Source organism: Apium graveolens, chromosome 7 (assembly GCF_009905375.1).
Source record: "Apium graveolens cultivar Ventura chromosome 7, ASM990537v1, whole genome shotgun sequence".
NCBI lineage: Eukaryota > Viridiplantae > Streptophyta > Magnoliopsida > Apiales > Apiaceae > Apium > Apium graveolens.
In genome coordinates, this window is record NC_133653.1 from 139,890,079 (window position 1) to 140,034,257 (window position 144,179).

General features: G+C 36.7%; 1 protein-coding gene and 1 pseudogene across 5 annotated transcripts; one reads left to right on the top strand and one right to left on the bottom strand.

Moving 5' to 3' along the window:
* Positions 1 to 41,770: 41,770 nt before the first annotated feature.
* LOC141670836 (histidine kinase 5-like) lies at positions 41,771 to 107,416 on the bottom strand (annotated as a pseudogene).
* Positions 107,417 to 110,913: 3,497 nt separating this feature from the next.
* LOC141670714 (phosphatidylinositol N-acetylglucosaminyltransferase subunit P-like) lies at positions 110,914 to 113,931 on the top strand. Of its 5 annotated transcripts, none has more exons than XM_074476695.1 (7): positions 110,914 to 110,931; positions 111,062 to 111,190; positions 111,277 to 111,470; positions 112,310 to 112,382; positions 112,571 to 112,689; positions 112,784 to 112,926; positions 113,135 to 113,673. In XM_074476695.1, coding segments are annotated over exons 2-7 (609 nt in total). In that variant the 5' UTR covers positions 110,914 to 110,931; positions 111,062 to 111,188; the 3' UTR covers positions 113,213 to 113,673. The 5 variants fall into 5 exon arrangements, 4 of the variants coding, with proteins under 4 accessions (XP_074332796.1, XP_074332798.1, XP_074332795.1 ...); XR_012554690.1 differs by lacking the exon at positions 110,914 to 110,931 and adding an exon at positions 113,705 to 113,931 and having other exon boundaries at positions 111,019 to 111,190; positions 113,135 to 113,378; XM_074476697.1 differs by lacking the exons at positions 110,914 to 110,931; positions 111,062 to 111,190 and adding an exon at positions 110,988 to 111,003.
* Positions 113,932 to 144,179: the final 30,248 nt, after the last annotated feature.

The window sequence follows — 144,179 nt, forward strand, 5'->3', positions numbered from 1 at the left end:
AGGCGCATGAGATAGAGGACCCTGAGATGTTCGAGCGTGAGCATGATGAGGTACTGCTAGATGTCGAGGATCAGGAGGAGCCTGAGATGGAGGAGGATGAGGAGGACCCCTCAGAGGAGTTAGAGACAGAGGTCATTACTATTTCAGATGAGGAGGACCCGTATGAGGTCCCAGTAGCTGAGGAGCGTGTCGGGCCTATGGTAGTGTACACTGGTACCCCTTTACCCACACTCCCAGTGGTCAGAGCTCCTACCCCTCCACTACCATCCTGGAGCACTTGTGATTACAGCTCAAAGACCCATACTCCCGAGCCTAGGCAGACCGAGGAGGCACCCCTAGCGGCTCCGAATTCACCACCTCTCGACCCTGCCCATAGGCAGACTTTGTTAGCCCACGGCTATGTTCAGGATGTACTGAGGACCCGAGTGGCCGTTGTTGAGGCCCGGCTGGATGAGGTCAGAAGGGAGTTGGATGCGGAGAGGGCGGGTAGGCGTACCCGAGCTTATGAGACTAGGGCTGCTATACCCCGATCCTTGAGGAGGGAGCTGACGGGGATAGAGCTCACGTCCCGAGCGAGACTCAGATCGCTCCAGGGGGATAGGCATGGTAGGATCTCCAGGCGGCAGGCCGACTATATCTTCCGTCGTGCGATGGAAAGGGTATGGGAGCTGACCCGCTCCGGTGTGTGATTCAGGACTGACGATGGGTTAGTCTAGTTGTCTAGTTAGCCGAGGCCTTAGTAAGAGCCAATTTTCCGGGATAGTTGACTTGTATATAGCATCCTTTTTTTTGACTAGACAGATAGACTCTTGTGTATCACTTTTGGGACAGATGGCTGTAGCACTGTTGTACTTTTGACCAGATTAAACTATGTATTTCTTGCATTATGTATATATTTATTTCCTTTCAGTTCAGTTCCTTAGTGACGAGATCACTGTTTTTATCATTATTATTACTGCACTTCTTATTAGAACTATCATAAAATAATAAAATTGTGAGATACATTCTCCCCATTATAGAATTGTGCAAGGCACAATGTTGTGTATGATTGTGACCTAACGTTGAATTTCCCAATAATAATTTTTTTTTATCAGTATCATGCCGCCAAGAAAGATTGGAACTAGGGTGAACCCTGGATCTGAGGACCAGGGAAGCCATAACCAGGATGATAGGAACCAAGAACACAGTGAAGAGGAAGACGAGGATTATGTGGAATAGGATGACTCCCTGTATGAAGAGGAAGAGGAAACATATGATGTTGAGGGATTTGAGATAGAGGCTGAAGAAGGAGAAACTGAGGTTGAGCAACCAGTACCAAACCCAGGCATGGATCCCATGGGCCAGTTCATGCAACTACTAAGGCAGAACTTGGAACGTCAACTGTAATAACCCCAATTTTTGAGAAATTTTGAAACCCTTATGAATAGTGTTTTTACTGAACGAGAAAACTTTTCATGTCACGCTATGTAGGGGTTCTGTTATTGATATTATGGGATATTATTAGTACTCTATGTGGTATATAAGTGTATGTAAAGATCGTCAGAATCCAATTCTGAACACTTTGATTTTTTCCGGAAATCCACTAGATACGGAGAGAATTGAGTATAAGGTAACAAGATAAAAAGGATTTAAATTAAAGGATTATAAGAGAGGATCATAAAAGGAATACAATATATTGAGAAAGGTTAAGGGAACCTAAGTAATAAGATCCCGGGTATGATCCCTCAAACGATAAACGAGAACGAAAGATAAGCGAACCGTAAAACAAATAAGTGACCAAGAGTCAAGCTTGTACAAGAAGCCAGGGATTGTGACATCATCAAACCACAAGGTGTGGACAAGTGGGAGCATTATGACATGTGCAAGGTGACATAGGCATGACAAGAAAGGAAGGAGATGTGGTGACTTTTTAACCACACAAAATCAAGGGCAACTAGGTAATTTTCTAAATCAAACACAAAAACCAAGCCAACCAAGCCAAGAAAAATCATTTTCATCAAAAATCAAAAAGAAACCAAGGCATGGTTCATCATGCTCTCGGCTTTTACTATTGCAAATGGGCAAAAATTTCAAAAATTCAAGATCCAAGCTTCCTAAATTGGTGAGTAAATTCCCTAATCATCTTCATGCTTAGTTAGGGCTATATCATGAGTTTAAGCCATTAATTCCTTCTCAATCTTCTTCATTTAATCAAAGAAGAAGACTATGAATAGTGTTTTCAAGTTTTTAACTTGAAGTTTTTCTTGTTTTTCTTGAAGATCCAAGCTTTCCTAAGACTTCTCAAAGCTTCTTAAGGCTTCCTAGCTCCTCCCACCACTTCAAGGAAGGTATACCATCTCCAAACCCTATATCCCTATGTATTATAAGATGATTTTAATTAGTAGGATGATATTGTAGCTTGTTGTTGTGATTTAGAGTTTGGGATTTGGAACGGTAGTGAAATGGAATGGTAAATGTTGTGGTTTTGATTAAAAGAACTTAAGTATGATTAAAGTTAAGCTTAGGCATAAGTATGAATGATTAAATTGAATTGGTTGGGGTTGTTATGATGTGATAAGGATGGATGTTGGTTGTATGTTGGATTTGAGGTTGGTTTGTGGTTGGTTTTGAATGGCTTAAAATTGGGAAATCGCGTAAACATAGCCGTCGTAACGTCCGATTTTCTTTGGACTGTTTTTGTGCATAGCATTAGGACCCGAGAACCCCCTGCTAGATTATGACCACTGCCATGTTAGATAACTCATGTTACGAGCTTCGTTTTGATATGTAGTTCGTTCGATTCCGATGCACGGTTTAGGAGAAACGACCATTTCAAGTAACGGCGTTTCGCGAACGAAACTTTTCCCCTCGCCTTACTTTGAAACATAGGTTAAAGACCAAAAAGGGTTAATTAATGTATGAAACATTTATGGTAAGTGTTTTAGGCAGTTGGTAAGACACTCGCGAAGGAATCGCTTTAAAACTCGTAAAGGTTAAATTATTAAAAATGGTGGAGCCAAGGATACCCGAGTGACTTAAGCAAATCAGTGAGCGCAAAACAAGCGTTAGAGTCTAAGTTAGTTAAAGTATAGATTTACAAGTGATTTTGGTTTAATTCCAACTTACTTGTTGTTTATAGGTTACCAGACTCGTCCCGAGCCTTTTATCACCCCAAGTCGCTCAGGCAAGTATTCTATCCGTTATACTGTTGTTGTGATGTATACATTTGTATATGCATGATCTTGCGATAAATGCATATTGGTTAATTAGCAAATGTTGCGATATATTGAAGCATGCTGATATGGTATATATATATGCATGCCTGTCTCATATTCTTGAGTTATATATCTGTTGGTTCAGTTGATAATACCTATGCTAGAGGATAGCGGTAACTTGCATATACCCTTAGTATAGGGACCCAAAGGTGAAAATATTTTCTAAAACCGGGAGTCGAGGATCCCGAGTAGATTTTGTATATATGGATATGGATATATATATATATATATATATATATATATATATTTATATATATATATATGGTTATAGTTTTCCAAACTATTAATCGAATAAGGTTTATTCGATAACTTTAACTTTATTTTATTATTGAATATTATTTCGAATATTATTCGAAGGAGTATGACTCCTTTTATTTATTTATTTGAATATTATTTGAATATTCATTCGAGGACTTATGACTCCTTTTATTTTATTAATGAATATTATTTTGAATATTCATTCGGGGACTTATGACTCCTTTTATTTATTTATCTGAATATTATTTGAATATTCATTCGAGGGCTTATGACCCTTTTATTTATTTATCTGAATATTATTTGAATATTCATTCGAGGGCTTATGACTCTTTTATATTATTTATTGAATATTATTTGAATATTCATTCGAAGGCTTATGACTCAGTTTATATTATTTAATGAATATTATTTGAATATTCATTTGAGGATCTATGACTCCGATTATTTGCTGAGGTATATTCTTTATTTTATTAAAGAATAAGGTGTCAATAATCAAACTTATTTTCGATTATTCAAATAAAGATAATACTTTCATATAAGTATATCTTTGGTTATTTAATACTTGTTTCAAGTATAAGTTTTAATACTTCTACTTCAATTATTTTTATAAAGATTATTCTTTATGGGAATATTATTTAAATAATAATATTCAGTCATTTTCTAAATATTCTGGGGACTGATTTACTTCATTAAATCAGCTTTACTCCAAACACTCTATAATGTGTTTTCGAGTCTTCAAAATGATTTTTAAAAGATAGAGCGGATCCCAAAACTCATTTTTATATTTAAGATCTTCCTTTTTAGGGGATTTAAATACTCGCTCAAAACCTGAGGGATCCGGCTCTGTGGTGTGTTTTATATTCGCAACAAGGTTGCTGTTTTGTTAAATGAATTGATTACTTACCCAACACTCGGGAAGTAAAATTCTTGGAACAAGTTAATCCATTAACAGGCATCGCCTGGGAAATATCGGTGAGTTTTCCTTTCCAACTAGATACGACTTCTTGGTGAAGCCGTATCAACAAGTTTCTACTTGGGGAAAGGGGGAACGAGCTTTACGTTTCAGAGTCATGGATTTCATCTGAACTAGGAGTGGCATAAGTGGCCGAGTAGCGCCGGCCCAGCCTTATTATATTGGCCCAAATGGCCTGGAAGTTCCGCTAAGGCGGTCCATTCCTTAGGAGTTCAGTGTTCGGTTGACAAGTAAATCCGACAGGTTCTCCTCTACATGTAGAAAATGGTGGGGTTGCACTACTACGACTGATCATCGTAAGTGGTCTTCCTGGCGCGGCAAACTCCTGTAATGAGTTCATCATCCAATTGGATATTTCTGCAACACTACCCAGAGCATTTCGATAGAAAGGCTACGGTTGGGCGATTGTTGAGTGTTGGCAGGGTCAAGTTTTCAAAATGATGTTTGCATCAAATGAAGTATCTCGTAACTTCATTTTATTTTGATGATATTTTAAAGATTTAATCTATTCAAATCTTGTCTTGTAGTCTCATCTATGTGATGAACTGTTGAAAGCTCATTATACTTTAAACAGTGGTAGTTCAAGTAGCTTTATAAATGATATAAGTATAGTGAAGTATTTGGTAACTTCATCCCTTGTTTCTACTTATATCTAGTAAGTAATTATCTTACTCGTGATAAAAGATTCTAGTAAGTATCCATTTAGATACTTATATTATTGTTATCACTACATATTATCTTGCGAGCTGTAAGGCTCACTCTTGCTTTATTTCTTCATCACACAACAACAGTTAGGAAAGATGGCCAGACTCCAGCAGACCCAGCGCAAGCGCGTGGGAAGCATCCCGCGTCTTCCCGATGATGTTGTGGCTGCTATAGCTGCAGAGGTAGATCTATCGGTAGATCAGGCATTCTATTTTTGAGAATCAAATTATGTATAATTATAACTTGTGGCAGATAATGGCAATTAACTGTAAATTTATCAAGTAATCATTTTGGGTTGTAATAACTTTTAAATTGTGGATTCAAAGACTTGTACTTATTTAAATTTCATCTCTGAGACTATAACGGGTTGTGGTGTGTGTTAGTGTGGGGTCACAGCATAAGGTTATTATTATTAATTAAGTGAAGTGATATTGTGGAAAGAAAGACCGTGACGACCCGGATCCCCGACCCCGGATCTGGGGGTGTTACAGAAATGGTATCAGAGCTAAGCGTTATAAACCTCAGAGATGATGGGACGTTAAGATAATAAGTTTACTAAGATAATAAGAACTCTTGCCAAGTTCATAGTCGGACTACCTAACATAGTACTGACAGTTAAAACCCTTATGGGAACCCTTATAAATATCGTGATAGGAGCGTAGTTCATTATCGTATATGGTAGCGGGACTCCGAACCCTGAGGTTGAGGAGCAACAGCGCGATGATGTTTTATTACTAATTGGAGATCGGATTGTGGATCCGATAGAGTGTCCTAATGCAGGACCGGATGATGTTGATATTGAGGATGTTGTTCTAGAAGGGATAGTTGTTGAGGAGGATCCCATGGAGGATCCTGACAAAATTGGATAAAGGACCACTGATGAATTGATGACCATGGTTAGGTCGACTACCAGAGGTGGGATTGGCCGGTCACTACCGGAGGTTCGTTCAAGTTTGTAAAGATAGTAGCCCCTTTAACGCGGCTTACTCGTAAGACTGGGAAGTTCGAATGGACAGAGAAATGCGAGAACAGCTTTCAAGAACTGAAGCAGAGGTTGGTGATGGCCCCTATGCTGGCATTGCCGGATGGAAAAGGAGATTTTGTGAAGTGTAGTGACGCTTCGCACAAGGGCTTAGGGTGCGTGCTTATGCAGCACGGTAAGGTAATCGCGTACATGTCAAGACAATTAAGGTAATATGAAATTCGATATCCCCGCCCATGAGCTTAGGCTCGTGGCAATAGTTTTACCCTAAAGATTGGAGGCACTACTTGTATGGAGAGAAGTGCGAGAATTACCTAAGCCATAAGTGCTCTAGTACATTTTCACGTAGAAAGAGCTCAACATATGCCAGAGGAGGCAGTTAGAGCTAATCAAGAATAATGATTGGGAGATTCTTTATCATTCGGGGAAATCCAATGTGGTGGCTGATGCCCTTAGTAAAAAGGAGAGACTCAAGATGATAATGTCTTTGGGAGAGTTTATAAGAGATTTTGGAAATAGTAGTGAAGATAACCGGAGCCGGTACCGAAAAGCTATTTGAGATTGCAATAGAGACCGAATTATTGGAAAAGAGCATACGGTGCCAGAGAAAGATGATAAGGGAATAATGAGGTATTCCTATAGAATTTGGGTTCCGAAAGTTCAAGAGCGTAAGGATGAGAACTTAGATGAGAGCCATAGTTTGAGGAATAAGATTTAGAGCAAACCCTGAACGTGATAGTCAGGGAGGTCGCCATCAAGATAGAAGGAACCCATGACATAATGGAGTGGAAAATGAGGATTTTAAATTAAAAGATGACCCCAATTATGGGGAGTAGGATGAAACATTTCATACTAAGGAAACCGAAAGTCGAGTAAGGAAAGGAGACCCGAGACGGTACTCCTATACGGCAATTCATGGACCTGTCTAGACAGAACTTAGACTATTATCCCCAACCACCACCTTGAGGAAACAATGCGATAGGAAATTCTTTCAGGACCTTTAAGTCTCTAAGCTCTCAGAGTTCCAAGGAACAGGTTGACCTAGTCGAGGCAAGAGCCTGGCTAAAGGAAATATAGGAATCATTTGAGATTCTAAATGATTGACGAACCACAAAAGACTGTTTTTGTCACTTACCCTCCTAAGAGAGAGACCACCTGCTGGTGAAAGACCAAGAAAGGCACGGAGCCAGAGGTTAGAATAAACTGATTTAAGTTCAGTCAATTGTTTTTGGGAAAGTAATTCCCAAAGATAAGGAGATAGTGTAAAAGCTTTGGAGCTAGAATAAAAGTGGATGAGTATGATGAATTATGAATCTAAGTTGTAAAAGTTATCAAGATTCGTTCTGAGGACACGAATCCAGAATGACGGGATGTTTGGAATCAATACTTATGTTGTGTTAGTTCATGAAATAATGATAAGAGAAAGGAAAATAAAAAGAAACTGAAGTGGAAAGGAATATAAAGGCAATAGAGTTTGAGGTATGATAAGGGAGTTGGGTATGAGGAAACCCTAAAGACTCGTAGCAATAGACATAGAAAAGTATGCATTCGTGAGGATGAGGGTGATTCACCATGAGTTAAAGTTGATGGTTGAAGGCATAAGAGATATATATAGTTTACCCCCTGTAAGTTGGGAGGATTTGAGGAAACCTTGAGATAGTTTGAAGGATAAATAATGAGACGCGGATAGAATGAGGAGACAAGGAAGTAAGAAATTAGGAAAATTGGATGAAGGAAGTGACCTTCAAGAATGTGAAGTGTAAGACCGGTGGCTTGATACCCAGAAAGGGAGACGCCAGGTATGAAAGATATCCCAACATTGAGGTGACTGTTGAGATAAACAACAAAAGTAAATGAGCAATTATTAAGAAGAAGTTCACGTTGAACATGACCAATGTCTTCCAGAACATCCTTGTTATCGTTACCAAATTAGGCAAGACAAGCGGATAACCGTTGTTATCTTTTGGAGGCCATATTGATTGACCCCATTTTGAATACAAATGTTATTGTGAAATTAGACATGTACTATCGAGGTGGGAATGATTGAATAAGACACCCTTATCAGGGATATATGACTTGATTTATCCATAGAAGGATGCAAGTACCTTTTAAAGGTGGAATTAAGGATAGAACATCGGTAACTTAAAATGAATCCTAGGGGAATGCATAAAGGTTGGCATTTCACCCTTAATAGGGACAGTATGAGTTTTGACAGTATGATTGGGAAAGGGTTAAGGTAACAACAACCTTTAAGAATCAGTGGAGAAATTTTTCAGAAATATATAGACAATGGTTCTAGTATTAGTAAATGGTATTTTGATATGCCCTGTATCTAGGGAATACAGGAGGAACGATTGAAGGATAATCTTAGAGGTTTTACAAGGAAAAAGGTAATATTCAAAATTCTCAAGAATAAAAATGTGGATAAAGGAAATATGACGTAATTATAATGATGCCAAGTGGGGCACGTGTTAAACCACGAGAACGTATGAATCGAACCAGTAAAGGTCAAAATTGTTCAGGGCAATTAGGGCCCAGAATAAAAGATGTTCTAAGTATGATTGAGAGTCAGTCTTGACAGTGATTAGCCTCTAAAGACTGAGGCAATAACTTATGGAAAAATGATGATTTTTTTTACTCATCTGATTTTAAGGAAAACATCTTCACTCAAGCAGTGATCGGAAATAGGGTAGAAAATTAGTGAAAGTGGTTAAGACGACATTGATTGTAAGGAAATATTACTATCAGGAAAGGCCAAAGAGGTGGCCGACACTTTAAATGTAAGAGGACAATTACAGGCGCTCGTGCCAGAGGAATACAGTAATAATGGTTGAAGCCGTAAAGGTTGTTTTATGGTTGGAGAGATTGACATTCCTTCTGATGACTGTGCAAATACCCAACCCTAATAGTAGTTGGTAAAGGTTTAATTCGTGTAATCGCCATGAGCAGGCTATCTATCTTAGAAGGTCCTATCTTGAGATAAGCCAGGACCATGTTTCAAAAAGGACTAGACGAACCTTTGAGTAAGTCTTCTATTTAAGGCATATGATTTAGAATGGTATTAACCTGCTATCGTTGCTTTGATTGAAACTCTTCTACAATTTTATCTGCTTCATGTCATGTATGTATGTCAGGATCAGGAGTGTTCTTCATGAATCAGGAATGGTGATTATGTTACCTCCTTAGAATGATTTGATACGACATGTATGGACTCCGTATGGTTAGATATTAAGATTTTATGGAAAAGTGAATGACGACAGTAGGTCAGTGGTGGACCATAGTAAGGCAGCAATGATTCTGCGAGTAGTGAGCTGATTACAACCATGAGAGTTGTATTGGAATGGGTGTTGAGATTGAGTACCACTAATCGGGTCGTGGTAGTGTATAAGTTATCATTGATAGACTAATTAAGTAGAGTATCTACCTATTGTATATTTATTCTACTTATCAATAGAGAGTCGTATTACTATACGAGGAAGGTTGCAGTGCAAGCATAGAATTTTAGTAACGGTGATGTCTGGAATGAAAACCCAGATTCGATTTTCGATGTCGAGGGAGTTTCAAAGGTGATTGTGTATAAGCTCGAGGAAGAGCATGGGTCCATAGAATGATGGACGGAATAGCAAAAAATATTTAAGCATGCAAAATGCGATGCGATAATACTTGATGTTGATATAAATACATATGTTTTGTTCTCCTATGACAAACCTCTATAGTTCAGAGGTAGGTTCCAAGCCAGATATTTTGTGGCAGTATATTTTTTTTTCATATATACAATTCTCTTCAATTCGTTCTTTTCTCTTCTTTTCATTTCATGTAAGCTGAGAAGAACAACCCTTCCAGAAGGGGAGGTATTGCCGAATGACTATCTATCTTTGTGATAGAAGCCTAGTAGGATACCGCATGTTGTTTAATTGCTTGTCAAGTACTAAAGGTTGGCCACCTTCTGTACTAACTATGCAATATAACAAGTGTTCATGATCATAGTGATCTCTCAACAAATTCCTTTACTTCTATTTGATTGATCAAATTTTGGAAAATAGAAACAACTGAAAAAAGAGTAATAAAGTGGTGGTAGTATGCGGAATGGAAACACATTCGTGATACTAAGGTTGACGTGGTTATTAAAAAGTTATAGAACGCTAGCGAGCAAAAGTATAACTAGTATAATATTAGGAACGGAAGGTAGTAGCGACTACGAACTGGGAAAAAGGATGGGTAGTGAGAAGCAAAAGCTATAATGATTAGAAGCTATGATGAGAGTCTGTGTAATAGACTTGAAAGAATTTGGAATGATCACTTAATTCGGATTAAGTTATCTTACGACAATAGATCATATGTCATTATCGAGATGTCGCCTTATGAGATCCTTGAGGGAAGACAATGTCGATCTCCCTTATGTTAGGATGAAGTTGTAGAGCGCAAGATGCTCGGACCCGCAGTAGTCCAAAGGACCAAGGATATGATAGATCTAATCAGAGGACGGCTGGTAGTAGCCCAAGATGGACATGATAAGTATGTTGATTTGACACGAAAGGATAAAGAGTACGAAATAGGGGACCTAGTAATGTTATAGGTATCCCTTGGAAAGGATTGATGAGATTCGGAAAGAAAGGAAAGCTAAGTCTACAATTTGTTGGACCCTTGGATATATTAAGACGTTTGGGAAGTTAGCATATGAGCTAGCCCTAACCCCGAACATGTAGCAGGTCGTAACGTGTTCCACGTATTAATGTTAAGGAAGTGTAATTCAGATGCCAGACAAATAGGGACATATGAGCGCATAGACATGCAACCAGACGTAACCTATATGGAGCAACCAGGAAGGGTTATAGAGTGAAAAGGAACGAGTACTTAGGAGAAGGGTTATCAAACTAGTAAGAGTTTGATGGTAGAACCACAATGTGGGAAAATTGACTTGAGAGTTAGAAAGTGCAATACTAAGAAAGTATCCCTATTTATTTCTATCTGATTCCGGGACGGAATCCTTTTAAGGAGGGGAGACTGTAATAACCCAAATTTTTGAGAAATTTTGAAACCCTTATGAATAGTGTTTTTACTGAACGAGAAAACTTTTCATGCCACGCTATGTAGGGGTTCTGTTATTGATATTATGGGATATTATTAGTACTCTATGTGGTATATAAGTGTATGTAAAGATCGTCAGAATCCAATTCTGAACACTTTGATTTTTTCCGGAAATCCACTAGATACGGAAAGAATTGAGTATAAGGTAACAAGATAAAAAGGATTTAAATTAAAGGATTATAAGAGAGGATCATAAAAGGAATACAATATATTGAGAAAGGTTAAGGGAACCTAAGTAATAAGATCCCGGGTATGATCCCTCAAACGATAAACGAGAACGAAAGATAAGCGAACCGTAAAACAAATAAGTGACCAAGAGTCAAGCTTGTACAAGAAGCCAGGGATTGTGACATCATCAAACCACAAGGTGTGGACAAGTGGGAGCATTATGACATGTGCAAGGTGACATAGGCATGACAAGAAAGGAAGGAGATGTGGTGACTTTTTAACCACACAAAATCAAGGGCAACTAGGTAATTTACTAAATCAAACACAAAAACCAAGCCAAGCAAAATCATTTTCATCAAAAATCAAAAAGAAACCAAGGCATGGTTCATCATGCTCTCGGCTTTTACTATTGCAAATGGGCAAAAATTTCAAAAATTCAAGATCCAAGCTTCCTAAATTGGTGAGTAAATTCCCTAATCATCTTCATGCTTAGTTAGGGCTATATCATGAGTTTAAGCCATTAATTCCTTCTCAATCTTCTTCATTTAATCAAAGAAGAAGACTATGAATAGTGTTTTCAAGTTTTTAACTTGAAGTTTTTCTTGTTTTTCTTGAAGATCCAAGCTTTCCTAAGACTTCTCAAAGCTTCTTAAGGCTTCCTAGCTCCTCCCACCACTTCAAGGAAGGTATACCATCTCCAAACCCTATATCCCTATGTATTATAAGATGATTTTAATTAGTAGGATGATATTGTAGCTTGTTGTTGTGATTTAGAGTTTGGGATTTGGAACGGTAGTGAAATGGAATGGTAAATGTTGTGGTTTTGATTAAAAGAACTTAAGTATGATTAAAGTTAAGCTTAGGCATAAGTATGAATGATTAAATTGAATTGGTTGGGGTTGTTATGATGTGATAAGGATGGATGTTGGTTGTATGTTGGATTTGAGGTTGGTTTGTGGTTGGTTTTGAATGGCTTAAAATTGGGAAATCGCGTAAACATAGCCGTCGTAACGTCCGATTTTCTTTGGACTGTTTTTGTGCATAGCATTAGGACCCGAGAACCCCCTGCTAGATTATGACCACTGCCATGTTAGATAACTCATGTTACGAGCTTCGTTTTGATATGTAGTTCGTTCGATTCCGATGCACGGTTTAGGAGAAACGACCGTTTCAAGTAACGGCGTTTCGCGAACGAAACTTTTCCCCTCGCCTTACTTTGAAACATAGGTTAAAGACCAAAAAGGGTTAATTAATGTATGAAACATTTATGGTAAGTGTTTTAGGCAGTTGGTAAGACACTCGCGAAGGAATCGCTTTAAAACTCGTAAAGGTTAAATTATTAAAAATGGTGGAGCCAAGGATACCCGAGTGACTTAAGCAAATCAGTGAGCGCAAAACAAGCGTTAGAGTCTAAGTTAGTTAAAGTATAGATTTACAAGTGATTTTGGTTTAATTCCAACTTACTTGTTGTTTATAGGTTACCAGACTCGTCCCGAGCCTTTTATCACCCCAAGTCGCTCAGGCAAGTATTCTATCCGTTATACTGTTGTTGTGATGTATACATTTGTATATGCATGATCTTGCGATAAATGCATATTGGTTAATTAGCAAATGTTGCGATATATTGAAGCATGCTGATATGGTATATATATATGCATGCCTGTCTCATATTCTTGAGTTATATATCTGTTGGTTCAGTTGATAATACCTATGCTAGAGGATAGCGGTAACTTGCATATACCCTTAGTATAGGGACCCAAAGGTGAAAATATTTTCTAAAACCGGGAGTCGAGGATCCCGAGTAGATTTTGTATATATGGATATGGATATATATATATATGGTTATAGTTTTCCAAACTATTAATCGAATAAGGTTTATTCGATAACTTTAACTTTATTTTATTATTGAATATTATTTCGAATATTATTCGAAGGAGTATGACTCCTTTTATTTATTTATTTGAATATTATTTGAATATTCATTCGAGGACTTATGACTCCTTTTATTTTATTAATGAATATTATTTTGAATATTCATTCGGGGACTTATGACTCCTTTTATTTATTTATCTGAATATTATTTGAATATTCATTCGAGGGCTTATGACCCTTTTATTTATTTATCTGAATATTATTTGAATATTCATTCGAGGGCTTATGACTCTTTTATATTATTTATTGAATATTATTTGAATATTCATTCGAAGGCTTATGACTCAGTTTATATTATTTAATGAATATTATTTGAATATTCATTTGAGGATCTATGACTCCGATTATTTGCTGAGGTATATTCTTTATTTTATTAAAGAATAAGGTGTCAATAATCAAACTTATTTTCGATTATTCAAATAAAGATAATACTTTCATATAAGTATATCTTTGGTTATTTAATACTTGTTTCAAGTATAAGTTTTAATACTTCTACTTCAATTATTTTTATAAAGATTATTCTTTATGGGAATATTATTTAAATAATAATATTCAGTCATTTTCTAAATATTCTGAGGACTGATTTACTTCATTAAATCAGCTTTACTCCAAACACTCTATAATGTGTTTTCGAGTCTTCAAAATGATTTTTAAAAGATAGAGTGGATCCCAAAACTCATTTTTATATTTAAGATCTTCCTTTTTAGGGGATTTAAATACTCGCTCAAAACCTGAGGGATCCGGCTCTGTGGTGTGTTTTATATTCGCAACAAGGTTGCTGTTTTGTTAAATGAATTGATTACTTACCCAACACTCGAGAAGTAAAATTCTTGGAACAAGTTAATCCATTAACAGGCATCGCCTGGGAAATATCGGTGAGTTTTCCTTTCCAACTAGATACGACTTCTTGGTGAAGCCGTATCAACAAGTTTCTACTTGGGGAAAGGGGGAACGAGCTTTACGTTTCAGAGTCATGGATTTCATCTGAACTAGGAGTGGCATAAGTGGCCGAGTAGCGCCAGCCCAGCCTTATTATATTGGCCCAAATGGCCTGGAAGTTCCGCTAAGGCGGTCCATTCCTTAGGAGTTCAGTGTTCGGTTGACAAGTAAATCCGACAGGTTCTCCTCTACATGTAGAAAATGGTGGGGTTGCACTACTACGACTGATCATCGTAAGTGGTCTTCCTGGCACGGCAAACTCCCGTAATGAGTTCATCATCCAATTGGATATTTCTGCAACACTACCCAGAGCATTTCGATAGAAAGGCTACGGTTGGGCGATTGTTGAGTGTTGGCAGGGTCAAGTTTTCAAAATGATGTTTGCATCAAATGAAGTATCTCGTAACTTCATTTTATTTTGATGATATTTTAAAGATTTAATCTATTCAAATCTTGTCTTGTAGTCTCATCTATGTGATGAACTGTTGAAAGCTCATTATACTTTAAACAGTGGTAGTTCAAGTAGCTTTATAAATGATATAAGTATAGTGAAGTATTTGGTAACTTCATCCCTTGTTTCTACTTATATCTAGTAAGTAATTATCTTACTCGTGATAAAAGATTCTAGTAAGTATCCATTTAGATACTTATATTATTGTTATCACTACATATTATCTTGCGAGCTGTAAGGCTCACTCTTGCTTTATTTCTTCATCACACAACAACAGTTAGGAAAGATGGCCAGACTCCAGCAGACCCAGCGCAAGCGCGTGGGAAGCATCCCGCGTCTTCCCGATGATGTTGTGGCTGCTATAGCTGCAGAGGTAGATCTATCGGTAGATCAGGCATTCTATTTTTGAGAATCAAATTATGTATAATTATAACTTGTGGCAGATAATGGCAATTAACTGTAAATTTATCAAGTAATCATTTTGGGTTGTAATAACTTTTAAATTGTGGATTCAAAGACTTGTACTTATTTAAATTTCATCTCTGAGACTATAACGGGTTGTGGTGTGTGTTAGTGTGGGGTCACAGCATAAGGTTATTATTATTAATTAAGTGAAGTGATATTGTGGAAAGAAAGACCGTGACGACCCGGATCCCCGACCCCGGATCTGGGGGTGTTACATCAACCCAACCCACCCCCTCAAGGAAATAACAATGTTGTGGTAAACTCTTTCAGGGCTTTTAAGTCCCTTAAGCTCCCTGAGTTCCACGGATCAGCCGACCCAGTTGAGGCAAGGGCATGGTTAAAGGAAATGGAGAAATCCTTTGAGATTTTGAGTACCGATGAGGCACATAAGACTGTATTTGCTACCTACCTTCTGAAAGGAGAGGCCAACTACTGGTGGGAGGCCAAGAAAAACATGGAGACATATGCTATCATAACCTGGGAGAGGTTCAGTCAGTTGTTTCTGGGGAAGTATTTTCCGAAGTTTATGGAAAACCAGATGGAGCTCAAGTTCTTGGAGCTAAAGCAGAATAACTTATCTGTAGCAGAGTACGAAGCGAAATTTACTGAGTTATCAAGGTTTGTGCCGGAGTTTGTGAGCACCGAGGAAAAGAAAGCTAGGAGGTTTCAGCAGGGACTGAAACCGTGGATTCAGAATAGGGTGGCAATCCTTGAGCTTACGGATTATGCCACTCTGGTGCAAAAGACAACAATTGTAGAAGCCGGAAGTGAACAGATGCAGAAGGAAAGAGAAAAGAAGGGAATAAAGAGGAAAAGTATGAGCATGGGTGGGGGTTCAGCAGGAAGGAGCTTCCCAACTAGATTTAATCGAGGAGTAGTGTCCCTACCGGGAAAGAACACTGGGTTTAAGCGGCCAATGAGCGTGAATGTGAGCCAGAGCGGCCAGAAGTCAAGAATGTCCTATTCCAACCAGTCTCGACCCCCATTGCCAGCCTGTAACACTTGTGGAAGAATGCATTCTGGGGAATGTAAGGGAAAGCCAGTAACCTGCTTTAAGTGTGGGCAAGTGGGCCACTATTCTCACAAATGCCCTTCGTCAGCCCCTGCCGTCATTCCAACCACCACTTGTCATCAGTGTGGACGCCCGGGTCATTGGAAGAGGGAATGCCCAATGAACAAACCAGCAGCTTCAGGAGCCAGCAGGGCTGCCTCCAATAAGCCACCTACTGCGAGGACTTTCAACATGACAGTCCAGGATGCTATGAAAGATTCAGATGTGATAGCAGGTACCCTTTCTCTAAATTCAGTCAGTGCAAACATTTTATTTGATTCAGGAGCAACTAAATCTTTTATATCAAGGTACTTTGCGTGTAAATTAAGACTTAAAGCTGAACCCTTGATAGAGCCCTTATAGGTAGAAATAGCCAACCATGAAGTTATTCTTGTTAATCTGATTCACCCCGCCTGTGAGTTAGGCATAGGGAGACAATCTTTCAGTGTTGATCTGTTCCTTTTAAGTTAGGGGAATTTGATATAATTTTGGGAATGGACTGGCTATCTAGCAATGATGCCCAGATAGACTGTAAGGGGAAGAAAGTTAAGTTGAATATTCCAGGAAAGAAAGAAGTCATATTTAGGGGAAAGAGGCAGACATAGAAATTTTTGACCATGGCCCAGGCCAGAAGGATGCTACGAAAAAGAAACGAGGCTTACCTAGCCTATGTGGTAGACACGCAAAAGGAGGTGCCCAACTTACAAGATATTCCAGTAGTCAACGAATTTGAAGATGTATTCCCACAAGACCTTCCGGGATTACCACCCGATAGAGTGATTGAATTTGCGATTGAGTTGGCCCCAGGGACGGCGCCAGTTTCAAAAGCACCTTACCAGTCAGCCCCGTTAGAAATGAAGGAATTAGCTATCCAATTGCAGGAACTTTTGGATAAGGGTATGATAAGACCCAGTGTGTCTCCATGGGGAGCACCAGTTTTATTTGTTAAGAAGAAAGATGGGAGCATGAGGCTGTGCATCGACTATCGAGAGTTGAACAAGCTAACCATAAAGAACAGGTACCCGTTACCTAGAATAGACGATCTGTTCGACCAGCTAAAGGATGTTGTTTATTTTTCCAAGATTGACCTAAGAACTGAATATCACCAACTAAAGATTAAACCCGAAGATATCCCCAAGACAGCGTTCCGTACCAGGTATGGGCATTATGAGTTCTTGGTAATGTCCTTTGGATTAACCAATGCCCCAGCGGCTTTCATGGATTTAATGAATAGAGTATTTAAGAAGTACTTGGACAAGTGTGTGATAGTTTTATCGATGATATCTTAATCTACTCAAGGACTGAGGCAGAACATGTAGAGCATTTGAGGATAGCTCTAGGAATACTCAGAGAGGAACAGTTATATGCCAAATTCTCGAAGTGTGAATTCTGGCGGAATGAAGTACAGTTTTTAGGACATGTGATCAATAAAGAAGGAGTATTGGTCGACCCCTCCAAGATAGAGGCGGTCTCAAATTGGGAAAGGCCAACCACACCCACAGAGGTAAGGAGTTTCATAGGATTGGCCGGCTACTATCGTAGATTTGTACAGGACTTTGCGAAGATCGCAGCCTCTTTGACACGACTTACTCGTAAGACAGAGAAGTTTGAATGGACGGAGAAATGCGAGAACAGTTTTCAGGAATTAAAGAAAAGGTTGGTAACGGCCCCGGTATTGGCATTGCCAGACGGAAAAGGAGATTTTGTGATATATAGTGACGCGTTGCACAAAGGATTAGGGTGTGTGCTTATGCAGCACGGTAAAGTGATTGCGTATGCATCGAGACAACTAAAGGAATACGAGATTAGATATCCTACCCATGATCTTGAGCTAGCGGCAATAGTTTTTGCCTTAAAAATTTGGAGGCACTACTTGTATGGAGAGAAGTGCGAGATTTTCACAGACCATAAGAGCCTCAAGTACATATTTACGCAGAAAGAGCTCAACATGCGCCAGAGGAGATGGTTAGAGCTAATCAAGGACTATGATTGTGAGATTCTCTATCATCCGGGGAAAGCCAATGTGGTGGCTGATGCCCTTAGTAGAAAGGAAAGACTCAGAATGATAACGACTTCGGAAGAATTGATAAGGGATTTTGAGAGAATGGAAATAGAAGTAAAGGTAACCGGAACCGGAACTGAAAAGCTTTTTGAGATCTCAATGCAGCCAGAGTTATTGGAAAAGATCAGATTATGCCAAGAGAAAATAATGAATGAAGGCAGAGAGTCAATGACTGGAGAGGAGATCCATACTGAGAAAGATGATAAAGGGATAATGAGGTACTCCTACCGGATTTGGGTTCCGAACGTTCAAGAGCTTAAAGATGAGATTTTGGATGAAAGCCATAGTTCAAGGTATTCCATTCACCCGGGAAGCACCAAGATGTATAGGGATTTGAAGGAGTATTAATGGTGGCCCAATATGAAGAGGGATGTAGCAGAATGGGTGAGCAAATGTTTGACTTGCCAAAGAGTAAAGGCAGAGCACCAGAGACCCAGTGGACTTTTACGACGGACCTGGAGATTCCCGAATGGAAATGGGAATAGATAGCGATGGATTTTGTTGTAGGCTTGCCAAGGACGAAAGCCAATCATGACGCCATATGGGTAACTATAGACCGACTGACAAAGTCAGCTCATTTCATTCCTATCAATGAGAGATACACAGTCGATAGAATGGTGGATATTTACCTTAAGGAAATAGTGACGCGACATGGAGTCCCAACGTCCATTGTCTCAAACCGAGACCCCAGATTCAACTCCAGATTTTGGAGGAGCTTTCAAGAATGTGCGGGGACCAAGTTAAATATGAGTACCGCGTACCATCCCCAGACGGATGGGCAGAGTGAAAGGACCATCCAGACACTAGAGGATATGTTGAGAGTCTGTGCAATAGACTTTAAAGGAAGTTGGGATGATCACTTGCCGTTGATCGAGTTTTCTTATAATAATAGCTTTCATGCTAGCATCGGAATGCCGCCTTATGAGGCCCTGTACGGAAGAAGGTGTCGATCTCCCTTATACTGGGATGAAGTAGGGGAGCGGAAGATGCTCGGACCCGAAGTGGTCCAAAGGACCAAAGACATAGTGGATCTTATCAGAGGGCGGCTTGTAGCAGCCCAAGACAGACAGAAGAAATATGCAGACCTAGCCCGAAAGGATAAGGAGTATGAAGTAGGGGACTTAGTACTACTAAAAGTATCCCCTTGGAAGGGGTTAATGAGATTCGGAAAGAAAGGAAAACTAAGCCCAAGATACATTAGACCTTTTGAGATACTAAGACGGATTGGGAAGTTGGCTTACGAGCTAGCCTTACCCCCGAACCTACAACAAGTTCATAATGTGTTCCATGTGTCAATGCTAAGGAAGTATCAACGGGATGCCAGACACATAGTGGAGTACGAGCATGTGGATATGCAACCAGATCTGACTTACATGGAGAAACCAGTAAAGATTATGGATAAGAAGGAGCAGGTGCTTCGGAACAAAGTGATCAAGCTAGTCAGAGTGCTATGGTAGAATCATAATGTGGAAGAATCAACTTGGGAACTAGAGAGCGCAATGCTAGAAAAGTACCCCCAATTGTTTTCTATTTGATTCCGGGACGGAATCCTTTTAAGGAGGGGAGACTGTAATAACCCCAAAATTTTGAACTCTTTGTAACCCTTATGAATAGTGTTTTTGCTGATATTGATGAATAAGAAAACTGTTCATGCCACACTATGTAGGGGTTCTGTTATGGATATTCTGAGATTTTATTGGTACTCTATAGGGTATATAAGTGTATGTAAAGATCGTCAGAATCCAATTCCGAACACTTTGATTTTTCCCGGAAATCCACTAGATACGGAAAGAATTGAGTATAAGGTAACAGGATAAAAAGGATTTAAATTAAAGGATTTAAATTAAAGGATTATAAGAGAGGATCATAAAAGGAATATAATATATTGAGAAAGGTTAAGGGAACCTAAGTAATAAGATCCCGGGTATGATCCCTCAAACGATAAACGAAAATGAAAGTTAAGCGAACCGTATAACAGATCAGCGGTCATTAGGCAAACAATTAGGAAGTTAATCAAGGAGGTTAGGGATGATGAGGTCATCCAACCAATAAGGAGAGGACAAGTAAGAGATGATGACACAATAAGGTGATGTAAGCATGACATAGGGAGGGAGGAGATGTGGTTGGTTTATAACCACACAAAGACAAGGTTAATAAGGTAATTAACCAAAACAAAAAACAAAACTACATCCACCAAGCCAAAACAAATCATTTTCATCAAAACAAAAATTGTATTTCTCTTCACCAAGAACATTTGCTCTCGGCTTTTTCCATTTTCAAAGAGAAGATTTTCCAAAATCCAAGTTCCAAGCTTCCTAAATTGGTAAGATAATTCTCTAGTATTCCTTATGCATAGTTATGGCTATCTTATGAGTTTAAGCCTCCAATTCATTATTAATCTTCTTCAAGAAATCAATGAAGAAGACAATGAATAGTGATTTCAAGGTTTTTAACTTGATTTTTCTTGTTTTTCCTTTAAGATCCAAGCATCTCTAAGACATCTCAAGGCTTCTTAAGGCTTCCTAGCTACTCACATCACTTCAAGGAAGGTATATCATCTCCAAACCCTAGCTTTACTTTGTATATTAGGATGATTTTGATAGTTATGGTAAAGAGTAGCTTGAAGCTTGTTTGTTTAGAGTTTGGGTTGGAATGGTGGTGAATTGAATGTTGAAATCTTATGGTTTGGTTAAAGGATTTAAGTATAGTTTAAATTCAAGTTTAAGAATAAGTATAATTGTTAATATTGAGTTGATTGGGGCTGTTGTAGTGTGATATGGATGGACTTTGATTGTATGAATGGATTGGGGTTGTTTGGTGATTGTATTGGAATGGTATAAAATTGGGAAATCGCGTAAATATAGCCGTCGTAATGTCCGATTTACTTTAGACTGCTTTTGTTCATAACATTAGGACCCGAGAACTCCCTGCTAGGTTTTGACCATTGCCATGTTTAGATAGTTCATGTTACGATCTTCATTTCGATATGTGGTTCGTTTGATTCCGATGTACGGTTTAGGAGAAACGGCCGTTTTAAGTAACGACGTTTCGCGAACGAAACATTACCCCTCGCCTTACTTTGAAACATAGGTTAAAGACCTAAAAAAGGTTAATTAGTGTATGAAACAATTATGTTAAGTGTGTTAGGCAGTTAGTAAGACACTCGCGAAAGAATCGCCTTAAAACTCGTAATGGTTAAATTATTAAAAATGGTGGAGCCGAGGGTACTCGAGTGACTTAAGAGAATCAGTAAGCGCAAAGCGAGCGTTAGAGTCTAATTTGGTTAAAGTATAGATTTACAAGTGACTTTGGTTTAATTCCAACTCACATGTTGTTTATAGGTTACCAGACTCGTCCCAAGCCATTAATCACCCTCAGTCGCTCAGGCAAGTTTTCTACCCGTATAATTGTTGTTGTGATGTACTTGTGTTTATGCATGATCTTGCGATAAATGCATATTTGTTATTAGCAAATTCTTGTGATATATTGTAGCATGTGATATGGTATATATGCATGTCTGTTTCGTATTCTTGATACATATATCTGTTGATTCAGTTGATAATACCTATGCTAGAGATAAGCGGTAATTTGCATATACCCTTAGTATAGGGGACCCAAAGGTGAACTTTTTTCAAAAACCGGGAGTCGATGCTCCCGAGTATATATATATATATATATATATATATATATATATATATATATTTATATTTATATTTATATTTATATTTATATATATGAATAGTTTTTAAAACTATGAATCAAATAAGGTTTATTCGATAACTTTATTTTATTAATGAATATTATTTTGAATATTCATTCGAGGGCTTATGACTCCATTTATTTTATTAATGAATATTATTTTGAATATTCATTCGAGGGCTTATGACTCCGATTTATTTACTAATTAATATTCTTTATTTTATTAAAGAATAATGTGTCGGTAATCAAACTTACTTTTGATTATTCAAATAAAGATATTACTTTCGTATAAGTATATCTTTGGTTATTTAATAGTCATTTCAAGTATAAGTTTTACAACATCTACTTCAATTATTTTTATAAAGATTATTCTTTATGGGAATATTATTTAAATAATAATATTCAGATATTTTCTAATATATTGGGACTGATTTACTTTATTAAATCAGCATTACTCCAAACACTATTTAAAGTGTTTTCGAGTCTTTAAAATGATTTTTAAAAGTTAGAGCAGATCCCAAAACTCATTTTTATATTTAGGATCCTCATTTCGAAGGGGATTTAAATACTCGCTCAAAACCTGAGGGATCCGGCTCTGTGGTGTATTTTATATTCGCAACAAGGTTGTTGTCTTGATAAAAGAATTTTGATTACTTACCCAACACTCGGGAAGTAAAATTCTTGGAACAAGTTAATCCATTAACAGGCATCGCCTAGGAAATATCGGTGAGTTTTCCTTTCCAACTAGATACAACTTCTTGGTGGAGCCGTATCAACAAGTTTCTACTTGGTGAAAGGGGGGACGAGCTTTACGTTTCAGAGTCATGGATTTCATCTGAACTAGGAGTGGCGTAAGTGGTCGAGTGGCGCCGGCCCAGCCTTATTATATTGGCCCAAAATGGCCTGGAAGTTCCGCTAAGACGGTCCATTCCTTAGGAGTCCAGTGTTCGGTTGACAAGTAAATCCGACAGGTTCTCCTCTACATGTAGAAAATGGTGGGGTTGTACTACTGCGACTGATCATCGTAAGTGGTCTTCCTGGCGCGACAAACTCCCGTAATGAGTTCATCATCCAGTTGGATAATTCTGCAACACTACCCGTAGCATTTCGATCGAAAGGCTACGAATGGGTGGTTGCCGAAGCATTGACAGGGTCAAACAGTTTTATTGGTGTTTCCATTGAATGAAGTATCTCGTAACTTCATTTCTTTTAAAAATATTTCAAAGATTGAATATATTCAAGTTTTAATTTATGGTCTCATCTATGGGATGACCTCTTGAATCTTATTATACTTTGAGCAGTAGTAGTTTAAGTAGATTTCTAAAAATGGTATAAGTATAGTAAAGTAATTGGTAACTTCATCTTCTTTTAAACTTATATCCAGTAAGTAATTACCTTACACATGATAAAGGATTCTAGTAAGTATCCATTCAGATACTTGTATTATTGTTAACACTATATATTATCTTGCGAGCTGTAATGCTCACTCTTGCTTCATTTCTTCTTCACACAACAACATTTAGGAAAGATGGTCAGGCTCAAGCAGACCCAGCGCAAGAGCGTGGGAAGCGCCCCGCGCCTTCCCGTTGAGATCGTAGCTGTTATAGCTGCAGAGGTAGATCTACCTGTAGATCAGACATTCTACTTTTGGGAACCAAATATTGTATAATTATAACTTGTGGCAGATAATGGCAATTAACTGTAAATTTATCAAGTAATCATTTTGGGATGTAATAACTTTTAAACTGTGGATTCAAAGACTTGTACTTATTTCAATTTCATCTCTGAGACTATAACGAGTTGTGGTGTGTGTTAGTGTGGGGTCACAGTATAAGGTTAATTATTATTAATTAAGTGAAGTGGTATTGTGGAAAGAAAGACCGTGACGGCCCGGATCCCTGACCCCGGATCTGGGGGTGTTACAGCAGCCTTGTCGTAAGGCTCCCTCCCTTCGAAACCATCCGGGCCTCCACAGGCCTCAGACATATCTCTATAATAAAACCCTAAAGGACGGGGATCCTTCCGATACTGGACAATGTAGTGGTATATATCCTCCCACGAACCATCATCATTAGACAACATACCACTGGGGCCTAGAACTAAATTTTACGCCAACACATGTATTGGTCTCTCTGCTCTCAGAAGCATATCTAATGAATCAATTGAAGAAGAAGAAGAAGAAGAAGAAGAACTTGAGTCTATACCACCAATATAACGGGGACACTCCGAATTGTTTTTCCTAAGGTTAGCAAATTGTTTACAACGTCTAACTTGTATGTACTATAACCCCGGAGTCAATGCCACACCCGGACCCAAAAAAGAAAAATAAAAAAACTAATAAACCACATTTTCACGAAATCAAAATGCCAAAATATGGATCTACAGCCTATACATACAATTACACATACAAATATCCCATCAAAAAACACAATAAGCCCACCCTGAAGCCAAAACCAATTGCCAAAAAATGAAATCTCATTTTCAAACGCAAATCCAACTCCTACAACCTATTTTCAAGTGCAATTACAATTAAATTTCAACTATCTATAAAACTCAAACAAGTCTAAGATCAAAACTTCAAAAAACACAAGCAAAAGTTGAAGATATGTCGCCCGCAAGGGTTGGCTCAGTTGGTTAAAGAGGGGATAACTATCCTCTTGGTCACAGGTTCGAATCCCACGGGAGGAGAATTTATGATTATGCCTCTTGAGTCAAAGCCTGTCGATTAAATGCGGTTTATCTTGGTTCACGTGATTTGCAGGCTATTACGTGAGCCCGTAGGGTTTACCTAGTACGCACTCGAAGGGTAGCGGCTGCGGGTTACCTACGATAAAAAAAAAGTTGAAGATATGTCAAGCAATAAAATCAGGAAAAGTAACGCATATTCAACAACATGCAAGTACTTAATAAAATGAGAAGATGAAAGAAATGCTTATAGAAAAGCAGAAGTAGGGGAAAGGCTTCACAAATCAATTGTCTTCACCGTCGGAAAACCTTCAAGTACTCGAAAATGGAAGAAAAGCTTAATTTGTTTCTCTGTATAAAAGAAAAGTAAAAAAGCAGATGAGGTATTTATAGGCGAAGGAAGAAGTTACAAAGATGTGGAGATGTGGGCGTTGTGGCCCGATAGCAAGGACACGTGTCCAAGTCTCATTGTCCTCCAAAAAAGGAAACTGCTGCAGTTAATATTCCCTGCTGTCAAATAAATAATTACACTAATATACATATTATATTTTACGAGGTTTAAGACAAAAAAGGGGGAAGCGAAACATTTCGTTCACTCATATATACATATACATACATACATACACAAACCCATATAATCCAACTAACACCTGACACCCCGATATTTCAGCCAAACTTTTCAGAGTCCAGTCAAATCGATGACGTCTCGTCCTTATTCTTTCAACTTTATCCCCAAAACCCTATCTCCAAAAAATAGCTTGCAACAAACATTCAAATTCAAATACAATATTTATAGGACTCCGGGATTAATCGGATACAAATTAAAAAGACCAATTAAGTCAACTTCGTGTTCTTATACCAATAAGACCCCGAAGCTACGCGCTAAAATTCAAAGAAAAAACCCTAAAAATTTCTTCTAAGTAATTCAAAGAACCCAACTGTTGGGAAAATGTTGTGAACTTGATGATTACATTAACAAAATAACTTAGTAGATTCAACTTAGTGAAAAATGTAGCACTCGACGGATGATCAAATATAGTCCCGACGGTTGAGTCAATATAGTCCCGACGGATGATGATTTGACATTCATCGAATGAGTAGCTTATGTAACAATAAGTCATGTAGCACATTTCTGCAAACACCTTTGTAGAGATTTTGTAGTAGCATATAAGTCATGTTGACTTTAATTAGATATGCAGAATAGGTTGATTAATTGTAAATATAAGATGTCTTGTAATTCTGCATAAATGAAATGAAGTCAAGTATAAAATAGCTACCTGACGGATGATCAACAAAGCTACCAGACGGATGATCAACAAGCCAACCCAATGGATGATAATTATGTACCCGACGGATGATCAATTCAAACATCTGTTGACAGTGACAACACAGTCACATGCGTTGAGTGTTTGCAAAAGGAATGTGGCAGCCTATTCAGCTGGGTTTTTGAGAACAAAGAAGCATTACCATTTCCATGCTATTATGAAGATATTCAAATATGCTGGAATAGAGTAGTGAAGCAGCATGGTATTAGACTTGATAGGTTTTGTTCTATTATCTTGTCTTATTACTATGTAATTTTGGTGATATATAAACTAAGAGTAGAAAGTAGAACAACAACAAGACTAAGCAAATACATTCTCAGAGAAATAATTATAAGCTGTATCCTGTAGCATTTCTCTGTAAGTTTAGTTGTTATATTTGTAAGCAGCTGTGAGCTATTCAAGCTTCACAAGGTTCTCTTGATATATATATATATATCTAGTGGATACATTCAAATCCACCAGAAAGTTTTTAAAGACTTGTGTTTTTATTACTTGTGTGTTAATTTATCTAACTCTTCATTCCGCACTTTGCAAATTAAACACTTATATATTATTAAGTTAGAACCATTTTTCATTAATCTCAAAAAGTAGCCAGAATTACATTCAACCCCCCCCCCCTTCTGTAATTCTTGTTGTAGTGTTAGGGACTAACAATTGGTATCAGAGCAAGCTCTTGAAGCACCAAGAGTTTAAAGATCACAACAAAGATGAACAAGAAGGATGTTGGAGTCAAGATTCCTTTTTTGGACAAAGATAATTACCATCACCGGAAGGTAAAGATGCATCTTCATTTACTTTCTCAAGATGAGGCCTATGTGGATTGCATAGAGAGAGGTCCTCATGTACCAATGAGAGCTGCAACTGGAAATGAGCCATCAGTTCCTAAGCCAAGGCATGAATGGTCATATCCTGATAGAGAACAAGTCAGGAAAGACAAGAAGGCCATGAATATTTTATTCAATGGAGTTGATGGTTACATGTTTGACAACATCATCAATTGCAAGACAACCAAGGAGGTTTGGGACACCATTCAAATAATTTCTGATGGCGCTGAACAAGTTAGAGAAAACAAGATGCAGTTACTAATTCAGCAATATGAGCATTTCCACTGTGAAGAAGGTGAAACCCTCACTGATATCTTTAGTAGATATCAAAAGCTACTAAATGCTCTGAAGCTGTATGGAAGAGTCTACCAAATCAAAGATTCTAACCTCAAATTCCTGAGATCCCTTCCAAAAGAATGGAAACCAATGACAGTCTCTTTGAGAAATTCACAAGAATACAAGGAGTTTACACTAGAGAGATTGTATGGTATTTTAAAGACTTATGAGCTTGAAATAAAGTAAGATGAAAGAATGGAGAAAGGGAGAAAGAAAGGAGGGTCCATTGCACTGGTTGCTGAATTAGAGAAAGAGAAGGAGATGAAGATAGAAGCTGTTGAGTCTACTTCAAAGGTCTGTGAAAACAAGGGCAAGCGGCTGGTAGCAGAAAATTAAGATTCTTTGAGCCAAGATGATATGGATGATATTGATGAACATCTTGCATTTCTTTCCAGAAGATTTGCCAAGCTCAAGTTCAAGAAGAACTTTGGAGTAGCTAAGCCAAATAGAAACATGGTGGATAAATCAAAATTCAAGTGTTTTAAATGTGGCTTGACAGGGCACTTTGCCAGTGAGTGTAGAAATTCAGATTCCAGCAAGAAGAAGTTTGAGTCTGTGGATTATAAACAGAAGTATTTTGAGTTGCTCAAACAAAAGGAAAGAGCTTTTATTACACAAGAAAATGACTGGGCAGCAGATGGTCTGGATGACGATGAAGAAGTCAGCTATGTCAATCTATCCCTAATGGCCAAGTCTGATGAAACAGAGACAAGTTCTTCAAGTAATCAGGTAATCACCACTAACCTTGCACATTTATCTAAAGCTGGGTGTAATGATGCAATAAATGACATGTCTACATAATTATATCATTTGAGTGTTACACTTAAGTCCCTCACTAAGGAAAATGCTAAAATAGAAGAAAATAATTTGTTTTTGAGTGAGAGGAATAATGTGCTAGAGTCTCAGTTTATTGAATTTGAAAAATTGACAATATAATGTAAGATTGCTAAGGATGAATTAACTGAGTCCTTGAAGAAAGAAGAGATTTTGAAGAAGCAGCTTGATCGTGAACAGGAGGTGATTAAGGCATGGAAATCATGTAGAGATGTCCATGCTCAAATCACCAAAGTTCAAGGTATTGAGTCTTTTTGTGATGCAACCTAGAAAAAGAGTAAAGAGAAGCTGGAATCCAATTTGGTTGAAGGATTTCTAACAGATGTAGACTCGATGGATGATGAGAGTCATCTGTCGGATAATCAAAAAGGTTATCCGTCGAGTGACAAATCCTCATCCGTCGGCTGTGAGAAAACCTGTGAGTAAAGCCAAACTTGCCAAGTTAAATGAAAAATATGGATCAGTTTCCAAAAACTTTATTTCAGGAGAATCAAGTCAAGTGAAGAAGGAGAAGAAAGTGAATGTTGGTCATATGTCCATCAAGCAATTGAGTGACAGACTCGAAAAGATTGAGATTAAAACAGAGGCTAAAAAGAAAAATAATAAAAATGAGAAAGTAGGTATTAACAAACATAACAACTACACACCTGATAAGTATGCTCCAAGAAAAATCTGTGTTAAGTGTGGAAGTGTTAATCATTTGTCTGTTAATTGCAAAATTGTCATGCCTACTTTCATGACTATACCACTTTCTTTTCCCAACATGAGTGTTATGCCTTCTATGCCTATGAATGTTATGTCTGCACAGAATATGAATGCACAATTTGCTAACATGTCATTTGCACCTAATCCTTATTATGCTGCATTTAGTATGCCTTAAATGCCACTTAGCATTCCCTACTGGAATAACATGTTTGCAAATAGAATGCCATTTCCTGTTAATCAAAATGTACATAATAATTATGTTTTAATGAATGGTTTTAAAGGTCCAACTCAGATGACTAAGGATGAATTTGATATCCCCAAGTCAAATGAGGTCAAACCTAAGAAACAAAAGAAGAAAGCTAACAAGGCAGGACCCACGGAAACTTGGGTACCAAAATCAACTTGATTTGAGTTTAATGTGTGCAGGGAAACAAAAAGAATATGTGGTACTTTGATAGTGGTTGTTCAAGACACATGACTGGAGATTCTACCCTGCTCACAGAGTTCAAGGAAAGAGATGGCCCAAGTATTACTTTTGGAGATGACATCAAGGGTTATACTGTGGGATATGGCTTGATTTCAATAGAAAATGTCATCATTGAGGAGGTTGCCTTAGTGGATGGTCTCAAGCACAATTTGTTGAGTATTAGCCAGCTTTGTGATAAAGGCAATTCAGTAACCTTCAATACAGAAGCCTGTGTTGTGACAAACAAGAGGAGCAACAAAGTGGTTCTCACTGGAGTGAGAAAAGGAAATGTGTACTTAGCTGACTTCAACTCATCAAATGCAGAATCTATTACTTGTCTTCTCAGTAAAGCAAGTCAAGATGAAAGTTGGCTATGGCACATGAAACTATCCCATCTGAACTTCAAGACCATGAATGAGCTTGTAAAGAAAGAACTGGTTAGAGGTATTCCTCAAGTGGAGTTTTCTAAGGATGGACTATGTGATGCTTGCCAAAAGGGAAAACAAATCAAAGCATCATTCAGAAAGAAGCTTGATTCAACAATTGAAGAACCTTTGCAATTGCTACACATGGATTTGTTTGGACCAGTCAATGTGTTGTCCATCTCAAGGAAAAGATTTTTCCTAGTAATTGTAGATGATTTCTCAAATTTCTATTGGATAAATTTCCTTAAGTCTAAAGATGAGGCTAGTGAAATCATCATCAATCACATAAGGCAAGTCAACAATCATCCTGATTTCAAAGTTAGAAGAATCAGGAGTGACAATGGAACTGAGTTTAAGAATTTTGTTATGAGAGTATTCTGTGAAGAGAATGGGATTATGCATGAGTTCTCAACAGCAAGAACTCCACAACAAAATGGAGTAGTAGAAAGAAAGAATAGATCACTTATTGAAGCTGCAAGGACAATGCTTGAAGAATCAAAGTTACCAACATATTTCTGGGCTGAAGCTGTAAATACTGCATGTTACACTCAAAATATTTCTCTGGTTAATCAAGCAAAATGCATGACTCCCTACCAATTGTTCAAGAATAAGAAGCCAACTCTAAATTTTCTTCATGTCTTTGGCTGCAAATGTTATATCTTGAGAAATCAAACTGATCAGAATGGGAAGTTTGATGCTAAAACAGATGAAGGAATTTTTGTTGGATATGTTGTTGGTAAAGCAAACAGAGTCTACAATCTGAGAACCAATATTGTTATGGAATCAATACATGTTGTGTTTGATGATAAAAAGATTAAAGGACTGCAAGATGGAGATTACCATGAGAGCCTCAAAGACAATGTGGAGATGGTTAGTGATGACAGTGATGATAAAAGTGATCAAGAAACTACTAATAAGGATAGTGCAGAAAAATCTACAATCAATAAAGCTAATAACTCAACATCCATCGAGTTACAGAATGCTTCATCCGTCAACAGACAATCTGCATCATCCATCGGGAGACAATCAACTTCATCCGTCGGAACTCAAAATACACCATCCGTCGGGTCATCAAAAGAAGCTGAAAGTCAGAATAGATCACTTACAGAAAGTTCCCCTTTCTCAAATCATAGATTCACAAACTCAGGGGGAGTTTCTAATAATCAAAACTCAATCGCACATCAAGACAACAATGAGGCCTCTTCATCTAGAGCTAATCTACCTCAATAAAGAAAATGGACAAAGGATCACCCCTTTGAGCTCATCATTGGTAATGTATCTTCTAGAGTTCAAACAAGGAGAGCCACTCAAGAAGAATATCTATATAGCAGTTTCCTATCTAAGGAAGAACCAAATAAGGTAGAAGAAGCTTTATTGGATCCTGATTGGAGTTTAGCTATGCAGGAGAAGCTAAACCAATTTGAAAGGAACAATGTTTGGAAGTCGGTACCCAAGCCTAAAGGAAAGAATCCAATAGACACCAAATGGGTATTCAGAAACAAGATGGATGAAAATGGCATAGTAGTCAGGAACAAAGCTAGATTGGTTGCTAAGGGCTACTGTCAACAAGACGGAATAGATTTTGATGAAACCTTTGCTCATATTGTAAGACTTGAAGCCATCAGAATCTTCTTAGCCTATGCAGGCCATGCCAATTTCAAGGTCTATCAAATGGATGTCTAGAGTGCCTTTCTAAATGGAGATTTGGAGGAGGAAGTCTATGTCAGTCAGCCTCCTGGTTTTGAAGATCCAAATCTACCTGATCATGTATACTATCTTTTGAAAACACTCTATGGATTGAAGCAAGCACCTAGAGCCTGGTATGACACTTTATCAAAGTTTCTTTTAGAGAATCACTTCACTAGAGGTACTGTAGACAAAACTTTATTCTTTAGAAATGTTAATGGCTCTAGCATACTTGTTCAAATTTATGTAGATGACATTATTTTTGGCTCTAAAGATGAAAAACTTTGCAAAAAGTTTGCCAAATTGATGTAAAGTAAGTATGAAATGAGCATGATGGGAGAACTAACTTACTTTCTTGGTTTGCAAGTTAGTGATGGAATATTCATTAGTCAAACTAAATACATTTATGATCTTTTAAAGAAGTTTTAACTAATGGATTACACATCTGCAAAAACTCCCATGGCCACTACAACTAAACTTGAATTAAACACTACTGAAAAGTCTGTGGATATTTCAAGTTATAGAGGCATGGTTGGCTCACTTCTATACTTAACAGCTAGTAGGCCAGATATAATGTTTGCTACATGTCTTTGTGCTAGATTTCAGGATGATCCTAGAGAATCTCATTTAATTGCTATCAAGAAAATTTTCAGATATCTCAAAGGTACACCAAAACTTGGCATTTGGTAACCTAGAGATTCTGGTTTTGATCTAACTGGTTATTCAGATGCAGATTATGCAGGTTGTAGAATTGATAGAAAAAGTACAACATGAACCTGTCAATTTCTAGGAAACAAGCTTGTGTCCTGGTTCAGTAAAAAGCAAAATTCAGTTTCTACTTTTACAGCAGAAGCTGAATATATTGCTGCTGGCAGTTGCTGTGCACAGATTCTGTGGATGAAAAACCAATTGCTTGACTATGGTCTACAAGTGGAAAGAATTTCTATTTCTGTGATAACACAAATGCAATTGCCATCACTGAAAATCCAGTACAGCATTCAAGAACAAAGCACATAGACATCAAGTACCACTTCATAAGGGAACATGTAATGAATTGTACTGTGGAACTACATTTTGTTCCAAGTGAAAAACAGGTTGCAGATATATTTACCAAGCCACTGGATGAATCCACCTTCTCAAGGTTGGTAAGTGAGTTAGGTATGCTTAATTACTCTTAAATCTTTTCAGATTTTTTGCAAGTTGTAATGCAGCCAGAAATTTAATTGATTTTTCAGTGTTGGATGAAATTTTGGCTAAGTCAAGATTTACATCCCGACGGATGATCATTATCCATCGAGTTTGATCATCCGTCGGAATACAATTTGTTAATAAAATCAATTATTTTTCTGGAATTTTTATAACTCGACGGATAACTGATTTATCCTCATCCGTCGAATTGTCTCATTCCTAGCCGTTGATTTTCTGAACATTATCCATCGAGTATACTTACAGTTTGTAAGCCTAACACGACGAATAAGTGATGGAATTTTTACAGTTTATTTTTAAACGACTATTTTGGGCAATTTTTATTGGTCACTTTTTTTTACTTTATTATTTTTGACAGTTATTTTTGAGATAGTATAAAGGCAAAATTCATTTTCATTTCTTCTCTTTTATCATTCTCAATTCATCTGCTCTAACTTCTTTTCTTTCTCAAAAGAAATTACCCTCTCTCTCTCTCCGCAATTTTTTACTCTCTAACAATGGCACCAGTCGTCAAAGTAATGTCTCAAACTGGCTTTATCTATGAGAAGAACAATTTCACGACTCTAATGAACAAGGGGATTCAGCAGTCTGGCGACTATCACAAAATAATGGATTTTGTGCAAGGCCGTAAGCTCAAATATGCCATGCTGGAGTCTCCCACTATCTAATGTGAGGTTATGGAGAAAATATGGACGACTGTAGTGTACAACTCAACTGACATGTCCATCACTTTCACTATTAAAGGTAAGGAATTATGTGTTAATAGTGACATTATTAAAGCTTGCTTTAAGATTCCTGATAATACTGTCACTACGAAACACACAGACACTGATATTGTTAACATGTTAAACTGCATGGTTTATGCACTCACCATCTCTAAATTAAGTGAAATTAGGAGATTGGGTCTTAGGAAATAATGGAGTTATCTGTGTGATGTAGTTACTAAAGTATTTTCTGGTAAAATTAGCAATTTTGATTCTGTTAATATCTCCATGCTCAATATGCTCTACATGCTAGTAACTGATAAATACTTCAATTTTAATGATCTAATCTTGTTTGAGTTGGGGTTTAGGTTAGGGGAGCTTAATAAGAGGTGTAAGAATGTTTATTATGCTAGATTTTTCATGATGCTTGCTAACCACCTCTCTGAGGATATTGTGCTTGAGAACCCAACCAACAAGTTAGATTGTTGGGTTCAAAAAAGAAGAATTATTGCAGATCTCAATAGAGCATATCACCACAAAGAGGTGCCACTCTTGTACTTTCCAGTAATGGAGGCACCTCAGGTAAGTGAGGTAATTTCAACTGTCTCTACTCTTTCAACCTCAACCATATCTTTGCCTTCTAGTGTAGCAGTGGCATCTGTGTCAATGACCAGAAAGATGCCTACCCAAGCTACCAAGACCAAAGTTTCAAAACCAAAGACAAAGAAATCCCCCTCTGGTGTCTCTCAAAAGATGCCAGTTGTAAAATCCACTAAACACAAAGAGGGGAGTGTGAAGGTGGGAAAGACAGTGAGGGACAGGGTGAAAATCAAAGAAGCCCTAAGGATAAGGATGGTGAGTATAGTATACCCAAACCAAGACACACCACAGTTTCCCAACAAACTGTGGTTGTTAATAAGGATAAAAGCCTAATTCTAGTTTCATCCTCCCAAAAGGATGTAACTATTGAAACAAGCTCTCAACCAGGAGCACAGAACAAAAGGGGTAGGGACATAAGTTCATCACAAACCTACATAAGAAAGAAGAAAACTAAAACCCTTGGGGATGCACAGGGTACACACACAGTGCAAACTGGGGCTAAAGACCCAGTCACTGCACCATCTCAAAGTCAAATTGATGCGGCTCCAACAAATATGGAGTCACAGCCAAAATCTGTACAAATTAAAACACCTCAAATACCAAATTCTCCCACACACTCTTTGGATGTTGACATGATTCAAACATCACAACCATATTCTCTATCTTTAACTCTGTTGGAGAAGCCAAAAATCCATGCAAGTGAGCATCATCTTCTAGATGATTTGTTGGCTCACTTGCCATTTCTTTCTGAGGCTGTTGAGACATATGTGCCATAATTTTCATCAATCTGCACAGAGTCCACAATAGTTTCCACTCCAAACTCATTCATTTCTACTCACTCGATGGATATTGTTCATCCGTCGAGTAGTGATTGTATCCCGACGGATGTGCCTAACAGCAGTCATCCATCGGATAGTCAAATTACTAAACCGATAGATATTTCTCATCCGTCGGGTGTCTCTGCACAACTCCAAAGTTCAACTATAGTCACAAGTGCAGATGCTTAGTAATTGTGCAATCACTATTAGGATTGAGGGAAGGTAGTGACATGAGTGAGAGTCTGGGTTGCTCCCAGAAAAAAGGAGAGAATAAGAGTGATCCAAAGCAGTCCATTTCTTCAGGACTGGAAAAAGTGAGTGTGAGGAGTTTCACCTTAGATGGTGAAGGTGAGGGTGTGAGGGTGGGAAGACAAGGTGAGACCTTGATGCAAGAAAAGAAAGATAATGAGAGAAATGCAGGTCTAGGAGATATAAGGGTGGGTGTCATTGCAAGTGAGTTAATGAATGTCTAGGATGCTAACAGGGAGGAACTATTTCAGTAAAGTCAAGATGTTGTAGATTCCACCTCCTTGGATGCTGAGGCATTTACTCACCCTGTTCCAGCATATCAACTTCTAGCTGGACAGGGAAATGACAATGCAGAAAGGATGCTAAACTTGGTGCACACCGCACAGTCCATGCAAAGAGCTAAGAATGCCATCACAGTTTTGCCTTCAACAGCTGGTGATGTTGATTATAAGACTGGTGGCTCAGAGGAATTCGTTGGAGGTGAGGGTGGAGATAGTGAAGAAGAGCCATTGGACATAGGGGGAGAAGTAAGCCCTAGTTCAAGATCAGGCATGCCATCTTGGGCATTTTCAAAACAGTGTGATGAACACTATTTCAAGACCATTATCATCCAACTTATCATCCAAACACAGTCTGCACTTCAATCAACCACAAATGCTAGCACCAAGATGCTTCTGCAAGCACATCTTGCATCTCTCCAACTACAGCAAATATCAGGCTACCAACAAAGTCAAAATGTCTCCCTCATCAAAAATGAAGTTGATCAACTTAAGAAAGACATGTCTGACAAGTTGGAAGCTAGACTTCCAGAGACAACAATGATAGATATCAAAAGACAGCTCAAGAAAAACTCTGATCTTGCAACCAAGGTGGATTCCTTGGACAAAAGAATGGTTGCTATGGAAGCTTCTCTTACAGTAATCCATCTACACCAAGCTCAACAAACAGACTTGCTTCAGAAACTGGTGGCTACACAGACCTCCTCCTCTGCTCAACTTGATGATAACAAAAAGGGGGAGAAAGAGAGCTCTAAGAGTGAGGGGGAGCAAAAAGTGCTCAACATTCAAGTGAGTAAAGCAATTGTGCCAACAATTGCTTTCACAAAGCCACCAGCTAAAGATAGCATTGATCTAATTAATGAAGCAGCAGCCACTTTGAGAGTAGCTGAGAAGAAGCAGTTTAGTCCAATAAACTGGGAGAAAATTGATTAGGATATTTAAAAGAAATTTGGTCTAGCAAAGAAGCCTGAAAAATCAGTCATTCATCACTCTCAAGTAAGGCAAATTTCTATGAATGATATGAGCATGAACTATCTGGAAAGAGGCCAGCCATCATGCATCAAGTCTCCAAAGGCAGATCTGATTATGAAGCCAAAGGTGAACTACCCAAAGTCTTCACTCAAGAACCCTTTGGAAACAGTGTATGAGACACCAAATCCTGATGAGAAGAAACTGTTGTCAAGATCGATTGCATTCTACAAGGATCCAGCTGATTCAGCATTGAAAAGTGAACTTTGATAAAAAAGGATTGGAAGATCAGTTTCCCAAAAATTATACTTCTACAATAACTTAAACATCCATGCCCTCTGTGGCACATGAAGAATTCAAGATAGATCCATCCAGGAATTTCCATGGTGAACCTATCATTCCAAAGGATGAGCCAATAGGCTGGGATAGTCTACCAATTCCTGAACTCAATCTACCTCATTTCATGAAGCCAAAGAAGACAAAGACCAGAGCAGTCAAGAAAGTGAAGCCCTCAACTCTCAGATCCAAGTCCCTAACCAAAGCTCAAACCAAGGTCAACAAGGGAGATATCATGTACATCTGTGACATCAAGGAATTCTCTGATCTAAACCTCTATTTAGATAAACTGGAAGAAGTTAAAGGAATTGATGCTTACAGGAATCTACCTGAAAGGTTAGTATTCAAGTACAAGGGAGGAAAAGAGATATCATGGCCACTTCACAGGATTCTTCAAGAGAGCCAATCTGTACTGATAAAAGTTTATTCATCCTTCAAAAAGAACTTTAGATTCAATGTGACAGCTAGAAGATTAGTTTTAAAGAAGATTGAAGAACTGAGGAGTATTAGAGCCAAAAATGCACTCCCAAAGACTTTAATTATTCCTTACACAGGGAGTAGAGTGCATCTAAGGCCCTACTAGCAGATGGAATTCATGGATGATAAGGGAGTTAGAAGATTCTTCAGATTAGAAGACCAGTTGAGCATCTCTAGCAATGAGACTCTTCTGGAAATGCAAGGAATCCTAGATCTCTCAGAATCTGATGAACTTGAATTCCACAGACATCTTCAAAATCAAATAGAATAAAACAACAGTTGCTTGGGAAGAAATCCCGACAATCAAGGAAACAGATCAATTTGCTCAGACTAGAGGAGCACCTTGAAAATAATTGTGAGCAAATCTTTGAACACTTTGTCTTGTAAATTTTTCAGTAAATCTTGCAGCACTTCTTAGTTTTATCTACTACTTTTTAAATCTGTATTTTTAGAGTGTTTTATTATCATCAAGTTTCTCTTAATTTATGGCTACAATTCTAGTAGACGTAAATTGGGGGAGATTGTTGGGAATATATTGTGAACTTGATGATTACATTAACAAAACACCTTAATAGATTCAACTTAGTGAAAAATGTGGCACTCGAAGGATGATCAAATATAGTCCCGACGGATGACTCAATATAGTCCCGACGGATGATGATTTGACATCCATCGAGCGAGTAGCTTATGTAACAATAAGTCATGTAGCACATTTCTGCAAACACCTTTGTACATATTCAGTAGTAGCATATAAGTCATGTTGACTTTAATTAGATATGCAGAATAGGTTGATTAATTGTAAATATAAGATGTCTTGTAATTCTGCATAAATGAAATGAAGTCAAGTGTCAAATAACTACCCGACGGATGATCAACAAAGCTACCTGACGGATGATCAACAAGGCAACCCGACGGATGATAATCATCTGCCCGACGGATGATCAATTCAAACATCTGTTGACAGTGACAACACAGTCACATGCGTCGAGTGTTTGCAAAAGGAATGTGGCAGCCTATTCAGCTGGGTGTTTGAGAACAAAGAAGCATTACCATTTCCATGCTATTATGAAGATATTCAAAGATGCTGGAATAGAGTAGTGAAGCAGCATGGTATTAGACTTGATAGGTTTTGTTTTATAATCTTGTCTTATTACTATGTAATCTTGGTGATATATAAACCAAGAGTAGCAAGTAGAACAACAACAAGACTAAGCAAATACATTCTCAGAGTAACAATTATAAGTTGTATCCTGTAGCATTTCTCTGTAAGTTTAGTTGTTCATATTTGTAAACAGCTGTGAGCTATTCAAGCTTCACAAGGTTCTCTTGATATATATATATAGTGGATACATTCAAATCCACCAGAAATTTTTTAAAGACTTGTGTTTTTATTACTTGTGTTTTGATTTATCTAACTCTTCATTCCGCACTTTGCAAATCAAACACTTATATATTATTAAGTTAGAACCATTTTTCATTAATCTCAAGAAGTAGCCAGAATTACATTCAACCCCCGTTCTGTAATTCTTGTTGTATTGTTAGGGACTAACAATTTTGAACACAAATTAAAAAGACTAACCAAGTCAACTCCGAGTTCCTATACCCAAAAGACCCCGGAGTTAAGGGACTACATATCAAATAAAAAACCCAAAAAAAATTCTTCTAAGTAATTCAAAGAACCCAACTTTGAATACAAATCAAAAAGACTAACCAAGTCAACTCATAGTTCCTATACCCATAAGACCCCGGAGTTAGGGGGCTACAAATCAAAGGAAAAAAATCAATTTTTTTCTTCTAAGTAATTGAAAGAACTCAACTTTGTATAAAAATCAAAAAGACTAACCACGTCAACTCCAAGTTCCTATATTCATAAGACCCCAGAGTTAGGGGGCTACAAATCAAAGAAAAAGAGCATATTTTTCTTCAAAATAATTCAAAGAACCCAACTTTTAATACAATGAAAAAGGCTAACCAAGTCAACGCTGAGTTTCTATACTCATAAGACCCCGGATTTAGGGGCTACAAATCATAGAAAAAACCCAAAAAAAATTCTTCTAATTAGCTCAAAGAACCCAACTTGGAATACATATCAAAAAGGCTAAGCAAGTCAACTCTGAGTTCCTATATTCGTAAGACCCCGGAGTTTGGGCCTATAATTCAAAGAAAAAATGCCAATTTTTCTTCCAAGTAATTCAATGAAACCAACCCTGGAATACAAATTAAAGAGGCTAACCATGTCAACTCCGCATTCGTATATTTATAAGACCCCGAAGTTAGGGGCTATAAATCAAAGAAAAAATCCAATTTTTTTCTTTTAATCCCCCATCCTATATATTTCTTTTAATCTGTACTCCCCCATCCGAGAAACCCGCATAAGGTAGAGGGAGGCAAATGATAGGACATAATAATATTGGCCCATGAAAATTCTCGTAAAGCCCAATAAAAAGGAGCTCAGGGCCTAGTTACAAGAATATGACCACATGTGGTAGTGGGCCCCAGGAGGTCTTGTCATATTATAATATTATTCCCAATCAAGGGTTTGTGAGTATGAGGAATATTCCTTAATTACGGGACATGCACTCCCACACAAAAGTGACACACGCTAAACGCACCCGGCACACTCCAACAACATATGATACCTGGACATGTGCCCACATCTGGACGTCCAAGTGCCCAGGATCAAGAACGTTTTAACGGTCCTGATTCGAGAACAAGACAGCTGGACATGTGCTCCCATCATAAATGTTCAGATTTCTAGGATCCAGAATATTTCAACGGCCCTGATTTAAGGTACGAACCCCAAATCTTAATTTAAGGCCTATAAAAGGCCTCCAAAAAGGTATTTCAGGGGTGACATTCTCAACTCACCTACACACGTATACAGACACCACTCATATATTTTACGTAATTCCCATATTTTCCATCTTCTCCAAAATTTTGTCGCATTCTCACGCCGAAGGTTCCGCGGGGACGCCCACCCTCTCCGATTCTATTTTGCAGGAACCCCTTTCACAACTAAACCTCACACACCCAAATTCTTGCACAAATGAAGAGGGAATCCGGATAGGATGATAAGACCCCAGGGGCAGATTGAAGTTATGAACATGCATGAGTTATAAACAAAAAAAAAATGACAAATATAAATATTATTTTATTAATTTATAGATATCGTATAACTTTTTATTATTAAATTTATTTCTAATAGAAAAAACAAAAAAGAATTAAAAAATAATACTTGATTCATGACGAATATTATCAATGATTTGCAGGCTATTACGTGAACCCGTAAGATTTATCCAGTGCGCACCCGAAGGGTAGCGGCTGCGGGTTACCTACGATAAAAAAAAATATCCATTTTTGGAGTTGAGATTTTTACAAGATAGTAAACATATTCCCTTTGTTTTTTATGTATACGCATGTTAATCATGCACATATTATTAAAATTGTAAAGGCAATATGCATGCCATGCATGTATAGAATACACATGTTATGCATGTATATATTTTATTAATATTTTGAAAATCATTTATGCATTCTCAGATATATACTCCGTGATTATTTTAAAAATTTGTTACTACCTATGGGTCCACGAACCATTTTGACTCAGAATTTCTTCAAATATGTACTTGAATTAATTCGAGATGTGAGTACAACACAAGTTAGCGAAGAATATGGCCCTTGTGTTACTTTTATTGGAACAATATTTTTATTTTTTCGTATTTGGTGAGAAGCGTTTTTATCTTGAAAAATCATACAATTACCTCATAAAAAGTTAGCCATACCTACAAATGATATAAATATTGTTGTTACTTTGACTTTTACCTTGAAAAATCATACAATTATCTCATGGGAAGTTAGCCGCACCTACAAATGATATAAATACTAATATTATTTTGGCTTTACTCACATTAGAGACATATTTTTATGCGGGTCTTAACAAAAAGGGATTGGATTATTTCGGAAAATATATTCAATAAACCCGATCCTTTTAGCCATTAACATCTTATCACTTAGTTTTCGACTAGACAGTTAAAATGTAGAAATTGTGAATGTTGGTCATCATTTTATGACCGGTAGGCTAGTCAAACATAAATTATATGCAACAGATTAATGCTCAATTATTCTTATATACCCAAAATATTCTTCTCTTTTTCTATATATAAAGGGAAAAGGAAATGGAAAAAACTAGGAAAAATATTCAAAATACTATGTTTTTTAACTTTTTATAAAAAAATAAACATTTGTAAAGTTATTATCAAAAATGTAAATTTTTAAGTTTCATTTTCAAAAATACGATTTGCAATCTCTTCAACATGTTATCCTACTTAATTTCCAATTTTAAAAATTTTGATTTTAAGATTGCATTAGTTGCGTTTTAAGTTTGCAATATCTGCAATCTTAAAATTAATTTTGAAAAAAAAAACAAAAGTTGCATAACATGTTGCAGAGGCTGTAAATCGCATTTTTGAAAATTAAATTTAAAAAAGTGTGTTTTTGGAAATAAATTCAAAAATGACAGTACTTTCGAAAAAAAAATTAAAAAAAAAAAGGTATTTACTATACGGTCTTAGTTTTTCTATACCTGTAGAAATTATAACACTAGTCACTCATGCGCCAACATAAAACTAAAACATGAACAGTGAGGTAGTCAAACTAGCTTAGATAAACACTAAACGTTAGCCAATTTTTTTAATTAATCAACAAACACTTATTTCCGGAGCTCAGGGCACAGCTCGGTTAGGGATTTTGTCAGTTAAAATTATGCAACAAGGAAAGCTTAGTAAAAAGTAGGACAAGCTGAGATGGTTCATTCATTGTAAGTTGGATAGGTGCTAATAGGTGGAAGATGCATTCATTCATTGTATTCGACAGACAATAAGCTACGCGTCCAATGAAAGAAGTGGCACTGGAAGAATACAGAGTAACTACTAACTAGAGATGCAGAAAATATCAGAAAGGAAAACTCCATGTAAACTTAAGCTCCAAGATCCCAATTACAAAGGACATAGTTGTACTAGATATGAGAAAATGCATTGGACATTCGGAGTTCGGACTAGTGTATGGCTGCAGGCAGGAAGGTTAGCTCCACCACCAGTTGCAAATCCTCAGCCAGCCAGTGGTACATGCATTGTCTGGTACATGATAAAACCATCCTGACGTTTCTTTATTACAAACAATCATCAAAGTAGATCCTTCATCTTTTACCTTATAACATCCCTGGAGATATTTCCATGTAATATTAGGCACTAAATTTGTGACAAACTGTTTCAAGCAACACGTAAGAAAACACAAATTTTTCTGTAGATAAGATACACATATTATATAAAGAGCGAGAATCCCATGTCTTTATACAGCAACTACCCCTTGCCTCCAACAAGAGCAGCACTGTCAACAACGAACAACCACCTGCATTTACAACCGATCTTCTGAGAAGGTCATAAACCAATGTATAAAACTAACAAAAGAGAATAGTTTATACCTATGATAACATAAAACAAATGAAGGTAGACAGATTGTAAATCCATTATCAAGAACACCTACCAATGAATTTAAATCAAGTAAATTCCTCACCCTACTGGGAACATTGTCAGTTACACATTCTAGTCTGGAACTTAAAGAAGCCAGAATCTTTATCATCATCGTCATTCATATTATTTGCTACATCATGCTCGATTATTTTTGAAAGTTGACCTAGATTATCTGAAGAATCAAGCGTGGCTGAAACTTGGTAAGGTAGTACAAAACTAAAGATAGATCCATTATGCTCTCTGCTTGACACAGTCAGTTGACCTCCCATTAGTTGAACCTGTTATATATACGCACATTAATTTCAGGAAGGATCAAGATATCTGACTCTAAAAGTAACTGGAAAATTAACTGGATTTACAAAATAATCCAACATGATCGCCATTACTACTATTTAACACCAAATTAGAAGTAATAAAAATTACTAGAAAAATGTGAAGTCCATGGCTGAAAACAAGCTCGACAACAGGAAAACTAGAAGTAGAATTTAATTATTTTTAAGACAATAACGAATATGAGCTTATAAAAATTAAATAAAAAACAAAGAGGAAAGTAGTGGTAACTAAACAAGTGACCTCGACCTTCAACTTATAATAGGGGAATGTCTTGTGGACATTAAGGTCAGGTTACTGTTAATATTCAGTTGAGGATAAAGAAACTCTGTCAATCATGTACAGGAGAAACAAAAATTGGATAACCAAGAAGACGTCTATAAAATCAAATATTGTAAAATCATTTTTTAAATATTTAACTTAAGAATACAAATTGAAATTACTTAAGTGGAAAATAGGTATGTATCAGGACATTCAGTCTGTTGTGTATATGTTAGGAGTTCAACCATTTTATGCATGGAATCACAGCAAGCTATATAGATAGCTCTATGCCTTTATCTGTAAGCATATAGCCATCAGTGATAAACTGGTGAGTGATGAGTGATTACAGACATTTTGTCCGATAATTGTGATATTTGCAGGCACAAAGATTTTAAACCTTGTACCTGAATACCCAGAGTCAAAAGTATAAATATAGATTAGGGGTAACATATTTGTATTATGTATTGGACTAGTTATGTAAAGGATTAAGTGTTTTGGTCTACCGAATTTTGACGCTCTGCAAGTTGCGAACACAATGCTTAAAGATTGTTGAGGACGCATGGAGCTGATGTTAAAATTATTGTTTTATGTTGTGTTTGGTTGGGACGAATGAATGTGGGAGGAAAGGAATGAAATTTGAACTATGATGTGGCTAATTGTTGAAAAATTTCATTCCTTCCTCCATTCAAATCCTAATCACTGCATCTAGATCTCACACCACCCAATTTGAGAAAGAATGATTCATTCTCCATCATACCCGTTTTCTACCCAGATCTCATCATGGTAAATTTTTACCCACTCAATTTGTTTTCCAAGTCTTCCCTCCTACCTCCTATTGTTTACTTATGATTTGATCATTTTATTCCATTCCAGTCACCCCAACCAAACACAACACTAGAAGAATTCTGCCAGCTTAAGTATTATATTGAGAATCGTTCATGCCTTTATTTAGCGCCACACTTGGTTAGTTGGTTTGATTGGCTCCTCAATATTTAATTTTAAGTTCAAATTATCTGGTTCTTTTTTTCTGTTGTGTTCATACTATGATTTATATCTTTGTTTTCTTTTTGCATACATGTAAAACTTCACACAAAATGCCAACATACTTGTTGCAGCTTACCCATGGTTAAAAACTAGTAGCTACAAGAAGAAACAATTGAAGATATGTAATTTGAAAAGAAAAACAAGCATATATACGTAAAGCCTGTGATAAAACAACTGAAGGCACCAAATAATGGCCTAGCCTCTAATAAAACCTGCCACTTTACATGCATAATCTCTGAAAAACATATTTAAGAGGAGTGAGATAAACTTCAAAAAAGAGCAGCCGAGACCTGCTACTATGTGTACAAGGAACCAAATAAATGGTAAAAACACACTGAAAAAAATATTACCATCTGTTTGCACATCGCAAGTCCTGCTTCTGCCCTGGCATACTTTCGAGCAATGTCTGCACCAGCTTGCATGTTTCCGTTGAATAAGGTTAAAAGAGCTTTCTCTGTTACATTTAAGTGATAATTAGATAGATAAGATAAAATAGAATTACCAAAGTGAGGTAAATGGTTAATGAAATCAATCAAATATTTATAAAGCCATTAGCCATCACATAATTAAACTTAATTAAGGAAATGCATAACGTGCAACATATCAACAAAATCACAGTAAGCCAAAGTCGCAGGAAGGTTATCTGATAAATTTTGGCCGCCGATCGGACACACTTTATGATAATTTTCATGTGTTCAAATATCAGCTCAATTTACCCGTTCTCTTTTCTCTCTTCCATCAAGAAGTACTTATTTTTCCTCACTTGTGCATATAAATGTCTACGCTCAAAATATCCAGAACATTCTTACTATTATCTTTCTAAGCAACTCTCGCTTCACTTTTCCAACTATGTCTTTCACATCATGGCTGCAGAAGACATTTAAGTGACATGTTTTGACATCATTCATCTGTGGTTATGTTTCTATTTCAAAAATTAGAGCTATTAAAAATAAACTCAAATGTCCTCAACATATTTTTATAACTTCCCAGTGGTCACTCCCAATAGTAGCTATCCGATTAATATACTTGTCATTCTATAATCTGATATATCAAAATGTTACACGTTGAGAACCTTATGCCTGCTTATGTGATTATCATGATCCTCAAGGTACTGATCAAATGTCATACCTATTTTTTGGCACCCCATACCAGTTGATGCTGAATATAAATTGTATGTTCGGTAAATTTATTACAACATACAAAAATTAAACAACGATTTCATCTTGAAAAATTATGTCACTAATTGTTCGTGAGACCGAGACACATACAGTTATAATTATGTACATGAAAAATTGATGACTTCCATCTAGTAAGTTAACAAGTTATAAGCTCCTGGATTACAAATGAATAAACCAAAAAGTAGTACCTGGTATTCCAATTCCCGTATCATAAACATCACACCGCATCCACACTGTTGTTTGATGGGGAGGGTATTCCTCTCTCTCAGCATTTTCTGAAGCTCCATCTTGCAAGGAGATCCTAATTTTATCCTTATGTGCATGACTCTTGTAGGGGCCTTCCTCAGGTTTCTGTCCATGTAAGTCTTTCTGATCAGTTCTGCTCTGAGAGGTTGATAGGCACTTCTGATCTTTACTCATCTGTATATGCAATATTGGGAAATTCACCTTGCTTATAAGCACATGGATCGTCTGCAACATAAAGCTTTATCCCAACCTTCCCCTCACGAGTGAAATTGATTGCATTACTATCAAACAGATATTAATTGGGAGCGTGCTTAGACCAGTTGTAAGTGATCAACTATTGACTTGAAAAAATTGCCATAGACTGAGGCACTTTAGAAACTGTGAAATTTCATTGTTTCAGTTGTGTGACGCCATTTTGTATGCAATGGCCTAACACAAAGATGTACTAATGGATCTTCCAAAAGGATTTTGTACCAACTAAAGCTTTATAAACTTTCATTTTTATTTCCATGATGCAGTTAAAAGACCATTAAATGCAAATAATTTTTAATGTCCGCCTCTATCTAGAGATTTATTTGCACAATGTTATAACTAAAAGGGAAATACTGGAAACAGAACTACAACGCAAAATTACTCAACGCACACCAAAGGGCATTGTTTACTACCTAGAAGAATGTAGTTAACAAAATCAATATGACAGAAAGGGAACTTCACATAACTTAACGGTTTATACCTGATTAATGTAGTGAGAATCTGACGAATCCATAGAAAATCTCCAATGACCTGAAGTTGGTGCAAAATTCTCAATATAACACTGTATATAAACGAATATTGAGGTATGTTGTGAGTAGACTTTACACGCTTCACTTTTCAAGAAAGAAGACAATCATCCATCTTTCAATAATACTAGAATGTTTCATTATCAAGGAAATCTGATTCAGTAGTCTTCTGTACATAGAAGAAAGTTAAATTAGATTTAGAACTATATGCAAACCACAGACAATCTTAGGTGCAGACAACTTTTGTATAATTATGAACAAGAAAACATCCGTGTAGCTGTAAAGTAAACATTTTTGTACAGCAGTATATATATAGGTCAACCCTTAAGGGTATAGTTTCTGCAAATAGATCACGTAAGAAAATATGACTGATGTTCAGACGAAATATACATTCACTTTAACAAAGAAGTTCATACACATACGGGCTACAGCATATTGAGCATACATATAAGTTAAGTGTTCATACACTTTAGTCTAAATGTAACTAAACTTAGATAAACTTGTACTAAATGCTTGAACTAGTATATAGATAGTAACATAGATATAAATTATTATGTCACACGTAATTAATTTCAATCTTGGGTTAAACTAATACTTCAACATATACCAAATCCGTTGCTGTATAGGTAGCACTTACTCACCAACGGACATATGGATCAGAACGCCTGGTCTTAGTATTGTTAAGAACACCCGTCCATCACATTAAACTGGAAAAATCAAGTTATAATTTTTAGTTTCTGTAAGATACTCCCTACTTCACCATTTAAAACATAGATATAGAATATTGCAATGTCGTCAGCGCATTAACATGATAAGTGTTAATTCTGACACAATATTTTGATGTACTACATAGAACATAACCGGTGATGACTGTTTTCCGTGATATTTCCTTTAACAGATTATCCGATGGGGTATGCACTTCATAGAACAGGTGTCAGATTAAATAGTTTACATGCTTTACTGTAGATAATTGTTTTAAGTAATTAAGCTATACAGTGAAGCCCTCACCTCCAATGTTATTATTTTCTCTAATGATGCTGCAGCTGTCTGGAGTACATGCTTTACAACCTCTCTTGGCCTAAATTTGGTAGCTTTCAACCTCACTACTCCTAAAAGAATATCACAGAAATGTAAATTTATAAATCTAGGTGAGACAAGTCCTGCAGACGTTGGTATACCTGATTGGAGACAAAAGATTATATGATAAAACAATTAAGATAAAGATTGAGCTCCAAACCTAATCCGGCTTTGGGAAGGTCAATGATTTCATTAACTATTTGTAGGACCAAAGTTCCAGAAGATAATATGAGACTCAAAAGTTGTCTTTGCTCCTTGTCAAGTTTTGTTGTTGAAAGGTTCTCAGCCATACTTACGAGACCTGCTAGTGGAGATCTTATCTCATGTGACACAGTTGCAAGCATTTGTTTTGCTTGCATAGTTTCATCTGCAGCAGAAGCATGGATAGGTATACATGAATAACTTGATTTCTGCCAAAAGCAACAAATCTAATCAAAATTCAATTATCTGGCCAGAGTTGACGAACCTGTAATGTGAATCGATTTGTTAAGTTCTGTCGCCTTGACCTTTTGCACTGCTATCTCCTCCCTAAGTTGTGCCATCTTCTCTCTTTTTCTAACCTATGATCGCAAAAATAGTATGTCAAAATACAAGAGAGGACAAGAGCGTATGTCATAATACACGTTAGTTGAATATGCTCACCAGAACCATGTGGAACCAAGTTTCTGCAACAGTCATCCAAATTAATATATATTTTTTACTTTCTTATACTAAGACAATTCTAAATTATAAAGCAAAGTTGTGTTGTATGAATCTTTTTCTTTAAGAACTATAATACCATGAAACACAGATGGCAAATTTTGAAATTTTGATTTTTGAAGTACATTTTGCATCTGTTCAATGATACAATCCAAATGCTTTCAAAAGCGTGTAAAAGCAGGTGTATATCTTAAAGGGTGTTATAAAAATTGTAATTCAAAACTTGCCCTGGTTTTAACCCTTGAAATCAGTTCAGATTATTTTAACAACAATTACATATTCATTAGAGTCAGATGATGAGTAAAACGTACACTTACATATTCATTAGAGTCAGACGTAAGATGGAAAAACATTAAAATTGACATATATAATAGCTCACCTGATCAGTGACATCCATTCCCCGGCCTTGCTGAATACAGGTTCGACATATATCAGAATTGTCTTTAATCCAAACAGTTCCGTCTCAAATGTAATTTCTCTTTTAGCAGCTATTCCTCGCTCCAGTACTTCCCGTTTAAAGTCTTGAGACTCTTTGACACCATCACCAGCGTAAATCTGGTCATCTGTTTTTCCTATGATACATAAAAACAGTGTTTGAGGAAGGTCCGTACCACATTACGTTCAGAACTAACAACCACTGATACTGAACGTTATACCCAAAATTTAGCATTCGTGGGTCAAATGCGGACTAATTACGATCAAATTCGGTATTACGTTGTAGAAAATAAGGACAGTCTCAAGACATACAGGACGCGCCCTACTTTGAGGGTGTGGTTTGTGAAGGATGACTTTATGATAAGAAAGCTTGAAAGTACATGATTAGGGCAGAACGCGTCTAGGTGTAGTACACCTGTCCACCATGGTGAAAGTATATGGCAATTGTGGTTTTTTGGCAATAGAAGATGGAGGACACTCACGCGCCCAGGGTCGTAGGACGCGTACTGTGTTTGGTCAATATATTTTCAATGGTGACCTCATGGCAAAAGTATGCATGGAAAGGAGCAATGGATGGCTATCTTTACTCACATCTTTATTGTAGGTACTCTTTGAAGAATTCCCTCCTTGACTTCTCCTTGAGACAGTCAAGGAGGGGGATGACCGTGAAAAGTTTGAAGGCCTCCAGGGATATGCCTGATGATTGAAGGCTTCCTCCTGTATTCAACGGGTGTCCTCGTTGGGGATGCGGGGTTAACTTTGGTGTGTGCTTTGGGAGCTCTGTTCTTGTATTCAACGGGTGTCCTCGTTGGAGGACTTTGAAGTCATCCTGCACTTTGCACCCAAGAGCTTGGGATCACCTGCCATGTTATCTGGTGGGTTATCCTCATTCGGGGGACAGGGATGCGTCCGGCACTTGGGGTGAACCGTGGCTATACCTGCGTCTGTAAATCAAGGGAGATAGCTGTAGCGAAGTGTTATCCTTGCGCAGGGAGATACATTATCCGTGAAGCCCTACAATTATGGACGAGCCTTGGGCCTTCGCGGTTGGGCCTCATAGTTGGACATTCCTAAAGATAGCGGAAGATGAATTCTGGATGGCTTCTACCGGGCCTAGGAATAAGAAGTCTAAGCCCATTAGATTTTGTTGTGGATATGTTGTGAACTTGATGATTTCATTAACAAAAACATCTTAGTAGATTTAGTGAAAAATGTAGCACTCGACGGATAAGGAATATAGTCCCGACGGATTACTCAATATAGTCCCGACGGATGATGATTTATTATCCATCAAGTGAGTAGCTTGTGTAATAATGAGTCTGTAGCACATTTCTACATACACCTTGTTTAGATTCTGTAGTAGCACTCAAGTCATGTTGACTTTAATTAGATATGCAGAATAGGTTGATTAATTGTACATAGATGATGTCTTGTAATTCTGCATAAATGAAATGAAGTCAAGTGTCAGATAACTACCCAACGGATAAACAACAATGACACTCGACGGATGATCAACAAGGCAACCCGATGGATGATCATGTACCCGACGGATAATCAATTCAAACATCTGTTGATAGTGACAACACAGTCACATGCGTCGAGTGTATGCAAAAGGAATGTGGAAGCCTATTCAACTGGGTTTTAGAGAACAAAGAAGCATTGCCATTTTCATGCTATTATGAAGATATTCAAAGATGCTGGAATAGAGTAATGAAGCAGCATAGTATTAGACTTGATAGGTGTTATTTTATTATCTTGTCTTATTACTTTGTTATCTTGGTGATATAAACCAAGAAGTAGCAAATAGAACAACAAGAACACCAAGCAAGATCATTATCTCAGAGAAATAATTGTAAGCTGCATCCTTAGCATTTCTCTGTAAACTTATTTGTTCATATTTGTAAGCAGCTGTGAGCTAATCTTGCTACACAGAGTTCTCTTGATATAATATATATCTCTGGTGGATACATTCAAATCCACCAGAAAGTTTTTAAAGACTTGTGTTTTTAATTACTTGTGTTTTGTAAGATAGAACATTTTATAATTTGTGAAAAAGGTTCAAGAATTCCATTCAACCCCCCTTCTGTAATTCTTGTTGCATTGTTAGGGACTAACAATTGGTATCAGAGCAAGCTCTTGAAGAACAAAGAGTTTAAAGATCACAACAAATAACAAGATGAACAAGAAGGATGTTGGAGTCAAGATTCCTTTTCTGGATAAAGATAATTACCATCATTGGAAGGTAAAAATACATCTCCATCTACTTTCTCAAGATGAGGCCTATGTGGATTGCATAGAGAGAGGTCCTCATGTGCCAATGAGAGCTGCAATTGGAAACGAGCCATCAGTCCCCAAGCCAAGGCATGAATGGTCTGATCCTGATATTGAACAAGTCAGGAAAGATAAGAAGGCCATGAATATCATGTTCAATGGAGTTGATGGTGACATGTTTGACAACATCATCAACTGCAAAACTGCCAAGGAAGTTTGGGATACTATACAGATTATCTGTGATGGCACTGAGCAAGTAAGGGAAAATAAGATGCAGCTACTCATTCAACAATATGAGCATTTTTATAGTGAAGAAAGTGTGTTAGATATATTTGATAATGTCATGGCTAATATGTTTTATATTTAGCTTTCAGATCTTACGTGAACAGGATAAATCAGTACTTAACTGTTGATCAGTACTTATACTGGAAGTCAGGACTTAAGAATATCAGTACTTATATTATCAGGAGATAATCATCAGAAGATAGATATCAGAACTTAAGTGCTGAAGGACAATCAAATAAGGACAGTAGCTGATTAAAGGAAAGAAGATCGAGATAAACATAAGAAGAGATATGCATGAAGAAGGAATTCCGTGAAGAATGGAATACTTGGAAGAAAAGATATCTGATTGTATATTTTAGGAAGCAGAATTATATTCCATATCAATTAGCAATTATCTTGTAACTGTGTAGTATATAAACACAGGCATAGGGTTTACACTATAAGTGTTATCATTATCGAAGTTATTATTCTTTATAACCCTAGCAGCTCTCGTGATATTTGTTCATCACTGAGAGGTAACAGTTCCATACTGTAACAGAGTTTATTGTTTCAATAAAGTTTGTTTTCTGTTACTTAAGTTCTTAAAGTTCGATTTGAGTGTACTATACACTGTATGCACCCCCTCTACAGTGTGTGTATGACCTAACAATTGGTATCAGAGCCTATCTGTTAACTTACATACAGTTAAAGATCCAAACACAATCATGTCGGACACAGAAACTCCAACTAAGCCTACCACAACTGAGGAACCACCAAAGACACTAATTCAGAGTCGGTATGAGACCATCAGAGTCCCCATACTGAGACCATCTGAATATCCCATATGGAAGGTAAGGATGACCATGTTCCTGGAAGCAACAGATCCAGAATACCTGGATAGAATCAAGGAAGGTCCTCACAAACCAACCAAACTCGCTGTTGCAGTTGCAGGTGAAGCAGCAATGACCGTACCAAAGGAAAAGAGTGATTATACTGCTGAAGACATAGCGTCAATTGCTAAGGATGCTAAGGTACGACACTTACTGCATAGTGCCATTGATAATGTAATGTCAAACAGGGTAATCAACTGCAAGACTGCTAAGGAGATATGGGATGCTCTGGAAACAAGATGTCAGGGAACTGACACAATTAAGAAGAACAGGAAGACAATACTCACTCAAGAGTATGAACACTTTGACTCAAAGACTAATGAGTCATTGAATGATTTATATGATAGATTTGTCAAACTTTTGAATGATTTGTCATTGGTTGATAAAGAGTATGATCTTGAAGATTCAAACCTTAAGTTCCTGTTAGCTCTTCCTGAATGCTGGGATTTGAAGGCAACGACAATAAGAGACAACTACAATCTTGATGAAACAACTCTTGACGAAATCTATGGAATGCTCAAGACTCATGAGCTGGAGATGGAACAAAGAAGCAAGAGGAAAGGAGGAAAGTCAAGAACAGTCGCTCTTAAGGCTGAAGAAGAATTCCCCAAGGCAGCTTCCTCAAAGAAAGACAAGGGTAAAGCTCTTTTCATAAAGTCTGATACTGAGTCATCAAGTTCTGAGAGTGATGATGACTCAGATTCTGAAAGTTTGCCTGAGACCGATGCTGATGAGGAGATGATGAAGCTGTGTGCTCTTATGGTGAAAGGAATCACCAAGATTGCATACAGGAAGTTCAGGAAGGGAAAGAAGTTTTCCAGAAAAAGTATAAGTTCTGATAAGAAGAATTTCAGAAGATCTGAAGGAAGAGGAGGAAAGTCTGACAGAGGAGATTACACCAATGTTAAATGCTATAATTGTGGAGAGAAAGGCCACATATCTCCTGACTGCAAGAAGGTAAAGGGTGACAGAGGCAAGGCTCTTGTCACAAAGCAGAAAAGCTGGACAGACACTTCAGACTCTGAAAGTGAGGAGAACTATGCATTGATGGCAAATGCTGATAAAGAAAGTGCTGAGAGCAGTTCTGAAGCTGCTGAAACAAAGGTACCTCAGACTACTTATGCTTTTCATACTGATGATATTAATGAGTTGAGAAGATATCTTAAAACCATGTCTGTTAGTTATAGAGATCAAACCTTAACATGTGAAAGATTAACTTCTGAAAATCTTGCTTTTAAGAAAAGAAATGATTTCTTAGAAAAAGAGTTAGTTATATTCCATCAAACTCAGAAGGATAGAGATGATGCTTTTTATGTTAGGGATGAAGTGCTAAAAATGAATGAATCTCTAAAAACTGAGTTAGAAAAGGAAAGAGAGATAATCAGGACTTGGACTAACTCTGGCAGAACAACTCAAAATTTGCTAAGTAGTGAAAATTGGAAAGAGGGCTTAGGTTATGGAGAGAATAAGAATGACAAAGGAACTGAAGAAATTAAGCCTGTTGTTAAGCAAAAGCCAAAGTTAAAACCTGTTAAGTTTGTAACTGTAAAGTCTGATAATGAGAAATCAGAAGTTAAAGAGGAATTAACTTCTGACAAACTAAAACAGGAAAAGACAGCTGAAGTAAACATAGGCTTAATGACAAAGAAGTAGCTTAAGCATAAGCTGAAAGATGTCAAGAATGCAAACAAGGTAAAATCACCTAGGAAAAATAAGAATGGAAAGGAAGGTGTGAATAAAAGCAATGATTATAAACCTGTTCCTGATGCTCCTAGGAAAACATGTCATAACTGTGGAAGTTCTAACCATCTGGCTTCTTTTTGCAGGAAAAATAAGAATATTAACTCCTTACCTTCAAAATCAGGAGTTAAGAGTCAGTCAGTTAGATACAAACCACAAAATCCTTGTTTTCATTGTGGTAGTTTATGGCATTCCATTTATACTTGTAAGGAATATCATAGTTTGTACTATGATTATTATCAAATAAAACCTTCTTTGAAGAAAGTTTCCATTGTTCCTTCTAGTGTAAATTCTGATTCAAAGTCTGATAATGTAAATTCTGATAAGAAAAATGTTAACATAAACTCTGATGCTAAATCCGCTGCAAATGTTAACAAACTTAATAAGGCCAAAGGATCCAAGCAAGTCTGGGTCCTTAAAACTAATAATTAGTGGTCTTTGTGATTGCAGGGCAACAGGAAAAATATTCTAGTTCTGGACAGTGGATGTTCAGGACATATGACTGGAAATAAGGCCCTACTATCAGACTTTGTGGAGAAAGCTGGCCCAAGTGTTTCTTATGGAGATGGCAACATTGGAAAAACATTGGGATATGGCAATATCAATCTTGGGAATGTCATCATTAAAGAAGTAGCTCTGGTCTCAGGACTTAAACACAACCTACTGAGTATAAGTCAAATCTGTGACAGAGGTTATCATGTTGATTTCTTTGAAGAACACTGTGAAGTTGTGAGTAAATCTAAAGGTAAAGTTGTTCTGAAAGGATACAGACGTGGTAACATTTATGAAGCTAAGCTTTCAACAAGTATTGATGGCTCTGCAATATGTCTGTTAAGTAGAGCATCAATTGAAGAAAGCTGGAATTGGCATAAGAAACTCTCTCATTTAAATTTCAACAATATAAATGAACTGGTCAAGAAAGATCTTGTGAGAGGATTGCCAAACATAGTATTTGCTCCTGATGGTCTTTGTGATTCATGTCAGAAAACCAAACAAAGAAAATCTTCATTCAAGAGCAAGACTGAATCATCAATTCTTGAGCCTTATCATCTTATACATGTTGATCTATTTGGTCCAGTAAATGTCATGTCTATTACAAAGAAGAAGTATGCGTTGGTTATAGTGGATGAGTTCACCAGATACACATGGGTGTATTTCTTGCACACAAAAAGTGAAACTGCATCTATCTTGATTGATCATGTCAAACAGCTGGATAAAATGGTCACAGATTCTGTGAAAATTTTAAGGAGTGATAATGGCACTGAGTTCAAGAATTTGATAATGGAAGAGTTCTGCAATAGCCATGGAATAAAGCAGGAATTTTCTGCTCGTGGAACTCCACAGCAAAATGGAGTTGTTGAAAGGAAGAATAGAACTCTCGTTGAAGCTGCACGTATAATGCTTGAAGAAGCAAAGCTTCCAACCTATTTCTGGGCTGAAGCTGTGCAGACTGCTTATTTTACTCAAAATGCAACACTCATTAACAAGCATGGAAAAACACCATATGAGATGGTGAAGAAAAAGAAGCCAAATCTGAAATATTTTCATGTATTTGGATGCAAGTGTTTTGTTCTCAAGACTCATCCTGAACAGCTATCAAAGTTTGATCTAAAAGCTGATGAAGGAATCTTTGTTGGATATCCACTTTCCACAAAAGCCTTCAGAGTCTATAATTTGAGAACAAAAGTGGTCATGGAATCTATCAATGTCTCTTTTGATGACAAGAAGATCACAGGTCTTAAAGATTTCGTTGACCATGATCAGCTGAGATTTGAAAATGAAGACTCATATTCTGATACTGAAAATCCTGACAGTCTAAGTCCTGATACTGCAAACTCTGATGGATTAAACTCTGATGTTATTGAAACTGTGGTGACTACGTTAAATGAAGATGCCCCTATGCAAGGGGAGCATACTCAAAATCCTACCACATCTCAAGAAACATTCGAACATGCATCTGGCTCTTCAAGTTCTGATTCGTCAAGTTCTGATAAGCCAAGTTCTGATAGTACTGAAAATCTAAATACTGAAGAATCCAACTCAGAAAGTATAGTTTCAGGGGGAGCATCAGAAAATGGAGATAGCATGGATCATGGGAGAGCATCCAGTTCTAGAGAAAACCTTCCATCTGCAAGGAAGTGGACAAAATCACATACACCTGATTTGATAATTGGAAATCCTGATACAGGTGTCAGAACTAGAACAGGTACTTCAAATGAGTGTCTTTACAATTCTTTTCTCTCTCAGACTGAGCTAAAGAAAGTGGAAGAAGCTCTTCAAGATGCTGATTGGGTGCAAGCAATGCATGAAGAGTTGAATGAATTTAAAAGAAACAAAGTCTGGACCCTAGTACCAAGACCAAAGAATAGATCTGTTGTTGGTACAAAGTGGGTATTCAGAAACAAAACTGACAGTGATGGCATAATTACAAGGAATAAGGCAAGGTTGGTTGCAAAAGGATATTCTCAACAGGAGGGAATTGATTATGATGAAACATTTGCACCAGTTGCTAGGTTAGAAGCCATAAGGATATTTTTGGCTTATGTTGCTCACAAAAAGTTTACTGTCTTTCAAATGGATGTGAAAAGTGCTTTTCTCAATGGAGAATTGGAGGAAAAGGTATATGTTGAACAACCTCCAGGTTTTGGAGATACCAAACATCCAGATTATGTCTACAGACTTGACAAAGCACTTTATGGACTTAAGCAAGCTCCTAGAGCATGGTATGAGACTTTAGCTCAGTTTCTTCTGGAAAGTGGATTCAACAGAGGGATAATAAACAAAACACTGTTCTACCTCAACCATGGAAAGGACTTACTTCTGGTCCAGATTTATGTTGATGATATCATTTTTGGATCTACAAATGACAAACTTTGCAAGAAGTTTGCCAAACTTATGCAGTCAAGATATCAGATGAGTATGATGGGGGAACTTAGCTACTTTCTGGGCCTTCAAGTCAAGCAGAATGAGGAAGGCACTTTTATTTGTCAAACCAAGTACACCAGAAACTTGCTAAAGAAATTTGGAATGCAAGATTGTTCAAGTGCATCCACTCCAATGGCCACTGCAACAAAACTGGAAGCTGCCAATTTCTTGGAGGCAGATTGGTTTCTTGGTACAGCAAGAAACAAAAGTCAATTTCCACATCAACTGCAGAAGCAGAGTATATTGCTGCAGGAAGCTGTTGTGCACAGATTCTTTGGATGAAGAATCAGTTACTGGATTATGGGTTAACATATTTCAAAATCCCTATTTACTGTGATAATCAAAGTGCTATTGCTATGACAGATAATCCAGTTCAACACTCAATGACAAAGCACATCAGCATCAGGTACCACTTCATCAGGGAACATGTGGATGAAGGTACAGTGGAATTGCATTTTGTTCCCACAGATCAACAGTTGGCAGATATCTTCACAAAACCATTATGTGAAGCTACTTTTACAAGATTGGTAAATGAACTTGGAATGGTTTCAGGTTCCTTCTCTAAATCTGCTTAGACTTGTTCTGTGTTATCAGACTGTATGCTCAGTATTTACAGAATTCATCTCATTGTGTATTCTGTGCTTAATTGATAAATGTCTTTAAGTACTGACTGTTGTCTGATATATATTTCTAAACTCTGATAAGTGATATGTCTGTTCTAGTACCTATTCAATCCTATGAGGATAACTGTGCTAGATACTGACCTAGTAGTCTTCAATAAACAAATGATTCCATGGAAGAAGTAATTATTTCAGTGGAAATCTTATGACACTAGCAAATTCTGATAACTGAGCTTAGTTACGTTCACTTTGTATATCTTATTACTAAGTCATAAATTAGAATAATGCTACTCATCTGTTAAGTTCTGATACTAGTAAAACTGCTGAATGTACTAAGTGCTGATAGACCTCTCTTATCAAAAGCAAAAGCAAAAAGATCAAAGATTAAAATCAGGTACTCCTTTGAGATCTAGAGTAAAAATGTGGAAGGGACGACCCAAGTGCATTGCTGGTATTAAGTAAATATTCATCAGAAAAGCAAAATATTTTCTTGGTGACTTTTCACACTCTATGATTACTGGAGAAATACTCTGAAAATAGCATAAATTCTGATAAACAGTCGTGACTCACTTACACTGAGAAGCCACTGTAAAATAGAATTTCAAAAGATGCATAAAATTAGCACAAAATAGTTGAGGTGGACTCAAGAATAAACTCATTCTTCAGTCGGTTTCAGGACAATGACAGATCTTTAGCAAAATTTTAGTTATGCCTTATTTCTAAGATGTACTGCAGTGAATCAGACTTTACTCTTTGTTTGTTTTTAGCTTAATGCACACACTAATCACTCCATCTGAATGATGAAAATTTCTGTGGTGGTCTATGTTATTTTAGATAAAACAGTCAATGTGTCATTATTGCACAAATTCTGAGGACAAGTTCTAAGTTACACGTTCTGATGATTAAGTACTCACGTCCATAACTCAGAACTTGTATGAATATTTACTAAGATAGGCATTCCTTTTTCGAGTTAAGAAATTATGTTCTGATGACTGTTAAGTTCTGGTATAGGTCTAAGTTCTGATTTCTCAGTCTAATCCTTTACTTGGCTTATCTTTGAATAAAATTTGATAACAGTCTCAGTTTGTACTCGAATATGTTGAAGTGGAAGATTAATAGTCACTGTGATTAGGATTAATGGTATTTGTACTTGAACAGACCACTGTTTCTTGTGTTTTGTGCGGTCTAGACCATGCTTCCTCTTTCCAATGACTATTATTCTTTTTCAAAGTCTGGGGAGACGAGGTAGAATTAATTCTACCTGTCAGCATTAAATATCTTTGCGTCTCTTGGCATTCTCTTGCCTATATAAGCAACCACTTCACATCAGTCTTTCCATCACATTCTTCTCACACACTTATCCTCCTTCTTCTATCAAAAACACAATGGTTCGATACAACATGTTTTTGAACAACCAAACCTTCACAATGGAGCTAAGTTGTGCCGATTGGCAGCAGGAGTGGCATGTAACAGCCATTCCTGAGGAGATCTGGGATTCTGTCCCACAGGAGGTGCTAACTCACCTCCTATTCTTCTATATGGACTACCATTGCCATCTGGAGCGATTGGAGGAGGAAAGGCGGGAAGCTATCCGTCAGCAAGAGCGAATCATACGACTCGCCATCTTGTTCGTCGAAGATAGGAAGAGGAAGATGACTTAATCTCGTCTTCTTCCTGTTCTTCTTCATCCTCAGCTTTGTCAGGCTTCTTAGCTAGGACTAAAGTTGTTGACGTTAGGATTAGAAGCTTAGGGAAAATCTTGTATAAGTATTGATGTAATTTCCATTTCATAAATGTATTGACTTGATATATTAATGAAAACTGTTTTTACTTCAAGATTGTGTCTCTGAGTTATTTTATCTTGTGTTGATAAATCCTGATTGATATTCTGATGACCATTTAAATTGTGCTTTTAGTTAAGTTCTGATTCTCTGTCAGCACTTATTCATCGACATTATCTCGGTCATTTTTAACATGATTTATTTTCAGAATATTAATGTTGCAGTGACAAATAATTCAATCAGTGATAACGGGTTAAAATTTGAATTGTTTCCCTTGATAAATGGAACAGTTTTTCCTTGAAACTCGGCAAATGGGTAAGTAATGATTACTGTTTTCTCGAGCCCAGTAACTATCCGTTATTACTGCATGTCTGACAGGTGTCCAACGGTAATATTTTTTTTGTATAAGTACAACAGAGAGAAGATTTCTTTAATCTTTTTAATTTCTTCATCTTTTATCTCTCTTCTTACTTTTACTCTCCTTCACTTTACTATTTCCGTTGTTTTCATACAGATATTATATCAAACACCTATCAGGCATACTTAATTCTCAAATTTTTTTTCACATGGCACCAAAGGATTTAATCATTGATGGAGCAAAGTTTGTTCCAAACAACTATGCTGCAATTCTTGATCATGCTGAAGCTCCATCTGAATTGCACTTTGTGCAAGATCTTCTTGCATATAGTGAGGTTGGGTACGCCTTAACTCAGCCTGTATTATTTTCAAGTCAACAAGTTATGAGGTTCTGGAGGACTGGCGTTTTTGATGATGGTGGTAACCGTGGAACTCCCAGTATTATCTTCCAAGTGGGTGATTCATCTTTTGTAGTCACTCCTGGTACAGTACGCAGGGCTTTACATCTTCCCGAGGATTGTACTTTCTCAGTTCCAGAGGACTCAGCCCTTCGGGAGTTAATGGCTGAATTGGGATATGAAAAGAGTCTGACGAAACTTGGACAGTTGAAACGGGCTAATATCAGAAGAGAATGGAGTTTCTTCTTTGATTGCATCACCAAAGCTTTTGGGAACAAATGTTCAAATTTTGATGCTATCCCAATTCTGAGTTAGCACATAGGGTATGCTATTATCCATCAAACTCATTTTGATTTTGCAACTGGAATAATTGGTTTTATTGGGGATAGGATGACAGAGGATAGAGATGTTGTTTATTTTGCTAGATTCTGTCAACTTATTTACACTTACTGTACTGATGAACCCCAGTTAGTCAGCACTCAAACCCCACCTTTTAAGGTTGCAAAAAGGTACTTTAACGACCTGATAAATGCTGACACAAAGAAATCAATGGTGAGACAATTACAGATCCCTCAGTCTGTGAAACAGATTCTGGTAAATGCTGATCCTGCTACTTACAAATCTGTTTACTCAAATGTTCAACCAACTCACCATAATCAAAATCCATCAACCTCAGTACCTACCTCTCATTCTACTCAACCTACCCTCAGAACTTATCTCAAATCCTATCTCTCCACTTCACAGACTGCTCAACCTTCTTCTTCAGCACCTACTGTAAAGCCTACATCCTCTAAGCCAAAGAGAACAAAGACTGTTCCTCAAACACCTCAAAAGAGGAGGAGATTTACTTTGAGAGATGAATCAGATTCTGAGGAACAGATTCCTTCTTCAGAACCTGTGGTGGTTGAAGCTGAGAAAGCAACTTCTCAGAAGGATTCTGACATTGGGGGTTCTAGGCTTCTCAAGAGGCTTAGACGTATGATAGTTCCTGAAACTCCCAAGAAATCCAAATCAACAAGAAAGTACAAGAAACAGAGGGCACAAAGGCCAGTTTCAGATGATGAGGAGGAAGCAGCTAAGGAAGGGGATCAGGAATCTCTGATCTCACAAGGTGTTGGGTCCCAATGTGTTTGTAGAAGGGGGGGTTGAATACAAACAGTACCGAATAATCGAATAAATGTGGAATAAAAAAATGTGAAACAAAATTCAAGTTAAATAAGAATATTATTAAACTTGAAAGGTGTTACAACAACTGTATCGATTACAAGGAATTAATCTCAAATTAATTATCACAAATTTAGAATAAATTCGATATGAACTTTTTCTATTTTTGTAATAATTAGAATGAAATGCTAAACGCGATTTGAGATTAAGTTCCAGGGATTTTGATCCACTAGATTGTTACACAAGAGCAAGATAAAGATTTCTAGTGGATTGGATTTAACTTTACAATCTAGAAATTTAATCTTGAAGTATACAGATGAAAAGATGAAATATTGCTTCTTGTTTTTCTTTTCTGCTTTGTTCTTGACTTCTGTGTTGTGGATGAATGAATTGTATTCTGCTTCTGCTTCTTTTAAAATAAACAGCCGAATGAAATGAACTGGCATGACAATCGGTGAGACAATCCAATTGTACTAGCAAGACAATCTGTTGAATTGGAGAGACTTTCGGTATGACTATTGTTTGTACTAGCAAGACAATCTGATTGAACTAACAAGACAATTCTCTTCCAGTGTAACTTTCGGTAGGACAATTGTTTGTACTAGCATGACTTTTGGTATGACTATTGATTGTCATACCGATTGTCATACTAGTACAATTAGTTTGACTTGCTGAATTTAAATGAATTTTAATCCAATTTAAATTCTGAAAATTCCTAAAATTAATTCAGAATTAATTAATCAATTAATTCAATTAATAAATAAATTATTCTTCACAGATATAATTTATTTTCTTAATTAAATTAGATGACTTAATTAATTAATAGAGAATTAATTCTAGTCTTCAACAACACCCATTCTTCTGCAAATCTTCTGAAAATCACTGAGATATATGAATCAATTCCACCACTTCAATGTTGACACTCGATGTACTGTCTGGTTAATGAGTGACTAACTTCTGTGACGTTTCTTCATGTCTTGACTTTGATACTCTGATTTTCTTCAGATTAAATCCTTGTAATTATCTGATACCCTGACGAGATCTCTGTCACTTGATTAAATCCACAATCTTGATTTATATCACTGAGGCATGATCAATTTCTTGAACTTCTTCCAGTGAATTAATTCCTCAAGTCTGTAGATGAACCTTGTTTCTGAATCCTTTGACAGATGTTACTTTGCGAGATCTCTTTGACGGTAGATCCACTATTTACTTATTACATTCTTATTTGAGTTGAGTTAAATCCTCGAATATACAAATAGGCTATGACATATGCCTTACAATCTCCCCCTATTTGTTTGTTAGACAATAACACACAAATACCTAGAGGATAACTCAACTAACAAATAAGAAAAAGATATAAACAAAAATGCAAAGTAAATAGCAGAAAAGTTTTGGACTAGATTTAACATTTTCCAGATTCCAAGTAAATGTTCCTCTAGACTGAACATATCTTCAAGTAGTTTCATCTTCTTCTGTACAACCACATTTCCTATTGAGAAGTGCATATCTGTCTTGCTTCTCCCCCTATGAGAATCAACTGATTAAAGAAGATCACCTCCGTTTACCACCTCTCCCGTACAATAGGATCCGCAGATAAAAACCAATGGTACTCCCCTTTTGAAAATAGCTTCTTCCCTTACTAGAAAATCACCTTGTGTTTACCACCTCTCCCGTACAATAGGATCCGTAGTTACAAACAACAATGGTGTGGTGTAGTGTACATGTAGGATCTTTTTCTTACTCCCTGCTATTTCTCCCCCTTAGTTGAGGAATCCTCCAAACTATTACTTAAGCATTTATCTCCCCCTTAAAGAAGGAATGTATGCCGTCGTCTGAAGGAATTCTCATATTTCACTTGGTTGGAAAAGAAGTAACAAGTAGTTTCTCTTTCTTCCTCACTGTGAGTGTGTGATTCTGTTTAGTGTACCTCACATGTGTTTCACTCTTCTCTCCACTCGTGTTTACACTCATTCTCACAAGTGTATCACTCCTCTCATAGCTCCAAAAATCAGTTGTACCTGCAAGGAAAATCACCTTAGCCATCCTTAAGGAGGTCATAGGTGGTGCAAAGGGAGTTCACAAATCCCCATCTTTGTTAAACTCGTCAGATGAATCTGAGTCATAATCTACAAGTTGCTAGTTTCCCTTTTAGGGTTCCAGATTTGAATTCTGGGAAGGTAAACAATGATCCAACGAATTTAGCATAAAGATCAAAGTTCCCTTCTAATGTCTGTGAAGACATTTCCTTGTGACTCATCAGGTAATATCTGAATCATTGTCAATAAGTTGCCGATCTGCACCTATGTCAGATCCACTATCCGCAGATGCATCCAGGGGATTTAAGCCTGGGGAGGTAGACACTGACCACTGACATATGGCTTTTGGATCAGTATCCTCTCCTAACACCTGTAAAGGCAATTGGTCCACTAACGAACCTTGAACAATCGAATCTGACCTTAAAATGGTCAAAACTCTTGTTTCCGTCAACTCATCCTTTGTGTGTGTAACCTCTCCTTGTACATCAAGAATTGTTTATGTTTGAAGTGGTGACACTACATCGGATGCCTTGGCCGACAGGCAAAATTCAATAGACACACCCTGTTGAGAGAATGAATCTAGTAACTATTTTTGAGCCTTTTCAGCCATTACATCTTTTTGAGAAGATGTATGGGGGCTAGCAGTTGTCTCGGTTTAAATACTACTCATCTATGTAGGAGACAGAGCTACTGGGTTGACTACAGAACCTTCCTTATGTGGTGCACTAAGGCACTATCTCCCTCACGCTCATTCATACTACATTTAGTGGTAAGAGAGTGTTGGTTGGTTCTGTTTCTGTGTTTGTCTTTACAGTATGGGATAGATGTTGTGGGTTTTCAACCTCATGACTGTCAATGAAAGAAAGTCATTGGAGACTGAACCTGTATCATAGAACATATGGTAATAGAGAGAAAATGATTTACAATAGTGATTTCAAAAGATTTTTCATGAAATAATAAATCACTAATGTATAAAGAAGTTTGAGTTCAATGATAGCATTATCAATATATCACTGCACATATAAAACAATATGTTTGTGCCTAGTGATAAGATAGTTATTAATATGACGACTCTACTTATTCATATAAAACTGTAACTGTAGTTAGAGTGCCATACCATATCCTTGACGATTGCTTGAGCAGTATACTAGTTCATACCAACCTGAAGTGAGATTGTGAAGAAGAGATTGCATAGTCCAATAGATCTGCAACTGCAAAGTCCATGAACTGTGGTGCACTGACTTCCTCTTTTGAATCACCAAACAGGAGTACACTTGTACACATCTTACTAGAGTTCAATTCCAAGTGTAATGTGCAGCAGGTGCTTGATATGTCGTAATATTCCCAAGTCTCGTCACTGGTGCTATATATTAGATACTGCTTCCTGATAATAACCTACCACATTATACAAAATTTCACTGATAACATATCCAGCTTGCAAACAGCCATATCCCTCAGATAAACCTTTGATGTTATCTCCAAAGGTAACCAGGGGGCCAGCTTTCTCAATCCACATTTGATAGCAGGGCTCTATCTCCGGTCATATATCTTGATGATCCACTGTCAAGAATCCACACTACCGGTTACACCTGTTTAATGCCCTGCACTACAAATGAATTAGACCTTCTTCGGAACCCAAACTTGGTTGGGCCCGGCTTACTTGTAGAACTGTCCTTTGTCAGGCAAAACAACATTTTTAATTTTAATTGCCTCAACTTTCTCAATGACTGAACATTTGACCTTGTAAACAGCCTTAACAAATTTCTGTTTAAGCCTAGGCACAAATGTCTCCTTTCTAGCCTTAGAAGGACTAGCAGTCTTAGACCTATCATGCTTCTTGTTATTCACATGCTGACGAGGAGTAGTCTTATCATTAGAAACATGCTTACCATTAAAATAAGCATACATCATATTAAAAGCACAAGACATACAATTAGAAACACCACATGCTTTATGAGAGTGATTAACAGCAGGCAATTTATGCATGGTAGACATGGCATTTTTGTTATCCAACTCATGTGTGTCTGAGTTAGTCTTAGTTGCTTTCACAACTTTGACTGGAACTTTCGACACACTTGACTTGGAAACAACCTTCTCATTAGCAAGATCTTCAGCACGTATTTCTTCTTGAATAACAGAAGAGGTAGCATCAAATGGTTCAGCAATTGATGGTTTATAGAGGGGTTCATCAACACCCTTAAGCACATGTGGTACTTCCCTCCCTTTAGCACAGACACGAGGAGGGGAGTTTATGCCTAATTCTCCAATAGCAACATTGTAATCATAACCTATTCCAGATGTTTGATTAACAGATTGCTTACTGTAGAACTCTTTAGCCTTCGAACAAGAATTGAAGTAGGCTCTAACCTTAGTCTCAAGACCAGTGATCTTATCTTTGAGAATAGTTTCGAGTTTTCTATAACAGTCAACTCTATTCTCTAGAAAAGATACTTGTTCTTTTAATTTGTCTTGATTAATGTGCACAAGTCTTAATTCATTGACCTCTTTCTCAAGGTCTGTGATCTGTAAACTTAACAGTTCATTATCACGACGTGCACAATCTAAGTTACCTCTTAGATGATAAACCATTTCAGCATCAGAAAGTTTTACCTCTATTCTTGACGATGAAGCTTTTCCATCAATAGCCATAAGAGCAAGATTTCCTTCATCTTCATCTTCACTGTCAGTATCATCCCAGCTTCTTCCCTTTGCCAGATAAGCCCTTTCAGAGTTCTTTCTTACTTGCTTTGGCTTCCTACATTCTGTGGCAAAGTGTCCCAACTCATTGCAGTTATAGCAGCTGATGGTGCTCCGATCAACCATCCCTGTTTTATATCCACCACTGCTGGTATTAGAGGATGAAGATCCACCTTTCTGGAATTTGTTGTAGTTGGACTTGTACTTAAGCTTGGGATTCCTCTTGAATCTAACATGGGAGAATCTCTTGACAATTTGGGCCATTGACTCGTCTTCCAATTGCTCCAGATCTTCCAAGGAATAAAAATCATCACTTGATTTATTTGTAGTAGGAGGATCATATTCTGCTACTAACATATTTTCCTCAGCCTTGGAACACTGTACCATTCTCTCCAATTGTTGCGATTGCTGTTGTTGTTGACCTTCAGCTACAAGTGCAGTAGATGTGCTGACCATTCTATCCTTCCCGTAGACTTCCTTCTGTTGAATCTGCTCCAACTCATAGGTTTTTAACACTCCATAGAGCCTGTCCAAAGAAATCTCACTCAGATCTCTAGCTTCTCTAATGGCAGTGATTCTATGTTCAAGATGAGTTGGCAGTGTTAAAAGGAACTTTTTGTTGACCTCCCTGATTGAATAATATTTCCCATTTATGTTCAGGTTGTTGATTAACGCATTGTACCTCTCAAACACTTCAGTAATTCCTTCTCCTGGATTTGATTTAAAATATTCATACTCAGAGGTTAGGATCTCCAACTTGTTCTCCCTAACTTCCTCTGTGCCTTCATTAATCACCTCAATAGTTTCCCACACGTGTTTGGAATTTTTACAGTTCATCACATGTCTGTTCATCAAGGGATCAAGGGAATCAATTAATATTAATTGAAGGCTGGCATCCAAGGAGGCTTCTTCCTTCTCAGCAGGAGTAAAATCTTCAGGCTCTTTTGGATAGGTTCCAGCTTTGGTAATCACAACATCATCTACTATCACCTCTGGTTCAATGACCATCGGAGTTTTTAGACCCTTCTTTAACAAGTTCAGATATTTGGGATTTGCAACTTGTAAAAATAATAGCATCTTCTTCTTCCACATGATATAATTTTCTTTATCAAATAGTGGAATTTTAACGGTTCCAACTTTTTGTGAAGTCATTATGAATTTTTGAATAAATAAAAATTCAAGGAGTTGAAAAATCACAAAAGTCTAGGATCTTGATTGTTCGTTAATCAGAAGGCTCTGATACCAATTGTTGGGTCCCAATGTATTTGTAGAAGGGGGGGTTGAATACAAACAGTACCGAATAATCGAATAAATGTGGAATAAAAAAATGTGAAACAAAATTCAAGTTAAATAAGAATATTATTAAACTTGAAAGGTGTTACAACAACTGTATCGATTACAAGGAATTAATCTCAAATTAATTATCACAAATTTAGAATAAATTCGATATGAACTTTTTCTATTTTTGTAATAATTAGAATGAAATGCTAAACGCGATTTGAGATTAAGTTCTAGGGATTTTGATCCGCTAGATTGTTACACAAGAGCAAGATAAAGATTTCTAGTGGATTGGATTTAACTTTACAATCTAGAAATTTAATCTTGAAGTATGCAGATGAAAAGATGAAATATTGCTTCTTGTTTTTCTTTTCTGCTTTGTTCTTGACTTCTGTGTTGTGGATGAATGAATTGTATTCTGCTTCTGCTTCTTTTAAAACAAACAGCCGAATGAAATGAACTGGCATGACAATCGGTGAGACAATCCAATTGTACTAGCAAGACAATCTGTTGAATTGGAGAGACTTTCGGTATGACTATTGTTTGTACTAGCAAGACAATTCTCTTCCAGTGTAACTTTCGGTAGGACAATTGTTTGTACTAGCATGACTTTTGGTATGACTATTGATTGTCATACCGATTGTCATACTAGTACAATCAGTTTGACTTGCTGAATTTAAATGAATTTTAATCCAATTTAAATTCTGAAAATTCCTAAAATTAATTCAGAATTAATTAATCAATTAATTCAATTAATAAATAAATTATTCTTCACAGATATAATTTATTTTCTTAATTAAATTAGATGACTTAATTAATTAATAGAGAATTAATTCTAGTCTTCAACAACACCCATTCTTCTGCAAATCTTCTGAAAATCACTGAGATATATGAATCAATTCCACCACTTCAATGTTGACACTCGATGTACTGTCTGGTTAATGAGTGACTAACTTCTGTGACGTTTCTTCATGTCTTGACTTGATTTTCTTCAGATTAAATCCTTGTAATTATCTGATACCCTGACGAGATCTCTGTCACTTGATTAAATCCACAATCTTGATTTATATCACTGAGGCATGATCAATTTCTTGAACTTCTTCCAGTGAATTAATTCCTCAAGTCTGTAGATGAACCCTGTTTCTGAATCCTTTGACAGATGTTACTTTGCGAGATCTCTTTGACGGTAGATCCACTATTTACTTATTACATTCTTATTTGAGTTGAGTTAAATCCTCGAATATACAAATAGGCTATGACATATGCCTTACACAAGGCAAGGAATTTGCTCCAGTCACTTCTTCTCCATCAACTCCATCTCAGGAAGCTGTATCTGACAAGGCTAATTCACCTTCTGTGTCTCTTGTTGATCCAGGCACAAGTGCTGAAATTGATATTCAGAACCTGGTTGTGCCTGAAATACTTTTCTTAGAAGCTCCAACAACAAATAATACCTCTACAACACCTGTTATTGATGCTGTTCAAACTCCAGAGTTATCAACAACACCTTCTCTGCATCAAGATGCTGATGATCAGATTTTAGGTGAGCATCAGGATATGGCTGTTGATCAGAACTTAGTATCAGATCAGCAATTAGAGGATGCTGAAGCCTCCATTGCTACTCACACTGTTGTCTTATCAGAAGATACTGATTCTTTAAGTTCTGATGCTGCAAATGTTGGAGATACTGGTGAGGCTGCTACGACTGTAGATGCTGATGAAGCAGGTCCTTCAGGACATACTCCTCCACTGACTCTTCCTAAGTCTGAACTGGTAAAGGAGTTTGTTATCAGGGATGCACCAGTACCTTAGAGTGAAACTCCTGCAGGTCAGGAGTGGACTAAGGAATGAAACTCAGTTTCATGTGTTCCAAATGCTTTACATCTTGCTGAGCACTTGACTAAAGCTGATGAAATGTTAAATTCTGATGATTTTAAAACCCAGCTTAGAGTCACTGCATTGAGTACTAAACATCTACAAGGTCTTCATTCCAACACTCATGCAGAGCTACACAAGATTCAGGAGAACTTTATCAAACAGGAACAAGTTTGGAAAATTGATAAGAAAAAGTTCTTCCAACCTACCATTGACAGGGTTGCTTATATTGAGAAAACTCAAGAGAAGCAACAAGCTCAGATTGATCAAATTCTGACAAATCAAGCTTCTCAGCAATTGCAACTTACTGAAATCCAGACCTCAGTGGAACTACTTATCTCTCTTTTATTACCTGCTGATGCCAAAAAGGGGGAGAAGGTAATTAAGTCCAAATGCAAAACCAACAAGACACTGCAAGGAAAGGATGATGGAAAAGATGACTAAGGAACCTCTGGAATGGGTAGTGGTCATAGTCAAGGTAGAAGGTTTACATCAAGACAAGCTAGTCACAGAACAAGTTCTGATACTGGGAAAAGAATAAGTTCTGCTGCTGGTAAAAGGATAAGTTCTGATGAACTTCTAGATCTTGATGAGGAAATGTCAAGACAGTTATTTCTTCAAGAAAATCCAGGGATGGACTTGGAAAGTTTAAAGGAAGAAGAAGCCAGACTTAAATCAGAGAAAGTCACATCTAAATCTGAAGCTTCTGGTAAAAAGTTACTTCCAAAACCTAAAGGTATTGTGATCAAAGAAAGGATAAATACTGAAGCAACTTTGGCTAGATCACAACCACAGATAGATCCAAGATCCAAGGGTAAAGAAAAGGTTGGTGAACCTATCAAGCCTTATGTACCTCCTGAGGAAGAAGAAATTACTGATGGAAAAGATGATCTTGCTCTGACTACAAGAAAAGTTCTTAAAACAACCTCTGACATGGCTCAAGTTGTTCAGAGTCAAGAAATTGTAAGTTCTGATATTCAGAAGAAGCAAGTAACCTCTGACAGTGCTCAAGTTAACTTGATATCAGAAAATAGATCTAAAATACTCCTACCAGGATTCACTAAAGCAAAACAGACTCAATCTTTGAAGACTACTGCAAGTGGTTTTGAAGCAAGAGTAGTTACTGGAAAGGAAGCTAGAGATAAAACTGGATTGGGAAGTGCTGATGAAAGAAGAGTACACAACACTACCAATGATCCAACTTCCTTGAGTGAACCAGGTATTGGAGCAACTCCTGAGAGACTGAATCAACTAGAATCTGTACAGATGGTTTACCATACCTACTTGAAAGAATACATCATGTTGTATTTCATGACAGATGGTAGGGTTTATCATATAAGACAAAATGCCATTCCTTTGAAGTATTTTGAAGAATTGGAGCATGTACTTTTCTTACTTGAAGTGGATGACAGAATAACAGAGACTGCTGCAAACTACTTAAAAGAACATATTCAGAGACAGAAAAGGCTTTATTCTGTTAAGTCTGACAGCATATATGTTCCAAAGTACAGAGATCACAATGGTGATATTGTTGATATGAAGCCTAATACTGCACAGATCAGAACGTATCTTGGTATTAAGGGACTTGAATTCAATCTTGAATCTGACAAAGCTTATGTCATAAGACTAGATCAGGAGTTAAGAAAAGCAAAGTTTAATGATCTCAGAGCTGCAATCTTTCAAACTGGTGAAGATACTGCAGAGCTTAAAGGTGTTAAAAGGAGAATGATTGATGAACTAAGATATGCTGAGAAATGTTTGTTGAAGAACTATCTCAGAACAACTCCTGACATCAGAGAGATCAGAAAATGAAGAAGCCAAGTCGAAGATCTACAACTGCTTAAATTATGATATTTATACAGATTGAAGTTGTTATCAGAAGTTGAAATTGGTAAAAACTTTAAGGACTGTAAGTTATAGTTATCTAGTCTATTTCTCATGCATTTGTACTTAATGTTTTTGACATCATCAAATATCTGTTAAACTTGTATATTTTGTTAATTTACAAGTTGGGGGAGATTGTTAGATATATTTGATAATGTCATGGCTAATATGTTTTATGTTTAGCTTTCAGATCTTACGTGAACAGGATAAATCAGTACTTAACTGTTGATCAGTACTTATACTAGAAGTCAGGACTTAAGGATATCAGTACTTATATTATCAGGAGATAATCATCAGAAGATAGATATCAGAAGTTAAGTGCTGAAGGACAATCAAATAAGGACAGTAGCTGATTAAAGGAAAGAAGATTGAGATAAACATAAGAAGAGATATGCATGAAGAAGGAATTCCGTGAAGAATGGAATACTTGGAAGAAAAGATATCTGATTGATATATTTTAGGAAGCAGAATTATATTCCATATCAATTAGCGATTATCTTGTAACTGTGTAGTATATAAACACAGGCATAGGGTTTACACTATAAGTGTTATCATTATCGAAGTTATTATTCTTTATAACCCTAGCAGCTCTCGTGATATTTGTTCATCACTGAGAGGTAACAGTTCCATACTGTAACAGAGTTTATTGTTTCAATAAAGTTTGTTTTCTGTTACTTAAGTTCTTAAAGTTCGATTTGAGTGTACTATACACTGTATTCACCCCCTCTACAGTGTGTGTGTGACCTAACAAAGTGAATCTCTCACTGACATCTTTAGTAGGTTTCAAAAACTACTAAATGCTCTAAAGTTGCATGAAAGAGTGTATCAGACAAAAGACTCCAATCTTAAGTTCCTTAGATCTCTTCCAAAGGAATGGAAATCTATGACAGTCTCATTGAGAAACTCTCAAGATTACAAGGAGTTTACTTTGGAGAGACTGTATGGCATCCTGAAAAATTATGAGCTTGAAATAGAGCAAGATGAGAGGATGGAGAGAGGAAAGAAGAAAGGAGGATCCATTGCACTAGTTGCTGAGTTAGAGAAAGAGAAGGAGATGGAGATGGAAGTTGTTGAATCAACTTCAAAGGTCTGTGAAAACAAGGGCAAGGGGCTGGTAGCAGAAAATAAAGATTCTTTGGGCCAAGATGACATGGAAGATATTGATGAACATCTAGCATTTCTTTTCAGAAGATTTGCCAAGCTCAAGTTCAAGAAGAACTTTGGAGCAGCTACGCCAAATAGAAACATGATGGATAAATCAAAATTCAAATGTTTCAAATGTGGCTTGGCAGGGCACTTTGCTAGTGAGTGTAGAAAGTCAGATTTCGGCAAAAAAAAGTTTGAGCCTGTGGATTATAAACAGAAATACTTTGAGTTGCTCAAACAAAAGAAAAGGGTTTTCATTACACAAGAAAATGAATGGGCAGCAGATGGTCTGGATGAGGATGAGGATATCAGCTATGTCAATCTAGCCCTAATGGCCAAGTCTGATGAAACAGAGACAAGTTCTTCAAGTAATCAGGTAATCACCACTAACCTTGCACACTTATCTAAAGCTGAGTGTAATGATGCAATAAATGACATGTCTACATAATTATATCATTTGCGTGTTACACTTAAGTCTCTTACTAAGGAAAATGCTAAAATCAAAGAAAATAATTTGTTTTTGAGTGAGAGGAATAATGTGCTAGAGTCTCAGTTCATTGAATTTGAAAAATTGAGAATTGAGTGTAAAATTGCCAAGGATGAATTAACTAAGTCCTTGAAGAAAGAAGAGATCTTGAAGAAGCAGCTTGAACGAGAACAGGGGGTGATTAAGGCATGGAAAACATCTAGAGATGTTCATGCTCAAATCACTAAATTTCAAGGTATTGAGTCCTTTTGTGATGCAGCCTGAAAGAAGGATAAGGAGAAGCTGGAATCCAATTTGGTTGAACGATTGCTAACAGATGTAGACTTGACGGATGATGAAGGTCATCCGTCGGATAACAAAAAGGGTTATCCATCGAGTGATATAAATCCTCATCCGTCGACTGTGAGCAAACCTGTGAGTAAAGACAAACTTACCAAGTTAAATGAGAAATATGGATCAGTTTCCAAGAATTTTGTTCGAGGAGAATCCAGTCAAGTGAAGAAGGAGAAAAAGGCTAATGTTGGTCATATGACTGTCAAGCAATTGAGTGACAGACTGGAAAAGATTGAGGTTAAAATAGAGGCTAAAAAGAAAAATAATAGAAATGGTAAAGTAGGAATTAACAAGCATAACAACTACACACCTGATAAATATGCTCCTAGAAAAATCTGTGTCAAGTGTGGTAGTGTAAATCATTTGTCTTTTAATTACAAAACTGCCATGCCTACTTCCATATCTGTGCCACCTCATTTTCCCAACATAAATGCCATGCCTTCTATGCCTATGAATGCTATGTTTACACAGAATATGAATGCACAGTTTGCTAATATACCATTTGCACCTAATCCTTATTATGCTGCATTTAGTATGCCACAAATGCCATTTAGCATGCCTTACTGGAATAACATCTTTACTAATAGCATGTCATTCCCATTTGATTTAATTTTAATGTGTGCAAGGAAACAGAAAGAATCTATGGTACTTGGATAGTGGTTGTTCAAGACACATGACTGGTGATTCTACCCTGCTCACAGAGTTCAAGGAGAGAGCTGGCCCAAGTATTATTTTTGGAGATGACAGCAAGGGTTATACTGTGGGATATGGCTTGATTTCAAAAGACAATGTCATCTTTGAGGAGGTTGCCTTAGTGGATGGTCTCAAGCATAATTTGTTGATTATCAGCCAACTTTGTGATAAAGGCAATTCAGTGACCTTCAACTCAAAAGCCTGTGTTGTGACAAACAAGAGAAGCAACAAAGTGGTTATCACTAGTGTGAGAGAAGCTATCCCATCTAAACTTCAAGACCATGAATGAACTAGTAAAGAAAGAACTGGTTAGAGGTATTCCTCAAGTGGAGTTTTCTAAGGATGGATTGTGTGATGCCTGCCAAAAGAGAAAGCAGATCAAAGCATCATTCAGAAAGAAGCTTGATTCAACAATTGAAGAACCTTTGCAACTGTTACACATGGATTTGTTTGAACCAGTCAATGTGTTGTCCATCTCAAGGAAAAGATTTTGCCTAGTAATTGTAGATGATTTCTCAAAGTTCTCTTGGACATATTTCCTAAAGTCTAAAGATGAGGCTAGTGAAATCATCATTAATCACATAAGGCAAGTCAATAATCATCCTGATTTCAAAGTTAGAAGAATCAGGAGTGACAATGGAACTGAGTTCAAGAATTCTGTCATGAGAGCATTTTGTGAAGAAAATGGGATTTTGCATGAGTTTTCAGCAACAAGAACTCCACAACAAAATGGAGTAGTAGAAAGGAAGAACAAATCACTTATTGAAGCTGCAAGGATAATGCTTGAAGAGTCTAAGTTACCAACATATTTATGGGCTGAAGCTGTGAATACTGCATGATACACTCAGAATATTTCTCTGGTAAATCAAGCAAAATGCATGACTCCCTATCAATTGTTCAAGAACAAGAAGCCAACTCTAAATTTTCTTCATGTCTTTGGCTGCAAATGTTATATCTTGAGAAATCAAACTGATCAGAATGGGAAGTTTGATGCTAAAGCAGATGAAGGAATTTTTATTGGATATGTTGTTGGTAAAGCATATAGAGTCTACAATCTAAGAACCAACATTGTAGTGGAATCAATACATGTTGTGTTTGATGATAAAAAGATTGAAGGACTGCAAGATGGAGATTACCATGAAAGCCTCAAATTTGACAATGTGGAGATGGTTAGTGATGACAGTGATGATGAAAGTGATCAAGAAACAGTACCAAAGGATAATGCAGAAAAACCCACTACCAATGAAGTACAAAATTCAACATCTGTCGAGTTGCAAATTACTTCATCCGTCGGAAGACAATCTGCTTTATCCGTCGGGAGACAACTAGCTTCATCTGCCGGTACTCAAAATTTACCATCTGTCGGGTCATCAAAAGAAGCTGGAAGTCAGAATAGATCACTTACAGAAAGTTCCCCTTTCTCAAATCAAAGATCCATTAACTCAGGGGAGTTTCTAACAATCAAAACTCAATCACACATCAAGACAACAATGAGGCCTCTTCATCCAGAGCTAATCTACCGCAATAAAGGAAATGGACAAAGGAACATCCCTTTGAACTCATCATTGGTGATGTATCCTCTAGAGTTCAAACAAGGAGAGCAACTCAAGAAGAATGTCTATACAGCAGCTTTCTTTCTAAGGAAGAACCAAAGAAGGTAGAAGAAGCTTTGTTGGATCCTGATTGGATTTTAGCTATGCAGGAGGAGCTAAACCAATTTGAGAGGAATAAGGTATGGAAGCTGGTGCCCAAGCCTAAAGGAAAGAATCCAAATACACCAAATGGGTATTTGGAAACAAGATGGATGAAAATGGCATAGTAGTCAGGAATAAAGCTAGATTGGTTGCTAAGGGCTATTGTCAACAAGAAGGAATAGATTTTGATGAAACATTTGCTCCTGTTGCAAGACTTGAAGCCATCAGAATCTTCTTAGCATATGCAGCCCATGCCAATTTCAAAGTCTATCAAATGGATGACAAAAGTGCCTTTCTGAATGGAGATTTGGAGTAGGAAGTCTATGTCAGTCAGCCTTCTGGTTTTGAAGATCCAAATTTTCCAGAATATGTTTACTATCTTTTGAAAGCACTCTATGGACTGAAGCAAGCACCTAGAGCCTGGTATGACAGTTTGTCAAAGTTTCTTTTTGAGAATCACTTCGCTAGAGGTATTGTAGATAAAACTCTTTTCTTTAGAAATGTTAATGGCTCTAGTATACTTGTTCAAATTTATGTAGATGACATTATTTTTGGCTCTACAGATGAAAAACTTTGCAAAAAGTTTGTCAAATTGATGCAAAATAAGTATGAAATGAGTATGATGGGAGAACTAACTTACTTTCTTGGTTTGTAAGTTAAGCAAGTTAGTGATGGAATATTCATTAGTCAAACTAAATACATTTATGATCTTTTAAAGAAGTTTGATCAAATGAATTGCACATCTGCAAAAACTCCCATGACCACTGCAACTAAACTTGAATTAAACACTACTGAAAAGTCTGTGGATATTTCAAGTTATAGGGGCATGGTTGGCTCACTTCTGTACTTAACAGCTAGTAGGCCAGATATAATGTTTGCTACATGTTTGTGTGCTAGATTTCAGGCTGATCCTAGAGAATCTCACTTAGTAGCTATTAAGAGAATTTTCAGATATCTCAAGGGAACACCAAAACTTGGCATTTGGTACCCTAGAGATTCTGGTTTTGATCTAACTGGTTATTCAGATACAGATTATGCAGGTTATAGAATTGATAGAAAAAGTACAACAAGTGCCTGTCAATTTCTAGGAAACAAGCTTGTGTCCTGGTTCAGTAAAAAGCAAAATTCAGTTTCTACTTCTACAGCTGAAGCTGAATATATTGTTGTTGTCAGTTGCTGTGCACAGATTTTCTGGATGAAAAATCAATTGCTAGACTATGGTGCAAGTTGAATGGATTCCCATTTTCTGTGATAACACAGGTGCAATTGCCATCATTGAAAATCCAGTACAACGTTCAAGGACAAAGCACATAGACATCAGGTACCACTTCATAGGGAACATGTAATGAATGGTACTGTGGAACTACATTTTGTTCCAAGTGAAAAGCAGCTTGTAGATATATTTACCAAGCCACTGGATGAATCCACCTTTTCAAGGTTGGTAAGTGAGTTAGGTATGCTAAATTACTCTTGAATCTTTATATAGATTGTTTGCAAGTTGTAATGCAGCCAGAAATTTAATTGATTTTTCAGTCATGGATGAAATTTTGGCTAAGTCAAAATTCACATCTCAACGGATGATCAGTATCCATCGAGTTTGATTACCCGTCGGTATACTATTTGTTAATAAAATCAATTACTTTTCTGGAATATTTTATAACTCGACGGACAACCGATTTATCCTCATCCGTCGAATTGTCTTATTTTTAGTCGTTGATTCCCTGAACATTATCCATCGAGTATACTTACAGTTTGCAAGTATAACACGACGGATAATTGAAGGAATTTTTACAGTTTATTTTTAAACGGCTATTTTGGGCAATTCTTATTGGTTACTTTATTTTACTTTATTATTTTTGACAGTTATTTTTGAGATAGTATAAAAGCATAATTCATTTTCATTGCTTTTTTTTATCATTCTCAAATCATCTGCTCTAAATTCTCTCTTACTCAAAAGCAATTATCATCTCTATCTCTGCAATTTCCACTCTCTAACAATGGCACCAGTCGTCAAGAACATGTCACAAACTGGATTTATCTATGAGAAGAACAACTTCATGGCTCTAGTAAATAAGGGGATTCAACAGTCTGGTGACTACCACAAAATGATGGATTTTGTGAAGAACTGCAAACTCAACTATGTCATGCTAGAATCACCTACCATCTTCTGTGAGGTTGTTGAAGAAATGTGGTCAACTGCTGTGTACAACTCAACTGATAAGACCATAACACTCATTATTAAAGATAAGGAATTCTGTATTAGCAGTGATGTTGTTAAAGCATGTTTCAAGATTCCTGATAATACTGTAACTTCACCACACATAGACACTGACATTATTAACATGCTTAACTCCATGAAATATGCACTCTCTACTTCTAAGTTAAGTGAAATTAGGAGGTTGGGTTTTAGGAAGGAATGAAGTTATCTATGTGATGTAGTTACTAAGGTATTCTCTGGTAAAATCAGTAATTTTGATTCTGTCAATATCTCTATGCTTAACATGCTTTACATGCTTGTAACTGATAAGTTCTTTAACTTCAGTGATCTTATTTTATTTGAGTTGAGGTTTAGGTTAGGGGAGTTAAATAAGAGGGGTAAAAATGTTTAATATGCTAGATTTTTCATGATGCTTGCTAACCACCTCTCTGAGGAAATTGTGCTTGAGAACCCAACTAACAAATTAGATTGTTGGCTTCAAGAAAGAAGAATTATTGCAGATTTGAACAGGGCAAACCATCACAAAGAGGTGCCACTCTTCTATTTCCCTGTAATGGAAGCACCTCAGGTAAGTGAGGTAATTTCATCTGTCTCTACTCTTCCAACCTCTCAAATTTCTTTGCACTCTAGTGTAGTTATGGCAACTGTGTCAATGACCCAACAGTTGCCTACCCAAGCTACCAAACCATCAAAAATTTCTAAATCCAGGTCAAAGAAAGCCCCCTCAGGTATCTCTCAAAAGATGCCAGTTGCAAAATCCACCAAATCTAAAGAGGGGAGTGTGAAGGTGGATAAGGTAGGTGATGGACAGGGTGAATATCAAAGAAACCCTAAGGATAAGGTTGGAGAGGTGAGTGTTTCCCAGCCTAGCCACACTGTAGTTTCCCAATAGACTGCAGTGCTTAATAAGGAAATAAGCTCATTGCTAGTTGCATCCTCCCAAAAGGATGTGACTATTGAACAAAGCTCTCAGCCAAGAACACAGGCCAAAAGGGTAAGGGACACAAGCTCACCCCAAACCTATACTAGAAAGAAGAAACCAAAAACCCTTGGGGATGCACAGGGTTCACACACTGTGCAAACTGATGCTAAAGACACAGTCACTGCACGTTTTCAAAGTCAGTTTGATGTGGCTCCAATAAATGTGGAGTCACAACCAAAATCCTTAGTTATAGAAGCACCTCAAACACCAAATTCTCCCACAAACTCTCTGGATGTGGATATGATCAACACATCAATTCCTGATTCCCCTTCTTTAACTCTGTTGGGGAAGCCAAAATCTAGTACAAGTAAGCATCATCTTTTGGATGATTTGTTGGCTCACTTGCCAATTCTTTCAGGAACTGTTGAGACATCTGTGCCAAAATTCTCATCAATCTGCACAGAGTCCACAATAGTTTCCACTCCAAACTCACTTATTTCTACTCTCTCGATGGATATTGTTCATCCGTCGAGCAGTGATTGTATCCCGATGGATAAGCTTAACAGCAGTTATCCGTCGGATAGTCAAACTGTTAACCCGATGGATACCCCTTATATGTCGAGTGTCTCTGCATAGCTTCAAATTTCTTCAATTATCTCAAGTGCAGAAGACTTAGTGGTAGTACAATCACTCCTAGGATTGAGGGAAGAGAGTGTTATGAGTGAGAGTCTCGATTGCTCCCAGGAAAAAGGAGAGGAAAAGAGTGAAAATATGCAATCCAGTTCTTCAGGATTGGTAAAAGAGAGTGTGAGGAGTACCACCTTAGATGGTGAAGGTGAGGGTGTGAGGGTGGGGAGGTGAAACCTTGATACAACAAAAGAAAGATAATGAGAGAAATACAGGTACAGGAGCTATAAGGGTAGATGTCATTGCAAGTGAGTTAATGAATGTCCAGGATGCAGACAAGGAGGGACTATCTCAGCAACCTTAAGCTGTTATAGATTCTACCTCCCTTGATTCTGAGACATTTACTCACCCTGTTCCAGCATATCAACTTCTAGCTGAACAAGGTAATGACAATGCAGAAAGGATGCTCAACTTGGTGCACACCACACAGTCAATGCTAAGAGCTAAGGATGCCATCACGGCTTTGCCCTCTACAGCTGGTGATGTTGATTTTGAGACTGGTGGTTCAGAAGAATTCTTTGGAGGTGAAGGTAGAGATAGTGAAGAAGGGCCATTGGACATAGGGGGAGAAGTAGGCTCTAGTTCAAGATCAGGCATGCCATTTTGGGCATTTTCAAAGCACTGTGATGAGCACTACTTCAAGAAAACCCTGATTCAACTCATAAACCAGACAAATTCTGCTCTTCAAACCACCATAAATGCCAACACCAAAAAGCTCCTTCTAGCACATCTTGCTTCTCTGCAACTACAACAAATCCAAGGTTTTCGAGATGCTTGAGATGTCAACATTATCAAACGTGATATTGATGAGATAAAAAAGGCCATTTCTGACAAGATGGACTCTAAACTTCCAAAAGCTACAATGTTTGACATTAAGAGACAGCTCAGGAAAAATTCTGATCTTGCCACAAAGATAGATGCCTTGGATACAAGAATAACAGCAATGGAAGCATCTCTTACTGCAATTTATCTATACCAAGCTCAACAAACTTGCATCAGAAACTGGTGGTTGCACAAACCTCCTCCTCTACTCAGCTTGATGATAACAAAAAGGGGGAGATAGAGAGTTCTAGGAGTGAGGGGGAGCAACAAGTGCTCAACATTCAAATTAGCAAAGTAATTGTGCCTACAATTACTATCTCAAAGCCACCAGCTAAGGACATCATTGATCTGATAAATAAAGCAGCAGCCAATATAAGAGCAGCTGAAAAGGAGTAGTTGAATCCAATCAACTGGGAGAAAATTGATGAGGATATTCAAAAGAAGTTTGGGCTAGAAAAGAAGCCAGAAAAGTCGGCCATTCATCACTCTCAAGTCAGGCAAATTTCTGTGAATGAAATGAGCATGAACTATCTGGAAAGACGACAGCCATCCTGCATCAAATCTCCAAAGGCTGAAGTACTTTTGAAGCTAAGGGTGAACTATCCAAAATCATCACTAAAGAACCCTTGAGATACAGTGTATGAGACACCAAAGCCTGATGAGAAGAAACTGTTGTCAAGATACATTACCTTTTACAAGGATCCAGCTAATTTAGCTTTGAAAAGGAGAATTGCTAAAGTTTTCAGGAATGGTAAAGAAATTTGTGTGGTAGCTGGACATCCTCAATTTGCTGAAGCAAAGAGAGAAGAAAAGGCTAGATTGAAGCAAGAAAAGAATCAAGCTGCTCTAGATGCTAAAAAGGCTAAACAAAAGAAAGAACAAGTTGTTATCTTGGCCAAGTTGTAAGCTGTGAAACCAACACAACAAATTCCTGCTCAGCCATCTGAAATCACTGAATCTAAAGATCCAAAGAAGCAAGTTGAACCACAACAGAAGAAATCTCAAAGATACAAGAAATTGGCCAAAAGAACCAAAAGGAAATTGAACTTTATTGATAAGGAATTGGAGGATCAGTTTCCCCACGAATTCATTCCAACTACAACTCAAGCATCAAAACCCTCAGTGGTATTTGAAGACATTAAGGTGGTGGATCCTTACAGGAACATTCATGGTGAACCTATTGTGCCTAAAGATGAACCAATAGACTGGGAAAATCTACCAATTCCTGACTTCAATTTGCCAATCCTTAACAAGCCAAAGAGAACAAAGTCAAGAGCAGTCAAGAAAGTGAAGTCGTCCCCTCTCAAATCCAAATCTCTAATCAAAGCTCAATCCAAAATCAACAAGGGAGATTACATGTACTTATGTGACATCAAGGAATTCTCTGATCTGAACCTCTATATAGATGAACTGGAAGAAGTTAGAGGGATTGATGCCTACAGGAATCTACCTGAAAGGTTAGTTTTCAAGTACAAGGGAGGAAAGGAGATTCAATGGCCACTTCACAGGATCCTTCAAGAAATCCAATCTGTGCTGATAAAGGTTTATTCATCATTCAAGAAGAACTTTGGATTCAATCTAACTGCAAGAAGACTTGTTCTAAAGAAGATTGAAGAACTGAGGAGTATTAGAGCTAAAGATGCACTCCCAAAGACTCTAACTATTCCTTACACAGGGAGAAGAGTGCATCTGAGGCCCTAATGGCTGATGGAGTTCATGGATGACAAAGGAGTTAGAAGATTTTTTAGATTAGAAGACCAATTGAGCATCTCTAGCAATGAGACTCTTTTGGAAATGCAAGAAAAGCTGAATCTCTCAGAATCTGATGAACTGGAATTCCACAGACAGCTCCAAAATCAGATAGAAGAAAATAACAAAAAGCTTGGAAAGAGATCCAGGCCTTCAAGGAACTAGATTAATCTGCTCAGGCTAGAGGAGCACCTTGAAAATGACTATGAGCTAATCTTTGTGCATTTTGTTATTTGAAGCACTTTACAGTTTCATCTACTTACTTTTAAAGTTGTATTTTTAGGGTGTTTCGTTATCATCAAGTTTCTCTTAATTTATGGCTACAATTCCAGTAGACATAAATTGGGGAAGATTGTTGTGGATATGTTGTGAACTTGATGATTTCATTAACAAAAACACCTTAGTAGATTTTACTTAGTGAAAAATGTAGCACTCGACGGATAAGGAATATAGTCCCGACGGATGACTCAATATAGTCCCGACGGATGATGATTTATTATCCATCGAGTGAGTAGCTTATGTAATAATGAGTCTGTAGCACATTTCTACATACACCTTATTTAGATTCTGTAGTAGCGCTCAAGTCATGTTGACTTTAATTAGATATGAAGAATAGGTTGATTAATTATACATAGATGATGTCTTGTAATTTTGCATAAATGAAATGAAGTCAAGTGCCAGATAACTACCTGACGGATAAACAATAATGCCACTCGACGGATGATCAATAAGGCAACCCGACGGATGATCATGTACCTGATGGATAATCAATTCAAACATCTGTTGACAGTGACAACACAGTCACATGCGTCGAGTGTATGCAAAAGGAATGTGGAAGCCTATTCAACTGGGTTTTAGAGAACAAAGAAGTATTACCATTTCCATGCTATTATGAAGATATTCAAAGAAGCTGGAATAGAGTAATGAAGCATCATAGTATTAGACTTGATAGGTTTTGTTTTATTATCTTGTCTTATTAATTTGTTATCTTGGTGATATATAAACCAAGAAGTAGCAAATAGAACAAGAAGAACACCAAGCAAGAACATTATCTCAGAGAAATAATTGTAAGCTACATCCTTAGCATTTCTCTGTAAACTTAGTTGTTCATATTTGTAAGCAGCTGTGAGCTAATCTTGCTACACATAGTTCTCTTGATATAATATATATCTCTGGTGGATACATTCAAATCCACCAGAAAGTTTTTAAAGACTTGTGTTTTTAATTACTTGTGTTTTGATTTTACTAACTTCTCATTCCGCACTTTGCAAATCAAACACTTATATATTATTAAGATAGAACATTTTATAATTTGTGAAAAAGGTTCAAGAATTCCATTCAACCCCCCTTCTGTAATTCTTGTTGCATTGTTAGGGACCAACAGATTTCTTGTTCCACAAGAACTACGTCAGGCTTGATCCCTATATAAAGGGTACATAGGCACATTGAAAAGGTAAGAAGTTGAGAGCTGATAAGGGAGCCACCACTTACTCTGATCGATCTCAGCCTAAAACAACCACAAACCACCACACACCACTTGATTTTCCGGTGAAGAACCATCGTCATAGATCTTAATTCCGGCAAAAAACCTCAATCTTTGTTGTTACCAGATTCCTCCGTCAACAAATTGGCGCTAGAAGGAGGGGCTGTTGATTAAAATCATAATCTTGGGAGGAGAAGATGTCTTACAATCATGATGGAAGTTCTTATGATGGAAGTGATAGCAGATCTGAAGGAGAAGGCGAGGGAGGCTACACTCGCCACGAACTCTACATGCCCAGAAACATGGCAGATCGCCCGAGAGCTCCAGATATGGGAGGAACACCTCCAGTTCTCATCAGCAACGCTGACATCTTAGAGCAGTTATATCGTATAGGGGATACGCTTAACAATTTTCAGTCAAGGCTGAATACGGTGGAGCGTCGCAGGATGAGGAGGGTCGTTGTTTACCCCGTCGTGGCCACGCCGTGGGAAAAACACCTATAGTTGAGGGGGATGCCCAGGCCAGCGGAGAAAACCCGCGAATCACTCCGCGGCGTTTGGAATATTCTGATGATGTAGAACCTATTGTGGAGCTTTTCGATGAGGACACGGACGATAGAGCAAGGCCTCGTCCCAGTAATCAAGATACACTATATCAACACAGGTCTGGATGTACGATGGAAGAGCGTCGTCGTGTGGAAAATATTCAAAACCCAGATGACGAAAAAAGAGATATTTCGACCTTGAAGAGAAGGTTTGGCATAAGGTTTGGAGACGATGATTTGAGAATGCTGCTGGTGGAATGGGAGAAAGAAAGAAATGTTGGAGACACGAGGCCCCGTGATACAACGCGTGTGCCCCTACAGACCCAAGGGATGATAGGGTGCGGCACGGTGAGCATGAGTGTGCCCCTCCACGAGGAAGGTTTGAAAACTATAACCGAGGCTATCAGGGGAATGGACGAGGAAGGATGGGATACCATCATGGAAGGGAGCCATATGATGGAAGAAGAGATGGTGCGCCCTTTATTTGAGAACCCCTCGTCATTGTTCTTGTAGCTTCCCACAGTGCTACGGGCAATGGAACCAGGATGCGCCCTCATGACCGGGACGTCGCGCGAGGTCAAGAAAGGTTGTAAAACAATGAGGAAATACCGAGACGCGGTCAGGAGGAACCTCATGCGCAAGGGAATGCTCAAAATTAAGATGGAAATATACCACAACCACAACCTCAGGACGAGGGGCGGCAAGATCCACCGGTGCACCCGGGGGTACCAAGGGGAACAACCCAACGTCCAAACCATTCCTGGGGTAGGGACGTTCAATGTGAATGATCTTATGAGTTTGCTCAACCATCTTGAAGGAGGTACGGTAACAGCGACTGTGCAGGCTCCATCCCCTTTTGCTGCTGTTGTGAGGGAAGCGCAGCTGCCTGCAGGATACAGGAACACAACCAATAATTTGCGTTTTCATGGGAACTCCGACCCCGTGGAATTCCTGAGGCGTTTCAACATTGAAATAGATGTGTATCAAGTACCTGACTTGGCACGATATCATCTCATGTGGCCACCTTCAGAGAAGGTGCTCAACAATGGTTCCAAAAACTTGGTCCAGGGGTGATCACATCTAGGGAACAGATGAAAACCTTGTTTCTAACTCAGTTCCAGGCTGCAGTAAAATATACGCCACCGGTTACCATGCTGGCCAATATGAAATAGAAAGAAGGGGAAAGCCTGACCTTATACTTTAAAAGGTTCAATACAGAGTCTACTCTGATAAGGGGCGCAACTGATGAGACACTAAAAATACTCCTTATAGCTGGTCTGCGCGTAGGGATGAATTTCTGGAAATAACTGCAAGGAAAGGATCATGTGTCGTTAGTTGATGTACTTGCAGGCGGAATCCTTCAAAGCGATTGAGCAATCGCTTGCTGAAACTAAGAAGAATGATAATACCCACAATCCCAAAGGGCGAGCTAAGAGGAGAGACAGGTCCGTGAGCCCAAATTACCGGTGAAATGCCCGAAGCCCTAACAGGGTAAACGCCGTGAGCACGCGGAGAGAATGGAGTCCACCATCAAACTATGAAAAGAGGGTGAGTAATTACACTCCCCTAACGGCATCTATTGATCACATCTTTGAGGTGAATAAGGACAGAGGAATCTTCAAAAAACCAGATCGTTTGACTTCATAGAAGAGTAGAGACAAGAAGAAGTATTGTGATTACCATGAGTCCACCGGTCATGACACCCATGAGTGTCGTCACCTGAAAGATGAAATCGAAGAATTGATCAAGGCGGGATACCTGGGAGAATGGATTGACAAGGTAAGATGACGCAGGGCAAGTGATGACAAGGGGAAAGATGAAAGGCATCCCCCGCGGGCGGAAGACGCTGAAAAGACAATGGAGGTCAAGTTCCAAAGATCTGATAGTATCAAGAAAATTTTCGGAGGACATCCCTTTGTGGGTGATAGTAATCGGGCGTTGGAAAGAAATGCAAGAGAGGCACGACACCCGCCGCTCACGAACATTCATAGTTTGGAAGAAAGACCTCCAAAAATATTCAAATTGGAGTCTGCTGATATTACATTTAGGGAAAGAGAGTCAAGGTGGGTGCATTATCCCCATAACGATGCGCTGGTGATTACTATGCTTATTGGGGCAATGAACGTAAATCGAGTTATCTTGGACAATGGGAGCTCTGCTAACATCCTGTATTACAGCATGTATAAAAAACTGGGTTTCCCGGATAGCGACATATATTTTGAAGATGCACACATCTATGGCTTTACTGGGAAAGCAGTGAGAGTTATGGATTCGGTTAGGCTTCCTGTCACACTTGGGGAAGGAGCTCTGTCTGTCACTCAAATGATAGACTTCAAAGTACTGGATCAGGACTCCGCGCATAATATGTTGGTGGGAACACCCTAGTTGAGAGCATTCAGAGTGATAATCTCGATACATCACTTGATGATAAAGTTCCCAACACCTAACGGAGTGGGCAGTCTGAGAGGGTCGCAATACGAGTCACGCGACTGCTATCACAAGGCTGTTCAAGAATTTTGCAGGAGAATATATGAGGGAAAAGGTCTTCCATTTGAAGATACAGAGGACATTCAGACAAAACCAAGTGGAGAGGTTTATGCCCATTATTTTGTGGAAGGTCCCGAGGAAGAAAAAACTTGTGCTACCGAGACCCCTATTTTGACGTTGGGGGTTGTTTCGAGGATCCGTAGTGTGAAAGAAGTTGTGGTGAACCATTTGGAAGAGATCACACAAAAGGAGGTTAACGGAGAAAAGTTAGAAGGAAGAAGTGAGATTTTACAAAGTCTCGAAAGTAGCCTCAAGGTTGATGCTCCTCAAAAAGAGGACGCGCCCTTGAAGAATAAAAATAAAATTGAGGTTGATGCTCCTCAGAACGAGGACGCGCCCTCCATATCTGCAGTGCATTAAGCCACGCCTTTTCCTGAGGTAGATGCTCCCGCATATGGGGACGCGCCCTTAGATGTAAGAATGGAGGTCGAGGACCCCCGAGACTTTGATTTTGATCTGGATCCCAGAATCCCTATGCCTGCCGAGAAAACGGGGCCGGTCGAAGACACAGTATCTATTCCGGTCGACAAAGATGACCCAAGCAAGATTTTGAAGGTGGGATCTCAGCTAAGTGATGAAATGAAGGAAAGCCTTACCCGTTTCTTGATTACAAATCTCGATGTCTTCGCATGGAGTCATTCAGACATGGTGGGAATCGACCCAAGGATAATGTTGAAGGGTTTTTAGCACATAAACGCAACGAAAATGTAAATTTAAATCTTAAAAAAACCAAAACCCTCTGCAGGATCCATGCGAAAAATAATATTTAATTCGTAGCTCGGTATGTTTACCTTAAGAAGCTTTACGTTAATGGAAAGATGGGGGTCTTTAATGGCGATCCAAAAATGATGAACAGAGATCCTTAGCAGCTGCCCCTCAAGTGTGAAGCACTCCACCGGTATCCACCAAGAAAACGATGTAATGAAGGAGGAGGATATGGAGAGAATTAGGGTTTTATAAATCTTTTTGGTTGAGGCAAAAATAGGGTCTATAATAGTATATTTATAGGCAAAATTTCCAGCTGAAAATTTTCCAATAAAATATTATTATTATTAACCCTTTATTATTCTCACTAATATTTAAAACACCTTTTAATTATTAATCATTTTTCTAAACACTTTAGAAATAATTCTCTCACTTGATTTAATTTCCAAAAATTAAATTCTTAATTAATAATATTAAGAACTTTTTCTTAATTAATTTATAATCAATTAAATCTCATTTAATCAATTATTAAATTTGCCAATTAATTATTTATTTCATAAATAAATAATTATCATCCATTATTAATTAATTCCTCCAACATTAAATCATTCTCTTTTATGGTGTGACCCTGTAGGTTCAATATTAAGCCGGTAGTAGAAATAAATAATAATAAAACTATTTTATCATTATTTATATAAATTCTCTAATTCATTAAATATGATTAATTAATTAATCATATTTATTCTACATCGTGAGGGATACTTCTCAGCATATCGCGACTATCCGATAATACGAATTCACTGCTTAGAATACCAAGAACCTATTCAGTGAGTAGTTACCATACAATCAATTCCTTCTACACTGCAATGTCATGATTAAATACAAGGCATGGAACTTGTGTCAAGCCTATCTTATTTAATTACTTGCTTTCCCATTCACTATGCTTAGTTCTATTTAATGTAAATTAGAAACTCCTTTCTAATTTCATTCACTCTGGCCAGAGATTCCTGAACTAGCATAAGTGGATCAGCATTGAACATTCTCTTCCTACACTGGAAGGGGTAGATCCTTTATTGATCATACACTATCTTCGTGTACAAATTCCTATACCCAGCAGAGTCCTTATAATTGTCCCTTGAGACTAAGAACTAAACCAAAGCATAGTTCAGTGTACACAAGATGACTATGATGACCTCAAGTCTAAGGATACTTGTACAACTATCACTATGTGAACAACTGCTGACACGTGAGTGAACTCCATCAGTTGTTCAGCTGTGTGAGTCATGTTCAGTGAACTTATTCTATAATAAGCACCTACATACTAGCTATAGTGTCACCACACAAATGTCTATGAGAACAGACATCCTTCATAATGAAGCAAGCATAGTATGTACCGATATTTGCGGATTATTAATTACCAGTTAGTAATCCTACGACCAGGAACTATTTAAGTTTAGAGTTATCATCTTTTAGGTCTCATTATTATGATCTCATCACAATCCATAAAAAGCTTTACTCTAAACTGTGGTATATCTTATTTAAACATTTAAATAGATAGAGCCCGCAATAAAAACAAAACAAGTCTTTTATTAATATCAATGAAATCAAAACAGATTACATAAAAGTTATTCCTAAATCCTCATACATGATTGGACTTAGGACATATCTCTTTCAATCTCCCACTTGTACTAAAGCCAATCACTCTGGTATCTAATACCCATCTTATCTTTATGACGATCAAAGTGACTCTGAAAAAGTGGCTTTGTGAGTGGGTCTGCTACGTTGTTATGTGTGTCAACTCTCTCGACGTTGACATCTCCTCTATTTTTAACTCAGATTCACCACCAAAAACAAGAAAAATATCATGAGTCCTTCGCAAGTACTTAAGGATGTTTTTCACTGCTTTCTAGTGGTCTTCACCTGGATTGGACTGATATATGCTCGTCACACTAATTGAATAAGCAATATCAGGCCTTGTACACAACATCGCGTACATGATAGATCCTATTGCTAAAGTATAAGGAATCTTACTCATACGCTCTTTTTCCTCAGGTGTCTTAGGAGACATTTTTTCGGAAATGGACACTCCATGGCTCATCGGTATGAGATCTCTTTTGGAGTTTTCCATGCTAAACCTTTTAAGAACTTTCTGGATGTATGTACCCTGGGTAAGACCTATCATTCTTCTAGATCTATCTCTATAGATCTTCATACCGAGAATGTAGGATGCTTCTCCCAAGTCCTTCATGATGAAGTTCTTTGATAGCCATACTTTGACTGATTGTAGCATCGGTATATCATTTCCTATAAGAAGTATGTCATCCACATACAATACAAGAAATGTTACCGCGCTCCCACTAACCTTCTTGTAGACACATGGTTCATCTATGTTTTTAATAAAACCAAACTCTTTGATTGTCTCATCAAAATGGATGTTCCATCTACGAGAAGCTTGCCTTAAACCATATATGGTTCGCAGCAACTTACACACTAGGTATTCATTTCCCTTGAAAGAAAACCCTCTGGCTGTGTCATATACACTTCCTCCTCAAGTTCCCCATTGAGGAAGGCCGTTTTCACGTCCATTTGCCAGATCTCATAGTCGTAGTAAGCAGCAATCGCAAGCAAAATCCGAATTGATTTTAACAGGGCTACAGGCGAAAATGTTTCATCAAAGTCAATCCTTTGCCTTTGTTTGAATCCTTTTGCCACGAGCCTGGCCTTATAGGTCTCCACCTGGCCATCTGCTCCAATCTTTCTTTTGTATACCCACTTGCACCCAATAGGCTTAACACCTTCAGGCGCCTCAACCAGAGTCCATACTTGGTTGGTATACATAGATTCCATTTCGGATTTCATGGCACTATGCCATTTCTCTGAGTCAACACTACTCATAGCCTCATTATAGGTCACAAGGTCGTCATCATCAATGATTAACAACTCATTGTCATTCTCAATGACAAGGCCATAATACCTCTCATGTTGGCGAGACACTCTCCCTGTCCTACGAATGGGCTGTTCCACAGAAGGTTGTTCAGTCTGAACAGGTGTTTCCACTTGATCCGTAGTAGTTTGTGCTTCTTGAACTTCATCAAGTTCAATTTCGCTCCCACTGTTTCCTTCAAGGATAAACTCCTTTTCCAAGAAGGTAGCATGTCTGGAGACAAACACCCGATGATCGGTGTAAAAGTAATACCCCAAAGTCTCTTTAGGATATCCCACAAAATTACATTTTACGAATCGAGATTCCAGCTTATCTGGGTCAACTTTCTTGACATAAGCTGGACATCCCCAAATCTTAACGTGTTTAAGACTCAGTTTCCTTTCTTTTCATATCTCATATGGTGTTTGAGGAACAGATTTGGAAGGCACCTTATTCAGTAAATATGCTGAGGTTTCCAATACATAACCTCATAGAAATACTGGAAGATTCGCATAGCTCATCATGGATCGAACCATGTCTAACAAAGTTTGATTTCTCCTTTCAGATACCCCATTTAACTGTGGAGTATATGGAGGAGTCCACTGGGAGACTATACCATTTTCTTTGAGATAATCTAGAAACTCTCCATTCAAGTATTCACCACCTCGATCTGATCGAAGAGTTATAATACTGTATTTGGTTTATTTCTCCACTTCATGTTTATATTCTTCGAACTTTTCAAAGGCTTCAGACTTGTGTTTTATCAAATACACATATCCGAATCTAGATCTATCATCTATGAAAGTAATGAAGTACGAAAATCCATCCATGGCTTGCGTAGACATTGGTCCACATACATCTGTGTGTCCCAATCCTAGCAAATCTGCAGCCCTCTCTCCATGTCCACTAAATGGAGATTTGGTCATTTCACCCAATAGACAAGACTCGCATGTAGGATATGATTCAAAATCAAAGGGGTCAAGTAACCCTTCCTTATGCAATGTCCGCAGTCTATTTTCACTAATATGACCTAGCCTACAGTGCCATAAATAGGTCAGATTTTCATCATCTCATTTTCTTTTATTAGTTTGTTCAATCTGAAGTAAATCATGCTCTACGTCACATACATACAGACCATTATTTAAAATGCCACGTCCAAAAAGAACATTATCTCTAAGGATAGAACATTCATTATTCTTAATAATAAATGAAAAACCATCCACATCCAACATAGGAATAGAAACAATATTCCTCACAATAGAGGGAACGTAATAACAATTATTCAAAATAATAGTCTTTCCCGTAGGCATATGTAAACTAAATGATCCTACAGATATGGCCGCAACCCTTGCTCCATTGCCCATACGTAGAATCACCTCATCTTTTTCGAGAGTCCTACTTCCCTTTAGTCCTTGCAATGAATTGCAAATATGAGAACCACAAGCGATATCTAATACCCAAGTAGAAATTTGACCTAGTGACATATTAACTTCGATCATGAACATGCCTAAATCAGAAGCGGTAGTCTTACTACCCTTCTTCTTCTTCAATTCTGCAAGGTAAACCTTGCAGTTCCTCTACCAGTGCCCCAACTTGTTACAGTGAAAACAAACAGCTAAATTAGGACCAGTCAACTTGTGAGCATCTAGTATGCTCCTGAGTGATAGTGCAGAAGATATGACGAATATAGTAAATCTGTAAATGATAAACACATAATAACACTTAGCAAATATTCAATTTCATTTGAAAACACTATATGAATCAGGTCTTTATTCATAAGTGTCTCCCACTAGTTTATCTAATTTATTCAACCCCTAAGTGAAAATTAAGCATTCATAATGCTAGTGGGAATAGGGATCCTACATTCCATCACACAACCTCGACTGTGGCACGAAACGTCATGTGATGTTCAATAGGCAGACAACTCTTGTCAATTACATCTTATGTTATTCCCTAATATAAGTTTAGCCTCTTGGATAATTGAGTCATGGCTGTGGCATGACAAACTCAATATTCTAAGTCAAGTCTAACCCAACATTTTGTACAATTGAATCAGTCTCCAACGGCCCACGGCTGTAGCACGTACTGACCTTTAGATTCTAATTCAATGTACACATCTCTATGTAATAGACAAGCATTTCTTATTTCGAAATCAAAGCCCTCGGCTGTAGCACGAAACGATAATGATTTAAAAATAAGAACCACTTTCTACCATGTTGGAAGGCTATGGCCGACACAAGCCCATTGTGTCATTGGCCAATTACTTCTTGATATTATTTAATTTTAGAGGGATTATATTACGTTACAATCATAATCATATTATAAAGAGATTCTTCCTTTTAAATTAAATATTTCAAATCAATAATCGATAATCAGATGATTCCCAGATCGGGTGGAACATTGTCAAGAGGCGTCACTTAATAACCCTTTCTTACAGATAGAAATCTGTTGTTGACAGAATCACCCTTTCTCTCAATATTGAAAATTCATATTCAATTACGTGTTTCATAAACACAAGAATCTCATGATCGTATTCATAATATTTATTGTTAAGGCAAGAAACGATTCATATTCTAGATTTTCTAAAGCACGCCTTATATTGATTTAAGTTCACCTAAATCTATCATCGCATGGTAAACATAGGCATATATCTCATATATAAAATTAAATAAACAAGTAAATGTAAAGTGCAATAAAGTAAATGTGTTTAGTTATGGCCCCATCCTATGTGATCTTTATCAAGCTCATGATAAAGATCAAGGTCAATCTAATATGGTGATGGAAATAAATACAACTACTTATTACATAAGTCTTCTTCTTTGTTTAGACTTCTTGTATGCCTCATCTTCTTCTTTGTATCACATCCATTGGATAGCCTTCTTGAGTCTTCAATTACATTACATGATTGAAAGTAAAACTAATCTAATGAACTTACAAGAATAACTCGAGTTATATTCGAGATTTATGATTACAAAGATTGACGACATGCAAGTCGTATTTAAAACCAAAACCAAAACCATTACACTAAGGTCAAAAGGCCATAACCATCCACCATGCTCATACAACACATAAAAGCATGTTAAAACACATAATCTGATCTTAACATATCATATTATCCATGATCTAATCATAAAAAGAAAATATGACAAAAATCAGAAAAATCAGAAAAATCAGAATCAAATCAGAAAAACAAGAATCACTGTTTACGGGCAGTAACGACGTCAAACGCCTTACAGACGAGTCGTTGATAGCTTTAGCTATCAGTTTTGTTCTGACGCTCGTTTACCTAAGGAATAGGGTATTCGTTTGCGTAAATCGGACACCAGACCCAGATTTCAGCAAATCTGCAGCAGCCAATTCAGAATCCGTATCTAATATGATTCTCATAATTATAACAAACATAAATCATGTATATATTAGTATATATACAGATTACATAATGATCTTATGATTATACAACTCACATGAATATCATATATTCAAAACCATACATATATAAGCATATTATATCAACATCAAATCATGACGAATCACGTACATGCTCATATATCGAAAACAGTTAAACACATAAACGAATTAAAAACTTTTCGCAAGTAGCTCTGATACCATTGAAGGGTTTTTAGCACATAAACGCAACGAAAATATAAATTTAAATCTTAAAAAAATGAAACCCTCCGCAGGATCCATGCGAAAAATAATATTTAATTCGTAGTTCGGTATGTTTACCTTAAGAAGCTTTATGTTAATGGAAAGATGGAGGTCTTTAATGGCGATCCAAAAATGATGAACGGAGATCCTTAGCAGCTGCTCCTCAAGTGTGAAGCACTCCACCGGTATCCACCAAGAAAACGATGTAATGAAGGAGGAGGAGATTGAGAGAATTAGGGTTTTGTAAATCTTTTTGGTTGAGGCAAAAATAGGGTTTATAATAGTATATTTATAGGTAAAATTTTCAGCGGAAAATTTTCCCATAAAATATTATTATTATTAACCCTTTATTATTCTCACTAATATTTAAAACACCTTTTAATTATTAATCCTTTTTCTAAACACTTTAGAAATAATTCTCTCACTTGATTTAATTTCCAAAAATTAAATTCTTAATTAATAATATTAAGAACTTTTTCTTAATTAATTTATAATCAATTAAATCTCATTTAATCAATTATTAAATTTGCCAATTAATTATTTATTTCATAAATAAATAATTATCATCCATTATTAATTAATTCCTCCACCATTAAACCATTCTCTTTTATGGTGTGACCCTATAGGTTCAATATTAAGCCGGTAGTAGAAATAAATAATAATAAAACTATTTTATCATTATTTATATAAATTCTCTAATTCATTAAATATTATTAATTAATTAATCATATTTATTCTACATCGTGAGGGATACTTCTCAGCATATCGCGACTATCCGATAATACGAATTCACTGCTTAGAATACCAAGAACCTATTCAGTGAGTAGTTACCGTACAATCAATTCCTTCTACACTGCAATGTCACGATTAAATACAAGGCATGGAACTTGTGTCAAGCCTATCTTATTTAATCACTTGCTTTCCCATTCACTATGCTTAGTTCTATTTAATGTAAATTAGAAACTCCTTTCTAATTTCATTCACTCTAGACAGAGATTCCTGAACTAGCATAAGTGGATCAACATTGAACATTCTCTTCCTACACTGGAAGGGGTAGATCCTTTATTGATCATACACTATCTTCGTGTACAAATTCCTATACCCAGTAGAGCCCTTATAATTGTCCCTTGAGACTAAGAACTAAACCAAAGCATAGTTTAGTGTACACAAGATGACTATGATGACCTCAAGTCTAAGGATACTTGTAGAACTATCACTATGTGAACAACTGCTGACACGTGAGTGAACTCCATCAGTTGTTCAGCTGTGTGAGTCATGTTCAGTGAACATATTCTATAATAAGAACCTACATACTAGCTATAGTGTCACCACACAAATGTCTATGAGAACAGACATCCTTCATAATGAAGCAAGCATAGTATGTACCGATCTTTGTGGATTATTAATTACCAGTTAGTAATCCTACGACCAGGAACTATTTAAGTTTAGAGTTATCATCTTTTAGGTCTCATTATTATGATCTCATCACAATCCATAAAAAGCTTTATTCTAAACTGTGGTATATCTTATTTAAACATTTAAATAGATAGAGCCCGCAATAAAAAAAACAAGTCTTTTATTAATATCAATGAAATCAAAACAGATTACATAAAAGTTATTCCTAAATCCTCATACATGATTGGACTTAGGACATATCTCTTTTAAATGTGTCATCGGTTGAACATCTTCCCTAATTGCACGGGCATACGATAAAAGCGTCGCCCAGTGAGTGGGGAAAGGGCGATATCATTAAAGGAAGAGGTAGACCGACTGTTAGAAGTGGGATTGATCAAAGAATCCTTCTACCCCAAGTGGCTCGCAAATCCAGTGCTTGTGAAAAAGTCGAACGGGAAGTGGAGGACGTGTGTAGATTTCACAGATCTCAACAAGGCATGTCCAAAGGATAGTTTCCCGCTCCCACGAATTGATCAGTTGGTTGATGCGATGGCGGGACATGCCTTGCTAAGTTCCATGGATGCATACTCTGGTTACAATCAAATTCCTATATATGGTCCTGATCAGGAGCATACATCCTTCATCACTGATAGGGGGTATACTGCTACATAGGGTGAGGTTAGAATGTATACCGCGGGAGAAGAACAGCAACGCGGATGCCCTGGAAAAAATGGGGTCGCAGTAGGAAGCTGTGTTATTGGGATCTATACCCCTAGAAATCCAAGAGATTCCTAGTATCCCGGTGGAGATGATGCAAGTGGATGAGGCACCCAAGGAAACGTGGATGACGCCCATTCTCGCTTATATCCACAAGAGAATACTCCCCGAGGATAAGTTCAAAGCTCGACGACTCCGCTATTAGGCTACAAGGTATGTGGTGTTCGATGAAGTTCTGTATAAGAGATGCTTCAACCAACCGCTGCTTAGATGTGTTGATGAAGAAGAAGGAAATTACATCTTAAGGAAGGTGCATGAAGGGATTTGTGGTAATCACTCAGGGGGTAACTCGGGGGGTAACTCGTTGGCGATGAAAATTTTACGCCAAGGATACTATTGGCCTACGATGAAAGAAGATGCTGTGAATTTTGTTAAAGTATGCGATCGCTGCCAACGCTTGCAAATTACTCATCTATGCCAGCGACACTCTTGACGCCTATGGTAAGCCCGTGGCCATTTGCCATGTGGGGAATAGATCTTATTGGAGAATTTCCTAAGGCTAAAGGGGATGTCAAGTATGCAGTGGTTGCGGTTGATTACTTTACTAAATGGGCAGAAGCAATGTCGTTGGCAGCTATCACCGTAAAGAAAATCAGAGACTTTGTTTTCAATTCCATCATGTGCAGGTTTGGGATCCCTTACAAACTTGTGTCTGACAACGGAAAGCAGTTTGACAGCAAAGAATTACGACAACTGGGTGAGGATCTGAAAATTAAAAAGAAGTTTGCAGCGGTCTATCATCTTCAAAGCAATGGGAAGACAGAGGCCATGAATAAAATAATAAAACACACCCTCAAGACCAAACTGGAAGAACGCAAAGGGAATTGGCCTGAAGAACTTCCAAAAGTGATGTGGTCTTACAACACTACTCCAAGGTCTACCACGGGAGAAACTCCGTTTATGCTGACTTACGGATACGAAGCTATGGTCCCTGTGGAGGTTGGTTCAGGGTTGCTTCATAGAGATCGTTACGCGGAGGAAGATGCAGAGGTTAATCAAAGACTTTATTTGGATCTTTTGGAAGAAACAAAGGAAAGTTCCTAGTTGAGGCTTGTGGCATATGAACAACGTGCTGCAAGGTATTACAACAAGAAGGTAAAGGGACAACTGCTGAAGGTAGGGGATTTGGTGCTTAGAAAGGTGATGCTAAGCACAAAGAATCCCCAGCATGGAGTGTTTGGAGCTAATTGGGAAGGACCATACAAGATCAGAGCAATCTTGTGGAAAGGGACTTATCACCTTGAAGATTTGGAAGGAAAGTTGGTTCCGCGGACATGGAATGCGGAACATCTCTGAAAGTATTATTAGTAAGGCGCGGCTTTGGCCCCTTACGTATCTTTTTTATATATACTTAGGGTTGTGCCCAGATTATAGACTAGAAGCAATAAAATTCCTCCTAACCTAGGGGGTAATGCATGTACTACTTACTTTGGAACTAGTTGAAGGATCATTTCTTCGAATAAATTCCCCACAGAGCATAGTAGTCGTGCGACTGGTGCACTTTTGACACCAGAGCACATTATTAATAAAAACTTTAAAATTTTCCAAAGGATATTTACTTGTTTTGCTTGGCCATATGACGCGTCCTAACCACAGGACACGCCCTGAGAAGTAGTTTTATACATTTGTTTGTGGAGATAATGATTGATAAAGGGAACAATAGAACTCAAGTAAAAATGGAACTAAGACGCGTCTTGTGTCTAAGGACGCGCCCAACTAATCTTGGTTGATGCTCCTCTAATTTTACGCTCATTTAATTCTGTACTCCATGACTGAAAGCAAGGACACGTCCTTATTGAAGACGTGTTCGGCCTGATATGTTAAAAATACTATCTTAAAAAATGAAAGGTAGAAGCGTCAAAGTACTAGAACGCGCCCATTTATATTGTAATTTGCCTAAATATAAAATACAACATGATATCATGATTGGGAAGAATATACTATCCAAATAATTCAAGATAGTCTAATTAAATAGAGATGCGTCCAAATAATGAAGAGGCGCCATGTAAGGACGTCTGTTTAGCTTGTGATAATAAAGGAAATAACAACAAGATTTAAAAGGCGACGCGTCCTTAGTATAGGACGCGCCCATATTTATGACAAAACAAGATTAAGAAAATAAAAGGATGCATATGGAGGTAATTAAGAAAGGGAAAGCCTTATGAAAAGTACAAGCAAATAAAAACTAGGAAACAACAGGTTATAAGTTTACAACTTGCAATGCTTAAAAAAGGCCTGCACCCTTGGGATAGTTTAGAATAAATTCACAAACAAGAATGAAGACGTGTCCTAGGCAGGGGGCGCGTCCTGAGACTTGTCCTGGTTGTTTGGTAGAGGAGGCTGAGTATTAAGTGGAGAAGGCGCAGGGGACACATCATCCTCTTCCAGGCCAAGGATGATCCTTTTTTTTATGGAATCTGCAGCCCTGATTCTGAAATCATTTACCCATTTATGGGTGTCTTCATCGAACTTGGAAAAAGTGTACCCTGGGTCATTGGCTATGAACCCAGAACACCACTCTTCAAAACCGGCTACAAAACCATTTTGATACACTAATTTCTTCTCTTCTTTCCAGCCATGCAGTCTGTCATCATTCAGAGTGTCAAGCTCCAGTTGCATGGTGGAATTCAGAGAGATTACATCCTCCATAGCCTTCTCCATAGAGGTGACATTGCCTTCCAGCACCGCATTTTCACCCTCAAGACGCATCCTATCCTCCTGCAACCGCTTGATCTCGGCATCTTTCTCCTAGATGAGCAATACAGTGTTCTTTTCCAGAAGCTTGATCTTGTCTTCAACCTGGCTTTTATCAGTATCAGTGACAGCAAGACGCGCCCTGAGCCTAGCAGCCATATTAGCACTTTGCCTAACATGCAGATGGAGCTCGGCTGCGGCTCTCACCATGGCTTGCTTTGTTTGCTCTTCTAACCTGAAAGTCCAGCCTCAAGCTTCATCTTCAGAGAAGTCACCAGCTGAGGACGTGCTCAGATATCTGTGAATGAAGGATTGATCGTCTGGCAATGTTTTCTGACGCTTGGAGGGCGCGTCCTCCTTAGCAGGGATGTTTAACACTGTAGTTTCAACGATTTTTGGTGGAGGGGAAGGAGTCACAACAGGAGTAGGATTCTAAGCCTTTGGATTAGACTTTGCAGGGGCCTGCTTCCTGGCTCTCAATTTTTTGGTGGCCCCAATAGCGAATCCTTTTGGAAGAGAAGTCATATATGTGACATAAAATATGGTAAGAAATATTGGACATGGACGCGCCAAGTTAATAAGACGCGCCCTAGAGAATATGACGGCAATAATGAAATGATAAAATGCGCACAATGGTGTTATATAAAAAGAAAGACTAGACGGGTCCTAATAGTTAGACGCGCCATGAGCTAACTGTACAGAATTGTCAATGCATGTGCATATGCCATGTAAGATGCATATAAAGGCATAAAGATACATGCATATATGTCAGACAAGGCGACGGTGACGCGTCCTAACAATATAACTCATCCTATTTAAAGGACACATCAACTATAACATGGACTATGAAGAAAGTATAAGTGACAAACTAATAATATCAGTCCCAAATATTATAAGATGACGCGCCCTAGGACTAAGGCCCGTCCAAAGCCAAAAACAAGGATGTGGGAAACGTCTACAAATCAGATTAAGTTAAAGTTATGCGTGTAAAAAAATGGGCAAACATGTGCATGACACGTCATAGACATATGACGCGTCCTAAGTATTTCGGTGAGTTGGTACTTCAAAATGAGAAGCTAATTCTGTAGCTTTGGACGCATCCAAAGACAAATGACTCGTCCTCTCTCATATATTATTAGATATATTTGTGATGTCATGACTAATATGATTTGTGTTTAGTTTTCAGATCTTACTTAACATGACAAATCAGTACCTAACTGGAAATCAACACTTATACTGAAGACGGAACTTAAGATATCAGAACTTAAGTTATCAGAAGATATTTATCAGGAGATAATATCAGGACTTACGGTGACTTTCAGATAAGGAAGGCGGCTGATTGAAAGGAAAGAAGGTCGAGACTAAGACAGTAAGAAATATGCATGGAGAAGAATTCTATGAAGAATAGAATACTTGGAAGAGAAGATATCTGATTGATATATTTTAGGAAGAAGAATTATATTCAATATCAATTAGAACTTATCTTGTAACTGTGTAGTATATAAACACAGACATAAGGTTTACACTATATGTGTTATCTTAATTGAAGTTATTATTCTTTGTAACCCTAGCAGCTCTCGTGATAATTTGTTCATCACTGAGAGAGGACAGTTCCATATTGTAACAGAGTTTATTGTGTTGAATAAAATCTATGTTCTGTTACTTGTGTTCTTTAATTCGATTTGATTGTAGTAAACACTGTATTCAACCCCCTTCTACAGTGTGTGTGACCTAACAAGTGGTATCAGAGCAGATCTGTTAACACACATACAGTTTAAGATCCAAAAACAATCATGTCTGAAACAGAAACTCCAACCAAGCCCAGCAAAACTGAAGAACCTCCAAAAACCATAACCCATAGTCGATATGAGACTATAAGAGTTCCCATGTTGAAACCTTCTGAGTATCCCATATGGAAAGTGAAGATGGCTATGTTTCTGGAAGCTACAGATCCAGAATATCTAGACAGGATTAATGAAGGACCACATATGCCAACCAAACTCTTTGTGGAAGTTGCAGGTGTACCAAAGGAGAAAAGTGATTACACTGCTGAAGATATCTCATCGATTGCAAAGGATGCAAAGGTAAGACACTTGTTGCATAGTGCCCTTGATAATGTCATGTCAAACATGGTAATTCAATGCAAGACTGCAAAAGAGATATGGGATGCTTTGGAAATAAGGTGTCAGGGAACTGATTCAATCAAGAAAAACAGGAAGACTATACTCACTCAAGAGTATGAGCACTTTGACTCAAAGCCTGATGAGTCATTAACTGATTTATATGACAGATTTGTCAAACTCTTGAATGACTTGTCACTAATAGACAAGGAATATGATATAGAAGATTCAAATCTTAAATTCCTGTTAGCTCTTCCTGAAAGATGGGATTTAAAGGCCACAATAATAAGAGACAACTATAATCTTGAAGAAATAACTCTTGATGAAATTTATGAGATGCTCAAGACTCATGAACTTGAGATGGAACAAAGAAGTAAGAGGAATGGAAGAAAGTCAAGGACAATTGCTTTTGTGGATGAGGAGGAAATTCCCAAAGAAGCTGCCTCAAGGAAAGGCAAGGGAAAGGCTCTCATCACAAAGTCTGATACAGAGTCATCAAGTTCTGATAGTGATCATGACTCAGAAACTGAAAGTATACCTGAGATGGACCCTGATGAAGAGATGATGAAGCTGTGCGCTCTTACGGTGAAAGGAATTACAAAGATTGCATACAGGAAATTCAGGAGAGGAAAAAAGTCTTTCAGGAAGGGTGCAATTTCTGATAAGAAAGGTTTCAGAAAATCTGAAGGCAAAGGAGGAAAGTCTGACAAAGGAGATTACTCAAATGTTAAATGCTACAACTGTGGTGAGAAAGGCCACATATCTCCTGATTGTAGAAAAGGGAAAAGTGACAAAGGCAAGGCTCTTATCACAAAGAAGAAAAGCTGGTCAGATGCTTCAGATTCTGAGGATGAGGAAAATTATGCCTTGATGGCAAATGCTGATAGCAGTTCTGATACTGCTGACATAAAGGTACCTCAAACTACTTATGCCTTTCATACTGATGATATTACTGAGTTGAGAAGATATCTTAAAACCATGTTCTTTAGTTATAAAGATCAAACTTTAACATGTGAAAGATTAACTTCTGAAAATCTTGCTTATAAAAAGAGGAATGATTATTTAGAAAAAGAGTTAGTCATGTTCCATCAAACTCAGAAAGATAGAGATGATGCCTTTTATGTTAGGGATGAAGTGCTAAAAATGAATGAATCTCTAAAAACTGAGTTAGAAAAGGAAAGAGAGATTATCAGAACTTGGACTAACTCAACTCAGGATATTCTTAGTAGTGGAAACTGGAAAGAGGGCTTAGGTTATGGAGATGATAAGAATAGTAAAGAAACTGTAGAAACTGAGCCTATAGTTGTTAAACAAAAACCAAAGGTAAATCCTGTTAAGTTTTTAACTGCAAAGTCTGATATTGAGAAATCAGAAAATAAGGAGAAATTAACTTCTGACAAACCTAAACAGGATAAGCCAACTAAAGTTAACATAGGCTTAATGACTAAGAAGCGGCTTAAGCATAAGCTGATACAGGTTAAAAATGTAACCAAGGTAAAGCCACCTAGGAAAAATAGGAATGGAAAGGAAGGTGTGAACAAAAGTAACAATTATAAGCCTGTTCCTAATGCTCCTAGAAAAACATGTCATAACTGTGGAAATTCTAACCATCTGGCTTCTTTTTACAGGAAGAATAAGAACATAAACTCCTTACCCTTAAAGTGAGGAGCTAAGAGTCAGTCTGTTAGATATAAGCCACAAAATCCTTGTTTTCATTATGGTAGTTTATGGCATTCCATTTATAATTGTAACGAATATCATAGTTTGTACTATGATTATTATCAAATAAAACATTCTTTAAAGAAAGTTAGCATTATTCCTTCTAGTGTAAGTTCTGATGCAAAGTCTGATATTGCAAATTCTGATAAGAAAACTGTTAACATAAACTCTGATACTAAATCCGCTGCAAATGTTAACAAACTTAATAAGGCCAAAGGATCCAAGCAAGTCTGGGTCCTTAAAACTAATCATTAGTGGTCTTTGTGATTGCAGGGCAACATGAAGAACATCTTAGTTCTGGACAGTGGATGTTCAGGACATATGACTGGAAATAAAGCCTTGCTATCAGACTTTGTGGAGAAAGCTGGCCTAGGTGTTTCTTATGAAGATGGCAATATGGGAAAAACTCTGGGATATGGAAATATCAATCTTGGGAATGTCATCATTGAAAAAGTAGCTCTAGTCTCAGGACTTAAACATAATCTGCTGAGTGTGAGTCAAATCTGTGACAGTGGTTATCATGTGGATTTCTTTGAAGAATACTATAAAGTTGTAAGCAAATCTATAGGCAAAGTTGTTCTGAAAGGATACAGGCATGGTAACATTTATGAAGCCAAGCTTTTCAACAAGTACTGATGGTTATGCAATCTTTCTGTTAAGTAGAGCATCAATTGAAGAAAGCTGGAATTGGCACAAGAAACTCTCTCATTTAAATTTCAACAAATGAGGTTAAAATGCTCGTATCCTTGAGGTTGTCTTCCGTGATCATATCCTTGAGGTTAAAATGCTCCTCAGTATATCTTAATACTTTCCCTGCCCTCTTCTTCTTTTTTCCTTTTAGTTCTCTTTGGGTTCTTTTGTCTAGAAGAAAAGAAAAGGAAAGTAAGTAATACGACGATGTGTGAAAAGAATAAGACGCGTCATGGGTATAGGACGCGTCCATACGGTGAAACTTACTTGGCTCAAGGTTAAAACAGACACGGGCTCATTTTGCATAAAAAATGTAGAAGAACGGCTCCTTCCAGTCTCGTTCATGGCTGATCTTCCCCTCGTTAAATCCTTTATTATTTAGCCATTTGTTGACTACAAGAAAATGATAGCCTGGGATGGATTTTCTGATACTATAGAAAAAGCTGAACTCCTTTATGGAGGGCGCACCCAGTCCAAGGTTGTGGTACATCATATACAAATCCCAAGCTAATTTTTAGGAATTAGGAGATAGTTGTACAGGGGCAACGTCATACCATCTCAAAATCTTCTTGATGAATGGGTGTAAGGGCGCGCCCACGCCTAGAGAGATTAATTTTGGTGTAAGCACCATTCTGAGGATCCTTTGATTTCCAATGTTAAAGATGTGTGGCCTCATTGTTCGAAGAGGGCGCGCCCAGATGCCCTCCATATCATAATACTTCATGAACCACTGGATCTCCAAGTTAGTCACAGTGAAGTCAAGAGTTACACAAGCTAGCTTGTTCTCCTTTTTCCTTCGAGCATTTTTCTCTGCTTCTGTTAGGGTATCAAGCTCTGTCCAGTCACAATCCACTTCAACATCTGAGGGTTCCCAGTGTTCTAGGGGAGGATCGGATTTTTGAGGAGACACAAGATATTTTTCAGGGTCAGGAACCCTCTTCTCAAATTCACTTACGCTAAGAGGGGACGCGTCCTGAGAGGGTGACGCATCCTGAGCAGGAGACGCATCCTTGTCAGAAACAATCACGCGTGAGGGCTGTTGGCTGGTTGTGGGGACAATTTCATCATCAGACCAATCTTCGATGGCTGACCTAGTGTTGAGAATTGTAGTTCTTTTTAATTTAATCTTTTCTTTTTCGTTCTAGAGCTTATAGGGACGTGATCCATAGAATCAGAACCAGAATATGACATTATCGAGGTTTTGATTTGAGGAGTTCAAAGATGCGTATTTCTACTCCAAGAAAGGAATTTGTCCTATGAAGTTCTGGGAGCTCAGGTGTGAAAGAAATAGAAGGTGGGGAGTAAATCCCAAGGCATTTGTTGACAACCTTGAACGGGTGGAAAGGAGAAGATGAAGACGCGTCCTCCAGTTGAAACAAGAAGGAAGAAAATTTTGAGGACACGTCCATGTTTATAAAAGAAACTGAAAATATGTAAAGCAAGGGAAAAGAGAAGGTGTCGTGAAGGCGCGTCCTAAAATTCTATCGAAGAAAACATACTAAGATGACGCATCCTAGGTGGACAGTGCGTCTAAACAACGTTTGGTTGAGAACTCGAAATGGTGATAAAAATAAGTAGGACGCACCCTGACGGGAAGACGCGTCCAAAATGGTTAAATGCAATGGAATTTTAATCGGCTATAATCAATTTGGGGGAAATTCAATGAAACCCTAAAAACACTTAAATGGAAATCAAAAGAAAGCAAAACATGATATTTTGGCCTATACATACAACTATACATACAGAAGGAAAAGAAGAACAATTGTGTGAAAAAAGAGGATACAAACGGTTTCTTACTTACTGTGAGATGTTCAATCGATAAAATGAAGAAATGAAAAGGAATTTACGTACCTTGAGACTTGGGGGTTCTATTGATTGTAAAAACTTGAAGAATGGCCGGTTGAATCGTCGGAATAGTGGATCTCAAGCTTCAAGGCGGTAATGGCGGTTTTAGAGAGAGAGAAAGAGTAAAGTAAGATTGTGGGTTGGTGAGAGGTATTTATAGAAGAGAATGATGCTGACGTGTATACCAGCTGTCACGCAACGGTCGATATTGAATGTCTGAAGGTTTGACGCGTTCAGGAAACAGGTGGCGTCCACATGTATTACAAATGGGTCAATCCAAATATTGCTTATGGTTTTAAGTAAATTTCCAATTTTGTTTTCAACTGCAAATAGAATTTGGGGGGTAGTTGTTATACCCAAAATTTGGCATTTGATTGACGCGGGTCAAATGCGGACTAATTACGGTCAAACTCGGTATTGCGTTGTAGAAGGTGAGGTCGCTTCAAGGCATACAGGACGCACCCGACTTTGAGGGTGTGTTTTGTGAAGGATGACTTTATGATAAGAAAGCTTGAAGGGACATGATTAGGGCATAACACGTCTAGGCGTAGTGGACGTGTCCACCATGGTGAAAGTATCTGGCAATTGTGGTTTTTTGGCAATAGAAGATGGAGGACACGCCTAGGACGCGTCCTGTCACTGTGGAATGCTGTGAGAGGGGGTTGTTGAGGACACAATACATGCTTCATAAGGGTGAGGACGCGCCCAGGGTCTGAGGATGCGTCATGTGTTTGGTTAATACACTCTCAATGGTGACCTCAGGGCAAAAGTATGCATGAAAAGGAGCAATGAATGACTATCTTTACTAACATATTTGTGTAGGTACTCTTAGAAGAATTCCCTCCTTGAGACGGTCAAGGAGGGGATGACCGTGAAAAGCTTGAAGGCCTCCAGGGGTATGCCTGATGATTGAAGGCCTCCTTCTGTATTCAAGAGGTGTCCTCGTTGGGGATGCGGGGTTAACTTTGGTGTGTGCTTTGGGAGCTATGTTCTTGTATTCAACGGGTGTCCTCGTTGGAGAACTTTGGAGTCATCCTGCACTTTGCACCCAAGAGCTTGGGATCACCTGTCCTGTTATCTGGTGGGTTATCCTCATTCGGGGGACTGGGATGCGTCCGACACTTGGGGTGAACCATGGCTATACCTGCGTCCGTAAATCAAGGGAGATAGCTGTAACGGAGTATTATCTTTGCGCAGGGAGATGTACTATCCGTGAAGTCCTACGATTACGGACGATCCTTGGGCCTTCGCGGTTGGGCCTCATAGTTGGACATTCCTAAAACTAGTGGAAGATGGATTCTGGATGGGCTTCTACCGGGCCTAGGAATAAGAAGTCTAAACCCATTAGATTTCTTGTTCCACAAGAACTACGTCAGGCTTGATCCCTATATAAAGGGTACGTAGGCACATTGAGAGGGGTAAGAAGTTGAGAGCTGATAAGGGAGCCACCACTTACTCTGATCGATCTCAGCCTAAAACAACCACAAACCACCATACACCGCTTGATTTTCCGGCGAAGAACCACCGTCATAGATCTTAATTCCGGCGAAAAACCTCAATCTTTGTTGTTACCAGATTCTTCCCTCGACACTAAATTTGTATCTAATATTAAAAGTTTTATTCAATACAAACCCATGCACTAAAACATACTTCAAGATATATATCATATTAACCCAAAAACATCTAGTTGTTAAGATACCTCTTCTCCTGAAATTCGAAAATGGTTATAGCAGAATCGGTAACACAACTCAGCAAAACATAACAATCAGATTATAAACAGACAACTTCAATATAACATCAATAAACCAATGAGAATAACATATAGAACTTCATAAAAAAGATGATGATGATGATGATGATGATGATGATGATGATGATGATGATGATGATGATGATGAAACAGCAGTATGAAATATAGGATTTTGCCAAGAGATGAAGATTTAAATTCAAGGTTAATTATTTAGCAAAAAAATTTCATTAATGTTCTCTTCTGCATTTTGTTAGCCATTCCTTATCAATATAACGTTATATAACGTTAGTCAAATAACATCATTTACATATCCAATAGAATAGAACCGAAGAGTAAAAAACAATGCGGGTTGAAATAAGAACGTCGGGAAACTGGTAAAAACAAATGGAAAAGAAAGTCTAAGCCTATTTCAATTTGAGTTACCTGATGCCCCATAACTACAGGTGCATTTTGCAGAATAAAATGAAGATAATTATCTTCGCTTCTCAATGCTTGTGACAATTCTTTACCGGAGGTGACTGACTTTCTAGATTTTGTATTCTTTCCTGCAACTTCTCCTGGGCTATTTGCTCTCTCTGCAAGCTTGCATCTAACAATTTTTCTAGATGCATAGCTCGTTCCTTCCAAAATGTGACATTATCACACTCGGCCTCTACTTCTAGTATTTGATCATGAACTGCGCCATCATTTCTCCTCCAAGGAACTTCTTGCCAAATATCATAAGTTCCGTCCAGTATAACCACTGGACGTTGATTTTCACTATGTATTAGTTCTTCAGATTGATGTTCTTTAATCATTTCTAATCTCTCGAGCTCGGCTTTCTTCTGTTGCTTACTAAGGGAATCAAGCTCTTCTCTCAGAAGCCGTACAACATTAGCCTGTTTATACTCCCAGTTTTTTATATGTGTGGAGCCTTTCTCACTATAAGTAGTGAGCTCATGAAGATGATTTAAATCAGCTGATGTAGGATTCTCATTAAGCTGAAGATGCTCAAACAGATCTTCATCAGCTCCTGGATTTTCTAATTTAAATTGTTTACCTATATCATTAATATCTTCGGGCCACGCTAAAGATAGGACTTCCATATCCATTTCTTTACTGTGATCATTCTCCATTTTAGGATCCATAAAAGTAATATCACCTCTCGCTTTCCCCACAAAGAGTTCCTAATCAGGTACATGCCTTCAAAAGAATATAGCGGATAATTCAGAGCATACTTAACTCTAATGAAAATGGTAAATAAACAAAATTATGTGTCACAGTGTCAGCATATCCGAAAAGCATCAAATGTGTTTAAAGGGGACTCTCAGGAGTCATTTGTTAACTCCTGTACTGGACGAGTTAAGATTGTTTGTATGTTTAGTTATTTTTTTGGACGAGGCAAATTTTCCTCTGGATGACATAGGTTTAAATTTTACTCTGAATCATACCACATTTGTGTTATGGTTTGCTTGTCCATGTTTCTTAGGAAAAAAATGACTAATATGTATTTTATATTAATTTTATATTTTATTATTATTATCCTTTTATATCCATTTGACATAATTATATTTTATAAATCTCATATGAAAAATAATTTATTGTAATTAAATAAATACTCCCCCGTCCCTAAATATATGTCCATTTTGATTTTTGACTGGTCAACTTGACCAATTTTTAACTGAATTTACACCTATTATATAATTGACAAAAATAATTAAAATAATATCATTGGAAAGTACATTTAGTCTATTTTAAAATATAACTTGCATATTTGAAAAATAATTAATCAATAATTTTTTATATTAATTCAAAAATTGGTCAATTAGACTTCTAGAAAAATAAAATGGACATGTAAATAGAGACGGAGGGGTAACAAAAATTATTGAGTTTATAGGATTGTACCTTTCTTTAAAATGTTATGATTACGTATAAACTTGATAAAAAAATATTTTATACTTCTTCTAGAAAATATGAAAAAATTTGACATGACATTTTATTAATAACTTAAAAAAATACATTGTTCAGAAAAAAAATATTTTTTTATCAAACGACATTACTCATCCAGTATTCAGATAATCAATCATCCAGCAATTTTATTCATCCAGAAAAGATGGTTCAGATTTAACAAATGACCCCTTAGATACGGAGATGCACGTTCCATCAATTTTCTTCCATTTAATCTGTAGGAGTGCCAAAAATTCTTTAAAATAACGAAAAGGTTTGCATTGCAACGACTCAGTATACTTATTTCAATGACTAGGATTTGCAATTCAACGAGTTCTCGACAACTTTTTACCCGTTTATCTCGGGGTCGTTTGGTTGAGATTTTTCCTATATCAGGTAGGGTTTTGGTCATTCCAAACCAATACCTGATATTTGGTTCTGAAATTCAATCCTCTGAATCTATATCTCAAACTCTTATGGATTTTTGATACCATAATTGAGAGCTGCATATGAAACACGGGTATGAGAAATTAAATATATTTTTTATTTTGTAAATTAAATATATTCATTCCACCACTTAACCAAACACGAAATATCAAGAATGATAATTCAACTCTATACCACCTTAACCCGATTTTTCATTCCAACCCCACAACATTTCACAAACCAAACGAGCCTAGCATGTTTATAACTTAAAGTTTTGAAATTTGAAGAATATGCTTAAATTATCATTAAAAAAAGAAAGATATTAATATTCATATATTGTTTATCCAAGTCTTAACTTTTTGTGCGTGTTACAGAGAAAAGTGCAAATATTTTGTAAAGGTACCACATGTTATAAGTAGTTAGTATTCGTTTATGTCTTAATACATTATTACTTCGGTATTATGTATCTTTTCGTATTGTGTACGTAAAGTCCTGAAAAATCAACTTATTTAAGATCATGTATTTTCGTATTCGTGTAACTTCGCTTTCGTATAAAATTGAATATTAATATAACTAAATAAATAAATATAAATATTGAATTTTTAGGTAAAAATAGACAAAATTATATGAAATATATATATTTAAATCATTTATACTTACAACATTATAAAGTTATGCATTACTTTTAAAGTATACACTATAAATATGCATATTTATTTTTACATTTATTTAATTTAAATATACATATTTATAATAAATATTAATATTTAATTATAAATATAAATATATTTATTTCGTGTACCTGATGTCTAGTCGTGTACCCAAAAAATAAAAACAAAACTGCCACAACATGTTAGTCGTGTAACTCGTGTCGTGTACCTTTCTGTGTCGGCAAAAAATTAAAATAAAATTTAATAAAATTAAATTTAAATTTGTGAAAATAAAATAACAATCAAAGTGCATAAAATATTTTTATTACAAAATGAAAATTAACTTCATAAAGAAATAAAACAAGTACATATATGACATAAATATTTTTAAATATTTTCTAGCAAGCTATTAGATTTTAGAGAGTAAAAATTTATCTAAAAAAATATATTATACATTTAATATTTTATTTATATGTACGGTTGTTTAAATATATATAAACCCATTGTTTAATTCATTTTATATCTAAATTAACTTATTTCATAATATATTTATCTATATCAAAAATAGATATAATTTAAAGATAAAGTAGTTACCTAAAAATTGAATAATTACATGAATGATGCATGTGTAATATTGTATATGTTGTTATAAAAAAAAGAAGGTTTGCAGGTATTGCGTGAGCCGTAGGGTTTACCCGATACGCATCCGAATGATAGCAGCTGCGAGTTACCTATAATAATAAAAAAGAATTAGGTAGCGAAAATAATTAACATTAAAGAAGTCATTGAATAGTATTGAATTTACTAGTACTTAGACTTGGAGTTTAGTGCATAGGCATTATCAAAGAAGGCCTCGGATACAATTTTCAATACAAGTATTTATTTCTATTTTTATGATTTTTATAATAGTATTTCTAAAATTTAGTAACTTTTTTAAAATAACAATTAAATAAATTATTCGGTCTTTCTAATGTGTGACCAAGAGCACACAATAAGTACCAACTCTCATGAGTTTGGTGCATTTTGATTGGTGGAGTTCTTGTAAATGCAGGGGTTCATCAATATTTATGATTAGAGTACCGATCAAAATGCACAAAACTCATGAAATTTAGTGCTTATTGTATACTCTTAGCACACATTAGAAAAACTGTAAATTATTTAAGTATAGAATATTTTTCACTCTTGTTTTTCCATTTACAATTTTTTAACCGTAAAACTAAGATTTGGAGATTTGTTGCTAATTTTTTATTTTCATTTTGATTGTTCATGCTGATATACACTTACATAAAAACAAGTTGTCCTATTATATTTTAGGCGCTGTTGCGTCTAACTGCACTGCTATCAGCAGTGAACCATGGAGGAAATTGAAAGAAGAGTTGTCAATTTTTCTATTTTTCTACACAAGATCTCTAAAGAATGTGATAAACAATGACTACTGCTGGAGTGCTGGGTGTCGATGAATAAAATAAGAAAAAAAAGAAACCACTTGACAGAAAGAGAAAAATATTAAAAAAATGTGGTAAAAACTCAAGAAGCCATGTGCATATGAGGTAGAAAATCACTCAAATGTGTAGTTTTTCTTGTCCTTCAAAAATCTATCAAATTTTTCTTCTATGCCAGTATACAAAGTATAAATTGAAACGTTTGTTAAATCTGCATTTTTATATTTCGGTGTTATTGTTCTCTGCAGGGGTGCAACGGTTAGAACACGTTTGTTAAATCTGCATTTTTATATTTCGGTGTTATTGTTCTTTGCAGGGGTGCAACGGGTTAGAACCGGAATAACCGACAACTTCTTTGGCATTTTCTCTCCTACAGTATTCAGAATCTGCACACTCATCAGCAATGAGACAGTGGCTCTAATCCAAGTCTCTTATTAGTTTACATGTAGCAATAAAAACATAAAACTGTCCAATTATAAAACACTGATCATTTGTAACTGTAAAGTATAATTGACAATCAAATATAAACAGGGTCCAAGAGATGGAGAATCGGCGTTCAGTGAACAGTCCAAGAAGAATACTGAGCCTCTCTCGTAATCGAAGAGCCGCTGTCTTTTTTCAAGGCCCTGACCAACGTCATTCTTCTTCTTCTGATCGACATGGTGGTCCTAAACCCTCTGAAGTTTACGGTTTTGTTGGTTCTATCACAACTGTTGTTGCTCTAGGTATCATTTCTTATTTCTTATACAATTTAAGACCTTTGTTTTTTTTGGCATGCACACCCTGTGTTTGATGAAATGACACACTATATTTATATTCCACAAAAATCACATTTCATCAAACAAACACCGTCCACAAAAATCAGTAGACGAGCAGTTTAAGTGTACTGATAAGACTATTAGCAATAACACTAATAAGCACACCGCCAACAACAGATAACCTCATAGCTAAGTAAGAAAAACCACGTTAAAATTAATCTACTTACAAAGTGAGGGATGGCAAAAAAATGTGACCGGACCCGAAAACACTCAAGTAGAGCTTAGGTGATGTTGGTTTAATTGGATCTAAGTAAAAAACTTTTACAAGTAGCAAGTGAACTAAAGCAATGGGAGACACTAGAAATTGAGGCGGTTTAGTTCATTCAAGTAACCATAAATCAACCTCAGTACACTATATTGTCATAAGTAATGCCTCGTGGTGATTGAAGTATCATTCCATGGAATTTCTTTTGTAAATAGAAAAATTGATGAGTAGTGCACTTAGACTGTGTGTGTAGCAAAAGCACAAAAGCGGATGCACATACCATGATATCACTGTTTGCATTTTGTAGGTGATTAAAGTTCTATTCCTATTATACAACTCATTGACAAAGTATTTTGTAGATTTTGTGTCAAATGTCAAATTAGCATATCCTGTATTTTTGTGTCCAGAGTTTGTTTCGTAGGTGGTCAGTGAGAATGCAATAATAATACTAAATGTTTTCCTAGATGTTTTAATTTTTTTTGTGTTTTGCCCCTTTGTAATGTTATAACTTAAATCACAATTTCATTTCATACTCGTGCAGTTGTTTTCCTGGTGTGGGCATATGTACCAGAGTATTGGTTACATACTGTTGGGATTTATTACTATCCAAGCAGGTATAAACCTGTGTTTTATTAAGTTAATTATTTCCTCTTTTCTTATTAATAAGAATTCTGCAAATCGGTAATTTACTGTTTTACAAAAATGGGTTGCCTTAGTACATTGTACATGACCAATCTTGTATGACTTTCTTATAATTCATTTGTTCTAATCCACTTTATTGGGTGTTGTATTTTGCATTTAGGTATTGGGCAATAGCAGCACCAACTTATGCTATGGTGACCCTAGTATTGGTGATTGGATTTTACATTGGCATTAATTTTATGGTGACCCCTCCCCCAACTTCCTTCAACACAATATTTGGTGAGTCCCAACTCTTTTAACTATTTACCTTCTGATGAGAGAGTTTTATTTGCTTCAAGTAACTAAATCAGATATTTTGATGTACTCTCGACAGATGAGTACAGCAGGAATCCTGTAAGCTCCGTCCATCTGACGTATAAAGATGAGCCTCCTATTCCACCAATGTTCGATATCAACATCAGCGAAATTAATGATGCCATGTTTAACGATCCGATAAAAGAATTGCGCCCTTCCAAGGTAAACCTTCGCAAGTAATTTTTTCTTGTTTCTCATTTTCATTGGTTTCTTTTCTTCGGAGTTTTCTGAAAGCCGTGGCTCTGGATAAGTCTGTAAGGTACAATTGTAGTCTTTTGTACAACAACCAGGTCAAGACTATGCTACAATTTATGAAAATAAGGTTGATGTCAAATACTTGGTGAGCTAATAGTTACTCATTGTTGTTTAGGTTGTTGATGGGCCATACAATGGGGCGAAGATTAGACCTACTGATCAATCAATATTATCTGAAACTGTGCTTGGCTGAAATATTTGTTGCCGTGCTCTGTTAGTGATACGGCCACCCCTTCAATTGTGTCCAAAAAAAAACTCAGCCTACCTTGTATTGTTTCTCATGTATTCCCTCCTCTATGGTTTACTACACTGCTGTTGCTAAGCATTCCTCTGTTCAGATGGTACCATTGAGGAACAAGGTAAAGCTCTATTTTCCAGAGAAAGTAGTGTTATTCAAGGGTGCTAGCCTCGAAAGTGTTAGTTTATGTGGCATGCTAATTGTAATAGATCATGTATTTCTTAGGTGTAGTGATGTTGTGATGTGGTCTATCATTTTAGGTTCGCCAAAATACAACAAAAACTCTAGAATGAAGGACTAACTGTGTTGTTCAGTGCTTCAGTTATTGTTCTTGAAGCTTCTTTTTTCTGTGTTGATTTAGATATATGTATTTTCCTATTGTGAAATATATATGACATTTGCCGTTCATTCATTTATATGTTGTTTTTGCTACATATTTGTTTACAGATTATTCATCGTGTATTCTCTTAGCGAACCAAATAGAACACGACGATGATATGAAGGAAGTAGGGAGTGAGATGGTATGTATTATATTCTTTTCCGCTATTGTTATCAATGTCGATTTGCTACGAGTTATTATCAGGTGGTATGGTAGATTCTGCAAGGATGTCATTTGAGAAAATTTCTATAAGTTATGATTGTCAAATTACATATGGAGACAGTTGTCTTTAAACTAAAAGGGTTAAGTTGTCAGGAACAAGTGACTACTAACGAACATAAATGAACAATTTAAAAGGGTGGGGTGCCTGAGGAAAGCTGAAAGTGACCTCCACCTGAGAAAGTAAGGTTTAATTGAACTCGGGTATACAAATCGGCGAGAAGGGGCACAACCCAGACATGGAATTTTTTCCTATTACATGGGAAATAGAGGATAAATAAGTGCACTTTCAGAGGACATCGCAAGAGATCACACGATGTAACAAAAAACGTAGTAAGCTACAGCATGCCCGTAACTCGCACCTATAAAGCTGTTATGATGAATAACCAAGAGAGATTTCTTATTTATTAATATAATATTAATGCACTTTCTTTCTTTCTCTCTCTAACATGTAGTGTATGAAAAGTAATTTTAGTAATATAATATCAAATAATGAATCAATATAAGGAATATTGTTGAAACTCAAAGTCATTACCAATGTTCTAAATTACTAACATCCAATATTTTATATTAAATATAAGTAATGAATTAGTACTCTATTGGAATTGCTAAAACAAGTACTGCAATCTCCTCGACTAGGTGTTTGTATTAATTCATGTCAAAATAAAAAAAATACCTATAAAGACCTGAAGTAATGTTTGGATTTTGGATTTCTTGATCTGCACAAATTAATAAATTAATTCCCACAAATTTAGGTTTATAGCAAATAATAAATTAATCACGTAAATTAAACTATTTTAAAGAAAATTATCTAGGTGATATGTACACATGCCCCGTTATTTTTTTTGGTACATCTGAACGAGTAATTCATTTTTATGGTACAGTTGTTCAAAGTTTGACAAAAATAGGACAAAACGCCACTTTTTTGGGGTTCTGCCACATATACCCACAAGAATGGACGTTCTGGGTATTTTTTTAGGCTCTCCTTCCTTCCCTCTTTTCTCTTTTCTCTTCTCTCTTTTCTCTTTCTTTCTTACTTCTCTTTTCTTTTCTTTCTTACTTCTCTTCTCTTTTATTTTCTTTCTTTTTTTCTTTCTTTTTTTTTCTTTTTTTTTTCTCTTTTGTTTTCCTTAATAATAATTTATTATGTTACTTTTTATTTTTAATATTTTACTTAGTAATAATATATTACTTAATAATAATAATATATTATATTACCAAAATTTGAAATATAATATAATAATATATTATATTACGAAAACTACTTAGTAATAATATTTTCCTGAGTAATAATATATTACTTGGGAATAATATATTATATTACAAAAATTTGAAATAAATATAAATTTTCTATATTATTTTAAATTACGAGAACTTAAAATAAATTTCAGAAAATGCTCATTAAAATTGAATATTTCATAAATTTGTTTTTATATTTCATAAAACTTTAAAATTTCATAAATAAAATTAATTATTTCTAAAATAATATGTAGCATTATTTATGGATTGGATTATCTTCTCTTTTCTTTTAATAATACTAGCCTATAACCCATGCGATGCACAATTTGATTATTGTGGTGCAAGACATGCCTGTACTAGAACAAAACTAAGTCAAACTGAATAATCTAAGTAAGTTGTATGATAATCTAAGTTTGCATTTTGTATTGTAATACTTAAGTCTGTAAAAGTATAATTAGATTAGACTGGAGTATTTTTCTATAAACAGTCTCAAACCTAAGAATAAATTCCGGAAGAAGATCATGAAGATCATGCCTCAGAGAAAGTGTGAAGAATCTTGGAGTTGAATAAATCTGTTTTGGGAAAAATATTCTAAGTTAAGAAATCTCCAAGTCACATATTAAGTGTTATAGAGAAATCATTCGAGAACTCCAGAATGACTTATCGAGAAGTCAAGAAAAGCTTATAGAGAAGTCTCAGAGATATCGACAAGCCAAATTGAAGACATGTAGATTGGAGATATCGACAAGTTATTTTTTTACTAGAGACCTCTGAGATATCAACAAGTCAAAATGTCACTAGAGGACTCAGAAATATCGATAAGTGAATTATACATGCAAAGAAATGAAGACGTCGACAAGTCAAGTTCTTGGAAAAATGAATACATAGAAGCTAAGCAGTATCAAGATCCCCACCTTTGACAGATCGAACTATACATTATGGAAGAAGAAAATGTTATTTATCAGAATGGCCAATCCACTATACATTCAGATCCTCAAGAATGGATCTTTCACTCATATGGCAAGAGTTGAGGAATCTACAGATGGGGACATGATTATTCCAGCACATTATGATCCTAAAGATCCTTCAGAATATAATGAAACTGAAAAAGAAAAAGTTATTCATGATAGTGGCTTGCAACTGATCTTAATAGAGTCACTTGATAATGTAATGTACAACAACATTGTCAACTTTGACACAGACAAACAAATCTTAGGGAAAATAGAGATCTTATGTGAAGGAACAGAGGAGGTTAGATGAAATCAAAGGAGGATTCTGGTTTCTCAGTATGAGGGGTTTATGGCTAAACCAAAAGAAGGAATCACTGAAGTTTTTGAAAGGTTCAATAAATTGATAAATGACTTGCAACTACATGATAAATATTATGAAGCTGAGGAGGTTAACTTAAAGTTCTTGCTAACTTTTCCTGACCATCTTGAACATAAAATTTCAGCTATTAAAGAAGGAAGAGATTTAAGCAGAATAACTTTGGAAGTTCTATATGGAATCTTGAAAACTTATGAACTTGAAATGATGCAAAGGAAGTCATTAAAAGCACATCATGGTCATGTTGTTGATCGTTCAAGTGCTTTGATTGTTAATGACAAAGAAGAAAGTGAAGATGAGCAAGATGATCAAGTTTCAATTATTTAAGCTATGGAACAAAAGAATTAAGGACCTCAGAAGCAAGTTGTGTTGGAACTGGAGGAAGATGTATATTACACCTTGGATGAACTAGATGAAATGGATCAGTCCATGGCTTACTTGGCTAGAAAATTTTCAAATATTAGAGTCAAGAAGTCAAGGTTTTTTAAAGGCAAGGGACAATCTTGTAACAGTAAAAATTGGAAACCAAAAGCTCAGTACAATTCAGTTGACAAAGGTGGCTACAAAACAGGATCTGTGGACAGATCAAAGATAAGGTGTGTTGGTGAGACTGCATAGTTGTATGAACAGTTACGTGATAACTCAACATGAGAACAACACTAGAACATGACAGGTTTATAATACTACATCTACACAAGAAATCAGAAGAAATGAAGACAAGACAAATACAAAAAATCAAAAGATTAGAAAAAAGCTTGAAGTCTGTTTACAGGTCACTGAAAGAAACTCATTAATATGTTCATGCCTGAGTGAAGAATAAAGGTTAAAGACTATCAGAGTTTCAGAAATGATGAAGATTCAATGTATAAGTGTTACCAGAAGATTTCAGTGTATTGACATTGACTGAAGATAGACAGTGTTCGAAGCATAGGAATCTGAAGAATTGAAGACATGGTATAGACAGAGGTTAAAGAAGACAACTGCAATTTTGAAGCTATACTCACTGACAAGAGTTCATTTATATGTTCAAGCGTCGGTGAAGAACAGTGAATGAAGTATTCAAGATTGTAGTAGCAATGAAGACGTTGTCTAAAGTACCAGAAAGGATTCCAGTGAAAGTACAGTTGTTTATTGACAGTCAGTGTTCGAAGCAATAAAGTTGATGCAAGCTTAACAATATAATCAAGGCTATAATACGAAGGCCTGAATTAGGGTTAGTCGTTTGTGAACCAGACCAGTTGCACTAGGCATCAACAGCTCGTGAAAGGAATCTGGGTATTATTTTTAAAAGAATTGTTAAGTTGAGGAACGTACTTGGGTTGAACGTTTATCTGTTAAAGTACGAGAAGAGGTGCGCGGGGTATACAACTAAGCGGTTCGAGGGTCTGGCGAGGCTCAAAGTTTAGTTGTTAAATTAAATAAATTTATTTAATGGACTTTAATATAATTTATTTAATAAACTTAAAATGATTTATTTTATAAACTTTAAATAAGTTTATTTTATAAATCTATATTAGTTTATTTATATAAGTTATATTTAAGTTAATTTTATAAATTAATTTAGTTACAATTTAAACTTAAAAAAAAAGGAAAAAGAAAATAAAACAAATAGAAGAAATAAACAAACTTATACTTATTTGTTTTTTCAGTTTGGTAAAGTTAAGTTACTAGTGTACTGTGGTCGCCATAAACACTAGTAGTAGTCGCCATTGAGAGCTCCCTCACTCCTGTACCTCCTTGGTCGTCACAGAGTAACACACAAATAAGCTAAGGCAAATAATCACCTTGGTCGCCATAAAGAGCCTATAGTTGATCGCCACAGAGCTCTCCTCAATCCTCAGCCACTACTTTATTAAACAATCAATTTATTTGTGTGGTCAATTTCGGCCACACAATTTATTGATATATAAGTCTACACAAGAAGCAGATCAGTTTAGTTGTTCTGTTTATCTTCTTCTCCAACAAAAAGAGAGCTGATAAAACAAGAAGCAAAGATTTATAGAGAAGCTATGGCACCTTGAATATTCATTTAACTTCTCATCGGAGTAACGTTATAATGCCCGATTTAACTCTTGTATATTCATAGAGGCATTATAATCGTTACCCGGTAATTAAATCCTTAGACAAACAAAAGCTAGATCATTGTATAGGATTTGATTTGTAAATTTTTGTAGAAGCTAGGTACTTTGTCGTTCTTAGATTGTAAACGGTTAATTTATTTACCGGAGTGTAGCAACACCCCCGATAATTTATGTATGATTATATACTTCCCCGAATATATTGTGTTCCTCGTTTTATATTCCCCAACACTATTTAGCTCAAGAACACGGAACCACTAACCGAGCATTAAATCTATATCCGCTAAAGATTCGAAAGAATTTTTAATTTAGTGATTATCGTATTCAACCCCCCGTCTACGATAATTCGGGACCTAACAAGATGCTTCAACTGTGATGAGTTGGGTCACTTTGCTACTGAATGCAGAAAGCCTAAAAAGGTGAAGAAAGACAATGAATATCTTGAACTAGAAGCAAATTATGAAGCTCTCTTAAAGAAGCAGTCTGGAAAAGCTTATATTGTATGTTAGATATATTTGATAATGCCATGGTTAATATGATTTATGTTTAGTTTTCAGATCTTACTTAAACAGGATAAATCAGTACTTACTGGAAGTCAGGACTTAAGGATATCAGTACTTATATTATCAGGAGATAATCATCAGAAGATGGATATCAGAACTTAAGTGCTGAAGGACGTTCAGATAAGGACATTAGCTGATTAAAGGAAAGAAGATCGAGATAAACATAAGAAGAGATATGCATGAAGAAGGAATTCTATAAAGAATAGAATACTTGGAAGAAAAGATATTTGATTGATATATTTTAGAAAGCAGAATTATATTCCATATCAATTAGCGATTATCTTGTAACTGTGTAGTATATAAACACAGACATAGGGTTTATACTAAAAGTGTTATCATATTCGAGAAGATTATTCGTAGTAACCCTAGCAGCTCTCGTTATATTTGTTCATCACTGAGAGGTAACAGTTCCATACTGTAACAGAGTTTATTGTTTCAATAAAGTTTATTTTCTGTTACTTGAGATATTAAAGTTCGATTTGATTGTACTTTACACTGTATTCACCCCCTCTACAGGGTGTGTGACCTAACAAGTGGTTTCAGAGCCTATCTGTTAACGCACATACAGTTAAAGATCCAAACATAATCATGTCTGACACAGAAACTCCAATTAAGCCTACCAAAACTGAAGAACCTCCAAAGACACAAATTCAAAGTCGGTATGAAACCATCAGAGTTCCCATACTGAGACCATCTGAATATGCCATATGGAAGGTGAGGATGACCATGTTTCTGGAAGCTACAGATCCAGAATATCTTGATAGAATCAAGGAAGGACCTTACAAATCAACCAAGCTCGCTGTTGCAGTTGCAGGTGAAGCAGCAAAGACCGTACCAAATGAGAAGAGTGATTATACTGCTGAAGATATCGCATCAATTGCTAAGGATGCTAAGGTACGCCACTTACTGCATAGTGCCATTGATAATGTAATGTCAAACAGGGTAATTAACTGCAAGGTTGCTAAGGAGATATGAGATGCTCTGGAAATAAGGTGTCAGGGAACTGATGCAATTAAGAAGAACAGGAAGACAATACTCACTCAAGAGTATGAACACTTTGACTCAAAGGCTAATGAGTCATTGACTGATTTATATGATAGATTTGTCAAACTCTTGAATGATCTGTCACTGGTTAATAAGGAGTATGATCTTGAAGATTCAAACCTTAAATTCCTGTTAGCTCTTCCTGAATGTTGGGATTTGAAGGCAACAACAATAAGAGACAACTACAGTCTTGATGAAATAACTCTTGATGAAATTTATGGAATGCTCAAGACTCATGAACTTGAGATGGAACAAAGAAGCAAGAGGAAAGGAGGAAAGTCAAGGACAGTTGCTCTTAAGGCTGAAGAAGAATCCCCCAAGGCAGCTACCTCAAGGAAAGACAAGGGTAAAACTCTTTTCACAAAGTCTGATACTGAGTCATCAAATTCTGAAAGTGATGATGACTCAGATTCTGAAAGCTTTCCTGAGACTGATGCTGATGAGGAGATGATGAAGCTGTGTACTCTTATGGTGAAAGGGATTACAAAGATTACATACAGGAAGTTCAAGAAGGGAAAGAAGTTTTCCAGGAAAGGCACAAGTTCTGATAAGAAGAATTTCAGAAGATGAGGGCAGAGAAAGAAAGTCTGATAGAGGAGATTATACCAATGTCAAATGCTATAACTGTGGTGAGAAAGGCCACATATCTCCTGATTGTAAGAAAGTGAAGGGTGACAAAGGCAAGGCTCTTGTCACAAAGAAGAAAAGCTGGGCAGACACCTCAGACTCTGAAAGTGAGGAGAACTATGCTTTGATGGCAAATGCTGATAAAGAAAGTGCTGAGAGCAGTTCTGAAGCTGTTGAAACAAAGGTACCTCAGACTACTTATACTTTTCATACTGATTATATTAATGAGTTGAGAAGATATCTTAAAACCATGTTTGTTAGTTATAGAGATCAAACTTTAACATGTGAAAGATTAGCTTCTGAAAATCTTGCTTTTAAGAAAAGAAATGATTTCTTAGAAAAAGAGTTAATTATGTTCCATCAAACTCAGAAGGATATAGATGATGCTTTTTATGTTAGGGATGAAGTGCTAAAAATGAATGAATCTCTAAAAACTGAGTTAGAATAGGAAAGAGAGATTATCAGGACTTGAACTAACTCTGGCAGAACAACTCAAAATTTGCTAAGTAGTGAAAATTGGAAAGAGGGTTTAGGTTATGGAGAGGAAAAGAATGATAAATGAACTGTAGAAATTAAGCCTGTTGTTAAGCAAAAGCCAAAGTTAAAACCTGTTAAATTTGTAACTGTAAAGTCTGATAATGAGCAATCAGAAGTTAAAGAGGGATTAACTTCTGACAAACTAAAACAGGAAAAGACAGCTGAAGTAAACATAGGCTTAATGACTAAGAAGCAGTTTAAGCATAAGCTGAAAGATGTTAAGAATGCAAACAAGGTAAAATCACCTAGGAAAAATAGGAATGGAAAGGAAGGTATGAATAAAAGTAATGATTATAAGCCTGTTCCTGATGCTCCTAGGAAAACGTGTCATAATTGTGGAAGTTCTAACCATCTGGCTTCTTTTTGCAGGAAGAATAAGAACATAAACTCCTTACCTTCAAAGTCAGGAGTTAAGAGTCAGTCTGTTAGATATAAGCCACAAAATCCTTGTTTTCATTGTGGTAGTTTATGGCATTCCATTTATACTTGTAAGGAATATCATAGTTTGTACTATGATTATTATCAAATAAAACCTTCTTTAAAGAAAGTTTCCATTGTTCCTTCTAGTGTAAATTCTGATTCAAAGTCTGATAGTGTAAATTCTGATAAGAAAAATGTTAACATAAACTCTGATGCTAAATCCGCTGCAAATGTTAACAAACTTGATAAGGCCAAAGGATCCAAGCAAGTCTGGGTCCTTAAAACTAATCATTAGTGGTCTTTGTGATTGCAGGACAACAGGAAAAATATCCTAGTCCTGGACAGTGGATGTTCAGGACATATGACTGAAAATAAAGCCCTGCTATCAGACTTTGTGGAAAAAGCTGGCCCAAGTGTTTCTTATGGAGATGACAACATTGGAAAAATATTGGGATATGGTAATATCAATCTTGGGAATGTCATCATTAAGGAAGTAGCTCTGGTCTCAGGACTTAAACACAATCTGCTGAGTATAAGTCAAATCTGTGACAGAGGTTATCATGTTGATTTCTTTGAAGAACACTGTGAAGTTGTGAGTAAATCTAAAGGAAAAGTTGTTCTGAAATGATACAGGCGTGGTAACATTTATGAAGCTAAGTTTTCAACAAGTACTGATGGTTCTGCAATCTGTCTGATGAGTAGAGCATCAATTGAAGAAAGCTGGAATTGGCACAAGAAACTCTCTCATTTAAATTTCAACAATATAAATGAGCTGATCAAGAAAGATCTTGTGAGAGGACTGCCAAAGTTAGTATTTGCTCCTGATGGCCTTTGTGATTCTTGTCAGAAGGCTAAACAAAGAAAATCTTCATTCAAGAGCAAGACTGAATCATCAATTCTTGAGCCTTATCATCTACTACATGTTGATCTATTTGGTCCAGTAAATGTCATGTCTATTGCAAAGAAGAAATATGCGTTGGTTACAGTGGATGAGTTCACCAGATACACATGGGTGTATTTCCAGCACACAAAAAGTGAAACTGCATCTATCTTGATTGATCATGTCAAACATTTGGATAAATCAGTCAAAGATTCTGTGAAAACCATAAGGAGTGATAATGGCACTGAGTTCAAGAATTTGATAATGGAAGAATTCTGCAAAAACCATGGAATTAAGCAGGAATTTTCTGCTCCTAGAACTCCACAGCAAAATGGAGTTGTTGAATGGAAGAATAGAACTCTCATTGAAGCTGCACGTACAAAGCTTGAAGAAGCAAAGCTTCCAACCTATTTCTGGGCTGAAGCTGTGCAGACTGCTTGTTTTACTCAAAATGTAACACTCATTAACAAGCAAGGAAAAACACCATATGAGATGGTGAAGAAAAAGAAGCCAAATTTGAAGTATTTTCATGTATTTGGATGCAAGTATTTTGTTCTCAAAACTCATCCTGAACAGCTATCCAAATTTGATCTAAAAGCTGATGAAGGAATCTTTGTTAGATATCCACTTTCCACAAAAGCCTTCAGAGTCTATAATCTGAGAACAAGAGTGGTCATGGAATCTATCAATGTCTCTTTTGATGACAAGAAGATTACTGGACTTGAAGATTTTATTGATCATGAACAGCTGAGATTTGCAATTGAAGACTCAAATTCTGATACTGAAAATCCTGACAATCTAAGTCCTGATACTGTAAACTCTGATGGATTAAACTCCGATGTTATTGAAACTGTGGTGAATTCGCCAAAGGAAGAAGCACCTATGCAGGGGGAGCATACTCAAGATCTTAACACATCTCAAGAAACATCAGAACAAACATCTGGCTCTTCAAGTTCTGATAAGCCAAGTTCTGATATTTCTGAAAATCTAAATTCTGAAGAATCCAACTCAGAGAGCATAGTTTCAGGGGGAGCATCAGAAAATGAAGGTGAAGACAACATGGATCATGGGGGAGTATCCAGTTCTAGAGAAAACCTTCCATCTGCAAGGAAGTGGACTAAATCACATACACCTGATTTGATAATTGGAAATCCTGATGCAGGTATCAGAACTAGAACAGGTACTTCAAACGAATATCTTTACAATTCTTTTCTTTCTCAAACTGAACCAAAGAAAGTGGAAGAAGCTCTTCAAGATGCTGATTGGGTGCAAGCAATGCAGGAAGAGTTAAATGAATTTGAAAGAAACAAAGTCTGGACCCTAGTGTCAAGACCAAAGAATAGATCTGTTGTTGGTATAAAGTGGGTATTCAGAAACAAAACTGACAGTGATGGCATAATTACAAGGAATAAGGCAAGGCTGGTTGCAAAAGGATATTCTCAACAGGAGGAAATTGATTATGATGAAACATTTGCACCAGTTGCTAGGTTAGAAGCCATAAGGATATTTTTGGCTTATGCTGCTCACAAAAAGTTTACTGTCTTTCAAATGGATGTGAAAAGTGCTTTTCTCAATGGAGAATTGGAGGAGGAAGTATATGTTGAACAACCTCCAGGCTTTGTAGATTCCAAACATCCAGATTATGTCTACAGGCTTGATAAAGCACTTTATGGACTTAAGCAAGCTCCTAGAGCATAGTATGAGACTTTAGCTCAGTTTCTTCTGGAAAGTGGATTTAACAGAGGAACTATAGACAAAACACTGTTCTACCTCAACCATGGAAAGGACTTACTTCTGGTCCAAATTTATGTTGATGATATCATTTTTGGGTCTACAAATGACAGAATTTACAAGAAGTTTGCCAAACTGATGCAGTCAAGGTATCAGATGAGTATGATGGGGGAACTTAGCTATTTTCTGGGCCTTCAAGTCAAGCAGAATGAAGAAGGCACTTTTATTTGTCAAACTAAGTACACCAGAAACTTGCTGAAGAAATTTGGAATGCAAGATTGTTCAAGTGCATCCACTCCCATGGCCACTGCAACAAAACTGGACAAGGATACTGGTAAATCAGTAGATATTACTGATTACAGAGATATGATTGGCTCTCTACTCTATCTAACTGCTAGTCGACCTGATATCATGTATGCTACTTGTCTTTGTGCAAGATTTCAAACAGATCCAAGAGAACCTCACTTAACAGCTGTGAAAAGAATTTTCAAGTATCTTAAGGGAACAGCTGATCTGGGATTGTGGTATCCCAGAGAATCAGATTTGAAACTAATAGGTTACTCAGATGCAGATTTTGCAGGTTGCAAAATTGACAGGAAAAGCACAAGTGGAAGCTGCCAATTTTTTGGAGGCAGATTGGTTTCTTGGTTTAGCAAGAAACAAATGTCAATTTCCACATCAACTGCAGAAGCAGAGTATATTGCTGCCAGGAAGCTGTTGTGCACAGATTCTTTGGATGAAGAATCAGTTACTGGATTATGGGTTAACATATTTCAAAATCCCCATTTACTGTGATAATCAAAGTGCTATTGCTATGATAGGTAATCCAGTTCAACACTCTATGACAAAGCACATCAGCATCAGGTATCACTTCATCAGGGAACATGTGGATGAAGGTACAGTGGAATTGCACTTTATTCCAACAGATCAACAACTAGCAGATATCTTCACATAACCATTGTGTGAAGCTACTTTTACAAGATTGGTAAATGAACTTGGAATGGTTTCAGGTTCTTTCTCTAAATCTGCTTAGTTTTGTTCTGATGCATCAGACTTTATGATCAGTATTTACAGAATTTACTCTCTTTGTGTATTCCGTGCTTAATTGAAAAATGTGCTTAAGTACTGACTGTTGTCTAATATATGTTTCTAAACTCTAAAAATGATATGTCTGTTTGGGTAACTATTCAATCTTATGAGGATAACTGTGCTAGATGCTGACTTAGTAGTCTTCAATAAACAAGGGATCCCATGTTAAGAGTAATTATTTCTGTGGAAATTCATTGACACAAGCAAATTCTGATATTGAGCTTAGTTGAGTTTACTTTGTCTATCTTATTACTAAGTCACAAACTAGAATATTGCTTCTCATCTGTTGAGTTCTGATCCTAGTAAATTTGTTTGGATGTACTAAGTGCTGATAAACCTCACTTATCAAAAGAAAAGGAAAAAGAATCAAGGATTACACTTCAGGTACTCCTTTGAGATCTAGAGTACAAATATGGAAGGAATGACCCAAGTGCATTGCTGGTATTAAGTAAATATGCATCAGAAAAGTAAAATATTTTCTTGGTGACTTTTCACACTCTATGATTACTGGAGAAATACTCTGATAATAGCATAAATTCTGATAAGCAGTCGTGACTCACTTACACTGAGAAGCCACTGTAAACTGGAATTTAAAAAGATGCATAAAATTAGCACAAAATAGTTGAGGTGGACTCAAGCATGAACTCATTCAATAGTAGGTTTCAGAATAATGACAGCTCTTTAGCAAAGTTTTAGTTATGCCTTATTTCTAAGATGTACTGAAGTGAATCAGACTTTACTCCTTGTCTGATATTTAGCTTAATGCACACACTAAACATTCCATATGAATGATGAAAATCACTGTGGTGATCTATGTTGTTTTAGATGAACAGTTATTGTGTCACATTGCACAAATTCTGAGGACAAGTTCTGATTGCATGTTCTGATGATTAAGTTCTGAAGAATATAAATCAAAATTTGTGTGAGGACTTACTAAGATAGGCATTCATTTTTCGAGTTAAGAAACTATGTTCTGATGACCGTTAAGTTCTGATATAAGTCTAAGTTCTGATATTAAAGTCTGATTCTTTACTTGACTTATTTGTGGATAAAATTTAAAAACAGTCTCAGTTAACACCTGATATGTTGAAGTGAAAGATTAACAGTCACTATATTTAGGGATAGTGGTACTCGTACATGAACAGTCAACTTTTACTTGCTTCTTGTGCGCATTAAACCATGTTTTCCCTTTCCAATGAATGTTTTTCTTTTTCCAAGTCTGGGGAGACGAGGTAGAATTAATTCTACCTGTCAGCATTAAATTTCTTTGCGTCTCCTGGCATTCTCTTGCCTATATAAGAAACCACTTCACATCAGCCTTCCCATCAAATCTTTAATCACAAACTCACCTTCATAATATTTATATAAAAAATACCATGGTCAATTACAATATATTTTTGAACTACGAAACATTCAACATGGAGCTGAGCTGTGCCGATTGGCAGCAGGAATGTCACGTCACTGCCATTCCTGATGAGATATGGGACTCCGTTCCCCAGGAGGTACTTACCCACCTCCTGTTCTTCTACATGGACTACCATCGCCATCTGGAGTGATTGGAGGAGGAAAGGCTGGAAGTTCTCCGCTAGCAAGAGCGAATCATTCGACTCGCTATTCTGTTTGTCGAGAGTAGGAAGAAGAAATGATTTATTTTCTTCTTCCTATTTTTCTTCATCATCAGCCTTGCCCTGCTTCTTGAGCTAGGACAAAGGCTGTTGACGTTAGGTTTAGCAGCTTAGGGCAATCTTGTAAAAAGTTTTGATGTAATTTAAATTTCATGAATGTATTCTCTTGATATATTAATGAAATTTATTTTTGTTTCAAGATCTTGTCTTTGAGATATGTTGTAATGCATTGATAAATCCTGATACATATTCATATTCTGATGACCATATAAATTCTATTTTAACTTAAGTTCTGATTTTACTTTATCAGTACTTACTCATCTGATTTATTATGATCATTTTCACTCGATTTTTTTTTCCAGAATATTGATGTTGTAGTGAAAAATATTTAAATAAGTGGGAACAGTTTCAATTTTGAATTAAAACTGATTCATCTTGATTAATGAAATAACTGGGTAAGTGGAACGATTTTTTTTTCTTGAAAAACTGCAAGTGGGTAAGTAATGATTACTGTTTTCTCGTGCCCATTAACTATTCGTTTTTACTGCATGTCTGACAGGTGTCGAACGGTTACATTTTTTTTTAAAATGTATAAGTAAGACAGAGAGAGGATTTTCTAATCTTTTATTCATTTTTCTACTTTTTCTCTCTATTTGCTTTTACTCTCTTTCTTCTTCTTACGTTGGTTTTTCATATAGACATTTTATCAAACACCTAACAGACACTTATCAATCTCGATTAATTTCATGGCACCTAAGGATTTAATCATTGATGGAGCTAAAATTGTTCCAAACAACTATGCTGCAATTCTTGATAATGCTAAAGCTCCGTCTGAATTGCATTTTGTGCAAGATCTTCTTGCACACAGTAAAATCGGGTATGCATTGACCTAACCTTCAGTCTTTTCAAGCCAACAAGTTCTGACACTTTGGAGGACTGGAAACTTTGATAATGGTGGTCAAAATGGTACTCCTAGTATTGTTTTCGAAGTGGGTGATTCTCCATATACAGTCACTCCTGGTACAATACGCAAGGCTCTACATCTCCCAGAAGGCTGTACTTTCTCAATTGCAGAGGAATCAGCTCTTCAGGAGTTAATGGCCAGTTTGGAGTATGAACAGAGTTTGGAAAAGTTTGGGCAGTTGAAACAGGCTTATATCAGGAGGGAATGAAGCTTCTTCTTCGACTGCATCACTAAAGCTTTTGGGAACAAGTGTTCCAACTTTGATGCCATCCCTATAATGAGTCAGCACATTGGGTATGCCATTATAAACCAAACTCATTTTGATTTTGCAACTGCTATAATAGGTTTTATTGGGGATAGGATGACAGAGGATAGAAATGTTGTTTACTTTGCTAGATTCTGTCAACTTATATATACTTTTTGTACTGATGAACCTCGGCTAACCAGTACCTTAACTCCACCTTTTAAAGTTGCAAGATGATACTTTAATGACCTGGTAAATGCTGACACTAAGAAACCAGTGGTTAGACCTTTACAGATTCCTCAGTCTATAAAACAGATCTTAGTAAATGCTGATCCTGATTCCTATAGATCTGTTTATCCTGATGTTCAATCAACAACCACCTCCCACACACCACAACAACCATCAAAACATATCACTCATACTACTCAACCAACCCTCAGGCAATATATCAAATCCTATCTCTCCACTTCACAGATAGTTCAACCCTCATCCTCAGAACCTCCTGTGAAACCTTCATCTTCCAAGCCTAAGAGGACAAAGACTGTTCCTCAAACACCTCAAAAGAGAAGGAGGATTGCTTTGAGAGATGAATCAGACAGTGAGAAACAGGTTTCTACATCAGAACCTGTTATCCAAGAAACTGAGAAAGTGACTTCTCAGAAGGATTCTGTAATTGGGGGATCTAGGCTTCTCAAGAGGCTTAGAAGAATGACTGTTCCTGAAACTCCCAAGGAATCCATATCTACAAAGAGATACAAGAAACAAAGGGCAAAAAGGCCAGTTTCAGATGATGAAGAAGCAACAACTAAGGAAGGGGATCAGAAATCTCTGATCTCACAAGAAAAGGAATCTGTTCCAGTCACTACTTCTCCGTCCACTCCAACTCAGGAAGCTGTTACTGAAAAGGCCAATACACAATCTGTGTCTCCTGTTCAAAAATCTGTATCTCCTGTTACTACAGGCACAAATGTTGATATTGATATCCAGACCTTGGTTGTGCCTGAAGTAATTCTCTTAGAAGCTCCAACAGCAACTAATCCATCAACAACACCTGCTGCTCAAACTCCAGAATTATCTACTACACCTTCTCTGCATCTAGATGCTGATGATCAGAATATAGGTGAGCATCAGGATATGGCCGTTGATCAGAACTTAGAACCAGATCAGCAATTAGAGGATGCTGAAGCCTCCATTGCTACTCACACTGTTGTTTTATCAGAAGATACTGATTCTGTAAGTTCTGATGCTGCAAATGCTGGAGAAACTGGTGATGCTGCTCTAAATGCAGATGCTGATGAAGCAGGTCCTTCAGGACATGCCCCTCCATAAACTGTTCTTAAATATGAACTTGTTAAGAAGTTTGTTACTATGAAGCACCAGTGCCTTGGAGTGAAACTCCTGCAGGACAGGAGTGGACTAAGGAATGGAACTCAGTTTCCTGTGTTCCAACTGCAAAGCATCTTGCTGAGCATTTGACTAAAGCTGATGAGATGTTAATTACTGATGATTTCAAAACAAAGCTTAGAGTCACTGCATTGAGTACTAAACATCTACAAGGTCTTCATTCAACTACTCATGCAGAGCTACACATGATTCGGGAAGAATTTATCAAACAAGATCAAGTTCACAAGACTGATAAGAAAAAGTTCTTCCAACCTACCTTTGACAGGATTGCTTATATTGAGAAGACTCAAGAGAAACGACAAGCTCAGATTGATGATATTCTGAAAAATCAAGCTTCTCAGCAATCTCAACTTACTGAAATCCAAGCCTCAGTGGAATTGCTTGTCTCTCTTCTACTACCCGCTGATGCCAAAAAGGGGGAGAAAGTAATTAAGTCCAAATGCAAGATTGAAAAGACACTGAAAGGGAAGGATGATGAGAAGGATGATCAAGGAAACTCAGAAATGGGTAGAGGTCATAGTCAAGGTAGAGATTTCTCATCAAGAAAAGCTGAAATCACAAGTCACAGGACAAGTTCTGATACTGGGAAAAGACTTAGTTCTGCTACTGGTAAAAGGATAAGTTCTGATGAACTTTTAGATCTTGATGAAGAAATGTCAAGACAGTTATTTCTTCAGGAAAATCCAGGAATAGACTTGGAAAGTTTAATAGAAGAAGAAGCCAGACTTAAATCAGAGAAAGTCACATCTAAATCTGAAGCTTCTGGTAAAAAGATACTTCCAAAACTCAAAGACATTGTGATAAAAGAAAGGACAAATACTGAAGTAATATTGGCTAAATCACAACTGCAGATAGATCCAAGATCCAAGGGTAAAGAAAAAGTTGGTGAACCTATCAAGGTTTATGTGCCTCCTGAGAATGAAGAAATCACTGATGAAAAGGATGATCTTGCTCTGACTTCAAGAAAAGTTCTTAAAACAACCTCTGACATGGCTCAAGTTGTTCAGAGTCAAGAGACGGTAAGTTCTGATATTTCGAAGAAGCAAGTAACCTCTGACATAGCTCAATTTAACTTGATATCAGAAGATATATCAAAGACACTCCTACCAGGATTCACTAAAGCAAAACAGACTCAACCTTTGAAGACTGCTGCAAGTGGTTTTGAAGCAAGAGTAGTTACTGGAAAGGAAGCAAGAGATAAAACTGGATTGGGAAGTGCTGATGAAAGAAGAATACAGAACACTACCAATGATCCAACTTCCTTGAGTGAACCAGGTATTGGAGCAACTCCCGAGAGATTGAATCAACTGGAATCTGTACAAATGGTTTACCATACCTATTTGAAAGAACACATCTTGTTGTACTTCATGACAGATGGTAGGGTTTATCATATAAGGCAAAATGCCATTCCATTGAAGTATTTTGAAGAATTGGAGCATGTACTATTCTTACTTCAAGTGAATGACAGATTGACAGGAAGTGCTGCAAACTATTTGAAGGATCAGATTCAGAGACAGAAAAGGCTTTATTCTGTTAAGTCTGACAGCACATATGTTCCAAAGTACAGAGATCACAAGGGTGATATAGTTGAAATGAAGCCCAATACTGCTAAGATTATAACTACCTTTCTGGGTTACAGGGCTGTGGAATTCAATCTTGAGTCTGATAAAGCTTATTTGATCAGACTGGATCAGGATATAAGAAAAGCAAAGATTAATGATCTCAGGGCTGCAATCTTTCAAATTGGTGAAGATAATGCAGAGCTTAAAGATGCTAAAAGGAGAATGATTGACGAACTTAGATATGCTGAAAGATGTTTGTTGAAGAACTATCTCAGAACAACTCCTGACATCAGAGAGATCAGAAGATGAAGCCAAGTCAAGATCTACAACTGCTTAAATTCTGATATTTGTACAAACTGAAGCTGTTATCAGAAGTTAAATATTGGTAAAGCTTTAAGGACTGTAAGTTGTAGTTATTTAGTCTAATTCTCATGCATTTGTACTTAATGTTTTTGACATCATCAAATATCTGTTAAACTTGTATATTATGCTAATTTACAAGTTGGGGGAGATTGTTAGATATATTTGATAACGTCATGGTTAATATGATTTATGTTTAGTTTTCAGATCTTACTTAAACAGGATAAATCAGTACTTACTGGAAGTGAGGACTTAAGGATATCAGTACTTATATTATCAGGAGATAATCATCAGAAGATGGATATCAGAACTTAAGTGCTAAAGGACGTTCAAGATAAGGACAGTAGCTGATTAAAGGAAAGAAGATCAAGATAAACATAAGAAGAGATATGCATGAAGAAGGAATTCTATGAAGAATAGAATACTTGGAAGAAAAGATATCTGATTGATATATATTTTAGGAAGCAGAATTATATTCCATATCAATTAGAGATTATCTTGTAACCGTGTAGTATATAAACACAGACATAGGGTTTATACTATAAGTGTTATCATATTCGAGAAAATTATTCATTGTAACCCTAGCAGCTCACGTGATATTTGTTCATCACTGAGAGGTAACAGTTCCATACTGTAACAGAGTTTATTGTTTCAATAAAGTTTGTTTTCTGTTACTTGAGATATTAAAGTTCGATTTGATTGTACTTTACACTGTTTTCACCCCCTCTACAGTGTGTGTGACCTAACATTGTAGAAGGAAAGAGTTGGGATGACACTGATGTTGATGATGAGGATGAAGAAGTTGGAAATTATGCACTCATGACTTTTGAGCAAAGAGAAACATCTACTTCAAACTCAAAGGTACCAACTCTAACCACTATTGATTTAAATGCTAGTCAATATAAGGAGATCGTGGAAAAGATGAGTGCTGAGATGTTTCATATACATACTAATATAGTAGCAGCTACTGAGGAAGTCAGCAGACTAACAAAGGCTAATGAGAAGCTTGAGAGTGAAAAGTAAAAGACGGATCTACTGCTTGTGGAGATTGAGTCAGTCAAGCAAGAAAATGAGTACTTAAAAAACAAGCTGAAGTGTGCCAATGAGATTGAAGCAGTGTTAAGAGAGAATATTGAAAAGAATGAAGTTAAACTGAAATCTTTCAGGAATGCATCTGAGTTAGTGGGACAATACCATGAGAAGAACAAGCCATGTGCTAACATAGCTATTGGTCTTGATTATGATGTTTTAAACAACAAGAAGAAAGATATAAGTGGTAAAGGAAAAGTAACAGGAAATGAAAATGTTCCAGCTATGCTGAAAAAGGTTGGTTCACCTATGTTCAAAGCATGTGAAGTAGACTTCAGTGAAGAAGAGTTGATCATAAGTGCACCTTTGCAACTTATTCACATAGACTTATTTGGATCGGTTAATGTCCAATCAATTTCAAGAAAAAAATATGCACTTGTGATGGCGGATGACTACTCAAGATATACATGGGTAGAATTTATGCACTCTAAAGATGAAATTCCACACATCATAATTGAACACATCAAGAAAATTGAGAAGCAGGCTGAAGATCAGAACTGTGTGAAAAGGTTGAGGAGTGATAATGGAACAAAATTCAGGAATGCAACCTTAACTGAATTCTACAAAGACAAGGAGACTGTTCAAGAGTTCTCAGCTGCTAGAACATCTCAGCAAAATGGGGTAGTTGAGAGAAAGAATAGAATATTAGTAGAGGCTTCTAGAACAATGCTACAAGATACAAAATTGCCAACTAGTTTTTGGGAAGAAACTGTGAACACTGCATGCTATATTCAAAACAAATATCTCATTAACAAGAATCTTGGCAAGTCACCTTACTCAATCTTGTCTAAAATAAAACCTACTGTAAAACATCTTCATGTGTTTGGAAGCAAGTGCTATGTGTTGAAGGACAACTCTGAATATGTGGAAAAATTTGACTCTAAAGTTTTTGAGGCAATTTTTCTTGGATATTCATTGGAAAGAACTACATATAAAGTGTATGTGATTGAACAAAAGAAAATTATTGAGATCACAAATGTTAGTTTTGATGATGACAAGTGTCCAGATTTGGAATGCCTTGATGAAGATGAAGCTGAAATCCTTAAGTTTGAAAATCTCAACATTAATAGTGATTCTGATGATGAAGCCGAAATCAACACAAATCACAGGATTGAAGAAGGGTCTACTGAATAAGTGAATCATGAGAATAGAAACTCATCTCAAACACCTGAATATGATAGCACAAACTTAGGGGGAGAAATAGGTTAAAATTCTGGAAGTCATGCCAGTGATGAAGAATGTTGGATATATTTGGGATGTCATGTCTAATATGTTTCATGTTTAGTTTTTAGATCTTAACAAACAGGAAATATCAGTTCTTACTGGAATCAGTACTTACTGGAAGTCAGGACTTAATGTCATATCAGGACTTAAGGTCATATCAGAACTTAAGTACGGGAGGACTTACAGTTAAGGAAGGAAGCTGATTAACAGTAGAAGATCGAGACTAATACAGAAGAAGATATGCAAGGAAAGAGTTAGAGGACTAGAAGAATTATATAAGATATCTGATTGATATATTTTAGGAGACAGAATTATATTCCATATCAATTAGAAGTTATCTTGTACTGTGTACTATATAAACACAGACATAGGTTTACATTATATATGTTATCATTATCGAGAAGATCATACATCATAACCTAGCAGCTCTCGTGATATTTATTCATCACTGGGAGAGAACAGTTCCATTGTAACAGAGTTTATTATATCGAATACATCTATTTTCTGTTACTTGTGTTCTAAATCGATTTGATTGTATTAAACACTGTATTCAACCCCCTTCTACAGTGTTGTGTGACCTAACAAGTGGTATCAGTGCCTATCTGTTAACACACATACAGTAAAGATCCAAAATCAATCATGTCTGAAAAAGCAGAAAATCCAACCAAGCTCGCCAAAACTGAAGAAACTCCAAAAACTCAAACCCACAGTCGATATGAGACTATTAGGGTTCCCATGCTGAGACTTTCTGAGTATCCCATATGGAAAGTGAAGATGGCTATGTTTTTGGAAGCTACAGATCCAGAATACCTTAATAGAATTAATGAAGGACCACATAAGCCAACCAAGCTCTTTGTTGTAGTTGCAGATCAACCAGCAAAGACCGTACCAAAGGAGAAAAGTGAGTATACAGCTGAAGATATCTTATCTATTGCCATGGATGCAAAGGTAAGCCATTTGCTGCATAGTGCCATTGATAATGTCATGTCAAACAGGGTAATTCACTGCAAAACTGCAAAGGAGATATGAGATTCCTTGGAGACAAGATGCCAGGGAACTGGTGCAATCAAGAAGAACAAGAGGACTATACTCACTCAAGAGTATGAGCACTTTGACTCAAAACCTGATGAGTCATTAACTGGTTTATATGACAGATTTGTCAAACTCTTGAATGATCTATCACTGGTGGATAAGGAATATGATTTTGGAGATTCAAATCTTAAATTCCTTTTAGCTCTTCCTGAAAGTTGGGATTTGAAGTCAACTACAACAAGAGACAACTATGCTCTTGATAAAACTACTCTTGATAAAATTTATGGTATGCTCAAGACTCATGGACTTGAGATGGATCAAAGAAGCAAGAGACATGAAAGAAAATCAAGGACAATTGCTCTTAAGGCTGAGGAGGAATCCCCCAAAGTGGTTATCTCAAAGAAAGGCAAAGGAAAGGCTCTCATCATTAAGTCTGATTCAGAATCATCAAGTACTGATGATGATGATTCAGAAACTGAAAGTCTACCTGAAGTAGATGCTGATGAAGAGATGATGAAATTGTGTGCTCTTATGGTGAAGGGTATCACAAAGATAGCCTACAAGAAATTTAGAAGGGGAAAGAAGTTTTTCAGGAAAAGTGGAAGTTCTGATAAGAAGGGATTCAGAAAATCTGAAGGCAAAGTAGGAAAGTCTGACAGAGGAGATTACTCGAATGTCAAATGCTACAACTGTGGTGAGAAAGGCCACATATCTCCTGACTGCAAGAAAGGAAAGAGTGACAAAGGTAAGGCTCTTGTCAAAAAGAAGAAAAGCTGGACATATAATTCAGATTCTGAAGATGAGGAGAACTATGCCTTGATGGCAAATGCTGATAGTAGTTCTGATACTACTGAATTAAAGGTACCTCAAACAACTTATGCTTTTCATACTGATGATATTACTGAGTTGAGATTATATCTTAAAACCCTGTTTACTAGCTATAGAGATCAAACTTTAACATCTGAAATATTAACTTCTGAAAATCTTACTTTTAAAAAGAGGAATGATTATTTAGAAAAAGAGTTAGTCATGTTCCATCAAACTCAGAAAGAAAGAGATGATGCCTTTTATGTTAGAGATGAAGTGTTAAAAATGAATAAATCTCTAAAAACTGAGTTAGAAAAGGAAAGAGAGATTATCAGGATTTGGACTAACTCTGGCAGAACAACTCAGAATTTGCTAAGTAGTGGAAACTGGAAAGAGGGCTTAGGTTATGGAGATGACAAAAGTGAAAAAGGAACTGAATAAATTGAGCCAATTATAACAGATTATGTTAAGTTTGTAGCTAAAATTGTAAAGTCTGATTCTGAAAAGATGGAAGAATCTGTGACAGAAGTTAAGGAGAAGTCAACTTCTGACAAATTAGAACATGATAAACCAACTGAAGTCAACATAGGCTTAATGACAAAGAAGCAGCTTAAACATAAGCTGAAAGAGATTAGCAGTGTGAACAAGGTAAAATCAGCTAGGAAAAATAGGAATGGAAAGGAAGGTGTGAATAAAAGTAATAATTATATGCCTGTTCCTAATGCTCCTAGAAAGAAATGTTATAACTGTGGAAACTCTAACCATCTTGCTTCTTTTTGCAGAAAGAATAAGAATATAAACTCTTTACCTCCTAAATCAGGAGTTAAGAGTCAGTCTGTTAGATTTAAGCCACATAATCCTTGTTTTCATTGTGGTAGTATATGGCATTCCATTTATACTTGTAAGGAATATCATAGTTTGTATTATGATTATTATTAGATAAAACCTTCTTTGAAGAAAGTTACTTTAATTCCTTCTAGTGTAAAGTATGATGCAAAGTCTGATAAGAAAAATGTTAGCATAAACTCTGATGTTAAATCCGCTGCAAATGCTAACAAACTTAATAAGGCCAAAGGATCCAAGCAAGTCCGGGTCCTTAAAACTAACCTTTAGTGGTCTTTGTGATTGCAGGGCAACAGGAAGAACATCCTAATTCTGGACAGTGGATGTTCAGGACATATGACTGGAAATAACGCCCTGCTATCAGACTTTGTGGAGAAAGCTGGCCCAGGAGTATCTTATGGAGATGGCAACATGGGAAAAACTCTGGGATATGGCAAGATCAATCTTGGGAATGTCATCATTGAAACAGTAGCTCTTGTCTCGGGACTTAAACACAATCTGTTGAGTATAAGTCAAATCTGTGACATAGGTTATTATGTGGATTTTTTTGAAGAACACTGTGAAGTTATAAGCAATTCTACAGGAAAAGTGGTTCTGAAAGATAACAGGCATGGTAAAATTTATGAAGCCAGACTTTCAATAAGTACTGATGGTTCTGCAATCTGTCTATTGAGTAGAGCATCAATTGAAGAAAGCTGAAATTGGCACAAGAAACTCTCTCATTTAAATTTCAACAACATAAATGAGCTTGTAAAGAAAGATCTTGTAAGAGGACTGCCAAAGTCAGTTTTTGCTCCTGATGGATTTTGTGATTCATGTCAAAAGGCAAAACAAAGAAAATCTTTTTTCAAGAGCAAAATTGTGTCATCAATTCTTGAGCCTTATCACCTACTGTATGTTGATCTATTTGGTCCAGTGAATGTCATGTTTATTGCAAAGAAGAAATATGCTATGGTTATAGTGGATGAGTTCACAAGGTACACTTGGGTGTACTTCTTACACAAGAAGAATGAAACTGCATTTACTCTAACTAATCATGTCAGATAGCTGGATAAATTAATCAAAGATTCTGTTAAATTGAAACTGCACGAACAATACTTGATGAAACAAAGCTGCCAACCTAGTTTTAGGCTGAAGTTGTGCAGACTACTTGTTTGACACAGAATGCTACACTTATAAACAAGCATGGAAAAACACCATATGAGATGGTGAAGAAAAAGAAGCCAAATGTGAAATACTTTCATGTATTTGGTTGCAAGTGTTTTATTCTTAAGACTCATCCTGAGCAGCTGTCAAAATTTGATCTAAAAGCTGATGAAGGAATTTTTGTTGGATATCCACTTTCCACAAAAGCCTTCAGAGTCTACAATTCAAGAACAAGAATTGTCATGGAATCTATCAATGTCTCTTTTAATGATAAGAAGATTACTGGACTTGAAGATTTCAATGATCATGATCAGCTGAGATTTGAGAATGAAGATTTAAATTCTGATTGTGATGACTTAAATCCTGATCCTGTAAGTTTGACGGTTTAAGTTATGATGTCATTGAAACTGTGGTAACAACTCCAAAGGAAAATGCACCTGTCCAGGGGGAGCAAGCTGAAGATACTACCACATCTCAAGACTCTCGAGAAGCATCAGAACCTGTCACTGGCTCTTCAAGTTCTGATTCATCTAGTTCTGATGAGCCAAGTTCTGATAATTTTGGAAGCTCTGATTCTTCAATTCCTGAAAAATCAAACTCAAATTCTGAAGTCTTAGAGAGCATAATTACAGGGGGAGAATCAGAAAATGCTGATGGAGATAACATGGATCATGGGGGAGGATCCAGTTTTAGAGATCAACTTCCATCTGCAAGGAAGTGGACTAAAGCTCACACACCTGATTTAATCATTGGAGATCCTGAAGCAGGTGTCTGAACTAGAACTGCAATTTGAAATGAATTTTTCTATCATTCCTTTCTATCTCAGACTAAATCAAAGAAAGTGGAAGAAGCTCTTCAAGATGCTGATTGGGTGCAAGCAATGCAGGAAGAGTTAAATGAATTTGAAAGAAATAAAGTCTGGATCATAATGCCAAGACCAAAGAACAGATATGTTGTGGGCACAAAATGGGTGTTCAGAAATAAAACTGACAGTGATGGCATAATTACACGGAATAAAGCAAGGATGGTTGCTAAAGGCTACTCTCAACAGGAGGGTATTGATTATGATGAAACATTTGCACCAGTTGCTAGATTAGAAGCCATAAGGATATTTTTGGCTTATGCTGCTCACAAAAAGTTCAAAGTCTTTCAAATGGATGTGAAAACTGCTTTTCTCAATGGAGAATTGGAAGAGGAGGTATATGTTGAACAACCTTCAGGCTTTGTAGATACTAAATTTCCCAATCATGTCTACATGCTTGACAAAGCACTTTATGGCCTTAAGCAAGCTCCAAGAGCATGGTATAAGACTTTAGCTCAATTCCTTCTGGAAAGTGGATTTCACAGAGGCACACTTGACAAGACTTTATTCTACCTCAACCATGGAAAAGACTTACTTTTGGTACAGATATATGTTGATGATATCATATTTAGTTCTACAAATGCCAAACTCTGTGAGAGGTTTGCAAAGCTAATGCAGTCAAGATATCAAATGAGTATGATGGGAGAACTCAGCTATTTTCTGGGCCTTCAAGTCAAGCAAAATAAAGAAGGCACTTTTATCTGTCAATTCAAGTACACCAGAAATTTACTGAAGAAATTTGGAATGCAAGATTGTTCAACTACATCCACTCCCATGACCACTGCAACCAAGTTAGATAAGGATACTGGTAAATCAGTAGATATTACTAACAACAGAGGTATGATTGGCTCTTTACTCTATTTAACTGCAAGTAGACCTGATATCATGTATGTTACCTGTCTTTGTGCAAGATTTCAGGCTGATCCAAGAGAACCTCACTTAATTGCTGTGAAAAGAATTTTCAAGTACCTTAAGGGTACAGCTGATTTAGGATTGTGGTATCCTAGGGAATCAGATTATAAGCTAATAGGTTACTCATATGCAGATTTTGCAGGATGCAAATTAGATAGGAAAAGCACTAGTGGAAGCTGCCAATTTCTTGGAGGCAGATTGGTTTCTTGGTTTAGCAAGAAATAGAAGTCAATTTCCACATCAACTGCAGAAGCATAATATATTACTGCAGGAAGCTGTTGTGCACAGATTCTTTGGATGAAGAATCAGTTACTGGATTATGGGTTAGAATTTTCAAAAATCCCTATTTACTGTAATAATCATAGTGCTATTGCTATGACAGATAATCCAGTTCAACACTCAATGACAAAGCACATCAGCATTAGGTACCATTTCATAAGGGAACATGTGGATGGAGGTACAGTGGAATTGCATTTTGTTCCAACAGATCAACAGCTAGAAGATATCTTCACAAAACCACTATGTGAAGCTACTTTTATATGATTGGTAAATGAACTTGGAATGGTTTCAGGTTCTTTCTCTAAATCTGCTTAGTTTTTGTTCTCATGCATTAGACTTTATGATCGGTATTTACAGATTATATTATTGCTATGTAATCTGTGCTTAATTTGAAAATTTATTAAATGCTGATTGTTATCTGATGTGGATCTATATACTCTGATAATTGTTTTGAATGTTCTGTGACTATTCAATCCAATGAGGATAACTGTGCTAGATGTTGACCTAGTAGTCTTTAACATACTAGAAATCCCATATTTGAATTAGTTGTTCATGTGGAAATTCATTAACACAAGCAAATTCTGATATTGAGATTAGTCAAGTTTACTTTGTGTATCTTATTACTAAGTCACAAACTAGATTCTTGTTTCTTATCTGTCAAATTCTGATGTCAGTAAATCTTAAGGATGAACTACATGCCGATAAGCCTCAGTTATCAAAAGAAAAGAAAAGAAAAGAATAAAAGTCAGGTACTCCTTTGAGATCTAGAGTAAATATGTGGAAGGGAAGACCCAAGTGCATTGCTGGTATTAAGTAATATGCATTAGAAAAGAAAATAAATTTTCTTGGTGACTTTTCACATTCTCTGATTACTGGAGAAATACTCTGACAATAGCATAAATTCTGATAAGCAGTCATGACTCACTTACACTGAGAAACCACTATAAAAAGGAAATTCAAAAGATGCATAAAATGAGCACAAACAGTTGAGGTGGACTCATGCATAAATTTGTTCTATAGTAGACTTCATGATTGATGACAGATTTTAAGCACTTTTCCGAGTTATGCCTTATTTCTAAGATGTACTGAAGTTTATCAGACTTTAATCTTTATCTGATATTTTGCTAAATGCACACACTTTCACTCCATATGAATGATGAAAATTACTGTGGTGATTAAGTTGTGTTTGACAAACAGTCAAGTGTCATTTGCATAATTTCTGAAGACAAGTTCTGATGGAAGTTCTGATGATTAAACTCTGAAGAAAACAAGTCAGTCTTTGTACGGAGAATTATAGAAACAAACATTCACTTATTGAGTACAGAAGCCAAATTCTAATGACTGGTAAAATATTATATAAGTTAAGTTCTGATATTAAATCCTAATGGAATCCTTGATGCTTTCGTGGCATTTGTTTTACTTGACTTATTTATGGTAAAATCTGAAATTGTCATATTTAAATCAGAATATATTTGGGTAAAATAAAAACAGTCATAATCATTATGGGTTAGTGGTAAACGTGTTGGTCTTGAAAAACTGCATGTGCACAATAATTGTTAATTATTTCCCGTGCCCATTAACTCCTGTTTTAACTTTTTACTGGCTGTTATTATTACACATCGGTCTAGGGAGTCGAGGCATCATTATTTTTACTATTAATTGTTAAACAGTCCTCGTGTCCCTTGGTATTCTATTGGCTATTTAAACCAACTATTCATCCCAGCCAAATCATCTTCCATTTTCTCTCAAATCACTCTTTCTTTTAATTCTCATCATTTTTCTTTTTCATAAACAAAAATGGTTCATTTCAACTTGTTCATGAACTATGAAACTTTCAATATCGAGTTGAGTTATGATGACTGGTAAGAGGAGTGGCATGTCACCGCCATTCCTGAAGAACTCTGGAACTCCGTTCCACAAGAGGTTCACACAGACCTCTTGTTCTTTTCGATGGACTACCATCTCCATCTTGATCGCTTGGAAGAGGAAAGGAGAGAAGCTCTCCGTCAGTAAGAACAGATCATCCATCTTGTAGTGCTCTTTGTCAGCAGCAGAAGGAACTAGTCGTTAGGTCTTCTTAGACTAGGACTAAGACCGTTGATGTTAAGAATCTTAGAATAGGACTATCTTGTAATTTTTGCATGTAATCCATAAATTTCATGAAATGTACTCATCTGATATATTAATGAAATTTCCTTTAATTGCAAGATTTAGTTTCTGTTTCTCAAATTATGTGACTGTGCATGTATTAATTGCAATTTGTTAATCTTTACTTCATCTATTTTTAACTTTATCTTGTGATGAATGTTTTGATTACAATTATGGTCAATAATAAATTTTGTTGATTTGAGGATGAAATAATTGAAGCACAGGTTCCTGCATTAGAACCTGTGATAAATGAAGCTGAGAATGTTACTTCTCAGAAAGAAACAGCAGCTCAGAGTTCTGATACTTTGACAAGGAAATTTGTAAATTCTGATGCTGCAACAACAACTCCTTCTTTGTCAAGGAGATTGAAGAAAATGAAGGCTAGGTGGTATTTGGCTAAATCTTCAACAGAAGATAATGAAGAAGCAGAGGAGGGGGATCAGGAATCTCTGATCTCACAAGAACCTATCATTATTGAAGCTCTGATTTCTCCAGCTCAAGCCACATACAATGCTACTGATACAGTGGTAACACCTCTTGACTCTCTAATAAAAGCTACAGATGATGCTAAAGAACAAACTGACAACTCTGAGATATATATTCACAATTTGAATATACCTCAAGTTCTTTATCTGGAAGCTCCAACTACTGAAGCTCAGCCATCTACAGTCAAATCTCCAATCTTAGATGCTGAGATACCATCTACATCAAAGAGACCAGCTCTGGAGATAAATTCTGATGATCAGAATTTCGATAATGTTATTCTTGAATCTCCAGTTGCATTACACAATCTTGTACTGTCAAAAAGTGATGAAACTTCCTGAAGTTCTGGAGACAGTATTTTTGTTGAAACTCCAGTTCCTATTCTGGGAAAGGAAGCTTTGGTGAAGAAATTTGTTAGACAGGATGCTCCTGTACCTTGGGAAGAAACTCACAGGGGAGTTGAGTGGACCAAGAAGTGGAATGAATCAGATTTTATTCCATGCACCAAAATTCTGATAGAGCATGTATCAAAAGCTGATGAGTTATTATCAAATTCTGATTTCAAGACTCAACTCAAGGTTACAGCTATGAGTACAAGAAGTCTTCATGGTCTACATTCTATAACTCATGCTAAGGTTGATACACTCAAGGAACAAGCTGATAAGCTAGAGCTACAGTTCAAGCTTGACAAGAATAGGTATGTCAGACCTACTCTTGAGAAAATTGAAGCCATTGAGAAGGTTCAAGAGGAGCAACATGCCCAAATTGCCGAGGTTCTGGTTAATCAAGCTTCTCAGAAAGCTTAATTGGATGAAATCCAATCTTCAGTTGAACTTCTTCTCTCTCTCTCTCTTACTTCCTGATGATGCCAAAAAGGGGGAGAAGGTAGTTAAGTCCAAATGCTCACCTACTCAAGTATTGAAGAAGAAGGATGATAAAGGTGATGACCAGAGAAACTCTGAAAAGAGCAGAGGTCAAAGAAAAGTTCAAGGAAAATCTTCTATACAGAACAAGTCAAGTTCTGATACTGTGAATGCTCAAAGTCTGAAGTCAAGTGCTGATAAACAAAGTCTGATGTCAAGTTCTGATATTCTGATTCAGTCGGGATCAAAAGACTCTCAGAAGTTTATGCAAACTCTGAAGCTAAAAGGGAAGCAGACTACTGTTTATTACAAAGATCCTAAAATCTAGACACTTGATGTGGAGATAGCAAGAAAATTATTTCTGAAACACAATCCAGGAATTAATTTAGAAGCCCTTAAAGAGAAAGAAGCTAGATTTGAAACTGAGAAGACAAATCTTAAGTCTAAAGCTTCTGATGCAAAGAAACCTCCAAGGCCTAAGGAAAAAGGCATTGTGATCAAGGAAAAGTCAAATTCTGAAATTTTAAAGTTCAAGACTAGATAACAGACCAAGAGTGATCCCAAAGACAAAGGGAAAGGAAAAGTTGATGAACCAACCAAGTCACTGGAGATGAAAATTCCTCAAGTTCTGATGAAACCAGTGTACAAAATGGTTCAAGTAACTGATGATAATCTTGTTGAAGATGAAACTGTTCAAATTCTGAAAAGAAGAAAGATAATAGAAGAATCTAAAACAACCTCTGACACTGCTCAAGTTATTCAGAATGAAGGACAACAAGTTATAGAAGAAACAACAAATTCTGATCAAGCTATCAAGACATCAACTACTGACAATGTTCAAGTTGATTTGAATAAAATGACAATTACTGATAAGAAGAAGCTGTTATGGAAGAAAGCTACTCCAGTTGAACCAAAATCCAATCTCATGATTAATCAACTTGCT

What these genes read in the sequence shown, in the direction of transcription:
- LOC141670714 (XM_074476695.1), top strand. An exon ending in CACAACTGTTGTTGCTCTAG is followed by an intron (nt 111,471 to 112,309) that starts GTATCATTTCTT and finishes ATACTCGTGCAG; the next exon opens with TTGTTTTCCTGGTGTGGGCA. An exon ending in ATTTATTACTATCCAAGCAG is followed by an intron (nt 112,383 to 112,570) that starts GTATAAACCTGT and finishes TTTTGCATTTAG; the next exon opens with GTATTGGGCAATAGCAGCAC.